Raw genomic sequence first — 126,778 nt, 5'->3', positions numbered from 1 at the left:
TTATGTAATAGTCTATTTTAAGTTTGTAAAAAATTTTATATAAACTTTTTTTATATTTGTTCCATATATATTAAAAAATATTTTTTTAAAAGTCAATAAAGGCCAAATTCTAGATTTTTAGATTATGAAAATTTTAATATAATATTATAAAGTTATTTTTTAAAAAAATTTAAATCAATAAAAAGATACATATAAATAATTATATCCTATGATGCATGGACACTGACACGGACACGAGACATGATACGACAAGAGACATGCTGATACGTGAATTTTAAAATTATATAAGATACGGGACACACGTACATATAAAATATAAAGTATTTTTTTAGATAAACCATAATGATATTTTGATATTTTATTGATATTAAAATATAAATTAATTTTTTTAATTATTTTTAGTGTCTTATTTTAATTATATTAAATATTTAAAATATTTTTTATTTTAATAAATAATAATACATATTATATCTAAATTTATTTTAAGAATATATGTTAACAATAAGACTAGATATGCTGACACGTGATGGTATTTACGTGTGTTCAAGTATGTCTAGAAAAAAATTTTTCTTTTTTTATTAAAATACAGTTAGACACAACAAACATACGTATCAGATAAATGTCGATAAATATTGTATTCAAAATATATTCGATATATAGATACATCAGCGAAGTATCTATGCTTGGTAGATTATATCTCTCGGCGTTGTCATCAAGGAAAAAGAACTTGAAGTCTTGAATATCATGCTTGCAAAATAGGAAAATTTTAGTAATTAAATTACAAAGCCCGAGAGTTATTCAAACACAACAGAAACATGCATAGTTATAATGAAGGGTTAGCGTATATTTTATGTTTAGCTAATCCCTGTGATTGAAGATAGACTTTAGTAATCTCGATGGTACTGCAATAATAATTAAGTTCATTACATAATCAATAAATATTCAACTTATAACAACAAGAATATTTATTAATTAAGCTAATAATTTATAGTATATCTGAAGAGACTTTGAAGGGATCTATCATGATATCATCTATGAATATAATAATAATATACATATAATTTGAATGGTTGTTAAATTGCGTCACCTTAGAGTCATAGATAATTGGTTGGACAAGCGACTTTTACATGCAAGTTGAGCTTCTTTTAGGGAATTAGGTCAACGTTTAGATATGCTTAGCTTATAATTTTATTTGAATAATTGAATGGACATGTGATTTGAGGTGTAACCGTGTCCTCATTTATTTTTGCATTATACAAAGTTTGAACTTTGGTGAAATAAATAGTCATGAATGTTAAGGAAAGCTTATTTTCTTTATAAATTTCATGATTTTTGATAGAAAAAATATAGGGATCGATCAACTTTAATTTTAAGTAGTGAATCAAGTTTTTTATTATAGAATTACCTTTTTAAACCTTCATTATTTTTTGAGAATTTAGAATTTAATTAAAAAATAAAATTAAAAAAACAGCTGATTTTTGTTGAAAAATTTTTATTTTTTAGTTGAACTCTTTTCTAATAATGTATTGAAAAGGTTTTTATGTTTTTATTGAATTTTATTTTTGTTTAACCAGAAGATAAATTAAACATTATTTAGTATAACTATATTCAGTTTTCTTATTCTCTCTTGGCGTGGCTTTTAAAATATGAATTTTCTCGGTGCACTATTTTACAAAATTATTGTTGAATAATCTATTAGGGAGGAAATTGTTACACTAAAAAACCAAAATTTATCTATCACACTTTGAAGAAAATCTCATGCCCTAAGCTGTTCAAGCTGTGATGTTGATGGTTTGATGAATCAGAAGGGATTAAGAGAGGGAGAGAGATAGGTTCTTCTCATTATTGGAGAGAATGAAAAATCCCCCTTAGAAAATATTTGTTGAGTTATTACACCTTATATACTATGTACTTTTTTTTATGTACTCTCACTAAAAAATAATTACAATGGTAAACCTATTATTGATAAAGAAATAATCTAGGTAACACCCTCCCGCAAGCTAGAATTGTGTAAATCTAACAATCCTAGCTTGGAAACATTGGCAAGAAAAGGACCCGGTGGCAGAGCTTTGGTAAGAAAATCAGCAAGTTGATCCTTGGAACGAACTGGCATAAGATGAATGAGACCAGACAAATGCTTTTCACGAACAATGTGACAGTCCACTTCAATGTGTTTAGTTCTTTCATGAAAAATGGGATTATTGGCAATGTGAATGGCTGACTGGTTGTCACAGAATAGAGTGATAGACTTTTGAAGCGGCAAGCCAATGAAATCCATTAAGAAAGATAACCAACTAGCTTCACAAGTGGCAACAGCAAGAGACCTATATTCAGCTTCTGCAGAGGACTTGGCAACTGTGGTTTGCTTTTTACTCTTCCAGCTAATGAGCGAGTTCCTAAGCATGAAGCAATAACCGGAAATGGAGCGACGAGTATCGGCACAGGTAGCCCAGTCAGCATCGGCAAATCCAGTGAGATGCAGATTAGAAGTAGAGGAGAAGAAGAGACCAGTTGCAGGTCGGCCTTTTAAATATCGGAGTACACGAAAAGCAGCCTGTAGGTGAGAAGTTGTTGCACAGTCCAAAAATTGGCTCAAACGTCCCACAGCATAAGAGATATCGGGTCTAGTATTTGTGAGGTAAAGGAGTCGGCCGATGAGCTGCCTGTAAACAGTGTTGTCTGTTAAAATGGTACCTGATTCCTTTGAAAGTTTCTGACTATAATCAAATGGAGTAGAGAGAGGCTTGCAATCTAGATAACCAAAATCTCTGAGAAGGTCCATGGTGTACTTCCGCTGATAAATGTGAATTCCAAAGTTAGAGCGTGCTACTTCCATTCCCAAGAAGTATTTGAGATCACCAAGATCCTTTATTTTGAATTTGTCATCCAAATCTTGCTTGATGGAATTGATTTCACCAATGTCATTCCCGGTTAAAACCAAGTCATCAACATATACTAGAATGGCAGTGAAGCTTTGAGATTGTTTCTTAATGAAGAGTGAATGATCATCAAAAAACTGCTTATAACCAGCATCCACAAGAGTCTGAGTGAGCTTAATGTTCCATTGCCTGCTTGCTTGCTTAAGCCCATATAGAGATTTTTGCAATTTACAAACCAAACCTGGTTGTGACACAGCCAAACCGGGTGGTATCTTCATATAAACTTCTTTGTCCAAATCTCCATGAAGGAAGGCAGTGTTGACATCCAGCTGTTTCAAATGCCATTTCTTTGCCGCTGCTAATGCTAACATTACTCGTAGGGTAGTCATTTTGACAACTGGACTAAAAGTATCACCATAATCTACTCCTTGCACTTGAGTGAATCCTTTTGCAACTAGCCTCGCTTTGTGCCTTTCTATGGTGCCATCGGGATTGAATTTTACCCGAAAAACCCATTTGCAACCCACAGCCTTCTTGTCTTTTGGGAGTTCAGTGAGACACCAAGTTCTGTTCTGATCTAGAGCTGTCAATTCATCTTGTATTGCCTTTCTCCAACATTCATGTGCAGCCGCTTCCTCATAATTGCTAGGTTCTTGATTTGAGGTGATGGCTAGAGAAAGTGACTTATATTTCGGGGTTAGTTTATCATATGACAAGTGTTGTGAGATAGGATATAAAGAGTTAGAGTTGGAAACATTGCTAGAGTGAGCTGTGTGGGTTGTCAAACAACGATAGTCCTTCAAATAAGCAGGCGGTTTCTTGACTCTTTCAGACTTTCTAGTAATGCAGTCATGTGTGATGTCAGAGTGTTGTGATGCAGGTGCATTATCAGTGTGTGGTGTGGTAATGGGTGCAATGGTGTGTGAGGAAATTGGTGAGTGCATTGAGCTTGAGAAATGTTCATTTGAATCTATGAGTGTGGTATGTGTGGGTGATTGCAAATGATGTGTGGATGGTGTATCATATTGAAAAAGATCAATGCATTGTGGAGTACGAATGGGCACTTCAGAAATGTCAGTGCTAGTGGAATGTAAAAATGGAAAATGAGTTTCATAAAAAATTACATTTCTGGATATGAAAATTTCCTTTGATTTTAAATCAATAAGTCGAAAACCCTTTGTTCCTAATTTAAAACCAAGAAAAGCTGTTTTTCTAGCTCTTGGGTCTAATTTTGTTCTTGAATTTGTTAATGTGGAGGCATATGCAAGAGAACCAAATACTCTTAAATATGAAAGGTCAGGTAAGTTGCCATACAAAAGCTTATAAGGACTAGCATTATTCAGGTTAGTGCTGGGCAGCCTATTAATTAGGTGAATGGCGTGAGCAACTGCGTATTGCCAAAAACAATGTGGAATTCCTGATTGAAATAGCAGTGCTCTAGCAACACCTAAAATATGCTGGTGTTTTCTCTCTACAATCCCGTTTTGCTCTGGTGTTTCTACACAAGAAGTTTGGTGTAAAATTCCAGTTGATGCAAAAAAGGATTTTAGAGTGAATTCTGGCCCATTGTCGGTCCTTATACACTTAACTTGTTTTTCAAAATGTACTCTGACAAAATTCACAAAATTAATAACCAATTGTGATGCTTCAGATTTGGTTTTCATAAAAAAAATCCAAGTGAATTTGCTCTTACCATCCACCACAGTCAAAAAATACCTATGTCCTTCATTGGAAGGGACAGAAATAGGACCCCAGATATCCATATGAACTAAATCAAAACAATCTTTTATTTTAGTTGTACTAAGATTAAAAGATAATTTCTTTTGTTTTGCAAAATGACATGAATCACAAGGAAAATTTGAAGCAATACTATCTATAAAAGGATAATACTTCTTCAGAAAAATCAATTTATGCATGGGTATGTGTCCTAATCTAAGATGCCAAATGTTGTTGTGCTCACTGTGTGAAGGTGTGGTGGGATGAGTAGTAGTAGTAGTTACCGCCAATGAAGCTTGCTTTGTTGGAAGAGGGGGAAAATGAGAGAATTCTGGTTCTCTACTCATTGTATATAACCCTGCTATACACTCAGCAATGCCAATCATTTTTGATGTGGATCTATCTTGTATCTCACAACACTTATCATTTATTAACAATTGACAATGTAAGTTTGAGGTTAACTTTGACACAGATATCAATTTAAAATCAAAAGAAGGAATGTATAAAACATTTTTGAGAAAAAAATTTTTAGAGAATGTGATTGTGCCAATGATGGTGCTAACAGTTTTGGTTCCATTTGGCAATATCACATTGATTGGATCAATATTTTGAAAACTTGCAAAATCTTTTAAGTCAAAAGTCACATGATCTGTTGCACCGGAATCAATGATCCATAGTGCAAATTTTGGAGTGATAATGCTCATAATTCTCGCATTAAAATGTAATGCAATGGTTTTACCTGGAGTGGAAGTGTGAATGGAATTAGTCAAAATTTGATTTGCATTATGAGGTTGTTGCTGCACACTTTTGTCTTTGATCAACTCTAACAAGGCAAATCTTTGCTCTGGAGTGAAACCAGATCTTGATATTCCAATGTTCTCTTGGAGACAATTGAGCTGGAATTGTTTGTCACTGAGTATATCATCATGCCCCTCAGTGATCACGTGATTGATGGTGGTGTTATGTTGCTGCCATTGGTAGAAGTGGGAGGAGTACCCATGCTTCTTATAGCATACATCTTCTGTGTGGCCTTGCTTGTTGCAATGAGAGCAAGCCAATGTAGCTCCACGACCTCTGCAATGGGAGGATCTGTTTGCCATGTTTGCCATTTTGAGAAATCAATGAATCACAGAGTAATAGGGATTCAGATCTTCTTCCTTCCAACTCGTTGATCGGAACAGCTATGTTCACCAAGAAAGAATCTTGCGAAATAGCCTCTCATCAAACTCTATTGGATGAGTTTGAAGGAAGAGGTAAAAATGGGGGAAAGAAAATGTCGAAAGAAAAATTAGGGATAGAAAGAGAATGGCAAAATTGGATTGATCTCAATTCACAACTTTTTCTTTTTTTTTTTATTCACAGCTTGGTTGCTCTCCACGCTCACCGCACCATGAAGAAAATCTCATGCCCTAAGCTGTTCAAGCTGTGATGTTGATGGTTTGATGAATCAGAAGGGATTAAGAGAGGGAGAGAGATAGGTTCTTCTCATTATTGGAGAGAATGAAAAATCCCCCTTAGAAAATATTTGTTGAGTTATTACACCTTATATACTATGTACTTTTTTTTATGTACTCTCACTAAAAAATAATTACAATGGTAAACCTATTATTGATAAAAAAATAATCTAGGTAACACACTTGTCCATATAACAAATGGACAAGCAACATATAAAAAAAGGGTTTTGAGAGAAACAGAAAATCAAAAAAACCAAGCAACAAAGGTTTTCGAGAAAAACAAAAAATCAAGAGCAGAGAGAAAAAGAGAGTAATATTAATTGAGTATATGATTTGTATATGTTATTAAGTGTGTTACATAAAGAGAATAATATACTACTATTTTATAGCTAAAATTTAGTTACAAAAAATTAAAATAAAAAATTATTAAATAGTAGCTTAATTTAAATGAGTTAATTCTTGTTTTTTGGATGCTGAGCTGTTATTATTCTTTATATTCTCCCTCAAATTGAGAGAGGGTTTTAAAGCCACATTCAGTTTGTCACAAAACTTGAAAAATAGATTGATTGAGAGAGCTTTAATGAAGATATTAACTACTTGGTCTGCTAGAAGATTGGGGACAAATAGCTTTTCAACAATTACTTGATCTTTTACAAAATAAAAGTTTAGTTCAAAGTGTTTGGATTTGCTTTGCAAGATAGGATTGGTTGCAAGTATGCAAACACTTTGATTATCACAATAAATGGTAGGAGGAATTGGTATTGTTATGAATAACTCTTTTAACAGATTTTGAAGCCAAGCAAGTTCAGATTATGCTGCAGCTAATGCTCAAAATTCTGCTTCTGTGCTGGATCGACTAATTACGTGCTGTTTGTTACTTTTTTTATGCTATCAGATTATTATCTAAATAAACACAATAGCCAGTGATTAATTTTCGATCATCACAATCTGCTCCCCAATCAGCATCAGCAAAGGAGAGAAGTCTAAAGTTAGTACAACTGTTAAACACTAAATCTTGATCACTGTAGCTTTTATGTATCTGAGGATTCGTTTGATAGCTTTCTAATGATTGATAGTTGGATTATGTATATACTGGCAGACTTTACTCACTGAATATGTGAGATCTGATCTTGTAAGAGTCAAGTATTCTAATGCTCCAACTATGAACCTATGCAACTTGAAATCATCAAATGGGTCAGAATCATGTAAACTTAGTTTTGAAGAGTATACCATTAGGGTTGGCATTGCATTAACCATTAACATGTTAGTACGAGTTAAAATATTAATAATATACTCTCTGTGTGTTAAAAAAAACTGCTGATTATTAATAAATATAGCTTCTAAGCCAAGAAAATAACTAAATTGGCCAAGATCCTTGAGAAAGAAAATAGAGTTTAGTTTGTCAATGAAAAACTGTAACTCTTGAGGATTATTCCATGTTAATAAAATGTCATCAACATAAACACATAGTAGAGTAATAGAATTTGATGTATGTCTTACAAATAATGAGAAATCTGTTTTAGTATTGTAAAAATTAAATTGTTGCAAGGTGGCCGATAAAGTTAGAAACCAAGATCTTGGTGCTTGTTTGAGGCTACATATGACTTTCTTAAAGGTACAAATTAGTTGAGTGTTAGATGCTGAGAAACCTTGAGGTTATTCTATCATGACTGTTTTATACAATTCTCCATTGAAAAATGCATTGTCAAAATAAAATTAGCGCATTTGCCAACCCTCGGATAGTGCTAAAGAAATCACAACTTTAATAGTTTGTGGCTTAATCATAGGAGAAAAGGTTTGATCAAAATCTACTCCTTCTCTTTGAAGAAAGTTTTTTGTCACTAACCTGATTTTATATCTAATTGAATGGTCTTGTGGATTCTTTTTTACAGCAAATACCCATTTTACTACCGATGATAGTAGCATTTGAGGGTGACAATACTAATTCCCAAATTTTACATCTAGTTAAAACTGTATATTCAAATTTCATTACTATTCTCCAATGTTGATGTCGAAGAGCTTATTGTACAATTGTAGGTGGATGATGAAAAAAAGAGGGACCCTCTTTAGAGTCTAACAAGTGAGTGAGATTAGCAGATGAATTAGAGTGTGTAAATTTTGATCTTGTAGTCATTGGATGAGAATTAAATTTCGCTGGTGGAGGAGGAGGTGGGGGGAAGAAAGGAGGAAAAAGGGAGTTGAATTTCAATGTTAGAGATAGGGATCTGTCCAGAAGGTAAAGTGTAAGATTGTTGTGAGGCTGATGGTATATTTGCAGCTAGTGTAATGGGAGGAATGAAAGGAGTAGGTGCTAGTATAGAAGATGTAGGAGGTGAAGATGAGATATGTGATTCTGATTGAAAGCTTGGAACAACAATAAATTGGTGATTAGAGAAAATATCTCTAAAAGATTCAGGAGTAGAATTAGTAATAATTTTAGTAAAATGAGTTAAGTATCGAAACTTGCCTTCGTAAAAAATAACATTACGAGATAAATAAAGTTTACCATAAGGAAAAAGATATTTGTAGCCTTTATATTAAGAATTATATCCCAAAAATAAATATAGATGTGATCTATAATCAAACTTGTGTTTGTTGTAAAATCGTAAAAAAGGATAGCAAGTACACCCAAATATAGCATAAATAAAACTAATATGCATATTGAAAAAATAAATATGTTTTCAAATATGTTTAAAATGTATGTTTATTTATCTATTTATATTATATTATTGATTTGTGGATAATGGTAGGTGATTGAGAATCAACAAAAAAATATTTATTAATTTGTATAAACCATATTTATTAATATTATTATGTTTGTTGTTTGTTTATAATCCATATTTACTTGTTTTTTTATAAAAAAAAAGTGAGAAATAAAAAAATAAAAAATTATGAAGAAAGAAAGAGAGAAAAATGAATGAAGAATATAGAAGAGAAAAAGAAAAAGAAAAATGAGATAAATAAAATTCAAAAGAAAAAAAAAAGAAGGCGGGGCATCAAAAACATAAGTATTTATTATGTAAATATGATTTACAACCATAGTGTTTAATAAAAATGTTGCATCCACACATCTACTATTTCTCTTACAAGTGATGGTACCTCTACTTTGAGATTCTTTATATGTCTCGTTTCCAACACTCCAATTGAACACCACAAGGAGCCTCTTAAATGGTAGATTCTTGAAGTGGTATTTCAAAAACGTGTAGTTGTCATTCTTGACGACAAAGGAATAGCTACAATATAAATAGGTCGCTACTTGAATTGCGATCGTTCTGGTAGAAATATATAACTCATAGCACCCGTTGCCGGAATAATGTCTGTCATCGATTTTCATACTCATATTATGACATCTTGTTACGCACCCTATTATATAACCGCTTGTGTTGTCTTTGCTTGAAATGATAAAAGAAAGACTATTTGTGATTGTGCTGGAAGAGCTAAAACTAACGGAATTATCATAGCTACTATTATAACGAACTTTTGATGGCAGAAGTCAATATATCTACTTGATCTTGGGAGACAATTATGGCTATGACTGGCTTATTGTCCTATATTAAACTGGAAATAGTACTGTTGCAAGTAAGTTTAAAGGATTCTTCTAAGAAACAGGTAGCACTGGTATATTAATTTCTTATGCCAAATGGATATGGAATTTGAAGACTATAACACTCACTTTGGCATCCATCAAAGGATATTTGATTATTATAAGTATCATTTATAGCTACTACTTCTACTAATACAAGGACTAATATAACAACAACAAATAACATGCCTATTCCTCTTATTATAAGCAGTGAAGGTGTGAGAAAAAGTGATATCACAAGCAGAACAAGAAGAGAGAAAAAGCAAAAAAATGGTGTCAGTAAGAGAGAGAGTTTGAGAGAGTGCCAAAATAATTTGGTATAGCTCAGAGAGTTGTGAGTGTGATTTTGGTGTAGTTCAGAGAGTTGTGAACAAGAGAGAGAGTTTGAATTGAAGCGCTCCTGATAGGAGTATATATATATGCATCTGTTCTCTCTAGTGGAACAAAAAATTTCAATAAGCGGAGGCCACCAAAAGAATTATAAGTCTTTAGCTGAACTATGGTCATCAAATTTATCTAAATAGTATTGACAAGAGAGAATTGTGTGTACATTTCTAGTGCATGATCCGTGCAATGCAAAGAAAATGCTATATTAACCTACTTTTATGATTTAATATAATACAGGACATATATACATTACAATAACATATACTATCCTCCATATTTTTATTACAAATGTGTTACACATAATTGCAAACTTCACATTAAATCACCAAATTAAACAAAATAAGACTTCCACTTATAAATGAGAACAACAATTTTTTTTTTATGATTAACTTGAGACAAAACAATCACCTCGTTTATGAATTGCTCAACTTAGTTAGCATTAACTATTTTGGACTTCTTGGTAGCAACAACTGTGTCATTTTCTAAAATTTCTTTGTAAACTGTGTCATAACTTCCCATGCCAATGATTAAGTTCTTGTCATAGTTGTGGTGGCCTTCTTCAATTTTTCGGCAGCAAAAAATTTAGTAATATGGGAAGATTCTTCTCTTACAGAGAGTTGTTGTAACAAAAGAAGACCATCGTTTTGTTTAAAAAACTTTTCTTGTAGTTTGATGAATTTTCTGTTTTAGTACGTTAAGTATAATAAAATAGTCCCCACAAAAATAGCTATGAATCATGCATTTGCACCTGCGCATAATGTGTTGGACACAATTCTTCAATAATTTTTCTTTTCAAAATGTAATTATTAACCATCTTATATCATCATATTTTATTTTTAAGAGATGTTACATGTACACTAAAATTAGTAAATAATCCGTATAATGCATGAAAAATGCTCCGAGAATTAAAAAATGTATTATGAATAAATAACATAATTCTATAATCAAATTTAACATTATTTTAAAAAGAATACCATAACAAGTGATTGTGTGTACATTTTTAGTGCATGACCCGTGCAATGCAAAAAAATGCTAAATCAACCCACTTTTGAGTTAATATAATACAGGTCACACGTACATCACAATAACACACACTATTCTCCATATTTTTATTACACGCTATTCTCCATGTTTTTAGTGCATGACCTGTGCAATGCAAGGAAAATGCTAAATCAATCCACTTTTGAATTAATATAATATGGGTCATACGCACATCACAATAACACACGCTATTCTCCATATTTTTATTACAAATGTGTCACACACAATTGCACACTTCACATTAAATCACCAAATTAAATAAATGAATACCTCCACTTATAAATGAGAACAACAAATTTTTTTATGGTTAACTTAAGACAAAACAATCACCTCGTTTATGAATTGCTCAACTTAGTCAGCAATAACTATTTTGGACTTCTTGATAGCAACAACCGTGTCATTCTCTAAAACTCCTTTGTAAACTGTGTCATAATCTCTCTTGCCAATGCATGATTAAGTTCTCGTCATAGTTATGGTGGCCTTCTTCAATTTTAAGGCAGCAAAAATTTGAGTAATATGGGAGAATTCTTCTCTTGCAGACAGTTGTTGTAACAAAAGAAGTCCACTGTTTTGTTTAAAAAACTTTTCTTGTAGTTTGATGAGTTTTTTGTTTTAGTATGTTAAGTATAACAAAATAGTCCCCACAAAAATAGCTATAATTCATGTATTTACACCTTCGTGTAATGGGTTGTACACAATTCTTCAATGATTTTTCTTTTCAAAATGTAATTATTAACTATCTTATATTATGATATCTTATCTTTAAGTGATGTTACATGTACACTAAAATTAGTGAATGACTTATATAATGCACGAAAAATGCTCAACATGAAAATTAAAAAATGTATTATGAATAAATAACATAATTCTATAATCAAATTTAATATTATTTTAAATACTATAACAAGTGATTGTGTGTATATTTTTTGTGCATGATCAACCCACTTTTGAGTTAATATAATACAGGCCACACGTACATCACAATACCACACACTATATATTCTCCATATTTTTATTACAAATGTATCACACATAATTACAAACTTCACATTAAATCACCAAATTAAATAAACGGAGACTTCCACTTATAAATGAGAACAACGAATTTCTTTATAGTTAGCTTGAGACAAAACCATCACTTTGTTTATGAATTACTCAATTTGGTCAGCATTAACTATTTTGGACTTCTTGATAGCAACAATTGTGTCATTCTCTAAAATTCCTTTGTAAACTGTGTCATAATCTCCCCTGTCAATGATTAAGTACTTGTCATAGTTGTGGTGGCCTTCTTCAATTTTTCGGCAACAAAAATTTGAGTAGTATGGGAAAATTTTTCTCTTACAGAGAGTTGTTATAGAAAAATAAGACCGCCGTTTTGCTTAAAAAACTTTTTTTGTAGTTTGATGAGTTTTCTGTTTTAGTATATTAAGTATAACAAAATAGTTCCCACAAAAATAATTATGAATCCTGCATTTGCATCTGCACGTAATGTGTTGTACACAATTATTCAATAATCTTTTTTCTTAAATGTAATTATTAACCATCTGATATTATCATATTTTATCTTTAAGTGATGTTATATGTACACTAAAATTAGTGAATGACCCGTATCTTGCACGAAAAATGCTCAGCATGAGAAATTAAAAAATGTATTATGAATAAATAACATAATACTATAAGCGAATTAAATTTTATTTTAAATACTATAACAAATGATTGTGTATACATTGTTAGTGCATGACCCGTGCAACGCAAGGAAAATGGTGGACTGCATAATGACCTATGGAAGTTGAACTTGCCTCACAAAATTAAGCTATTTATCTAGAAAGCTCTCTATGACCGGCATCCAGTGCTTGCTCAAATTCATCACTGCATCCCATTTATATCGCCAATATGCCCCTGCTGTCATGAAGTAACAGAAACAGTAACTCATTGTTTGATCGATTTCTTTAGAATTAAATAAGTATGGTCTCAGAGTTATCTTCGTGACTGTCTTCTTCCCCTCCCCCCCCTTAGAGTCCTAACAACTTTTGGATATGGTGGACTGTATCAACAGAGATGCTTAACCCGTTGAAGAATGCTGACCATATTTCTCAATTGCTTACCATCATTTGCTGGAACTGCTGGAAAGTTTGCAACCAGTTAATTTTTGAAGGTTCTACTTCAATGCCGACTGGCATTCTAGCAAGCTCTGTCAAGTTGCTCCGTGAAATCCAAAGAATTTTCAGTTTAGATTGTCATCTCCATGAGGCAAACTCTTAGTTTCATTTAATTTGATTTATCATTCTTTTTTTTAAGATTTTTTTTTCGTTTTTCAATCATGCACTGTTGGATGAATATCTTTAGTGTATTATTTTGAGAAATTTCCACCTTTTATTATGATGTCCTGCTTTTAAATATTTTTGTATTTTATTTTTCAATAATTAATGAAATATAACCTTTATCTTTAAAAAAAAATATATTGTAAACTAAAAATTTTCATAAAACTATGACAGGGTTGACCCTACATAGTGTATTTTCTTGTGATATATTAAAGTGAGAAATTATTTAGCTTAATATATTTTTCTGAATACTCTTTTAACTATTTAACACAGATATAATTATATTCTTTAAGGTTTTAAGACATTTCAAAATTTATGTTTTGCTCCATTTAGTATTTAGATGCTATATCATTAGTCTTTTTTTTTTGGTGACTAGATGCTATATCGTTAGTCTAATTGTTTTAAACACATACCACAAAATTCTAAATTTTTAAATAGTTAAAATAACAAAATATAAAATAAAAGGTAATAACAAGCTAAGTGTGATGCACTGCTTTATATATTGGGCCTAAACTAGGTTGTTAAGTCTTGGATTTCGGCTTAAACCAGTCACAAGTGATGTTCTAACCCAAAAATCAAAATTAATCGAAAAAAATGGGAGAAAAATTATTCAAGGATAAGAGATTATATTTTATCATCTAAAGCGAGATTTAAATTTTTAATGGATTCAAATTCGTTTTGGTAAGACTAAAAACTATCGAACGACCAATGCAAGTTGGCACAGATGGATGAGGGTCTGTGTTCTTTAAGTCTTTAACCATCTCTCCTGGGTTCGATACTCACTAGAGGATGGAAATGAAACTTGCTTACTTGGGAAGATCGTCCACTTTGTGTGCCTCTACAGTATCCGAAAAATTAGTCATTAGACTTCCGACATAATGGATACCTGATGCAAAAAAAAAAAAAAAAACTATCGAATGATTTTGTTTTTCTGTTTTGGCGGGTAATGTTGCTGCAAGTGGTTGTACGGTACAAGCATGCAAATGTAAATTGACAAAACTTTGGGTGAGTGAAAATGCCAATTTTATACAATGAAAACATTATAGCACAAATTTTTTTTTTATGATTTATACAACTGAAATTATCAGTAATATTAGAAAATAATTAAGGATATTTTTTAAAAAAATTACGTACATAAAAAATTAATTATTAAATTAGCCAATTAATTTATACATTTTTTAACAAAATAATTTATCACTAAACTAATCAAACTTGCTATAATAGAATAATTAAACTTACAATACTCAGAAAAATCAAATATGTTTACAAAAATATTAAAAATAAATTATAAAATACTAAATATATATTTCTATACACTATAACTATTTTTTGGTATACTATCTCCTAAGCTATCTAAATATTTGACTTTAAAAAATAAGACATTTTGAATAATTGATTAAAATAAAGTAATTTCAAAAAATATGATTAGGGGTCCATTTAGACAACTTCAAATTTTTTTTTTTTGACTTATGAAAAATATTTTTTAAATTTTTGATTTATGAAAAATAGTAATATTAATGTCTAATACAATTTTTAAAATTAAATTATAACTTTTTAAAAAGCTATTTAAATACTTATAGAGAAGTTAATATAATAATTTTTTTTTCACATTTTTTTAAAAAATAAACATTTTTAAAACAAAAAAATCAAATACAAAATAATTTATTTATAAACTACTTTTAATATAAATATTTATTGTTTAAACTATTTTTTGAAATAATTATTATACTATCATACCTTATCAAATATAAAAAATAAAATTATCAATTTCTCATTAATTTTTTTCATTAATTGCTCAAATACTACAATATTTTATTCTCTCAAATGTAACTAAAAAACCAGAAATACATAACTAAAATATAAGTAAATATTAACCACTAATTTGACAACTAAAAAAGAACAAACAACTAACAACAACAAAGATTTCTTCTGATATAGTTGTTGGATTTTGTTCTCTTCTATTTGTCAAATCCAAATACCAAGAAAATAGTGCTATGAACCATAAAGAACAACAGTTTGCTAAATAATAATTAAAAAAAAAAAAGACCAAAGCACTGACATTGCACTAAACACAACACCATCCATTGCCATTAACAGTAGAAGAAGAAGAAGCATATACTAATTAAAATAAGTAAAAACAACTGACCCTTTTTAGCACTAGACACTACCCTTTTCAGCTCTAAACCATATTAAAAAAAAAAAGTAAAAATAAAATGAGATGACTAAAGCGAAAAACTAGCTCAATTTGCATCTGCACCTTCATTCTTGCCTTCATTTTCCAGTGCAGCATCATGTTTTATCCTTTTCCTGTCTTTGGTATATGTACACACTAAATTGTAGAAGATTGAAGACACCACCCTTCATTCATTCACCTAGAAAAACCTTAAAAAAGGGACTAATTAGTCTAGAAAAGGATTTTTTCACTAGAGGATATGATAAAGGGTGGCATCAAATGATGAAACATTGAAGACTTTCTTCAGCTCTCTACAATCATAGGGCCACTGTACATTTGTCCAACAACTTTGACATTATCAGGTTTGTCCTTCTCTTGAAGCCATTCATAGTTATTGCTTTCATCTTCTGGTATGGATAATCCATCAACTGAAATTTCAAAAATGTTCAATAAAAAGAATGTTAGGTTAAAGATATGAGCTACAAAAGCATGCACATGCAAATAACACTGAAATATATGTCAACACAGAATACGAAGACGCCTAAAAGGACAATCTGGTGCAATCTTGAGGTCACACGGAGACAATTCAACCGATGCTCGAAGACTAGGTGCAATAATATCTCTTGTCTTTCGAGTATGCGACGCTTTGTGCAAATTATTAATGTTGTGTGATGACTAATGAGTACTAAGAGTTTAGTGGGAACATAATCAACATATTAATATACCTGAAAAGTTGGAAAAAGGGAAATCTAGATAGTATGTGCAGTGCCTGCCTTGAGGATCATTGTATGGAGGACCAAGAACATCAAGAACCGCGCAAGCCGTCACAGCCGTGAAGCAATGCATGTTGCCGCCGTCGGCAGGATAAAGGATGGCAGGGTTACAAGGAGCAGTAAAATCAGCATCAATCTTGACTTTGGCTAATCTCATCTCAGGAGTCTGGGCTGCCATAATTGGAACATGAAAATATTGATCAGTATTCACTAGTAGCATCAATGTCTTGGTTCGTTGTTACCAAGATCAAACAGGAAAACAGTATACCCTTCAAATATGGATAAATGTTTTTTTTTTTTAATCTGGTTAAAGGGTGTCTTTGTGCCAAAAAGAAAATTGCTATAAATAAATAATTTGTGAAAAGACTTAGTAGAACATAGAAAAGACATAAATAGGAAAAGACTCACTACCTGAAGGCTTGAAAATGGTTGGCATATGAGGAGGCATGTCAACGACCCAATCATAAGATTTGATGTGCATTGTACCAAAAAGAAGCTTACTGAAAACCGTCATTCCAGGATGATTATGAAGAGGAATCACCCCAGAGGCTGGCAAGCAAAATATTCCCATCTGCAATACAAATCCATTTTTCTTTTTCAATAATAATAATAATAATAATGATGATGATGATGATAAAGTTACACCAACACATCAACGTTAACAGTAATAAAATAAGTTATATGCACCATTTTTGTGTATATTTTTTTTCTTTTTACATTTTCTACTTTTGATATTAAAAGTGATTGATAAGAAAGAGAAAAAAAAAAGATAAAAAGGTGGTGCAAAATATTCATTACCTAGGTCTTGGCATACATCTAAATAGTGTTCTAGAAATATTCATAGCCACACACCTAATATTTTATATAAATTTTATTATTGTAAATTAAAATAAAAGGCTATAAATATTCCTGAAAGTCTGAAACATGGGATAAATTTACTCAGAAATAAAGCTAATTTTTTTACATTCGGGTGATTTTAAGGTGAAATACAAGAATATTAGATCGTTCTGATGTTTTACACTGTTCATTGGCATTTGGTAATAAAAATATTTTAATTATAAGAAAATTGACATTTTGTATTAAAAATATTTTTAATTATAAAAAGACAAATCGTCATTGATATTTGTAAAAAAAAAAAATTATTATGAAAAGACAAATTGTGATTGACATTTTGTAAAGGCCCAGAACAGTGTATAACACATAATTTGGATCAGTTTTGGAAAATTCAATCCTAATAATCCAGTATTAGAAGAAAAAATTTTCCAGAAATAATGCAAGTATTTTTCGTATTTCTCTTAGCATGAAAAGAGTTCAAGGCTATAGCTTACTAACCGAGAATTTTTCACACTCATAAATGTGCAGGTATGTAATTGTTGGTGTTCCTTGAACACTGTTGACAGTGAAATATGGCATGTCAGGCTTCAATCCAACATCTTCTGGTGTTATTGCATCTGCCAAAAAGAAAATAAAATTATAACCAAATTTAACTGGTTTGAATGAGAGATAATAATATAAAAGAAAAGAAAAAACATATGAAAACGTAGAACAATTCTAGCCATTGCTGTACATGTAACCAATGTGGTCCAAGTTACTGTGTCTGATTGTGTACCTGTGAATTTGATTGCAAATAACTACAGAATAGTGAAATAACCAATAGCTATATCTAGGTTCAGATAAACATAAACATAAACATATATATATATATATATATATATATATATATATATATAATTGTCTTCATGTAAAAATGAAGATTTTATAATTGTCTTCATGTAAAAATATTTTTTTGACCCTTAAAAGATGGATTGTATGATTAAATTTTGATATTTATAAAAGTGTTATTTTTTATTTAAATTGTAGATAAATAAATAAGTCATACTTTTAAACAAAACATTTTTATAAAATTTTTTTTTGTCATTTTTATTTGACTAGTTGCATATATATATATGTATATCCAACAGTTATCATATTTTTATTTTGACATCCAAAATGTGCATGATTCATATACTTAAATGACGTGTTTTTAAGGCCTTGGACTTCAAGTCAACGACCAATTTATTCCTTCACCAATTTAACAGTCACCATAAAAAATTTAAATTATATTATTATAAAAAACATTCAACTTGCTATCATATTCATATAATCATATCATGCCTATAATAGCGATTTTCAATTGTTACAAAAACAGCTAACATGACCCATTTTTACCACTAAAGGACAACCCTAATTTAGGGATATAATACATCCAAATTACACAACAATTATTTACCAAAGATGTCCAATGAAAATGAGACACCCGGTTGGTGGGAAATAAAAAAAGCACAGATATTTTACTTGATTACCCAAAATACATGATTGAAAAGAATTTAATGGATTATATTTATGCTATAGCCTATATGCTTATATGCTAATGCTAATGCTAATGCTAATGGTCCCCTTCATAAACATACATGAGACTCAAGATTTCAACATCATATAGTAAGCTGGAAACAGCAATTTGTGAGTATATTTATAATATTGGGGAACATCAAGCTTTTTTAATTTATATTTATTTGATAACTCCAAAATCAAAAACCTTAATAATAATAATAATAATAATAATAATAATAATAATAATAATAATAATAATAATAATAAATACCATGTATGCATGCAAATGGCACGTAAGACAGAAACAAAGGCACCATCATTAGCATGGAAAAGATCACAAAACCCCACCACCCAAAAACATTAATAAAGTCCCATGAGGAAAAAAACAAGAGAGATTAAAATATCAAAGTTTGAATTATATCACACACTAGAACTAGAAGCATGCCCAAGTTGGGGAAAACGACTCAGAAAACAACACACAACCCAATAAATTAAAAAAACAGAAAGAAAAATCACACACACACAAATTCACAAACACCTACAAGGCAGAAATAAAAAAAATTCACACGTGCAATACGATCAATACAACAAATTCCTTTCTTTGGCAGATACCTAAAACGGAACGAAGGTTCTCAATTTGGGATGGTGGAGGAACGATGCCAGGTCCGCCATTGGCGAAAACTTGGTAGCAAGTATCGAAGAGCTTCTCCCCCGGCGACAATGACATCATCATCTTCCTCGAACGTTGTCGTCGATTCTTCCTTGATTTGCTGTTCGTGATTGTCTCTCTCTGCACCTCACTTCCTTTAGATAAGTTCTTCCCAATCCCCATTCGCAATTCCAAGTTCCAACCCAACCCAAACAAGGTGTTTCAGAAATGCAAAACAGAAACAGAACAGAACAAGATTAAAAAGGTGAACTTTGGAACGGAAACGGACGTAATCCGAGGCGAATTGAATTGAACAATGTGGAGAATGTTATTATCGGAAATGGGTATGGAAGAAAATTGGGAAATGAAAAATGCAAAAAACAGAGACCCCTATGAAGGAAGGTAAACAATAATAAAAAAAACAGAGTAAAACAGGGGAAGTGAGTGAGGTAAAATAAAATAAAAAATAAAAAGGGGTAGATAGATACTAGATATTAAGTAAGAATCATCTTAGGACTTAGGAGGGTTTAGTAGAAGGGTGAAAAAAAGGATTAGGAAAAGTTTAACATTGGAGAGTGAGAAGAGAAGAGAGGAATAATGGGATAAGGGTAAATTGTTTGTTTGTGAAATGATGTTGTGTTGATATAAAAGAGAAGAGAAGAGAGAGAGAAATGGTAGTTTGGTGAATGTGGGAAGTGTTAAAGAGAAGAAAACCAGGGGCCATGGGTATTGTGGTATTCAGTGGGCTATTCATATTCAAACAGCGGATTACTATTATCATTATCAATTTATCATCTTCTAAATCTTCTATTCTATATACACTTTCATATTTGCATTTTGTACCTTTTCCTCTTTTCTCGTTTGAACTTTTTTCCCCATACTTCTTTTGCTTTTTTTCCCCAATTTGTGCATTTTTTGTAACAAGGACATCAAATAAAAAATAATTTAATTTTGATGCGCTTTTCGATATAAAATAATTTTATACGTGTGTAATCCAATATTAATAAAAGTAACTACTTTTTATATTAACTATTTGAATAATTATTTAAAAAAATAAATATAATTATATAATTACATAAAATATTTTATATTATCAATACATCAAAATTAAGCATAGTAAAAATTTGACAATTGAAGATTTTATAATTTTATATACCTCATTTTTAAATATTATTTATTAAATAAAAAGTATTGTATTTTTTATTAACTAAATAAATCTTAATTTTCTAATAATTTAAATTTAAAATTTAAGTTTTATAATTTAGTATTTAAAATTTAAGATTTAAATTTTTTTTTAACTTTAACATATGAAATTATTATATTATTAATTAATTCAACTAATACTTGAAGTTAAACAAGGAAAAATATATTTCAGAATATACAAGTATTTATTAAATTATATATTTTTATAAGGGTATAAATGATGTTATAAGTTTATAAATAAATTGTTTAGAATTCAATTTAAACACAATATTCCAAATTCAAATAAAATACATAAAAAAATCATTTCATATATTAGATGAGCATATAATTATTTCCGTCATACAATTATATATCATAAAATGTAATTTATCTTCTAATTATCGGAAAATATCGGATAATTACTTTTTAATTATACCACTTGAATTTTGTCATTATTAAGAAAGACAAAATCATGTACTATAATTTAGAGATAACATTACAGAAAAAAAATTATTAATCAAGCACAACAATTTTTTTACTTTTCACATTAAATAATAAATTAACGCCCTACATGCACTAGTCGTTTTTTTAAGATAATTAAATTTTAAAAGCTTGGTTTACATAATTTAAATACAATTTTTTTGGGTGACCAATTTAAATACAAATGATCATTTTTGTTAATTAACTCTATATACAAGGTCCTTAATACTGCTTTTTTATATTTTCAAATTCTATTGAAAGGGAAAATTTGACTTAAATTGACTCCATTATTTTATTCAAATCCAATGCTTTATAATTTTTGTAGTTATCTCTTTCTTCGTATAACGTGATTGTAAATTGGTACATGCATGTGTTTCTTGTTCTTTTAATTTCTTTTGTGACATTATTGGTTTGAGAAATATTATTAGTAGTCAATTCAATTGTGTAAACCCAAAAAATATGTCTATTCACCTGAGGGAAAAAATGACCATTAGCCATCTCGAGACAACACTAGATTTATATATATAATCCCAAATTATCGTCTTCTAATTTTTAGCATATTTGTCATTTCTTTTGTATATTATTCAAATTTTTAAATTTATTAGAATATTCATTCAGATATCATCAGTTTTATCCTTGAAGTTCTTGCACCAATGTATGATAACCCTCGTTTACACAAACAGAGACATGCAGGTGGATGGATTTTTTTTTTTTATCCTAAAAAAAATCATTTGATAACGACTAGGGGGATTCTTCATTGAAGATAACAAGATAACCGGAAAATTAATTAATTAAAGGATATTTTACCTAAAGTATATTTTAAAGGCACTTGTTAATAATATCAATGTATGATGATAAAAATTAAAATGTTGGATATAATCAACATTCTTTTTAAAGAAATTTCATTTTTATGGTTTAAATCAAGAACTTAAAAGAAAATCCCGTGTTTTTTTTCTCTTTTTTATTTGAAGTTAATCGAGGGAAATTAAAAAAAAAAGTCATTTTCAGTCAACTCAACATCGAAAAAAATTGAAAGTGATATTTGCTCATTAGCAAAGCCATGACCAATTAATGGCCGCTGGCTGTGTAAAAGGCAACACTAGACTTTTAAGATGTAGTAGAATTCTAACCTTTTGATATTTTAAAACTTTTTATAATATATATATATATATATATCTTTTATTTGGCTCTTCAAAATAAAGTTAAGGTACTAACACATTAATATTTTTTTTAATAATGATATATATGACAGAAAATAACAGGCTTATTTTAAGTTTAAACTCAGGACTACAAATATGTCATTTAAATTTGATTACTCTAGCTAGCTTCAATTATCAAAATTTTGATGCAATAAATAATGTTAGCATCTCTCTCTCTCTCTCTCTCTCTCTCTCTCTCTCTCTCTCTCTCTCTCTCTCTCTCTCTCTCTCTCTCTCTCTCTCTCTCTCTCTCTCTCTCTCTCTCTCTCTCTGATTTTTGGATTTTTATAAATTGATAAGTCCTTTAATTTTATGGATGAGAAACCTTTTATTTGTCACACTCGTCACACCAGAAGCACCCTGTAGATGGGGGGTACCCCATAGGCCATACTGAGATGTCATCTCTATGCTTTCCACTCCAAGACTTTCATAATTCACAATAAGGCTTATAAGTTAGGAACCATTTCTAACCATTTCTAGAAGACTTTGGAACATAGAAGAAGTTTCATGCACAGTAAAATAAAAATTTAATTAATCTGTTAGTCATTATAATTTTATTAAATTTATAATTAAATTTATATATATATATTATTAATTATAAAATTAAAAATAATATAAAAATTTAACTGAAAGAAAATAAAAATTTAATTATAAATTTAATAAAATTATAAAGACTAATAAATTAATTAAATATTAAATAAATAATAAAATGAATAACTTAGTACCAAAATAAATAATAAACCGATGGGTCCATCACCAATATATATATAACATCAATTATTGATCTCAAGAAGATGGTTGTCCTTATGCGTGTGGAACTAAAATTTTGAAAATAAAATAGGATAACGTACTAAAAATAAGATATAAAATATTTTATATTTTATTTAATAATAAATTAAATATAAAAAATAAATTATAAATTTATTTTTATCCAAAAAAGTTTAAAAAATATATAATGATAAAAATTATAATTAAAAATAATAAAAATAATAAAAAATAAAATATTTTTTATTAATAATTTGTATTTTTTATTAAAAATAATATAAAATACATTAATTTAATATTTTAAAATATAATATTATATTTATATTTTATCTATCAAATATAATTTTATATTTTTATTTTATATTTCACCATCAAACTTAATATTTTACTCTCTATGGAGCACGAGTATTTTTTCAATCTCGCTACGTTTATACTCTTTATAATAAACTATTATTTTGACATATTAATTGTTTTAATAATTAAATATGTATTTTTTATTAATAAAAAATAAATATATAATTAATTAATAATAATTATATTTTTATACAGAAAATATCTATTATATGAATAATATTTTTTAATAAATAATATTAATTAATCTTTTAATGAATAAATATTTTATCTTAATTTTTTAAATTTTAAAACTAAAAATAAAAAAATTAACTTGAATTGACTTATATTATAATATAAATTTGTTTTTTAATAACAACTCTTAACTTGATTATTTTAATACAATACGATGACTTCATTATAAAAATCGATCAAATATTAGTGGAACTAATTTAGTAACAGTTTTTATTTATAATTTATAAAAAGTTTAAGGATAAATCACATAAACAATATAAATGCCACTCAATATTATACTAAAATTCCAAAATTCAAAACATTACATGTCCCTTTTCTAAAATCAGATCTATATAAATTGAAGTTAAAAAATTTAATTTATAAGTTAAGTGTACAATATAAATTGAATTAGGTGAAATCAATTTACCTAATAAATAATTAAATCGAACGAGTTAAACTCAATTTACTAAGATTATCAATAAATCGAAATACCTTGAGTAGATTTATAAAAAGAAAAAATAATAAGTAAAAATGTAAAAAAAAAAAAAACGATGCATGCTATTTTAATTTATTGTTTAAAATAATCAAAGCAAATCGAATCTACTTAATTCGAATTACTATGATACTCAACCGGTGATATAAATCAAATTGATACAAAGAATTTGTTCCTATATAAAAATGATTAAAATATTATGGATTCATTAGAGTGAAAGTCACAATGACTAGATAGTTTTTTAGTTATAGTACACTATAGAGGGTCGATTAAAAAAAATACATTTTAAAATTAAATTTATTAATAAACCTCGTGAGATGGACGAGGCGAGCAATATGCAGGTTTGACATAATCCTATCTTTTAAAGACATACCATGATACCTTTTCATGCTCGTATATCAGTAAACTACGTGATAATGAAATAATTCTCTTAAAATCATAACAATTTAATTTACAAGACAAAAATAACTTAAAACAGATAATTTTAATAAAAATTAATTTAACCAAAATTAAATTCAATTATATATTAATTTAGTATTTACACGGAAAGCTAAACTTTTTAACTTATAACTAAAGTTGTAGCGCCTTGTTAATCTAACATTTGATAATTTAGTTTCTTAAATAAATTCAATCATTCTAAATTCTTACTAATATTCTACTACCTAATTAATTCAATACTTGAAATCCAAATTAATTTAAATTAAACTCTAACAAAATTTCTAATCTCGTTAAACTTCTAACAATAAAAACTCATAAACCCTAACCGTTGTTAAATTTACTCGTCAACATACTTAAAAATCCCTTATCCAACATGTATTTGTGATTTCAATCTTCTAACATATTAATACTCTAACTACTATTTGAAATTTAAAGATTCTAATAATTTTAACAATCAAGTCCTAAACGATTTAATATCACTAACAATTCTTTATTTTTTAAAGAAAATAAAAAATGTAAATTTCATTTACTAACCTATTCATGCTCGCTATGAACAATATAGACGATTCCATCCAACCAATAGATTCGATTTGAGTCGTCTTTCATTTTCGTAGTATCACTCTTCTACTATAAATTGTCTCAGTTCTTCTGGATTTTTTGTTTTAGTGGGGTATGGAGTGGTGTAATGTAATTCGAAATAAGTAAATTCGAATTCTATATACAGAAGTTTACATGTAAATTAAGTCAAGGTGCGTAAATTAATTTTTAAAAGCACGTATATATATAAATCGAATCAGGGTGCGTCAATTTATTACATACCAAAATCATGAACTAAAATGATATAAGATTGTATCAATTTATTATGGATGATATCAAACAAAATACATTTTTAGTAAATCGAAACTACTTATTTCAATTTATTTTAAATCCTACTAATTTGATACATACTAATTCGATTTATTATTATAATTTATAATTTAAATTTAATTAATTCGATTTATATATAAAAACATTTACATGATATTTACTGTTTTCAATGATTCATATAATATTAAATTACCTTTAATTTATATGTGTTTTACCCAAAATTTAAATCACACAATATTATACTAAACGTAACAAAAAAGTTAACCACTACCCCAATTATCCCCACCTCGCTGATCCTTATTAATTATTATCATAAATTCTAACTTTGATATTTGGCTAATTTTTTTTTGTTTTAAAAGTAGGAGTGATAATATATTTTAACATTGTAATTTTTAATATTTTTTAAAATTATAGAAAGTATATAAATAAGAGAGTCCGATTTCTTGCAAACAGAAAGGAAACACAAATCAGACCCAAAATTTTTTGAAATGGAACCTAGAATTTTCTGCCAGTTGATAAATTAGACCCAAAATTTTCAGTACCTCAAATAGGACAGTCTGATTTCTCTTAGACAGCCATCATACGCCAATAAATTATCATACACCTCTATAACTCAGATATACATCATTCATTTCATCATATTAAAAATAAAAAGTTCTTGATATTTCTATTGACTGATGCGCCATATTTCGCATCACCATCTTTTTTCCATTCTTTTTTCTTCTCTCATATTCTTTGAAGAGAAAGTGCTACCAGTCGTTTATCTCATTTTTCGTCTAACATTCTTTCTTCCTTTTTAACAAGTCTTCGTCATGTATTTATTTCTTTTTTTTTGCGACATTTATTTTCGGCAATTTTCCTTCTCTATCAGATTTATTTTCGAAAACAAACTGATTAATATAGTTTGTAAATATTTAAAATTTCCACAAAGTATAAAGAAAAATTGAATTAATTTTTGTTAGTCTTTAACAAATTTTTAGTAAAAGAATTATATTATCTCCAAATAATAAGGTCATAAACCGTGTTTAGTATTAAGGATCACATTGTCCTTCACATGAACAGCAAAAAACCGAATTGAATGTTTACTCATCTTTTGTGATTGGTGTTAATAACTCATTATTCATGATTTTTACATCACTGTGATTTGTGAAACCAAAAGTTATCACCAAATAATTGAGTAAAATCAGTCTCTAAATAAACATATGCTAGAGTAAATGATAAATAAGTTATTGATTTTTTATTTTAAAGATAAATAAGTTTTTAATTAATTAAAAATAAAAAATATCTCTCAACTTTTAAAATATGAGATATCTAAATTATTTTAAAAGACTAATTTGTCTTTATATATTTTAAACAAAAAAAATTAAATATCTTATATTTTAAAAATTTAGCAATATTTTTATATTTTTAATTAGTCAAAAATTTATGTGTCTTCAAATTAAAAAATTAGAAATTTAATTATTTTTTCTCTATAAGCTATAAACTTTTTTAAGCGAAATTCTTTTAGGATATTATTTCCACGTTTGGCTAGCTAATTAATCTCGTGGATACACATAAGAATTCTGGATCTTCATGCAAAAGATAGGAGATATTTTATGAATGTGTCAAGATTTGATATATAAACCTTCTAGAACACTTCCATCGTAATAAACCAAATTAAGGCTAGGAAAATAATGTTGAGGTTCGTTGTTTATAATTTATTCAATAAATATATTATAAAAGTAGAAATTAATTTCTAATTGTTAATTTTACAATAAAACATTTTTATGTTAAACATCTTCAACAGACACCCTAAGAACTGGAAAATCTCTTCTTTCATCAATCCTCAATAAAAAATCCTGACTCCAAATAATATTTGGATATATACTTTTCTTAAAATTATATTATCCGGATTTAATTTAACCCAAAAATTAGTTCATGAGAAAGAAAAGTTGGCCAAACACTTTAGGAAACTATTAATTTTTTTTTTTGAATTAGAGAACTATATAGTGATCTACTATATAAAAATATTAAAATGTTAATTTGTGTATTAATCTCATTTCTGCAAAACCAGTATATATTTAGCTTTTTCTTTTCGGTATCTTTTCAACAGAATAACATGCAATCTGCATGAAATTGAAGAAATAAGGGAAGCTTTTTTTTTCTCATCCTATTTTTATTTATTCATTTTATTTTCATTGGTTTCAATAAAACTTTAAAATATCAGGTATAAACATATTATATATTTAAAAGAAATCCACAGTTTGGTTCAGAATCCATAGTTTCAAACAAAATATCTGCTGTGCTTGATTTTAATAATTGCAAGGGGCATGGATCAAACTTCTTGTACAAAATTTTCTTTTATTATTTGTTATTTTCCCTGATGATGGTAAGTTTGAGTGGGAGGTGAGAGTGATCATGAAAGTGAATAAAATAAATAAAGGAGTGACTAACAAGTCTTGTGGAAAAAAATATATAAAATTGTAATTTTGTAGGAAAAATATTTGCATGGTACAGGAACACATATATTTTTAGGATTAATTCTTAATTTTATTATTATTTTTTTTAAATAAGTGTTCTCTTTCTCATTTATTTAAAGTATGTTTTTATTATAAAGGTATGTTTGGTCTGTAAATGTTGGATTAAGTTTTATAGTATAGTTTTACATATCAAATTCATCATAAAAGTTTTTTACTCCACATTTTCTCTTGAACCAAATATATATACCCTAAATGAATATATTAGTGTATTAATAGACTCTAACACATGTATTAATCTATTATTTTATTAATTAAACAAATTTAAAATTAGTTAAAATAATAAGCATGTTCACTAAAATCAAAAGATCATGGATTTAATTATTGGAGTTAACAAAATAACTTTTTATAGATTATATATGATGAATGACAATTTAAAAAGAAATTATACACCAACTCTCTCCCATATTATCATTATGTTATGTAGTATAGATATAGAATTTAAAAACAAAAGAATTCATTGCATATAAGCCAAGAATCTTGTATAGCAAGTAACCTGATAATTCATGTTACCTCACTCTTAGTGATCTCTCTCAATTGAGTGGCTCGTTTCTTTTAAATCTGATACAATTTCTACAAAATCTTGTTCTAAGTTTCTATGAAAATGAACTAAAGTATATGTAGTAGCATACTTAAAGAACTATTATGCAGAAACATGAGATTAACCACCAAAAAATATTTATGAAGGTATACAAATTAATAGTGTCACCTATTTACAGCTTTATTACCCAGCAAGGCTGCAGAATGTGCAAGTTTTTGTATCTTTTCGTAATTTCTTTGCGCGATCGCCTCTTTGTCGAATATGGCGTCCGACAGAACAACGGCCGATGCTCCCCGCGAAATATATTCCTCAATAGAGTCTGCAAGCAATTAGAGATAAGTTTAAGACATTCCATTTTCAATTTTTATGAGAATGATCAACAACACCAAACTTCAAGAACTACCTATATTTATCCCCTGAGAAGCAACCATAGAGACATGAGGAAAAGGCTTCTTGATTGCTGATATGTACTGAAATCCTCCAAGTGCAGAAACCGGATAAATCTATACCGCAGGGTAAATTATCGATTTTAGGACAATTTTTAAAAATATAACAAACTTGATTCTTTATATTAATTGTATTAATAGAAGAACAAGAATGTAAAATGAAAATTATCAGCACAGATCTAGAAAAAATTGGAGCCGGGATCACGAGATTAGTGCAGTGATCTTATGAGCCGAAAAGCAGATGAGAAAATGCAAAGCAAGAAAAACCAAAAATGCATACTCCTCCATGCAACAAGTTTGCATGCACACTCTATCTATATTTGAATGTTCTTCAACATGGTAAACTAAACAGAACATTAGAAGGCCAACCTTGACAATTTTAGCTCCTGCTTCACATGCAGACAATATCTGCATTAAGAACAATAAATCAAGATCATACGAATGCTCGAAAAAATGAACAAGGTAGGAGGCAAGAATTCATGTTAATAGGATCTCCCAAGTAAGTAAGCCTTACTTCAGTTGGAGTCATTGTGCCAGGAATGTATAAAACTTCACCATTCTGAATGTAATACATCACGTCCTGGTTACCAATCGGAGCAAAAAAAAAAAAAAAAAAAAAAAAAAAAGAAATAAAGAAAAATAAAAAGAAAATGAAAGAAATAACAAAACACTGTAACCAAGAACTAGTAGTTGTTATGTGACATCTTAATATAGTAATAAGGTCTGCAAATTCAAACCTTAACAATTGCTGGACTCATCAGAAATTTTGCTCCAGCATTGACTGCAGCTTTTGCATCCTCAATCCTGAGAACAGTCCCAACCTAAGAGCAGATATCTGTTTGATTCAGATAAATGTTGAGAAGAAATGTAATATCATGCAATGATTATCCTAAATGGGGAGCTTTTTTTTTTTTTTTTTTTTTTTTTTTTTTTTCAAATTTAGAGTTAACTGAGAGTTTTGATGATCTATATGTTGAAACAAATCATAAGAATCTGAGATAAGATTGTTTTACAAGCTAGTAATATCTTTTTTGCTTCTCTTTTTGTTCTTGATGTATTCTAGAAAACATTGAATCGAAAGAAATTTAGATACTTCGGGTAAATTTTGGTGAGATTTGTTAAACAAGGTAATACCCTAACAATTACTATGCACATGCATAAAATACCCAACTATTTCAAATGTCTCAACTTTGAATTTTTTCCAAAAAAATTGCACAAGTAGGCTAATGCAGTTATTATGTTAGATGAGACGACAACAGCATAGTGACTATTTGATGCTTCAACCAGCATATTGACTCAGTGGTACATAAAACAATCTCAAATTTCAATGAAATGTGACAATGCAATGATGTTTTCTCAATATCATAAAACTTAATCTAGGTTCATGTGAAGATATACACTCAAACAGAGAATATTGATGCAGAAAGAGAAACCAGAAACTTGAAGGGTGCGAGCATACTCCGAGTGCCATAGTCGGGTGCTCCTTGACCAGCTGGTTTAGAACCTAAAAGAACAGGATTAGAACAAATGAATTCTAAAACACAGTGCTACAAGTAAAGTAAGCAAGCAGAAAAGATTAAGTGAACAACCTCAAACACACCTGGGGTTGACACCACAATCTCCAACTACATCAAAAGAGAAAACGAAACAAAAGCGATGAGAAACACACTATAAAGACAGAGAGAGAGCTGAGGACATTATGCTCAAGTAAAAGTATGTCCTAGTTCTTTTTACCGCAAAATGAACACCAAGAAGAACTATTTTAATCTGCTTATGAAGAATTTAGGGAGATTTAAAGTTATAGTTTGAAGTTTGAATACAAAGATACAAAGTAATTCATATCTTTTAAAATGCCATAAGGCTGATTTAAACTGATTGAGTTGAACCATTAGAAACAATGTGAACACTTAGGTTAAATATATCCATGCAAATCTGCCCAAAGTTCTTTACTTTCATTCAAAATAAATTGATAAACAAAATAAAAAAAGAATATATAGAGCAAACTCACAACTGAGATGCCACCTGCTATTGCAGCATTTGCAACTTCATAGGCCACTTCTGCACTGTATGAAAGTGAAAAAGAAAAATTAAGGTCAAAGGTAACCGTGATTGAATACATTTATCTATAGGGTTAGTGTTTCTTAGCACACTTTTGATTGAAGTCCAATCACTATATATTGGTATGGAAAGTATGAATTCACTGAATTGTAAAACTCTCACATTCAATATGCTAATCAATATTACCAAAAACAAGCTGAATTAACATCAACCACCAACTGAAGCAAACAAGAAGCATGAATGAAATCTGACAACCCACAAATATATATATATATTTTTTAAAAAAGTAGTCTTGGCAAAGTGCCCCGTCAAGAAAAATCAAAATTGACCATATGGAAAAAAAAAATCAAATAAAAAAGAAGAGCAGAAGAAAAAAGAGAAACCTTTTAGCTCTGAGGCAAGCTATGACACCAGAATTCTCAATCTGGAATATTGTTTTGTCAGGTGAAGATGCTGAAACTGAAAGATGAACCTGAGGCTGAGGTGCTCTGCATGAAACTCTACCACATACTGAAGCAGCAGCAGAAGAAGAAGAAGGAGAAGAAGAAGAAGAAGATACATGGCAGAGGGAAGAAGAAGATGAAGAGTGCAATTGGCAGAGTGCTGCAGTGGCCATTGTAATTGTAATTGTGCACTTCTTTACTTGTGTTTATGTGCCTAGCTAAAAAGAATTAACAGCTTATCCATTTGCAAGTTCCCAGTGTGGGATAGGATCCAAAATATCAAAATCTAACATTGGAATTTGGAATCAGTGTTTGGTTTGGTTTTATTTATATCTGTGAGACTTTATGTATTTCGTTTTGGAGGATTACATATTGACATGTGTGTTTCATTAGATAAGGTAAGCATTCTACCAACTTTGGCTTCAATGGAATCGTGCACAAGCTCGCCTTCATCTTTGTAATCTTGAGTTAAAGCTTATTGAAATTAAAAAGGAAAATTATATGTTTATTGGACTAAATAAAAATTATTATTATTATTATTATTATTATTATTATTATTATTATTAATGATAGACAGTAATTTCTTAACTTTGTTTTATTTTTTAGTTTCAGTTTTTAAACACCAAACATAATATTCGGTCTCAAAAAATATTTTTCTTTAATTTTGAATTCCTTTGACTTACTAAAATCTATTTTCAAAGCTTTCTCTTGAAAAATAAAAGAAAGACCAATTTTATTGAAAATATTTAAACATTACTAACGGCATAATTTAACCTTTACATCAATATTTCTTTTTTAAAATATAATTTGAATGCCATCTAAATTCTAATGGCAAGATTGAAACATGAGATGAAAGCATTGTACTAACTCAAATTCCAAACGAAGTTAGCCTCTGAACTTGGTCCTTTGTAGAATGTAATGGTACAATTGCAATACAAAAAATATACATACATAATAACACATTGAAAAACTCCACCAAAATCAGGTTACATAAGTTATATCAAATTTAAAAAAAATGCTATTCTATAATCCTGGAGGTAGAAATACCAGTAGCATGTCCTCTTGATGGTGGTAAGATACTTTGCAATTTTTTAATCATTTGATCTAGATCCTTCAACTTTTCTTTGTGACCAGCCTTCAGTAAAAAATTTTCCATCATTGAAAATGAAGCAGTGCTCATATGTCTTCCTCTTTCTAACAATTGTTTGGAGCACTCAAAAGCTTCTTGCAATAAATTCCGGGAGCATAATCCAGTGACTAGAATATCCAAAGCATGAGAATGAGGACAATGCCCTCTCTCAACCATGTATTTCCATAAACTCAAACCCAAATCAACACGAGAATTTTGGCAGAAATATTTCATTAGTGTCACAACTGTTCTTGTTTTCGGAACAAAATTCCTTTTAGTCATTGTCTGGTAAAATTCACTCACCCCTTCAATCCCCTTTGTCCTCTTCAACCCTAAGAACATTGTGTGGTGAGTTACCCCATCAAGCTCAATGTGTTTATCAACCATCTCGTCCATCAAGGAAAGCGCAGATTCAATATGTTTGACTCTAACCAATGTACTAATCAGAGCATTATAGGCACCAGTATCCACAACCAAGTTTCTAGATGGAATCTCGTTGAACAATTGCCATGCCTTTCCTTTGTTCCGTGCCAACCCTGCTCCATGGATTAATGTGGTTATGGTTTCGATTGTAGGGACAAAACCCCTCTGCTCCATTTCATCCAAAACCCTCAAAGCATCACCTAAACAAGCTTTTTTGCAGTAAGCATCAATCCTAATATTATAAGTCACACCATCAGGACTAAAACCCCTCTTAACCATTTCATGATAGAAGAGCTCAACAGAGGTAACATCACCTGATTCCTTGAACCCCAACAGCAAAATGTTCATGGTCTTAGTATTCGCAGGAAACCTCGGTGCCATCTTAACAAATACAGACCTAGTCTCCTTCATCCGCCTCTGAGTGCAAAATGCTTTCAGAAGCACATTGAACTCATCAGTTCCAAACACCTTCCCAACAAACACATCATGCTCCATCCTCCTAAAAGCTTCAAGAATGTTGTCAGTGGATTGAAATTTGGCAATTTTGGTCAACATAATGCTCATGGATTTGAGTGTGAGGAGTGAAGGATGGGTTCTCCCAATTTCCTTTAACAAGCTCCAAGCTTTCTCAAAATACCTCATCCTAGTAAGAATATGAAGAGTCTTCTCCAAGGAATCGGGACTGAGGGGAGAGTGGGAATGGTGGAGGGTGAAGTTAAAGAACTCAAGAGCCTTGAGGCCGTTGCAATGTGAAGCAAAGAGGCGACCAAGGACATTTTCAATAAGCCGGGTGGTGATGGTGGAAGGAGGGAGGTGATGTAGCAGTATGGGGTGAAGGGGTTGGTCAGGGAAAGGGTGGTCATTGATGATTCTGGTGATGGTGTCCACATCAATTGGTTTTGTCTCCAAAGATGTTTTAGGTTGAGTGCACCATTTGAATGTGGAACATGGGTATGAGCTTGTCTTATTGAGGAGTATGAGGTTGTCAACTTCTGTTGTTTGCAAAGATGATTGAGATTGAGGTTGAGTGCAAAATTTGAGGGTGGAACATAGATACCAAGTTGTTTTGTGTGAAATTCGGGTGACGAATTTCTTTTGGTTCAGCCTAAGTATTGTGAGCATGATGTTGTGGTGAGACGCCCACCATGTGTTTGATATTTGAACCACCTATGGATGATTATTGGTTTGGGTTTAGGAGGATTAACATATCTCAAACACTAAACTTTGATCGATTTTTGGATTGGTTTAGAGTTTAGGAAGTTCTTTTCCGAACAAAATCCGAAAGAATCAAAATGGGGTTGATGTAATTTTTGGTTCCCTGCCATGACATATTTCAAACAAAAATCTCTCTTGATAACAAAGTTATACATAAATAAGAGAACTAAATTTACATAAAGTTTAGAGAGTATGAAACAATTGTGTTATTTGATGTAGAAAGAAGAGAGAGAGAAGCAAATTGAGTTACCTTGCGGTGGCTTATGGGGAGCGATTTCAGTGGCACTATGGAGAAGGGCTTCTCAAACTTTCAGCCGAGCTTTTTATTCAAGTTATAAAACTTTTAAAATAATTTACAAAGTTATTTTTTTATCAATAACTACTTTTTTATTTATCACATTATTATATTTTTAACACTTATTTAATAAACAAATAAACTAATTATTTTTTTAGCTATTAAAGATAAAAATAAATGTCTCTCAAATTTTAAAATTTTTTACATATACTGCTTATATTAATAATAGAGATGATTTAAATTAATTACTTGAATAATTAGTAACCATTTAAATTTTTTTTATCTGTGAATGGATGCTTTCTTCATAAAGTAAATAGTGAGAGTACGAGACAGAGAAAATGATATATAAATTTTTCTTTAATAATAACTTTATTATTAATTTTTTTTGTTTACAAATGTACATTAAATTAGAAAATGATACACACTTTTTTTATTTCTTTATAAAAAATAAATTAACTGTATAATATTTTTCTTTTAATATCTTTTAATAAAAAATAAATTTTATTTTATTCCTGCTTAATCATTATACACTTCTCTCTCCCTCCACTCGCAAGAAGCCATCGCAACCTGCTTCTTGATTTCCGAAGGAGCTTCTGTTTCTCCTTCTTCTCCTTCTCTCTCTTTCTCTCGCATCGTCTTCAATTCAATTCAGATCCAGCAGATCTTCCACAAACCACAAAATGTACGGATTCGAAGCTATGACCTTCAACATCCACGGCGGTTACCTGGAGGCCATAGTTCGCGGCCACCGCGCCGGACTCCTCACTACCGCAGACTACAACAACCTCTGCCAATGCGAATCCCTTGACGACATCAAGATGCACCTCTCCGCCACCGAGTACGGCCCTTACCTCCAAAACGGTGCGTTTCGTTTCGCCCAATCAAACCTCAATTACTATTATCATCTTAGTTATTGTTATTTCCTTCGATGTTTATTTTCTAATCTAACCAAATCTTGTTCTTTGGTGTCACAAAAACATGTAATTTGCTTCCTTTTGGCTGTGATGAGAGAAATTTGGGAATATTGGTATTTTTTGTATGAATGATGGATTGATAGATTTCAAGTTGCGGTTGTATGATGCCGTCCTTCGAGGAAAATTTTAAACGTTTTCATTTATGTGACCAAGTTTTCCCTCTGATATTTTAGGTGTTGGATGTAAATCTAATTTGATAACTTTGTGCTTGTTGCTTGTTTTCTCCCTTGTCCAAGAATCAATTGTCTTCTGAATTTCTGATCTGATTTTAGTTTGTTAATGCATCTTGTAATTCATATTATGGGTTTGGAATTATTGGCTTATGCTGACCATTGATTTGCTCTGTTGCAGAGCCTTCTCCATTGCATACAACTACCATCGTGGAGAAATGCACTCTTAAGCTGGTTGATGATTACAAGCACATGCTGTGCCAAGCCACCGAACCCTTGTCAACCTTTTTAGAATACATCACGTATGCTAACTTGATTTTTTCTGTTTGATACCTATTGTAGCTTTGTAGTGATGATATATGCTTTAATTATGGCTTCAAGGGATGAAAATTTTAAGAGCATCTTATTAATACTAAGTTGATTGCTACTGAATGCAATTACTATAATCAACACTAATCCCTTTCGAAAAGTTGGACTCAGATCATAACTCCAGAATAGGTTATTATGGATGAGTTTTGAGCCCTTTTATTTTGAAGGGAGCTTTGTTGTTAGTTTAGGTATACCAGAGAAATGGCTGAGCTTATGCTCTGTTTTATCCTGCAGATATGGTCACATGATTGATAATGTTGTTTTGATTGTTACTGGCACCTTGCATGAGAGAGATGTTCAAGAACTACTAGAAAAGTGCCATCCGCTTGGCATGTTTGATAGGTAAGTAGTTTCTACTTTATGTCCAATTTCCAATATATTGAATTTCAGCAAATTGTAATTTTGATTTCTTTTTCTTCTTTTTGTTTTTATTTTTTTATATTGTTTCTCTCTGGGGGTTCTCCTCAGCATTGCTACTCTGGCAGTTGCTCAGAATATGCGGGAGCTTTACAGGCTGGTTCTTGTTGATACTCCACTTGCTCCATACTTCTCTGAGTGCATTACATCTGAGGTAAATCATATTATCTGACATTTTCTTCTACCTCGATAAATAATCTTATTTGATAAATGATTATAGAGTTGTAGTACTATTGCAATAGGTTGTGATAAGAAAAATTTCTATGAAATTGTTATTTGAAAACATCATGGTATTAATGAGAACAAACCCCCCTCCCCCCCCCCTTTAAAAAAAAAAAAAAACAATTTACCTGTGGAAAGAAAATATATTGTTACTAATACTATTGCCATCCATGGTTATTGCTTCATATGGTTTCATTGATGCAAACTCTGTGGTACTTGTTAATTTCTTAAATTTGTGCTTTTGATATGTGTTTCGTTGCCCTTGTGCTGATTACTCTTGTTGCTGTTATATTCGTCCTTTTTTTCTAGGACTTGGATGATATGAACATTGAAATAATGAGGAACACTCTTTACAAGGCCTACCTTGAAGACTTTTACAGATTTTGTGAGGTGACGGATGTGACTTTCTTTTCTTCCCACTACTATGGTTCTTTTCTTGTAATCTTGTCACATTTTTCTCCTTCTTACTTTCATCAATTCCAATTTAAACAGAAATTGGGTGGTGCTACTGCTGAGATCATGTCTGACCTTCTAGCTTTTGAGGCTGATAGAAGAGCTGTGAATATTACCATAAATAGGTATGTTGAAATTGAGAAGGCTTTGTATAACCGTTTCGTTTATCTGGATACTTACATTACATAACTGGCACTGATGACTTCCACCTTGTGCAGCATTGGTACTGAGCTCACCAGAGATGATCGCAGAAAATTGTACTCTAATTTTGGTTTACTGTAAGCTCCTCACTTATTTGTATTTCTTTCCCAAATTAAAAACAATGTTTATGGTTTTATGCTACTATGGAATGCTTATTCTGGTAATGACTGATTTATCTCAAACAGTTACCCATATGGTCATGAGGAACTTGCTGTTTGTGAGGACATTGATCAGGTATTATTTGCATCCCAGTCTTGTGATGTTTTGAGTTACTTGAAATTTGATTGCTGCTTTTTGAGGTTTTGTGGTATATATAATTTTCACTTTCCTAAATGGTTTTGGCTAACCAAATTTCCCCAGGATCTTTTTGTAGTTGAGTAGTTGACTTTCCTGTTAAGTTGGTAACTTTCCTAAAATATATAGCAGTCACCTGTATTTCTGGTTGTTTTCTGGGCCATAATTCTCTTGTTTGGTTGCTCGCCTAGGTTCGAGCTGTTATGGAGAAGTATCCCCCCTATCAGTCTATTTTTGCCAAGTTATCCTATGGAGAGAGCCAGATGCTTGACAAGGCATTTTATGAGGAAGAGGTGAAGAGGCTTTGCTTAGCATTTGAGCAACAGGTATTTGACTGAACCACATATCAATTTTTGTTCATGTAGTGAATTAGTTAATATTTTGAAGTTTACTTTATCCCTGAAACTTAATTATTACATCTTCAAGACGAACCTTCCTCTTTTAATTCCTTAATGAATAACTTAGATAAACCCATACTTTAATGACCACTTCCTATAGACAGCCATGGAACAAATGATTAGAAGTCTTGCCATTTTTTTAAACTCTTTGTCACTGGCATGCCATATTCTTACTAAGATGCACCATTTTGTCTGGGTTGCAGTTTCATTATGCCGTATTCTTCGCATACATGAGGTTAAGGGAACAAGAGATCAGGAACCTAATGTGGATTTCTGAGTGTGTGGCTCAGAATCAGAAGTCCAGAGTTCATGACAGTGTTGTCTTTATATTTTAGTTGAATTGCTCAGTACAAATTGTATGTTTATTTGAACAATTGTTTGTACACTTTCTGCATTTTATATCTAAGTTGCCATTGGTAGTAAGTCGCTGTTTAGAAGATTGTGATAAAAATAAAAGATTATAATCTTATGCCGATGAAATCTATTGTATTATGGAGGGAAGATTTTTGTAGTTAAATTTGTTTTAAATATGTTTAGTTTAAAATATGCTATATTCAACTTGTTTGTTGTAATTGCTACAATAAATAGTTTTATGAAATAAACTTGCATTGAATACATATCTTTTACTTCAGCAATTATCCAAAACATGGTTACTAACACTTGGCTGATCTAATAAGTGGGGGTATGTTCATGTTTTAGGTAAATTTTATGTTTGTAAATTGACCTAAACAATTCCATGTAGGACGTAACTAAGTTGATTAGTCATCAACTAACGTCAAGTTAGTTGGGATCCAACAAACTTTGATTATTAGTGGATTAAACAAGGCAAGCCATAACCAACGCAGTCCTTAATTCACTATAAAAACCGATTGGTCAGTCTTAAACATTCTCATCTCAGATACAAGATGGATATGTTGTGCTCTCTACTCATTAGTACTACGGTATATTCTCCTTAACCCTTTCCTCATCCATTGTCACAACAAATTCTTTACCTTTCTTTCAGCCAAGTCTGGAATGTCATGAAGATGAAAGCCTTGTTGCGCTTTAAACAAATGTTCATCATCAGTAAGTATGCTTCCTATAACTCTCAGTTATCCTAAACTTAACTGCTGCTTGGAATCGAACCACATATTGCTGCTCTTCATGGCATGGCATATACAATTTAGTCACAGGTCATGTAATTGGCATTGATCTTAATAGCAGCCAGCTGACCAGCTATATGGCTCCATGGATGCTAATAGCACCTTTTTCTCACTTGTGCATCTTCTAAGTCTTCATCTTTCCGACAATACGAAAATACATTTTCTCTTGAAGTCCCACCTCAAGTTTCTCATTTGGCCAACTTGCTATCCTTGGATCTGTTAAGCAGTATGTTGTATGATGGTCCAATAATCAACAATTTGCAACTCGAGGCATCCACTCTCAAAAGCTTAACTCAAAACTCAACTAGACTCTAACACTTTCATCTTAATTTTGCTAGGGTTTGTCATCTTTACTTGATATCTCATAAAGCTTACATCTCTGCAAGTACTCTCTCTTCACTAAGGTGAACTACTATGGTGAATTCCCAATTGGAATATTCCATCTTCCAAACTTACAGTTTTATATTTGGGAGAAAACCAAAATCTCAGAGGTGCACTACCTGCATCGTGGATTGGAAACCTATCTTGGCTCTTGAGATAGCTTTCATGATGAAATTCCTCACTATTTTTAGACTTGAGAATCTTGCATTTTTATCTCTGGGGAACTATTTCTTCGAAGAGCAGTTTGAGCTCGACTTGTTTTCGAAATATAAGATGCTTAAAACTCTTAATTTGTCTTCCAACGAATTGTCTTTGTTCTCACAAAAAAAAGGTGCTGGCAATGTAACAACCCTTCCTCCATTCCAACTGATAGCATTGGCTTCTGGCAATTTAACCTAGAAATCCCAACTTGGATAATGAATTTAACCGCATTAATCACTTGGATCTTCATGGTAGCAACCTTCAAGGTGAAATTCCATACTTCCTCTTCACATTAGAGAATCTTACTAGTCTTGATCTATCTAGTAATTGGTTGGAGGGACAAATCGAGCTTGACATGCTTTCAAAGCTCGAAAAGCTTACTTCTCTTGGTTTAGGCAGACAATAATTGCATTTTCTTGAATCTTAACTATATGATATTCTCTCAAATAGTTTTGGAATTACATTCATGCAATTTGATTTTCCCAATTTTATTCGACACCTAGAAAAATTGATAGCTTTTTAAATACAAGGCAATGGGATAAAGACAATACCGATTTACTGAATTGGATGTGGAACAAAACAAGTCTTCAAAAATTGGTTGTTTCTACAGTGATGGGAGAAAAATCCCCAGTGATATGCAATCTAGAATCACTTGTGCAACTTGATTTATCATACAACAATTTAGCTTACATGATTCTGCCTTGTGTGGGAAGTTTTAGCCGATCTCTTCAAATTGAGGCTAGGGCAAAATAAATTGGCTAGTCGTATTCCTCAAAATTGTGTGAAAGGAAATGTACTTTAGGGGATTGATTTTAGTTCTAACTTCTAAGAAGTTCCATGGTCAATTACCAAGAGCATTGGCTAATTGTAGAATGCCCATCAAAATATACGTTTCCAAAGCTTCACGTCATGGATCTTTCTCAAAATGGCTTCCCAAAAAATTTATTATCAGAAATAATCATGACTTTTAAATCCATGACAAATTCTAACACAAGTAATCAGGTAAACTTCAACGACCACATTTATTATTTTGGGGAAAATTATAATTCAGATCTTAAATTGTTTTCCTTTGCAATGTCTGACAAAGGAGTTGTCATGGATTACATGGGGCTTCAACACCTTCTTTACTTGGTAGCCATTGATCTTTCAACAATTTATTTTTCTTTTTATTTGTCAGAGCCTTTTTTATTTATCACACAAGTCACATGCCCACAATATGAGGTTTTTAAACCTCATTCAACCAAATACTAACTTTCATACACATAATATTAAAGGTTTTCAGCCACAATTAGCTTTAACTAAGTCTCAAATTCGGATGTATCTATTACAAAGGCAAAGAATTTCACCACTAAAGTAAACCTTGAGTGCGAGAACAATTTAATTTGCCATCGGATCTAGGCTTCAGCTGAATTTTTTAGAGCCTTATAACATTCTCTTGAAAAAAATATTATCATGTGGTTTTTTTTGTTTTGTTTTATTTTGGACTTAAAATTTAAAAAGATAATTAGTTATATTATGGAAAGCTTTTCATTGGGTATGTCATCTGTGGACACTGAAGAGTTTGGAGTGGCATACTAAGTCACATATTCCAAGCCCAAAAGAAAAAGTCACATATTTAATGGGTCATCTCAACTGCAATAAATCTAACCCAGCTTCTTATCAAACTTTCATATATTTTTTGGACGTGAACTTCCCTATATTGTTTTTTTGGACGGGCTTCCCTGTATTGTTTTACCAGAGAATGGTTTTTATTAGGTTTACAAGTTTGGGCTTTCATTCTGTCCAACTGTTTTAAATTAGGGCCCAAATAGAGAGACTTGTAAAGAGGATACAAAGTCATGGGCTAAATGTCTCATAGAGAATAATAGAATTGATTGTGTGAGACCAAATGACAAAAAAAATGAACCGAATATATTAGAAATAAAATGAATTCATTTAAAGTACAATCTAAATAGTAAAATTAATGGGTCCATAACTCAGTGATAGAGCATTTGACTGCAGATCAAAAGGTCACTGGTTCGAACCCGGTAGGCCCTTAAAAAGAGAGGTTGTTATGAATTTTTATAGTTACTCTTCCAATACTTATAACTATATTGAAAGTTGGAACCCATCCTGAAGATAATATTTAATATTGGAACGAAACCAAAAAAGTGAGGAGCATCGGAAGTAGAAGGATAAACACGTTTTTTAATCACAATCACCATTTTCCTTTTCATTCAATATCAAACTAATTTCACTTCTCCCTTCTTTCTGGATTCAAGTCCAGATTTTTCCTTAAATGATTACAATCAAGGGTATGCAAAGGGGGCGATTCTTGAATCCTATACCCCAACTTGTTACTGGATTCTCAAGCTCTGCTGCTGCAATCCCAACATGTTCCTCTTGTGATGCCATGGATACAGCTAATCAACTGCAATCTCTTCATTCTCGGTAAATCAGAAACCTTTTAGTTAATTATTCAATTTCAATTGATTTCTTATTGAGCTGGAATTTTCTATTTACATTGTGTTTGGATCGAACCTAATTAGTTGTGACTAAGAAGTTGGATTAATGGTTTATTTAGATAGATATGTCTTGGGGATGCTGAACAGTACTTGTAAAAGTTGTTGCTGCAAGCATAAAATTTAATATGAGTTTGTTGCTCGTTTATATTCTCATATAAAGAATTAAAGATAATCCATGGTAGAATCAGCATTGTTTGAGCATAATGGAAGTTGCTCTGTATTGTGAGATATTTTGGTGATTACTTAACATAATATTTGGAGTCTATCTAAAGGTAGATGAGGCAGGGTAATTGGTTTTTGGAACTTTATCAATGCATGTTCTTTGGTTGTTGAGATGATGACATTAGAGCTCTGTCCATTAAGCTCTAATGGATTTTCATTTTTAATGGTTTATTTTTTGGTACATAATTAATTTTAACATTATATCAACATTTTCAAGAAATCAATTGCCTTGATCTTAAATAATGTATTCTGCTTTAGTTATCCTGAATACACAAGGGACAGTACAAAGGCCACAGAACATAGGAATGCATTCAACAAATACAATATAAGGGGCCTATCTCAATGCCTGAATTGGCCTAAAAGGTTTAATGATAATTCTCATGCTGCCAGCTACTTGGTAAACCATCATTTTACATCTGATCGAAATACAGATGCAAAGGATTTCTCAAGTAAGGTGCAGTGGATCTTATGTTATGATACTCCCTATCCACCTTCTATTGTTATGTATTTAACCTCCGATATAAAATATTAAGCTAGCAGCCATGTTGAATCTGTAAATTTCTTTCAATGAAAAACTCAAACTTCTCTGTTGTACATTTGATGCTGATGCAATATGATTTCTCCATAATTATGTCTAATTAAGTATTTCTTTGCTTTATTAACATTTTTCATTCTATTTGTTGCATCATATTGGATCATTTGTGACTCATAATTTATACAATGCTTCAGCTTCTTAAAGGTATTCCAGACTTTGTAAAGATAGTGGAGGTTGGTCCAAGGGATGGATTGCAGAATGAGAAGTCTATCGTTCCAACTGATGTAAAAGTTGAATTGATAAAGCTGCTGGTTTCTTCTGGGTTGTCTGTCATCGAGGCAACAAGTTTTGTATCACCAAAATGGGTTCCACAGGTAACTGTTATTCCTAGATAAAATTGATCTATTCACAATTTTCTAGTCAACACTATGATGAACTCCTGCAATGTTCTTCATCATAATTATGTGTTTTTGGTATGTTTTCTACCATGTTTACATAATTTATTTTTATTAGAACTTAAAGAAGCTGCTATTTGTCAAGTTATTGTATGCAGAGATTCTCTTCTTGATTATTGTTCCCATAATTCTTTTATATTTTGCTGGGTCCCCTTCCCCCCTCCTCTCTTCAATTCTTCACATGATCTATAGCCTGGGATGGTAGAGTTAATTATGATTTCTATTGTACTTTTAAAATTGTGTTGGGTCATAAAAATTTTTCAGACTGCATGTTTCTTCAAAACACGTTATCTGACAAACTGATTTCACATCTTTGAAACCAAATTCAGTTGGCAGATGCAAAGGATGTATTGGAAGGCATTCAAGATGTGGAAGGTGTTAGCTTTCCTGTATTAACTCCAAACCTCAAAGTAAGATATATATGTTTTAAAAATTATTATTCATTAAGTATTTGCATATGCATTTAATTATCTAAACCTGTTTCTTTCAGGGCTTTGAGGCAGCTGTTGCTGCTGGGGCTAAGGAAGTGGCTGTTTTTCCTGCAGCTTCTGAATCATTCTCTAAAGCAAATCTCAACTCTGGCATTGAGGATAATCTTGCTCGTTGCCGAGACATTGCTTCAGCTTCTCGAAGCTACTCAATCCCCATTCGTGGGTATAGTTTTCATTTTTCAATTGTTACTTGTCAATCTCTACGGAAAAGTTACAACATTTTCTGAGGTTTTCTGTTTCTACTAGTTTATTCAAAATGAGTTTATTTACGTCTTTGAATTGTTGTTGTAATTGACACATCCTAATTCCTTTTTCATGATATATAGATGCTGATTTGTTTTTTCAATGGCAACATTTGATGGTATGCCCACTATTAAAGTACTTTCAACCATAGTCTCTTCCTATTATATTTGCATTTCGATGGTTGGAAGAGGAAATTAATGAAAAGATGATTTAGATTATAGAAATGGTTTTGTTGATCATAGGATGTATCTTAGACTCATCTTTCGTCCTAACTAGAATATAGGTACTTTTCCTTCAAATTATTTGAACAATCACAAAAGGACCATGCTGTTACTCTTCACTTTAAATTTCAAAACCATCATAGTAAATTATATAATCAGCCATGTGACTGGTTTTATACTCCAGATATATATCATGTGTTGTGGGATGTCCTTTTGAAGGACATGTTGCTCCAGCCAAAGTAGCATATGTGGCAAAGGCACTTAATGAGATGGGTTGCTCAGAGATTTCACTAGGTGATACGATTGGTGTTGGTACACCTGGTAATGTTTCTTCTGTTTGTTGTCATGTATGTTTTTTTAGCTATATTGGATTTGATTGCAGTGGTGCTGTATGTATAGATATGTTAAAAGTTTTTAGCTCTTATTTGTGTTGATCTGGTTCCCTTCTTTAGTTATATTATAATGTTGTCTCGTCAGTGATGAATTGTATTGAGTCCTTGCATATTTTACAATAATCTTACTTAAAATTCCCCTTCCATTTTCTACCCTGCTGCTTTAGTTTTAATTTTCAAATTTTTTGATTGGACTCAATCTGCTTCATCTTCGCAGGCACTGTCGTTCCAATGCTGGAAGCTGTTCTTGATGTTGTTCCAGTTGACAAGCTTGCTGTCCACTTTCATGATACTTATGGTCAGGCGCTTTCAAATACTCTAATTTCACTTCAGGTAAATGATTTCGTTTACTTTCTTTTTCGCTTATACTTGTCATTTTGTAGCCAGTTTGCGTTGGGATTTTTCTGGTGTTGAGTTGTGTCCCCATTCTCTCAAAGTAAACAATGAAAGAAACACTTGGAATTTCTGTAATCATAATGGATAACCTTGGTTCTGAACCTATCCTTTGTTATAACTATATGTGTAACGTTATGCAGATGGGGATCAGTGTAGTGGATTCATCTGTTTCCGGCCTTGGGGGTTGTCCGTATGCAAAGGGTGCAACTGGAAATGTTGCCACTGAGGATGTTGTTTACATGCTGGATGGAATTGGAGTGAAAACCAACGTGGACCTCGGAAAGCTCATGCAGGCCGGAGATTTCATCTGCAAGCATTTAGGACGTGCATCGAATTCAAGAGCCGCAACTGCGTTGAGTAAAGTTAAAGCTCATACTTCCAAACTTTGAATATGTTAAAGCTACACAATGCAATCCACATGATACTGCATAACTTCTGTTCATGTGCTTTTATGACCATAGAGAAAGAGAAAGAGGAGAGTTGCATCGCTTTGATTATTGAAGCATCACATGTTCAGCATTTTGAATTTGTATGCTTTTCTTTTTTCTATTATTTTCAGTGCTACCCTAGTTAACATAGTTAAGACTTGTTCATTACACCTTAGACTAGTCAAAGCTGCAAACAATGTTCAAACAAGAGCCATTATCGTATTTGCCAAGGCACCATAGTCACCATAGTCTTCTGCAACCATAATAGTCTTCTGCATAAGATAAGGCGTGAAAGTTGATACATATATGATCATGAGATGAGATAGCATATAAATTACAGATGGCCATATATTTTGGAAAATCTTAGTTAAAATCACATGAATGGCCACATATGCCAAAAGTTTTTGGTGCTTAAGTTCTAATTGAAATTTCATAATCAAATTTTAATCCTGCTAAGGTTGCTAATCAACGGTTTGTGGTTGTAAATTAAGTGTAGAAATATAATTTTTCTTTTCTGCAATAATATCATAATATGCTGCTGATTTTTGCTATTACTTATCCACTTATGTGTACTTTATGGAGTCAAGCTTATCAGCTAAAAATAGATCTTTGCTCGTGTTGGGTACGGAATTGAAAGGGTTCAATTAGTTTAGATAAATTGATCAATAATTTTGCCCAAAATGCACGCCAATATTCGATCTCTTTCTCATTTACACCTGAGAACTGTTGCACTTTGTGAGCATCACTATCCAATTCCAATCCATGTTCCAAAATGTAAACGGATTAAAACTAAAACACATCAGTTAATTTAGATAATTGATCAATAATTCTTCCCCAAAATGCACGTATAAGAAAGGAGGGAGGGATTAGACTTTAGAGACCAAAAAATGGGCGAAATTTGTGGAGGTAAAAGACTCATGAAAGAGACCTATGAACAAGAATCTTGTATGCATTATATGAAAGAAAATAAAGAGAGAAAATAATTAAGCATAAGGATAGAATGCAAGTCACTGAAGTCAAATATTAGAGAAAAAGATGCAGAAACTGTCAAAAAATTGAGTGTGACAGAGAGAGTGAAAGTTACCTGGATGTCTAAGCCAGCCTGCGTGTGCTTTGAAATGTTTGGACAACACAGTCATGAGTCTTGACTATGATTCATCATCACTATTCTTGGAATTTAGCATCATCATCACTGATTGACTATAAAAACCGATTGTTGTGTCCCAAACATTTTATCCATTGAAATCTGTTGCAATATAATGACAATGATGAGGTTCTTGTGTTCTCTTACTTTGTCCCTGCAGTTTCTTCTCCTTTTCTCATCACTCTTTCCAACCACCCTGCTCACAAACTGTTCACCTTTGAATCATTCAACTCATCATCATGAGTGCCATGAGCATGAAAGCTATGCCCTGTTGCAGTTTAAGGAATCCTTTCTAACAAGTAAGTCTGCTTCTTACAATCCTATCAGTTATCCTAAAACTGCTTCTTGGGTTCCTACCACAGATTGCTGCTCCTGGGATGGCATTGAATGCAATGAGCTCACAGGTCATGTGATTGGCATTGATCTCAGCAGCGGCCAGCTCTATGGTTCCATGGATCCCAATAGCACCCTTTTCTCACTTGTGCACCTTCGAAGTCTCAATCTTTCTGACAATGACTTCAATCACTCTCAAATTCCTGCTAAGATAGGTGAGCTTTCACAGCTAAGATATCTGAATCTTTCTCATGGCAATGAAAACACATTCTCTGGTGAGGTTCCATCTCAAGTTTCACAATTGTCCAACTTGTTGTCCCTTGATCTTCGCAGCTATACCTTTGGGTCACTTCCATATGATCTAATCAACCATTTGCAACTCAAGGCATCCACTCTCACAAGCTTAACTCAAAACTCAACTAGACTTGAACACCTTCGTCTTAGTTTTGTGACCATTTCATCATCTTTACCTCATACTCTCACAAACCTTACATCCTTGCAAAAACTCACTCTTCGCCAATGTGAACTATATGGTGAATTCCCAATTGGAATATTCCATCTCCCAAACTTAAGAGTCTTGAATTTGGGACAAAACCAAAACCTTAGGGGTATGCTGCCTAATTTTCACTCAAGCTCATTCATCAACATAATCCTTGATGGCACAAGTTTTTATGGCACAATTCCAACATCCATTGAAAACCTCACTTCTTTGAATTGTTTTGTGATTCCAAGATGCAGTTTTTATGGGGCCATTCCTTCTGCGCTTGGCAACCTCACCCAACTTGCTCAGTTAGATCTTGCCTATAATGGCTTTGTTGGTGAAATCCCTCACTCTCTTTTTAGACTAGAGAATCTTGAAATTTTGTCTCTGGGCTATAATTTCTTTGAAGGGCAACTAGCACTTGACATGTTTTTGAAACTAAAGATGCTTAATGTTCTAGACTTGCCTTACAACAAACTGTCTTTGTTCTCACAAAATAGGGCTGTCAATATGACAATCATTCCTCCAATTCAGTGGTTAGGGTTGGGTTCATGCAATTTGACTGGAAAAGTTCCAACTTGGATAATGAATCTAACCTCTCTATATCACTTGAATCTTTATAAAAATAATCTTCAAGGTGAAATTCCATATTTCCTCTTCATGTTGGAGAATCTTACAGGCCTTAATCTGGCTGATAATTGGTTGGAAGGACATGTCGAACTTGACATGCTTTCAAAGCTCAAAAAGCTTACTGCACTTGGTTTAGGTGGAGGCAATAAATTGTCATTTTCTGAAGGGAAGAACACTTCGAATGTAACCATTCCTTCTCAAATTCAATATTTAGAATTAAACTCATGTAATTTAGTTCATTTTCCCAATATTATACAATACTTACAAGAGCTGACAAATCTTCATCTACCATGCAATGGCATAAAGACTATACCAGATTGGATATGGAATAAAACTAGTCTTCAGTGTTTGATGATTTTCAACAATCCATTGATAGGAGAAATATCCCCCTTGATATGCAATCTGCAATCCCTTGTGTATCTTGATTTATCTTCCAACAACTTAGTTGGTATGATACCATCATGTTTGGGAAGCTTTAGCCGATCTCTTCAAATTTTGAGTCTTGCAGGAAACAAATTGACTGGCAATATTCCTCAAACTTATGTGAAAGGAAATGCCCTTCAGTTGATTGATTTCAGTTCTAACAAGTAACAAGTTGTATGGTCAATTACCGAGAGCATTGGTCAATTGTAGAATGCTAGAGCTTCTTGACTTGAGCCATAACCATTTCAATGATTCATTTCCTTTTTGGTTAGGATCTCTTCCCAAATTGAAGGTGATTTCTTTACATGATAATGAATTTCATGGAGCTATAAAGTGCCCATCAAAATGCACATTCGTGAAACTTCACATCATTGATCTTTCTGAGAATAATTTTTCTGGAAATTTGTCATCAGAAATAATCAAGAGTTTCAAATCGATGACTCTTTCCAACACAAGTCATCAAGTACATCTCAAAAACGACATTTATCAGTTGCTACATTCTTTGGTTGATATTGATTTGTTTTCATTTCCAATGTCCAACAAAGGAGTTGTCATGAATTATCAAGGGGATCAATACTTTCATTATATGGTAGCCATTGATCTTTCATGCAACAAAATTTCTGGTGAGATTCCGGATATCATGGGAAGTTTGAATGGCCTTGTTGTGCTCAATTTGTCCAACAACATGTTTACTGGCAGCATCCCATCTTCTCTAGGAAAGCTTTCAAATCTTGAAGTGCTGGACCTTTCTCTCAATAGCTTGTCAGGGAATATTCCTCAACAACTCACAGCACTAACCTTCTTGGATTTCTTCAATGTGTCCTTCAACAATCTCTCAGGTCCAATACCAGAAAATAGACAATTTTCCACATTTGAAAATAGTTCTTTCAAGGGAAACAAAGGTTTATGTGGGATTCAACTAGTGAAGAAATGTAAAGATCACTCTAAACCTCCACTACCAACTCTTGATGGTGATCAAGACTCTGAATCAAAATCTTTCTTTGAATTTAATTGGATGGTAATTCTAATCGGATATGGGAGTGGCCTTATTGCTGGATTAGCACTGGGAAATGCTTTTGCTGGAGATGTTTTTAGGTTGTTGAAAAGGATCTTTCCTTTTAAGTCACAAGTCTTGATGTTGGTCTTTTCATGTGTATAATCTTAGATTATTTTCATTTTTGTGTTGTTGAGTCGTATGCACTTTCTATCGTGAGACTCCTCTTTGTTTGTCATTATTAATATTTTTCATAGACGAACCATGCAAACTTTGATAAACCAATTGTCTGTTTGTTTGGTAATATTGTTCAAAGAATAATGCTTCATTGAGTAAGTCTGAGATGTTGTGTAGTTCGAAAATAAACTTATTGTACTAAATGTGATGTTATTTGAAGAAATAAATAGTGACAAGAGACTTATATAAGTAGGTCTAACATTATGAAATTTGAATATTTGTAACGTAAAATTTATTATGGTTAATAGTAATACAGGTGTTTATTACATTTAATGAATTATTTATAAAAATTAATTATTGGGGCCTTGCGGTTATAAACTTATTGTATTGTTTATAACGGTAAGATATAATAAATATGAGGATATGCATTCAATGTTTTTGTAGGTTAATTTCTAATTATCGGTGTTTTTTATTTTTATTTTTTTTGTATATTTTTTTTTTGCTGATTTAGAAATAATAAGTGATTTGTCAAAAATTGAGTGGTTGATTCTGAAATTTTGTCAAGTTAGCAATATTGCTGACATGACATTAGTAGAAGAAGAAACATATCTTAAGAGTAATGTGGGTAAACTTATGTATCTACTTTTATATATTAAAAATAGATGCTCCACTTTTTTAAGTGTTGAGACTTGAGGCTTCTGCTCATTAAAGAAAAAGAAAACAACCTGGCAATATGCTTTAAGTTGTAAATTTAATTTAATTTCTTTCTAATCACTTGCTAAAGCAAAGGCTGCTAAATTAACAAATATCATCTATCTATTCTTAATATATAAAAGTAGATATATAAGCATGCACCACATTACTTCTAAGTTATTTCTCTTATTCTATTAACGCCATGTCAGCAATATTACTTACGTGGCAAAATTTTAGAAACAACCAATCAAATCTTGCCAAATCAACTTCTATTTTCAAATTAAAAAAAAACTAAAAAATAGAATAAAAAACAACAAAAACACAAATTAACATTTACTCCAAAAAAACCTCTGAAAACCAAAGAGTTCATTACTTTTCTCATACTTCTCGCCTGAAAACTCCTTACTCTTCTCATGCTTCTCGAAACCGTCTTTTTCTTGGCACCTCTCCGCATTGCATCAATTGCAGAAACCAGGCCAACTAAGAAAATTCGTCCAACGAAAAAAATTCGTCCCAAGTATTTTCTCAAGGATTACAACATTGAGGTAATTTTATATAAGAAATTAAAAGTAGATATACTTAACCTATCTTTTATCTTTTTTATTCATAAACTTATTCTTTACCAGTCGTTTATGCTTGCAATACTTGATTCCATATCAATGGCATTTCAACAAACTCATGAGAATATATCTTCTATAAAGTAAGTCATCTCTTACACATTGTGAGTCGATGAGTAATTTCATACCGAACTCCTTTGAAAAAACTTGCGATAATATATTTCTTCATAAGTAATCAATTTCTTACGTCTGGAGTAATGTTTATATTTCTTTCTTCTAAAATTTCTTATACATATTTTTTTGTGAAAATGGTTATATCTACAGGTATAACATGCTTCGGAATAAAGTCGACCTCTACAATGCTCTAACTGGTCCAAAAATTAAATCTCAATACTTTTTTTTAGACATTGCACATATAACCATGGGTTGAATTTAAGGATATTTTTTCTTCTTAATTTTGTATACTTCTAAATTTTTTTATATATTATGCTACAGTTTTTTATTTTTTTCTTTTACAAAATTCTTAATCATATCATTTATAAATCATAATTTAAACCAATTAAAATTGGTCTATGAAATTTATGTAATATTCTTAATCACATATAACAATTTAAATAGGTTACAGTTACATTTTAAAGCTTATAATAATTTATTAGTTAGTAAATAAATATATATTTAAATGTGACAGTATCATATTAGTTGGAATGTTTGGTCATCTTTAGCATTAAGACATCGGCATTCAATTTGATCCACCAAGGACCATCACATTTAATAATATGATATTATCTAATTTAACTTGCTAATTTATGTATTTTATTAGGAATAATTGGTATTATTCCATGATTACAGATAAAAATACTATTATTAATTAATAAGTTGCTTTAAAAGTGGGATAAGAAAAAATGGGCAGAAAGAAGATGTACTGGCTTCTATTCTAACTGCAAAATTTTATGAAGTCATTTAATTAAGTAATTAGAATATTAATTTTGAATTACTGCTAATAAACTTTTCGCCATTTTCGGTACGTTAGTATATATTAATTGTTCAAAGAGAAACGTGAAAGACTAATATTTTTTATTAATATTAGTCTAAAATTTTTTAATTAAGTCCATATAATATACAAATATTTTTTAATCAAGTCTTTTTAAATTAAAATTTTTTAAATTAAATTTGTAACATATAAAGACATTGAAATGATATTTCTATATTTATTATATCTTACCGTTATAAATAATACAATAAATTTATTATACTAATAATTAATTTATTAATTTATGTAAATTAACTCATTAAAAATTTATATCATTATTATTGCATATTACTTCACTACTGCCATTATTTCAGCGAACATAGGTCTCAACTTTGGATCTCTACAATACAAAAAGAGTATTATATAGTCACACCAAGTATCGGGTGTATTTCATTCATGTAGGTGAAGTATTCTAAAACTTCATAAAACTTAAACATTTGCAAATAATCTAAAAGTTTTCTATTAAGTCCATATAAATCTAAAAGTTTTTGATTAAATTCATATAATATACAAATATTCTTCAACCAAGTCTTTTTAAATTATAAATTTTGAAATTAAGTTTGTAACCTATAAAGATATTAAATATATATTCTTATATTTATTATATCTTACCATTATAAACAATATAATAACTTTATAACACCAATAATTAATTTATTAATTTCTATAAACTCAATCATTAAATGTAATAAATATCCATATAATAAATATCATAATAATATTATTAATCATAATAAATTTTACGTTACAAATATTTAAATTATATACTATTTGAACTACTTATATAAGTCTCTAATCACTATTCTTTAAAATAACATCAAATTTACCATAAGAAATTTCTTTTCAAACTATACAACATCTCAAACTTACTCAATGGAGCATCATTAATTGGACAATATAACCAAACATACGGACAATTAGTTTATCAAAGTTCGCGTGGTTCGTCTATGGAAAACATTAACACCCAAAAATGAAGAAGAGTCTCTTTGCTTAGAAATGATTATATTAGATGAAAAGGTACAAAATAAACAAATTTATTCTATTTTTAAATTGAATTTAAAAAAAATGCTTTAATTATTTTTGTTTTTTATACTTTTAATATTATTTTATAATACTTTATATATAATTGTATTTTAATATCGTTAAAGTTAAACTTCTCTCAATTTGATAATCATTGTTCCTTTTCTAATAATTTAAAAAAATAAACGCAATCATTTTTTTAACTAATTGTTAACAATGATTTACTAACACTGGAGGGAACACCTCTTCATGTAATTGTGAAGAAAAATATGATAAACAAATTCAAGCATTTGTTAAAAGAAGGAAAAGTCTATACTATCAAAAATTTGAAAATAGAAGATGCAAATGATTTGTATAGAGCAATTAAAGGTACTATGAAAACAAATTTTTTAATAACAACTATTGTGAAAGAAATCAAAGATCCAGTTTTGAACATTCTCCAACACTATTTTGAATTTGCATCACTTGAGACATTATCTGACAGAGTGGGTCAAAGACAAATTTTAACAGGTAATTTTATTTTATATTATTTCAATTATTCTTATTAAAAATAATTTATTAAAAAAAATCAACACATTTTTGTTCTTTTTATTGTAGATGTCATTGAAAAACTGCATGCAATAGGAGAAGAAGAACAAGTAGATGTTAAAGGAAAACCCACAAAAATACGAAGAATGAAATTGATACTTAAAGAGTAAAAAAAATATACAACCAATTCATTTTTCATTTAGATATATAGTTATTAACAAAATACTATTAATTTTAAGAATATCGTGTTCAAAGTCACGTTGTGGAGAAATCTCTCAAATCAAATAAATAAAGAAATTACAACACAAATCAATGGCCAAAAAATTGTTGCACTCACATCAACATTGGTTAGTGAATATAAAGGTATGATCTTTTTCAAAAAAAATTAATTTATTATTTTTTTAGTTCAAAGAATTATATTTTATATAATACATTAATTGACACAATACAACACAATCTTATTTTATATAACCTATTATATTATAATATTTTAGATGATTATTAGGTTAGCACAACTTCAAGTACAAAAATTTATATCAATCCAGAAATTGAAGAATTCACACAACTAACTTATGGGTATTTCATAACTAATAAATCTCTCAAAAATTAATTCATTTATTTAATTATTCAATTTAATAAATATAAAAAAACTCCTAAATAAGACTGATCAACATGAAAAAGTAATGGAGATACCTAACCAAGACAATGCCAACACAAATCTTTAGAGCAGAATGATTAGAAATCAAATAACTATTCAAGATCTAATGGCTATGCAATGGGAATCTGATGATCAGGTATGACAAAAAAATCTCACAACATGCATCATACATTCATTCTTACTCAAATACAATATACCTAATGATAACATAAATGAAATATTGGAATAGGAAAAGATCTTTACAATTTTAGCAACTATAAACGGAATTGATGACAAATTTGGATGGAACTATGTTGAATGTGAAAAGTATCATAAGAAAGCATATAAAAAAGGAGACAACTATATTTGTGGTACATGTAATCAAACACCACAATATCCAACCATAAGGTAACTTTATATACTTTTCATAATCTCATTTAGAAAATTATTAGTTATTAACGCAATACTTATTTTAGGTTCAGAATTCAATTAAAGGTTTCAGATCAAAGTGCTACAGCAACTTTTGTATTATTTGATGGCGAAGCAAAAAAATTGTTGGACACAACTGCTTCAAATCTAATCACATTCCAAAAAAGTAATGATCTTGAAGCACCACCCCAATTGAAAAACTTGTGCAACCTCACACTTATTTTTGAAGTCAAACTAAATGAGTTTAATCTCAAAGAAGGTTCTCAACAATACACCGTTACCAAGACATTTGTTCTAACTAAAAACACTGAACAGCAACACCCATTACAACAAATAAAACAAGTAATACTAAAAAAATCACTTATTTAAAACATCATTTTTATTTCTAATTTATATTATTCATTGATTATAGGAACCAACTTCGCCAACACTAATATCATCAGACGAAGATCACATACCTATCAAGAGGTTGAGGAGAAAAAAAACGATACAAATTCAAGACACATTTTCGGAAGAAGACCATACATGGAAAGAGCGAACAAACAACACAAAAGAAAGTGCACACAACTCACCAATTCATAAGGAATATGCCTTCACAACAACCTATGACAAAAAGAAGAAAGCAACAACTCTAACAACAACCAATAAAAAAAGGAGGACGAGTGCCACATAAGAAGACCAATTCCATCAATTAAACCAAATGCAAAAATCAATTCCAACATCCAAATACTTTGTACTACAATTTCTTTTAAATAAAATACCATTTAAATTTATTTTTAGTTTATACATATTTCATTTAATTCTACAAAACATAATAATTTTTAATATTTATTATATACTATTATTAATTTACTGTCCCGCGCATGGCGCGGGTCACATTCTAGTTCTTAATATATAAAAGTAGGTACATATGTTTATTCACATTGCTTTTAAGTTATTTCTCTTTTTTTTATTAACGCCATGTCAGCACCAACGCTTACTTGGCAAAATTTTAGAATCCACCACTCAAATCTTGTCAAATCAACTTTTATTTTCACATTAAAAAAACACAATAAAAACCAATAAATTAACTTTTTTCAAATCAATCCTTATTTCTAAAACAACAAAAACACAAATTAACATTTATCCCAACAAAAAACTCTCAATACGCTTATTACCTTTCTCAAACCCTCACTCTCTTAACACCTCATCCTATTTCCTCCATCATCTTCCGGTCCCATGAACCATTATTTTTTTCTCAAAACAAATTGTACATCGCGATGTCCATCTCCGACAGAGTCGCATTGCATAAATTGCATAAACCAGGGCAAACTCCATTCCTCCTCTTGCGGTTTTCTGCCAGACCTCGATTCTGGGTCTCAAACCAACGTCACCATTCGGCGCCGCCAACGTAGAAAATTTATCACAGGTATCTTCCTAAAGATTTTCAACTTTGCCATTTACTCTTCTCATTGTTCAATATCATTTTCAATAGCCCTATTTATTCACAAGTTGATGTATTCCTCTTTTGTAAACGGTTATGTCCAACAGTCACAACCAAAATTAATGTGTATTTAAAATTGTTGCTCCCTATATACTATCGATTGCAATATTTCATCATCAAATTATAAATTGTTATTTTACATGTGGAGTACTTCTTCCACAATTTACATTCCCGTATTCCTCTTTTTCAAATTGTTATTCCAGATGTGCAGTATTGCTTCCACAATTTACTTGGAATGGATTATCATTCTTTGACCATGTCTTATTCTCTTTGTTGTAGAAGGATTTACAGTGGTAATGACAGATCAGGAGAGTTAATACCCAAAATTGCTAGATGAAAATCAACCAATTACTATTTAATAAAATGTTTTAAAAAAATTAAAACAAAAAACTCTTATCTATTATTATTCAATTGAAACACCAAGTACTAATTAGTATAAATAATTTACCTCTTCGCGCATTGCGCCAGTCTCACTCTAGTTGTAACTGAAGTGGAGAATATCATAATTTGCTGCTGATTTAGTAGTTACTTTTTCAATCATGTATACTTGAAAAAAATTATTTCTATTTAAAAAAATTGAAATTACAGCACAAGAAATATGAACTCTCTTCCTATGTCAAAGTAAGTTTAGTTGACCGAGTCAATGATGAAAAACTGATAAGCTCAAAATAAAGCTAGGCTCGTGTTGGGTACGGAACTGAGATAGATTCAATTAGTTTATATAAATTGATCAATAATTCAACCCAAACTGCATGTACAAGAAGGCAGAGATTAGACTTTAGAAACAAAAAAGGGCGATGTTTCTGGAGGTAAAGACTCATAAAATAGACCTGTGAACAAGAATCTTCTATACATGATTTAAAAAATTAGAGGGAAAATTAATTAAGCAAAACAACAGAATGCAAGTAACCAAAGTCAATATGAGTGTGACAAAGAGAGAGTAAATTACATGAATGTCTAAGCCATCCTGCATGTGCTTTGAACTTTGAAATGTTTGCAGTAACACACTATTAATTATTGGAATTTAGTATCACCAGTACTGCTTCACTATAAAAACCGATTGTAGTGTCCCAAACCTTTCATCCATTGAAATCTGTTGCGATATATTCACAATGATGATGTTCTTGTGTTTTACTGCTTTGTCCATACAGTTTCTTCTCCTTGTCACAAACTGTTTTAAGTTTGAATGATTCAACTACTACTCATCATCATCATGAGTGCCATCAACATGAAAGCAATGCCTTGCTGAACTTTAAACAAAGCTTCATCATAAGTAAGTATGCTTCTTACAGTCCTTTCAGTTATCCTAAAACCGTTTCCTGGATTTCAACCACAGATTGCTGCTGCTGGGATGGCATTGAATGCGACGAGCTCACAGGTCATGTCATTTCCATTGATCTTAGTAGCAGCCTGCTCTATGGTTCCATGGATCCCAATAGCACCCTTTTCTCACTTGTGCATCTTCAAAGCCTTGATCTTTCAGATAATGACTTCAATCACTCACAAATTCCAGCCAGGATAGGTCACTTGTCACAACTGAGGCATTTGAATCTTTCTCATGGCAATGAAAACACATTCTCTGGTGAAGTTCCACCTCAAGTTTCACAATTGTCCAACTTGTTGTCCCTTGATCTTCGCAGCTATACTCTTGAGTCACGTCCATATGATCTAATCAACAATTTGCAACTCAAGGCATCCACTCTCACAAGCTTAACCCAAAACACAACTAGACTTGAACACCTTCGTCTTAATTTTGTGACCATTTCATCATCTTTACCTTATACATTCACAAACCTTACATCTTTGCAAAAGCTTTCTCTTTTCAATTGTGAACTGCATGGTGAATTTCCACTAGGTATATTCCATCTTCCAAACTTAACAGTCTTGGATTTGGGATAAAACCAAAATCTTAGGGGTTTGCTGCCTAATTTTCTCTCAAAGACATTAGTCACCATATACCTCCCACGCACAAGTTTTTATGGCTCACTTCCAACATCCATTGAAAACCTCACTTCTTTAAATTGGTTCGAGATTTCACGTTGCAATTTTCATGGGGCCATTCCTTATTCGATTGGCAACCTCACCCAACTTGCTCTGTTAGATCTTACCGATAACAGCTTTGATGGTGAAATCCCTCACTCTCTTTTTGGACTTGAGAATCTTGTAAATTTATTCTTGGATTATAATTTTTTCCAAGGCCATCTAGCACTTGACATGTTTTTGAAGCTAAAGATGCTTAATGGTCTTGGCTTGTCTCACAACAAATTGTCTTTATTCTCTCAAAATAGAGCTGTCAATGTAACAACCCTTCCTCCAATTCAGTGGCTTGCATTGACTTCATGCAATCTGGCTGGGGAAGTTCCAAATTGGATAATGAATCTAACCACTCTAAATCGCTTGAATCTTAAAGAGAATAATCTTCAAGGTGAAATTCCCTATTTCCTCTTCATGTTAGAGAATCTTACATATCTTGATCTAGTTGATAATATGTTGGAAGGACAAATCGAGCTTGACATGCTTTCAAAGCTCAAGAAGCTTACTGCACTTGGTTTAGGCGGAGGTAACAAATTGTCTTTTCATGAAGGGAACAACACTTCCAAGGTTACATTTCCTGCTCAAATTCAAGTGTTGCATTTAAGCTCATGTAACATTGTTCATTTTCCCAATTTTATACAACACTTGCAAGAGTTGACTGATCTTTACATATCAGACAACAGCATAAAGACAATACCGAGTTTGGAAATTTCCAACAACCTATTGATGGGAGAAATATGCCCCTCCATATGCAACCTGCAGTCACTTGTGGATCTTGATTTATCTTCCAACAATTTAGTTGGCATGATTCCATCATGTTTGGGAAGCTTTAGCCAATCCCTTCAACTTTTGAATGTCTCAGGAAACAAATTGACAGGCAATATTCCTCAAATTTATGTGAAAGGAAATGTCCTTCAGTTGATCGATTTTAGTTCTAACAAGTTGTACGGTCAATTACCAAGAGCACTTGTCAATTGCAGAATGCTAGAGTTTCTTGATGTGAGACATAACCATTTCAATGACTCATTTCCTTTCTGGTTGGGATCTCTTCCTAAGTTAAAGGTTCTTTCTTTACGTGATAATGAATTTCACGGAGCTATAATGTGTCCATTGAAATACACATTTCCCCACCTTCGAATCATTGATCTTTCTCAAAATGGTTTCTCAAGGAAATTAACATCAGAAATAATCATGTGCTTCAAATCGATGATCATATCCAACAAAAGGCAACTGGATTTCAAGGACGTGATTCATAGTGACAATGCGGAAATAGATATTGATTGGCATCCATTTTCAATGTCCAACAAAGGAGTTGTCATGGATTATCTCGGGGGGCAATACCTTCGTCACATGGTAGCCATTGATCTTTCATGTAACAAAATTTATGGTGAGATTCCAGATATCATGGGAAGTTTGAATGGTCTTCTTGTGCTCAATTTGTCCAATAACATGTTTACTGGCAGCATCCCATCTTCCTTGGGGAAGTTTTCAAATCTTGAAGTGCTGGACCTTTCTCTTAATAGCCTGTCAGGAAATATTCCTCAACAACTCGCAGGGCTAACCTTCTTGGATTTCTTCAATGTGTCTTTCAACAATCTCTCAGGTCCAATACCAGAAAATGGCCAACTTTCAACATTTGATGATAATTCATTTAAGGGAAACAAAGGTTTGTGCGGGATTCGATTGGTGAAGAAATGTGAAGATTATTCTAAGCTTCCACTACCAACAACTGATGGTGATCAAGACACTGAATCGGAAGCTTTCTTTGAATTGTATTGGATGGTAATTGTAATTGGATATGGGGGTGGCCTTGTTGCTGGGTTAGCACTGGGAAATGCTTTTGCCGTAGATGTTTATAGGTTGCTGAAAAAGATATTTTAAGTCACAAGTCTATATGGTTTTGAATGTTGTATTGGATTTGGAGTATAGTTGGATGGAGAAGTAAGTGTTTGAGAGTTTAGTAGTACTTGAGTCTCAAGTTTAGGGTGTTGGGAGTATTGGTGTGAAGGCTTCAACCATGTAATGTAATTACTTAAATCAAAGTTGGTGACAGCATGAATTCCTCTGTACTCAATTGCTGCTATGCCATAGGCTCGTGCTGCTTCCTCTTGTGTGCCTACATTAGTTAACAACATGTTACTTCCATTTTTCCTCTTGTGTTTCATCCATATTATTTCCATCTTAATTATTCAAGATGTACTCTCTTTTAGTTCTCTATTTCAACGTTTAATTCCTCTCAAACAAGTTTTCAAATTGTCTAATTAGAATAATCAGCTAATTATTACTTGCTTAGTTCATTAATTCTCGTGGGAACAATATCCACTCACCGTAATATTACTTGATATGATCCAGTACACTTGCCCGGTTTCCATGAGCTTTGGTTTTCGCTTATCAGCTCCAAGGTAAGGATATTTGTTTCCAAGAACTCTTCCATTCTGATGATGCCTGCAGAACATTGACAAAGCATTAGTGATTCATATTCAAACCCAAAATGCACATTTGTGCTGTGTTCATAAAGACTATATATATAAAAGGAGTATCTCACCTTGCAACACCCCTATACTTTGATACACCTCTTTTGAGAAGCCACTGCTCTTCCTGCAATAACTTTATTAAAAGAAAGTCTTATAATGTGTTCTTTGCTTTTGTGCATTCCTGCTATTTATGTTTTATATTGAGAATTATTTCATATAGGTTGCTTTTGGATACTCAAACATGAATACAAGATAGCTATATATAATTAATCTCCACTATTAATAAATACAAAACGTATGCGTTTTTTCTTTTTTTGGGAAATAAAAAATTTGTGTATATATCTCTATATTCACAACAAAAGGAATTTAATTTCTATATTTCTGTATTTGTCTTAAAGATAATATTCAAGTGCAACAATAGTGTTTCTTTTTTCACTTTCAAATAAAATCGAGGTTTAGTATTAGACTATAGTCTACAGAAAAACATTAGAGTAAAAAAAAAATTGCACAGGGAGTTTCTTTTCAAAATGATGCAGCATGTTGGTTGATTCTTTTCTGCTTTGTTCCTTCATTGGATGTTCGGTGCAAGCTAGAAAAAAAGGTGTTCATAGTAGAAGCATCCCTTGAGTTGTATGCTTCAAGTACACCTCCCTTTCCCTCTCTCTTATATATTCATGGACTTCTTCAATGTGTCTTCCAATAATTTCTCATGTCCAATATCAGAAAATAGACAATTTTCCACATTTGAAAATAATCCATGAGAGAAACAAAGATTTGTGCGGGATTCAACTGGTGAAGAAATGTGAAGATCGTTCAAAGCTTCTGCTACCAACACCTGATGATAATCAAGACTTTGAATTTAACTGGAGGGTAATTCTAATTGCAGGGATAGCGTCAGGAAATACTTTTACTCCAGATGTTGTTAGGTTGCTAAAACAGATCATTTAAGTCACAACTCTAGATTTTGGTCTTTTCATGTGTATAATCTTGGACTTGTTGATCCCATAAATCGTGTCTCACATTGTAAAATTTTTATGGACCTATAACACCATTATTTCATTTGAAAAATTTGTTTGACCATTTTTTCTTGTCTTCACTAAAATAAACGGCAATGCAATTTAACACTCTCATGATCGGAATTAGAAAAAATTGCCTATGCTACATGTAGACTAAAATCAGCCACTAAAGTCAGTTACCAGTATAAAATACATATTGAAATATAAATACACATTAAAAATAAATTAAATGACACATGTATTTATACACAAATATATTGGTGGTTAATTTTAGTGGCTGATTTTAGTGTACAAATAGCATTTTTGAGAAAAAATACATATACATATCACTTTTGCAAGTGCTTTACTTAGAACACCAATAGCAAGGAAGTTTGTTGAGGTAAAGAAAGATGAAGATAAGGTTTGAAAGGTACCTTGTCCCCTGTGACTTGTGAGCGATGACTCTATGAGTAGAGAAGTCATGAAGTTGCATGTACAGTTAAGTATGAAGGACGACGTCAAATGCAAAGTTGTTAGCAAAGTGAAATAGTAGTGGAAAAAAGATGGTTGTTAGAGTCTCCACCCATTTTAGAGAACGCGGACACTTTATACTTGCCTATAAAAACCGATTCAAGTGTCCCAAACATTTCATCCATTGAAACCTATTTCAATTCAACTGACAATAATGGGGTTCTTGTGTTCTCTTGCTTTCTCCATACAGTTTCTTCTCCTCTTCTCATCCTTCCTGTTCACAAACTGTTTAACTTTGAATGATTCAACTACTACTCATCATCATGAATGCTATCAACATGAAAGCAATGCCTTATTCAGCTTTAAACAAAGCTTCATCATAAGTAAGTATGCTTCCTACAATCCTTTCAGTTATCCTAAAACTCTTTCTTGGAATCCGTCCACAGATTGCTGCTTGTGGGATGGCATTGAATGTGATGAGCTCACAGGTCATGTCATTTCCATTGATCTTAGTAGCAGCCAGCTCTATGGTTCCATGGATCCCAATAGCACACTTTTCTCACTTGTGCATCTTCAAAGTCTTGATCTTTCAGACAATGACTTCAATCACTCTCAAATTCCTGCCAAGATAGGTGAGCTTTCACAGCTAAGATATCTGAATCTTTCTCATGGCAATGAAAACACATTCTCTGGTGAAGTTCCACCTCAAATTTCACAATTGTCCAACTTGTTGTCCCTTGATCTTCGCAGCTATATTGAACAGCTTGATTTTCCATTTATCAACCGTTTACATCTCAAGGAATCCACTCTGCGAAGCTTAATTCAAAACTCAACCAGACTTGAACACCTTCGTCTGAATTTTGTGACCATATCATCATCTTTACCTCATACTCTCACAAACCTTACGTCTTTGCAAATGCTTTCTTTTCGCCGATGTGAACTATATGGTGAGTTTCCAGTCCGAATATTCCATCTCCCAAACATAACAGTCTTGAATTTTGGGGAAAACCAAAATCTCCAGGGTACATTACCTGCATCCATTGGAAACCTAACCAATTTAGCTGTCTTGTATCTTGAAGATAATAGCTTTCATGGTGAAATCCCTCAGTCTCTTTTTCGACTTAAGAATCTTGAAATTTTGTCGCTGTCTTATAATTTTTTTGAAGGCGAGCTAGCACTTGACATGATTTTGAAGTTAAAGATGCTTAATGGTCTTGACTTGTCTTTCAACAAATTGTCCTTGTTCTCACAAAATACGGATGTCAATGTGACAACCCTTCCTCCAATTCAATGGTTAGGATTGAGTGAGTGCAATTTGATTGGAGAAGTTCCAACTTGGATGATGAATCTAACCTCTTTATATCACTTGGATCTTTCTAAAAATAAACTTCAAGGTGAAATTCCATATTTCCTCTTCACGTTAGAGAATCTTACAGTTCTCTATCTAGGTGGTAATATGTTAGAAGGACAGATCGAGCTTGACTTGCTTGCAAAGCTCAAAAAGCTGACTGTACTTGGTTTTGGAGGAGGCAATAAATTATTTTTTCTTGAAGGGAAGAACACTTCGAATGTAACCATTCCTTCTCAAATTCAATATTTGGAATTAAGTTCATGCAATTTGGTTCATTTTCCCAATTTTATACAACACTTGCAAGAGTTGACTGATCTTTTCATATCAAACAATAGCATAAAGACAATACCCAGTTGGATATGGAATAAAACAACTCTTCAGAGGTTGGAGATTTTCAACAACCTATTGATGGGAGAAATATCCCCCTTGATATGCAATCTGCAATCTCTTGTGCATCTTGATTTATCTTCCAACAATTTAGTTGGCATGATTCCATCATGTTTGGGAAGTTTTAGCCAATCTCTTCGCTTTTTGAGGCTTGCAGGAAACAAATTGATTGGCAGTATTCCTCAAACTTATTCTAAAAGAAATGCCCTTCAGTTCATTGATTTTAGCTCTAACAAGTTGTATGGTCAATTACCAAGATCATTAGTCAACTGTAGAAAGCTAGAGCTTCTTGATGTGAGCCATAACCATTTGAATGATTCATTTCCTTTCTGGTTACAATCTCTTCCTAAATTGAAGGTTATTTCTTTACGTAACAATAAATTTTATGGAGCTATTAAGTGCCCATCAAATTGTACATTTTTGAAACTTCACATCATTGATCTTTCTCAGAATGATTTTTCTGGAAATTTGTCATCAGAAATAATCAAGAATTTCAAATCGATGACACTTTCCAACACAAGTGATCCAGCACATTTCAAAGACGACATCTATTATTTGCAACATTCTTTGATTGATATTGATTTGTTTTCATTCTCAATGTCCAACAAAGGAGTTGTCTTGAATTATCATGGGGTTCAATACTTTGATTATATGGTAGCCATTGATCTCTCATGTAACAAAATTTATGGTGAGATACCAGATATCATGGGAAGTTTGAATAGGCTTCTTGTGCTCAATTTGTCTAATAACATGTTCACTGGCAGCATCCCATCTTCTTTGGGAAAGCTTTCAAATCTTGAAGTGTTGGACCTTTCTCTTAATAGCCTATCAGGGAATATTCCTCAACAGCTCACAGGGCTAACCTTCTTGGATTTCTTCAATGTGTCTTTCAACAATCTCTCAGGTCCAATCCCAGAAAATGGCCAACTTTCCACATTTGATGATAATTCATTTAAGGGAAACAATGATTTGTGCGGGATTCAATTGGTGAAGAAATGCAAAGATCATTCTATGCTTCCACTATCAACATCTGATGGTAATCAAGACTCTGAATCGGGACCTTTCTTTAAATCTAATTGGATGGTAATTCTAATTGGATATGGGGGTGGCCTTCTTGTTGGGTTAGCACTAGGAAATGCTTTTGCTGGAGATGTCTTTAGGTTGCTGAAAAGGATCTTTTAAATCACAAGTTTAGATTTTGTTATTTTAATGTGTGTAATGTTAGATCATTTTCATTTATGTGTTTTCATTTGAAGTTGTTGTGTTTAACTCATGTAAGAGTGGGTCATGTGTAATTCCAAATAAAGGGGATAAATTAAAAATATATAGTGTGTAATATACTTATATATCTATTTTTCTTTTTCTTTTTCTGTTTGTATACTCAATCTTTTGATTATGCCCATGCAAGATAGGATAACTGTAAAAAGTAAAGCAAAGCAATTTTTTCAACCAAAAAAAAATCTTTAATTTGAATCTAATTATAAGTAGGATCAATTGAGCAAACAATAATAACAAAAATGATATTTTCTTAAAAAAACTAAATTACAGCCAGCAGTATATTATAGAGAAAGAAAAAAGAAAAAAGCTAATATAGAAATACAGAAAACTAACAAATTTTTTTATGGAAAAATATACTTAACAAAAATAAAGAAAGAAGAAGAACTGAAGAAGCAATGATGATCAATCTCTCTCTTCTTCATAGTAAGAGCACTGATTTTTATTTTTCTGATAGGAATCGAATGGAGAGCAAGAAATGAAATTACAAGAACCCCCCATAAATAAGGCCAATAATCTCTATCAAAGCAAGCACAGAACAACCTGTCAAGTGTACAGAACCATAGTCTCAGACTCATGAAAAATAGAGAGCTGAGTTTTTTGGTGCATCTGATTGTAAAGGAAGTTTGGATCAGATGATTTTTAACTTTTAAGAAAGTATAATTAACAATGGTTAAACGTTTTATATATGTTAATGGTTCAAATATAACAACAAAATAGGATCTTCTTAACTGTGAATTATTGCATATTCATATACTCTTGTCAACGATGATTTTTTTTTATTTTTTTTTTTACTTTTAGCAATTATCATTAACATCTGTTGTAAAATTTAAAGCTATTGAGATACGAAAACAGAACAAATCGATATGTCCATCATATTTTACATTATTGTCAATATAACTTAAGTAATTACTTAATCACAGTTGGTTACAGCATTAATTCTTCTGAACTCAATTGCTGCTGTATCATAGGCTCGAGCAGCTTCCACTTGTGTGTATACATTAGTTAACAAAATGTTACTTGTATATTTCTTTTTAGAGGTTGGTTGAATTTGGTTTTAACAAAATTGCAGTTGTGTTTCTTCAGTACTTCTCAGAATTTTAAAATTTTAGTTTCAGACCTGAAATTATTTCGGAAGTAATTTTATTTTGTAGTCAACTAGCATTGTTTAGTGCTCCATTAGCATGACAAATGGCATTGACTAATAATGCGACATGCTCCATTATATGCACAAAATTTTTTAGTGGAACCAAAAGTGAGCAGCACTTCAATTAGTTTAGAGAAATTGATCAATAATCCAACTAGAAATGGACGTATAAGGAGGGATGAGTATGATTGATCATTACTATTGTCAATTGGAATTTAGCATCACCAATTTAGAAAATTCTTAGAGTCGTCAAGTGAAATGAATGATCACATTATTCCAATTAATCAAAACCAGAAAGCACTATCAGTATTTTTCTTCTCTTGCCCAAAATGCACGCAAATATAATCAAAACACCATCCTAGTTGATGTTTAAGTTCTAATTTAAATTTCATAAGCAAATTTCATTTAATTTAATTTCAATTAAGCTAAGTATTATATTGCTAGAAATACACTTTCGAATAAAATAGGAGTTGAAGTTAAGCATTAGACTATAGTCTACAGAAAAACATTAAAGTAAAAAACATTTGCTAAGAGAGTTTCTTTTCAAAATGATGCAGTATATTGGTTGATTCTTTTCTGCTTTGTTCCTTCATTTGGTCTTTGGTGCATGCTAGAAAAAATGGTATTCATAGTAAAAGCATCTTTTGAGTTGTATGCTTCAAGCACACCTCCCTTTCCCTCTCTCTTTACACTGATTTATTGTGCTGTTTTCATAGTCCTGTACTGTGTTCTTAAGATACATGATTATTGGTCTTTGCTAAGCTTTATTCAGTTCTTTATGACTCAATAACTGCTTAATTCATTTTGATTTTCTATATTTTACATAATAATTTTGAAAATGACATGAATGGCCACATTTTTTCTTGCTCTAAATGCACGCCAATATTTCTAGCTACTTCTCATAATCCAGAACTGTTGCAAGTAGCGTAAGAAGCACTACACAAGTATCAAATAATTTTTGAGAAAATTGTGTAATGGACTTGTATGAAAACCCTACAGAATGGTAATGGTGGAATTTATATGTCCCTCACAAAATGATAAATCGTGTTAAAGACCAATGTATATTATTTTAAAAAAAAAGTTATTTTATTTCCCTTAGATAATATCTATCTATTCTTAATATATAAAAGTAGGTACATAGGTTTATCCACATTACTTCTAAGTTATTTCTCTTCTTCTACTTATGCCATGTCAGCACTATCGCTTACTTGACAAAATTTTATAATCCACCACTCAAATCTTACCAAATCAACTTTTATTTTCAAATAAAAAAAAAAACACAAAAAACAAAACCAACAACTTAACTTTTTTCAAAAAGCTCTGAAAACCAAAGAGCTTATTACCTTTCTCATACTTCTCGAAATTCTCTTCCTCTTGGCACCTCTTCCGTACCAAGATCCTATTTCCTCCATCCACTTCCGGTCCCATGAGCCATTGATTTTTCCTCGAAACAAATTGTCCATCGCAATGTCCATCCCCGACGGAGCCGCATTGCATAAATTGCAAAAATCAGGGCAAACTCTATGTCATGGCCCGAATCCAGCCATGACTGGCGCTCAAGGGACAAGTCCCTCAACAAGCCAAACGACCAAATTTTCAGAAAAACGGACAGAACCTCCTTTGTTTCTAGGACCTTACCAACATAAATATTAACTCCCTGTATCAATAATAAACATCCATTTCCAAAGACAACAACATATTCCAACCATATCCACAACCAAATATATCCAAAATACGCATCATATATATATATCAAGTTGATAACTAGAGTATATAGTTAAATCCATAAGTCTTACATAACCAAATCATAATTACTACCTAAATAGTTCAAGATTCAAAATAACACAACCCACACGAGGATCCTATCTGTGACATATGGAGCATTGACATGATCTAAATTTTGAATAAAGGTTCCATTAAATAATTACTTAGCCATTGGAAAGAAGGGCTCACCAAAATGACTAAGATCTACTGAGGGGCAGGTGGAATGGAACCTGGAATGACTCCTGTATCTGAAAAACATGGGAATATAATAGGGTGAGTTTTGCAACTCAGTGAGCAAACATTATATTTATAACCCACACGAGACAATACATAGTTTACCTTGAAAATTATATTTCTATTAATTAGTTATACAAATAATTAGATAAATAATTAAGCGGATGAACTGAAATGGGAGTTCTCATTCCAGAAGTCAAATCAAATCATATATTACACACCTAGGGCAGCTCCACCTCTAAAGGTAACCCTTTCCTCTAGTGTGCCCGTACGGTATAACAGATCCAACGTGTGGCCTACACGTTAGGCTAGCAACGCCCCTACTAGCTGAGGTCTGAGCCAGATGCATCTAGGTTAACGTCATAACCGCCGTTAACTACGGTTTTCTAGTCAGAGTCTCCCAAACCAATCCAAACTAAATCACTTATAAAAATCTCTAATACACATAACATACTACTAAATTCCATAGCAAATCCAATACATATAAGATTGCATACTAAAATTTATATTTAAAATTCAATAAAGTCAAATAAAAAAACATGTATGCTTTACAAAATATATAAATATCATCTCGCGTGTATTTTTATAAAATTATAAGTTTCACAAATCAATATTTATTTTCAAAAATTTAAAAATCACAATAATTAAATATTTTCAAACTACGAAAATAATGATTCAACATAAATATTGATAATAATATATTTAAAAACAATTATAGACATAATATCCACTCACAACTTGATTCCAAAAAACCGGAAGCAACTCTGAGCGCGTCAACGAGCTACCAATTGATGTCCAATAATTCTACAACTCTAGAAATATGACAATAATGATATTTGTGAGCTACTAATATTGTCAATTAACATAATCTTACTCACCTTGACAAAAGCCCCAAATTTTCTAACCCTAATAACCCTAATTCGGATTTATACATACCCATAAATATAGAGATAACAAAAATTGAAAATATGACTAATTATTGAGTCAAAGAGTTACCTTGAAACTTCAATAATAATTGGAAATCAAAGTTAAATGCTTCCTTCACTCATTAAGTTTAAACTCCATGAGTTGGAGATTTTGAGAAAATGAGATTTTGAATAAATAGAGATTGAATAGAAAAAGAGAAGGAAGTAAAATGAAGAAGATGAGTTTGATAATGGTATGTAATTACAAGAAGAAGAGATGAGAAGATAGAAGAGATTAAAAAGGTAAGAGAGATGAGAAAGGAGAGAGATGAGACTGAGAAAGGAAGGAGAAATGCTGGGGTTTGGGAGCCTTCTTCCAGGAAATAAAGGGGTTAATGGGGTCACGTGCTTTTCACGTGCCCCTCCTCTTTTTCTTTTTTCTTTTCAATTGTAACACTCCATTCCTCCTGGTTGCGGTTTTCTGCCGGAGTTCGATTTTGGGTCTCAGACCAACGTCATCATTCGATGCCGCCAACGTAAAAAATTCGTCTGAGGTAACTTCTTAAAGATTTTTAACTTTGACCAATAGTCCTATTTATTTGTTATAAATAATTTGCAAGTAGCACAGGTTTATGTATTCCTCTTTTTTAAACGGTTCTGTCTAATAGTCACAACCAAAATTAATGTGCTTCCACAATTTACATTTATGTGTTCCTCTTTTTTTTATCATTCTTTGACTATGTTTTATTCTCTTTGTTGTAGAAGGATTTGCAGTGATAATGGCAGATGAAAAGAGTTAATACCCAAAATTGCTAGATTAAAGGAGAACAATCCTTCCAAAAAAAGGAAGAGTCTTATTCTCTTTGTTGTAAAAGAATTTGCAGTGGTAATGACAAATGGAAAGAGTTAATACCCAAAATTTCTAGATTAAAGAGGCGGAGAGCAACTTAGTTTGTTTAACATAATTTTTATTGCACCTTTCTTATTTTATTGTAAATTGATTTATAAGGTAATTTTGATGTCTATTTTGAAAATGTAGAAACACAATTATTTAAAACACTTAGATCTATCCAATTTAGACAAGTAAGGATGAAGAGAAAGCAATATCTTCGATCAAAGAGGAATGCCAATTTAGCTTCTACTTCAGGTTAGTACAAAAAGAGTCTTATAACATATTTTGTTCTGTTGAGCAATCCTGTCAAAAAAAAAAAAGGAAAACAAGACGATATGTGCCTCCAGCATATGATGATGCAGCTTGGTTTGTTTAACATAATTTTTATTGCACCTTCCTTATTTTATTGTAAATTGATTCATAAGGTGATTTTGATGCCTATTTTAAAAATGTAGAAACACAAGATCTATCCAATTTAGACAAGCAAGGATGAGGAGAAAGCAATATCTTCCGTCAAAGAGGAGTGCCAATTTACTTTCCACTTCAAGTTAGTACAAAAGATGAAAATCAACCAATCACTATTTAATAAAATGTTTTAAAAAAATTAAAACAAAAACTCTTATTTATTATTATTCAATTGAAACATCAAGTACTAATTAAATACAATAAACATACATTAAAAGTGTTATAATAATAATTATAAAAAATTTCAGTTACAAATATTCAAATTCTACAACTTATACATATTAAGATTCTTACTACTCTTCATTTCTTAATCTCTCATACTAATTGTCAAAAATTTATTAAATTTAATGTAATATTTTTATATGTTTTTCATTCTCATTGATTTATTCTTTTAATTATTTACAAACAAAAAAACCGCAGAAAAGACAAAGAATAGCCATTAATGCAAATCGAAAAATGAAAAAAAAGGAAAATACAGTTTTGTATAACTCTAATATAAATAACTTATGTCTTTTTTAAAAATAAATAAATTCAAAATCTATTTATAATATGTTCTCTAAAATATTTTTAATATAATATTTATTAAAATATAGTATATAGTATAAATAATCTACTTCTCCGCGCGCTGGTCTCACTCTAGTTAAAATTAAAGCACCAATGCAAAGATATCTGAACTCTCTTCCTGTATAAGCCACAGTGAGTTTACTTAGAGTCAATGATATGAAACAAATTGAAGAGAAAAAATTAAGTCTAACGATAGAATTCCTCTGCATATGCTTTGAAATTTGAAAGGGTCTGCCGAAACGCACTTATGAGTATGACTTATCATCACTATTGTCTATTGGAATTTAGCATCACCATCACTGCTTCACTATAAAAACCCATTAGAGTGTCCCAAACATTCCATCCACTGAAACCTACTGCTATACGATCACAATAATGGGGTTCTTATGTTCTCTTACTTTCTCCATACAGTTTCTTCTTCTCTTCTCATCTTCCCTCTTCACAAACTGTTTTACTTTGAATCATTCAACTACAACTCATCATCATGAGTGCCATCAACATGAAAGCAATGCCTTGCTCAGCTTTAAACAAAGCTTCTTAATAAGTAAGTCTGCTTCTTACAATCCTTTCAGTTATCCTAAAACTCTTTCTTGGAGTCCTTCCACAGATTGCTGCTCCTGGGATGGCATTCAATGCGATGAGCTCACAGGTCATGTCATTTCCATTGATCTTAGTAGCAGCCTGCTCTATGGTTCCATGGATGCCAATAGCACCCTTTTCTCACTTGTGCATCTTCAAAGCCTTGATCTTTCAGACAATGATTTCAATCACTCACAAATTCCTGCCAAGATAGGTGAGCTTTCACAGCTAAGACATCTGGATCTTTCTCATGGCAATGAAAACACATTCTCTGGTGAAGTTCCACCTCAAGTTTCACAATTGTCCAACTTGTTGTCCCTTGATCTTCGCAGCTATACTCTTCAGCCGCTTCCATATAATCTAATCAACCATTTGCAACTAAAGGCATCCACTCTCACAAGCTTAACACAAAACTCGACTAGACTTGAATACCTTCGTCTGAGTTTTGTGACCATTTCATCATCTTTACCTCATACTCTCACAAACCTTACGTCTTTGCAAAAGCTTTCTTTTCGCCAATGTGAACTATATGGTGAGTTTCCAGTCGGAATATTCCATCTCCCAAACATAACAGTCTTGAGTTTCGGGGACAACCAAAATCTCCAGGGCACATTACCTGCATCCATTGGAAACCTAACCAATTTAGCTTTCTTGTATCTTGAAGATAATAGCTTTCATGGTGAAATCCCGCAGTCTCTTTTTAGACTCGAAAATCTTGAAATTTTGTCTCTGTCGTATAATTTCTTTGAAGGGCAACTAGCACTTGACATGTTTTTGAAGCTAAAGATGCTTAATGTTCTTGACTTGTCTATCAACAAATTGTCTTTGTTGTCACAAAATAGGACTGTCAATGTGACAATCCTTCCTCCAATTCAATGGTTAGGATTGAGTGAATGCAATTTAAATGGAGAAATTCCAACTTGGATAATGAACTTAACCACTTTAAATGTCTTGAATCTTCATTACAATAATCTTCAAGGTGAAATTCCATATTTCCTCTTCAAGTTAGAGAATCTTACAGGTCTTGATCTAGGTGCTAATATGTTGGAAGGACAGATTGAGCTTGGCATGCTTTCAAAGCTCCAAAAGCTTACTTTTCTTGGTTTAGGCGGAGGCAACAAATTGTCTTTTGTTGAAGGGAAGAACACTACCAACGTAACATTTCCTCCTCAAATTCAATCATTGGATTTAGGGTCATGTAACTTAGTTCATTTTCCCAATTTTATACAGCACTTGCAAGAGTTGACTGATCTTCACATAAAACAGAATAGCATAAAGACTATACCGAGTTGGATATGGAATAAAACAACTCTTCAGTTTTGGGAAATTTCCAACAACCTGTTAATAGGAGAAATATCCCCCTTGATATGCAATCTACAATCCCTTATATATCTTGATTTATCTTTCAACTACTTAATTGGGATGATTCCATCATGTTTGGGAAGCTTCAGTCAATCTCTTCAATATTTGTCGCTCGCAGGAAACAAACTGATTGGCAATATTCCTCAAACTTATGAGAAAGGAAATGCCCTTCAGTTCATTGATTTTAGTTCTAACAAGTTGTATGGTCAATTACCAAGAGCACTTGTCAATTGCAGAATGCTTGAGTTTCTTGATGTGAGACATAACCATTTCAATGACTCATTCCCTTTCTGGTTAGGATCTCTTCCTAAGTTAAAGGCTGTTTCTTTACGTGATAATCAATTTCACGGAGCTATAATGTGTCCATTGAAATACACATTTCCTCAGCTTCGAATCATTGATCTTTCTCACAATGGTTTTTCAACAAAATTAACATCAGAAATAATCATGTGCTTCAAATCGATGATCATATCTGACAAAAGACAACTGGATTTCAAGGACTTGATTCTTAGTAAGAATATGTTCCTGGATATTGATTCGTCTTCATTTTCAATGTCCAACAAAGGAGTTGTCATGGATTATCTTGGGAGTCAATACCTTCATCATATGGTAGCCATTGATCTTTCAAGTAACAAAATTTATGGTGAGATTCCGGATATCATGGGAAGTTTGAATAGCCTTGTCGTGCTCAATTTGTCCAATAACATGTTTACTGGCAGCATCCCATCTTCCTTTGGAAAGCTTTCAAATCTTGAAGTCTTGGACCTTTCTCTCAATAGCCTCTCAGGAAATATTCCTCAACAACTCACAGGGCTAACCTTCTTGGATTTCTTCAATGTGTCTTTCAACAATCTCTCAGGTCCAATTCCAGAAAATGGACAACTTTCCACATTTGATAATAATTCATTTGAAGGAAACAAGGATTTGTGCGGGATTCAATTGTTGAAGAAATGTGAAGATCCTCCTAAGCCTCCATTGCAAAAACCTGATGGTGATCAAGATTCTGAGTCAGGATCTTTCTTTGAATTGTATTGGATGGTAATTCTAATTGGATATGGGGGTGGCCTTGTTGCTGGGTTAGCACTGGGAAATGCTTTCGCTGTAGATGTTTATAGGTTGCTGCAAAAGATCTTTTAAGTCACAAGTCTAGGTGTTGGTCTTTTCATGTGTGTAATCTTATATTATTTTTATTTTTGTGCTTGCATTTAAAATTGTTGTGTTTTTCTTATGTAAGAGTCAGCTATATGTAAACCCAAATAAAATTAGGCAAGATAAAAAGATAAATATAATATGTTATATATCTATTTTGTTTTTTTGTTTTTTTTTTTTGAAATAAGAAAAGTCATACTTTGTATTCTATGATATAAAAAAGATTATAAGTTGATCAATTGAGCCAACAATAATAACAAAAATCAGGTTTTTCAATAAAACTAAAATTACATTCGACATCAAAATCCTAAATGTGTGAGAAGGAAAAAAAAATATTAATATAGAAATATAGAAAACAAAAATCATTTTATAAAAAATGTTGCTAACAAAAACAGGAAATTCTTATGCTTTCCTTTCTTTCTTTTTTTTTTTTTCAAGAAGAAAAGTCAACAACACCATAGAAGAAAGAAGAAACAACAATGATCAATATCTCTTTTTTATAGTAAGAGAACTAATTTTTTTCATAGGAATTGAAGGATTATAGAAAATAAAATTACAACACCCCCTGTCAATAGGGACAATAACCTTGTAGAGAACATAGAAGTTTCGGGTATTATTTAGTGTATAAATACTAAATAGAATTATAGATATGTGTAAGGACCAATAAGGCATATCTCAATAATAATAGAATAACTAAGTGTTTACTTTTTGGCTCTGTTGTTTATCTTCTCCTCAAAAGAGCGTTGAACTCTTCTTACATGGTATCAAGAGCAAGGTTCGATCATGGCCTTAGCAATTAATTCCGGAAATTCAAAGATTTCTCTCTTCTCAATTCTAGACAAGTTAGATGAATCTAACTTTGTTATTTGGAAGCAACATGCTTTGTTCATAATCAGAGGACAAAATCTTAAATATTATATCATTAAAGGTAAAACTCCATCTCAGTTTGATTCTGAAATTTTGAAAGTTGCTGGCACTGTCTCTTCAAAATACACAAAATGGATGTTACAAGATTACAATTTTAGCTCTTGGATTCTTGCTTCGGTGGATTCATCATTCAAGAATTGAGTTGCACATTGTGCATCAGCATTAGAAATCTGGTAGACTCTTCAATTGCAATTTGCTGAAATCACAAAATCCAAGATCAAGCAATTAAAGAATCAACTTAAGCGGTGAAGAAAAAGAATCTTGAAATTATAGAATACCTTTTTCAGATAAAAAAATTGGTAGACTCTTTAATTGCTATTGGATATCAGATTACTAATGAGGATTACATTGAAGCTATTTGCAAAGGGATTCCTGAAGATTATTCAAGCTGCATCACCTTTGTTCAAGCAAAACCTGAACTATTTAGCATAGGAGAAGTAAAAAATCTGCTACTCTCTCATGAGGACACTCTTGAGAATTTTCGATCAATATCTCTCTTTTTGGTTCAAGCCAATTTTGCTCAGAATTTTTCATCCACACAAAGAAGTTATGCTAGAGGATTTGGTGGAAGAAGAGGAGGCAATCATGGAGGTAGGTTCTTTAAAGGTGGAAGGAGTTCTTGGCAACTCAACGATAGGCAAATCTGTCAAGTCTGTAATAGACCAGGTCACATTGCTATAAATTGCTATTTTTGATTTGATCATAGCTATCAAGGCTCTCTTCAATCATGCCAACCACCTCTACCCTCTACATCTTTTTATCAACCACAAACCTTTCTTGCTACACCATCAATGAATTCAGACTCAGGTGCAAGCTATCATCTCACAAATGATAGCTTTTAACCTGGTATTGAGAACTTCCTTATTGATTCACTTATTTGTATAAACTAGACTGTAACTATGACTTTACTTCTCTTCTTAATTCATTTGCAGCCATGAAGCAAAACTCCTGGAAAGCATTGCTGAACACATGCATAAAAAGTTGATTCCAAAGTTACCATCTTGCACAGAGAACTGTGTTGGAATGCTAAGAAGGATTGGTTTGGGTTCCCACTTATGTGGAAAAAATGATGATTTCTGGCATGGTACTATTAATGAAATAAAAAAGTGGTCTGCAAATCAAAATTTTCAAGGCATTGAAAATAAGTTATGACTATTTAATGCTAATAAAGCAGAACATTTTTCTTGATATTGCTTTTTTTTTGGAAATATTAAATACACTAACTAAATAAAAGTAAAATTAAATACGAATGATGAAATTTTTGATATAAATATATCATTATAATTTAGAATTTCTGGATACATATGAAGAAGATTTTTGTCATGAGTTATTCCGTTATAGTTAAAAGAAGACATAGCAAATGGGAGACCAATATGGTCTTATCTAGATGCAACAACCCAATTCACCTTTTTAATTATTTATTAACGATTCACCTTTATTTTAATTTCCACACAAATTACCAAAGTAAACGCTTATTCAGCTATTCTGCACCCTCTCCTTTCCCTGGAGTGTGTAGGCCATATCTTTAAAGAAAATGGTTTGCACTCCTTCCTGGCTTTCTCCTATCCTGTCATGGAAGCTACCCAAGCAGCTTCTGCTCACTTTCCTCTCTATTCACACGCATTAAACCATGATATTTATTTGCTATTCAATCTATGTCAACAATACTTACTAAACACAACACTGCTAAAAAAAATATACACACCACAAAACACAATCTGTTATTACACCTTCCCATATACATGGCAATGGCATCTTTAGCTGCTGAAGCCTCTTCTTTCTCCACTCCTCCTTCACCAAGATCATGGACCTATCACGTGTTCTTGAGTTTCAGGGGTGAAGACACTCGCACAGGCTTCACTGATCATTTATGTGCCTCGCTTGAAAGGAAGGGAATCACAACATTCAGGGATGACAAGGACCTTGAGAGAGGTCAAGTTATCTCTCTTGAACTCCTCAGAGCAATTCAAGAGTCTATGTTTGCCGTCGTTGTTCTCTCGCCAAACTATGCTTCCTCTGCTTGGTGCTTGGATGAGCTTCAAAAGATTGTTGAGTGCAAACACAACCTGGGACTACAGATTGTGCCAGTCTTCTATGGTGTTGAGCCCTCTGATGTGAGGCACCAAAAAGGAACATTTGCTGAAGCTTTCAGAAAACATGAACACAGATTTGGAGAAGGCAGTGAGAAGCTTAGAAGGTGGAGAGATGCTTTCACACAAATTGCTAGTTATTCTGGTTGGGATTCCAAACATCAGTAAGTAATTCTTCGTTTATTTTCTACTATGTTAATCTGAATACACACTAGTACTTATCACTATAACATTGGTTAGCAAGATGTTTGTTACAATCAAAATTAAAATACAATCAACATATTATGGTAATTAAATGTTTTGGTGTAAATGATAACCATCTAATTGCTGAAGTGCTATTTCTTTTTTCGGAATGATTGTTCATCAAGTTATAATATTTATACTACGTATTTTTGTTAGAAAATTATAACTTTGCTTAATTTTGGAAACTAAAACACCGGTTACACTATTTTGCTAGTGTTTCTTGAGTGACAAGCAAGATGTATGACTTTTCTTGACTTTATGATCTTTTTAGACTTGAGGCAAGATTTGTGGAAAGCATTTCTGAACACATACATAGAAAGCTAATTCCGAAATTGCCATCTTGCACTAAGAATCGTGTTGGGATTGCTTCAAGGTTGGAGGAAGTGATTAATCTCATAGGTATTGGGTTGAATGATGTTCGCTTTGTAGGGATATGGGGAATGGGTGGCATAGGAAAGACAACTATAGCGAGAGCAGTATATGAAGCCATCCGAGGTGAATTCAAAGTTTGTTGCTTCATGAGAAATGTTAGAGAGTTGTCTGCAAAAAATGGTTTTGTTCAGTTGCAAAGAGACCTTCTTGCGTGTCTAAACATAAGTAGCTATTTTCATGACATAGAAGATGGAAAAACAACGATAAAAAGTGCTTTGTGCAATAAGAAAGTTCTTCTTGTTCTTGACGATGTAAGTGAGCTAAACCAATTAGAGAATTTAGCGGAGAATCAAGATTGGTTTGGACAAGGAAGTAGAATAATAATCACAGCCAGAGATATGCACTTGCTAGATATACATGGAGTCCATGGAACTTATGAAGTTAAAGGGTTAGATCAAGAAGAAGCTTATAATCTGTTTTGTTTGAAAGCCTTTAAACAACTTGAACCTAAAGAAGGATATTCTTCTCTGTGTAAAGAAGTAGTGAAATATACTAAAGGTCTTCCTTTGGCAGTTGAGGTTTTAGGTTCCTATCTATATAGAAGAAATGCTGACTTTTGGCATAGTACCATTAGAGAAATAATGAATTTTCCACATTTTGAAGTTCTCAATGCATTGAAAATAAGCTACAATCATTTGATGACAACAGAGAAGAATATTTTTCTTGATATTGCTTGTTTCTTCAAAGGAATGAAAAAAGATGAGGCAATACATATATTAAGAATGTGTGATTTTTATGTTGGAGTTGGAAGTGATATTGGAAGCGGAATTGTTACATTGATTGATAAAGCTTTGGTAACTTTAGATCAAAATAATAAGTTAGAAATGCATGATTTGCTTCAAGAAATGGGGAGGCATATTGTGTATGAAGAATCTCCAAGTAACCCAGGCAAGCGTAGCAGGCTGTGGTCTAAAGATGACATTCATCAAGTGTTGACAAATGATCTGGTAGGTGAAACTTCCTTTACAACTGATTGATCTGATATAAAAATAAACATTTATTTGTTTTATTTCCTCAAGTTTTATCAATGTCCAAGTTTCCTTCTATTTCTTAAGTTCATGTTTTAGGTATCTTAGTTGATTGTAAAATTTATTATTTGTCATGTTTATTTTATTCAGGGAACAGAAGCTATTCAAAGTATGGTTCTAAACTTTGGACATGATAAATTTTATTGGTTCCGGAGTAAGCCATTCTCAGCACATTGGAGCATGGAAGCTTTCTCAAAGACAACACAGTTAAGATATCTCAGTTTACCATACATGGAACTTCCCCTTGGCCTCAACCACTTCCCTAGTTCAGTAAGAGTTCTGCATTGGGATTTTTGTCCTTTGGAAACTCTCCCCTTGTTAAATCAACAATATCAAGCTGTTGAAATCAAAATGCAACGTAGCAATCTTGAACAAGTTTGGCATGGAAAAAAGGTTAGATAATTTCATCAAGAGATCTTTTAAATTTGATTTTACTACTATATTGACTTATGAAAGACTAATATTTTGAAATATGTGTTTTTTTTTTTCTTTTTAATCAGTTTTTGGAAAAGCTGAAGTACCTGGATTTGAGTAGCTCCCGCAACCTAAAGCAGACACCTGATATTTCCGGGGTTCCCATCCTTGAAACACTTGATCTCCAAGGTTGTGATAGCCTAACTGAGGTTCACATATCCCTCATACACCACAAGAACCTTGTTCACTTAAATCTAAGCTACTGCGAAATGCTTAAAACTCTTCCAGGTAAATTAGAGATGAGTTCCTTGAAGGAGTTGATCATTGAGCATTGTCAGAGTTTTGAAAATCCCCCAGAGTTTGGAGAATGCATGAGAAAATTGTCAAGACTTTCTCTAAGTGGAACTCCTATAGGGAAGTTACCCTCATCACTTGGAAATTTAGTTGGCCTTGAAGATTTGAACATAAAGGGTTGTGGAAAACTTGATTCTGTTCCTGATACCATTCATAGGTTAAAGTCCCTCAAGAACTTGGATCTTGGCTCTTGTTTTAACCTTCATGGATTGCCATCTTCAATGTCAAGCCTCCCCTTGCTGAGTAATCTAAATTTGAGTGGATGTTACCAGAGTGAAATATCTTTCTCTCATGATCTATTTTGCTACTTGCCTTCATTGATGCATTTGGATCTAAGTGGTCACTGGTTTGCTAATATCCCAATAAGCATTCATGAACTCTCCAAGCTTAGGTCCCTTAAGCTAAATGGATGTCGCCGTCTTCAGTTTCTGCCAAAAATTCCATCTAGTATTAGAGAATTAGAAGCATATGGGTGTAGATCACTGAACATATTTGAATCCAATGTTTTGTCAACCATTTTCACTGCCTTTAAATATTCTAGTGGCCAGGATCAAGAAAATCAAGGTGTGGTCTTGGAAATGCTAATCCCAAGTACGGAAATTCCATCTTTGTTTGGCCACTTTCCTCTGAAGGATTACCATTCAGCAATAGTCCCATATCCAAGTGTTTGCCGTTGGATTAAAAATATAAAGGGTATTGCAGTATGTTTCCTGTTTTATACAAAGTTTTGGGGATTTGATAAATCAGTGAAGTTGAATTTGTCTGTTAGCAATGGTAATAGGTGCATCATTCCTTGGAGAACATATAGAATGTGTGATGGCTATCACCTTTACATTCTCTGCTTGACCAATGATTACTTCGGGGAAGAATTTCAACAAGATATGGTGTTTAAATTATTGCTTCGGCCGGAGGTTGAGTATGGTGAATATGATTCTGAAGAGTTTGAACATATTCCTTGTTATCAAGCCAAAGTATTGAGCACTGGCTTGGCGTGCATCAACGAGATTGAAGATTTGAACCAAAGTGAGATTGAAAGGCAAAGAAATGAAGGACAGAGTCTATTTGACTTGAACAAAAGCATTGAGATAATGGATATATGTGAGTGAACTGAACAACTTTGGCAGGGAAGAAAGGTATGGCCATTTCCCAAGAGCACTATTTAATTTTGTCAGAAGAATCAACTTTGAAAGCTAATAACATTTTCACATTTTTTTCCAATTTTGATTAGTTTTTGAAGAAGCTGAAGTATACAGATACGAGTTTGGGCAAAAACTAAATTGATCTCATTTTTCTGGGTCTGGAAACATGAAACATCAGTTCTTAAAAGCTGTGGAAGCCTTAGCAATGCACAACTTCAGTCCATGTTGTTAATCTGCATCTGGTGTTATGTAAATTTGAGTTTGATGTAACCATGCATGAAACGATTTGAATTTATAAAATATAAACTGTTTGTATGTTAATGTTCTAGAAAAAGATACGAAACTGAAAACCTTTTTACCTTTTTTTGTGTTCGTTATGACAGATTTTATTTTCTAAGAAGAAAAAGAGACTATAAGTATTTAGAAGCTAGGGACTAGGCTCTAACTTTTGTTACATAACCAATTTACACTATCAAAAAATAACAAAAATTCTAACTCAAAATAAGCTAGCTAAGATCAACTCTTACTAATAGTTAAGCATTTTACATACTTTTAACAATATATGTAAAATCACCAGTTAAAGCTAAAGGACTCAAAATGCAGATTTTCAGTCAAATTAGATGAGGAAACAGCTGCTACCTCCTGCCTCATTTCCTTGTGTCCAGAAACAAGAATTCCCACATTTGAGCCTTTCAGTTCCAATAGTAATCCTTCAAAAAAGAAAAAATAAAAGAAAAAAACACAAAAAAAAGTAAAGAAAAAAGTAAAGAGAGCAATTTCATTCCCTTGATGTCTCTAGGCTATAGTTTAAAATAAAATGCCCTTCACTTGAGGTTAATGTTATATTTATAAAGGTAATTAGTGTTATAGTTTACAAAATACATATTAAATTGCCCAATTCTTAGGTCAGGTCTTGCAACATAGTGCACATCTGTAGCATGGGAAAGGATTTGACCCCTCCATATTTTGTACCGTTGCTTCTTTTGCATTTTGTTTCTTGCTCCAAAGAAGAACTACACTAGCAACCATTGCTATGGAGACACATATCACTAACATGTTGATAGAAGATTCAAAGGGTATGAAAACATTTTATTGGTGTTACGATCAGTATGGACAATGTAGTAATGGTTATTCTTAATATATAAAAGTAGATACATAAGTTTATCCATATTACTTTTAAGACATCTTTCTTCTCATACTAATGCCTTGTCACTTACTTGACAAAATTTTAGAATCAACCACTCAATTTTTGTCAAATCATATATTATTTTCAAATCAGCAAAAAAATAAAAAATAAAATAAAATATACAAAAAATAATACAATAATTACCAACCACAATAATTATAAATTAATAGCGTCTAACAAAATTTGTAACTTACAAAAACATTAAATCCATATTTCTATATTTATTATATTTTACCGTTGTAAACAATACAATAATTTATAATTCTAATAATTAGTTTCTATAAATAACTCATTCAATGTAATAAACATCCATATTACAAATGTCATAATAATATTATTAATCATAATAAATTTTACGTTACAAATATTCAAATTTCATACTATTTGAACTATTTATCTAAGTTTCTTATTACTATTCCTTCAAATGACATCAAATTTAGCACAAAAAATTTATTTTCGAACTACACACCATCTCAAACTTACTCAATGGAGATAATTATGTTGAATGTGAAAAGTGTAAGAAGAAAGCATATGAAAAAAGAAATAACTATATTTGTGGCACATGTAATCAAACACCACGACACTATCCAACAATAAGGTAACTCTATATATTTTTCATAATCCTATCCATCAAATTATTAGTTACTAACTCAATACTTATTTTAGGTTCGAAATTCAATTAAAGGTTTCAAATCAAAGTAGTACAACAACTTTTGTACTATTTGATGGCGAAGCGAAAAAATTGTTGGGTATAACTGTTTCAAATCTAATGGCAATCCAGAAAAGTAATGACATTGAAACACCACCTCAATTAAAAAAATTTGTGCAACCTCACTTATATTTGAAGTCAATGTAAATGATTTTAATCTTAAAGAATGTTCTAAACAATACACTCTTACCAAGACATTTGTTTCAACAAAAAACACTAAACCTCAACACTCATTACAACAAATAAAACATGTAATACTAAAAAAATCACTTATTTTAGTTATTTTAGACATCATTTTTATTTCTAATTTAAATTATTCATTGATTATAGGAACTAACTTCGCCAACACTAATATCATTAGATGAAAAGCACATACCCATCAAGAGATTAAGGAGAAAGAAAACTATACAAATTCAAGACACATATTCAGAAGAAGAACATACTTACAAAGATGGAACAAACAACACAATAGAAAATGCATATAACTCAACAATTCATAAAGAATATATCTTCACAAGAACCTACACAGAAAGAAGAAAGTAACAACTCTAACAACAACCAATAAAAAAAAAGGAGGACGAGCACCACATAAAAAGACTAAATTTATCAACTAAAATAAATGCAAAAATTAAATCACCAAATAAAAATGTCATTTTGTACATACAGTTCTAATATCTAAATCTTTTGTACTACTACAAATTATTTTAAATAAAATATCTTTTAAATTTAACTTTAATTTATATATTTAATTTAATTTTATAAAATATAACAATTTTTAATATTTATTATATACTATCATTAATTTATCGTCTCGCGCGGATCTCATTCTAGTTTGGATAATGAATATTAGGAAAGAACATGATATTTCAGGCTCTAAGCCTCTAAGTTACTATGAAAGAACATGATATGCTTGGTATGCTCATGAACACAACACTTTGTGGGATTACATGTCAACTCTGCCAAACATATATATATATATATATATATATATATATATATATATATATATATATATATATATTAAAAACAATATATAGAAAATCTTATTATGAAAAATTGAGCTTTTTTGAAATTTTTCAAGAAGCATATTATAAACCAAATTATCTAGTTGATTCCTCAAAAATATTTGACATCGGTTTGGTTCCTTACAAGTTTATAATATATCAACTTAGCCCCCTGAAAAACACGTCACATTACTCTAACTAGAATAAGACCTGCATATTATGCGGATGGTAAATTAATAATAATATATAATAAATATTAAAAATAGTTATATTTTATAAAATTAAATATGTATAAATTAAAATTAAATTTAGAAGGTGTTTTGTTTAAGATAATTTGTAGTACAAAAGATTTAGATGTTAGAGTTGTATAAAGCGAAATTTTTATTTGATGATTTGATTTTTGCATTTGTTTTAATTGATGGACTTAGTCTTCTTATGTGGCGCTCGTCCTCCTTTTTCTTTATTGGTTATTGTTAGAATTATTGTTTTCTTCTTTCTGTCATAGGTTCTTGTGAAGGCATATTATTTATGAATTGTTGAGTTGTATGCACTTTCTATTATGTTATTTGTTCCATTTTTGCATGTATATTTTTCTTCCAAAGATGTATCTTGAATTTGTATGATTTTCTTTCTTCTTAATCTTCTGATGTAGTTTTTTAATGATATCTACAATAAAAAGAACAAAAATGTGTAGATTATTTTTTGAATAAATTATTTTTAATAAGAATAATTAAAATAGTATAAAATGAAATTACCTGTTAGTATTTTTCTTTGACCTACTCTGTCAGATAATGTTTCAAGTGATGCAAATTCAAAATAGTCTTGGAAAATGTTCAAAATTGAATCTTTAATTTCTTTCACAGTCGTGAGTAAAAAATTTGCTTTTATTGTATCTTTAATTGGTCTATACAAATCATTTGCATCTTCTATTTTTAAAATTTTTTATAGTATAGATTTTTTCTTCTTGTAACAAATGTTTGAATTTGTTCATCATATTTCTCTTCACAATTATATGAAGATGAAGATGTGTTCCCTCCAACGTTAGTAAATCATAGTTAATAATTAGTTAAAAAGAAACAATGAATAGCAATTAAAAGAAGTATAATTTTAACGGTATTAAAATATAATTATATATAAAGTATTATAAAATAATATAAAAAGTATAAAAAGCAAAAATAATTAAAGTAATTTTTTCGTAAATTCAATTTAAAAATATAATAAATATGTTTGTTTTGTACCTTTTCATCCAATATAATTATTTCTAAACAAAGAGACTCTTCTTCATTTGTGGGTGTTAATGTTTTCTACAGATGAACTACGCAAACTTTGATAAATCAATTGTCTTTTTGTTTGGTGATATTGTCCAAAGAATGATGCTTCATTGAGTAAGTTTGAGATGTTGTGTAGTTTAAAAATAAATTTTTTGTGCTAAATTTGATGTCATTTGAAGGAATAGTGATAAGAAACCTATATAAGTAGCTCAAATAGTATGGAATTTGAATATTTGTAACGTAAAATTTATTATGATTATTAATATTATTATTACATTTGTAATATGAATATTTATTATATTTATTGAGTTATTTATAGAAATTAACAAATTAATTATTGGAGTTACAAATTTATTGTATTGTTTATAACGGTGAAATATAATAAATATATGGATATGAATTGAATGTCTTTGTAGGTTACAAATTTGATTATAAATTTTTGTATATTTTATTTTTTTGCTTATTTAGAAATAATAGTTGATTTAGCAAAATTTGAGTGGTTGATTCTAATATTTTGTCAAGTAAGCGACGTTGCTGACATGACATTAGTAGAAAAAAAATGATGTTTTAAAAGTAATATGGGTAAACTTATGTATCTACTTTTATATATTAAGATTTAAGAATAGATTACTATTTTTTAAATAAAATATATTTTGGATAATATGGTTCATATGGTCTCATGTGAATTATAAAAATATTGTCTAGTCACTGAGTTGCAAAATTCATTCTGTTTTTCTAAAAATATTTTTCAAGAATGAATATTCGAACATGAGACTTTCTATTCAAGAATAATGATTTGCAATGGATACCTAGTTCTTGTCGAGTTCCTAGATGTTATATCCAACCATATTGATCTATTTTATGCTTTTGTTAAAAGTAATATGTAACTATTCATTTTAGTAATTGTAAATTTATTAAAAGTATTTGTAACTTTTTTATTCAACTTATATTTAAATTTGTTAGGCTTGTTAGGAGACAATTTTTTTGAGTGCCGTCATGACTCATTTTGGACCGTGACACTCATTTTTAAAAGCTGTTTTATTACTCCCATTTATTAAAAAGAGTTTAATTAAGTTGTTTATCCAAACACAAAATAATCTATTTATGAGCTGTTTTAAATATAAATCCTTATATTTTAAGTTCTTTTTTCAAAATAGTTTAATTAAATTGTTTATCCAAATTGTGCCTAAATTCTTTTTATGATGTTAAAAATATTAAAATTAACAGAATATTTCTTTTAAATATATGCGGCTAAAGATCTAATTAGATTTTTAACTATGAATTTCTTCAATTTGCAAAAAAAATATTCAATTAATTCTGATATTTTTATATTAAAAATTATTAAATTATAAAATTAAAAATAGTATAGAAATTCAATTAAAAAAATAAAAATATAAAAATTTAATTATAAATTTAATAAAAAAAAAGAACTAACATAATTTAACCTTTATTCTAAAATACTGTTCTTACGATGTATCTTGTGTCACATTTCCCATAAAGTTGGTGGTCATGGCCTATATGTTGCTGGATACGTGATTATTCACCTTTGATTTCTTCATTCTATTCTTTTGATTATTAACAAGTAGTCAAGCATCATTAATTAAACCGAGCAAATCTTTTATTTAGCTCCAATAGCATCAAGAATTCCTTGTTCATTATTACAGCCATGCTTACTTGTATAGTTTATGTTATTAGTATTTATGTCATTATTACAAGTTTTACATCTATTAAAAATAAAGTCTCTATAGAATTTATAGTCTCTATAGAATTTATAATTGTGAAGCATCTCTTGCACCATGAATTTAGTTTTGGAGTTGAAAAAACTAAAAAGTAAAAGGATGAAAATCAAAACACTACTGTTAGCAGAAAAGAAGGATACAAATTAAATGAATTATTTATAAAAAAGGAATAAATAAATAGACCTCAAAGCAATCTGTCAATTATGTCTATCTAATCAAACAGAATAACATAAGTTTTTTGTTGCTTAAGTTATAATTGAAATAAATTTCATACAAAAATTTAATTTAATTTAATTTAATTTCTTTCTAATAACATGTCAACCCTGCTATTTAATGATTTATGGTTGTAAATTAAGTGTAAAAAAATTATAATTTTGTTGGCAATAATATTAAACATGCTACTACTATAACAACAAAGTCTTGTCCCACTAGATGGAGTCGGCTATATGGATCAAATGACGTCATTGAGCTCTATCATGTATCATGTCTACAGAGAGACTGTTTACATGTAGATCTCGTTTGACCATCTCATAGATGACCTTTCTAGGTCATCCTCTGTCTTTCATCACTTATCCATCTTTCATCTCACTCACCTTCTTAATTGGGCGCTTTGTCAGTCTTCTTCTCACATGTCCAAATCACTTGAGACGTAATTCTACCATCTTTTCCACAATAGGTGTTACTCCAACTCTCTCTCTTATATCTTCGTTCCTTATTCTATCCAATGCGTATGACCACTTATCCATCTCAACATCTTTGTCTCTGCCACACTTAATTTATGTTCATGCTCCCCTTTGGCCACCTAATACTCTGTACTATAAAGCATAACCAGTCTGATAGCAGTGTGATAGAATTTACTTTTAAATTTTAAAGGCACTTTTTCAGTTTTTTGTCACATATGAAACCATACGCACTCCGCCTTTTGACCAACCTTGATGGTTTCAGTGGCTAAGAGAAGGGGGGGTTGAATCTTAGCCCCCTTTTTTGCTTGATAACACTTGCTGACTTGTCAGACTAATTCTGGAAATGTTTACTCTTTTTATCTCTTCACTACACACGAGACTTTTTGTTTTGTCTCGTCCCTAGCCACGAGACTTTTCTCTTTGTCTCGTCACTTGGCACGAGATAATTCTGGTATTTGCTCCTGTGTAGTTGAAAACAGAAATGGAGTAGAAATGAGAAGAAGATTGCACCCAGATATATCCTGGTTCGGCTGCTAAGTGCAGTGCAGCCTACATCCAGCCTCCATCACAAACATGATGGAATTTCACTATAATCAATCTGATTACAACTTGTAAAGTGCTAACCCAACTTACAAGGGGATTCCCACAGAATCATGATACACAACATAGATGAACAAAGGACCTCTAAGACATCTATGGCTTTTTCTTTTAATTTTGCTCTCTCTGCCTTTTTCCGCTCTATGGCTTTTTCATACAAACCTCACTTGTTTTCCTTTTTTCCATGAGACTCAAGACATGACAAAATTAAACAGAAAAATTACAAAACAGAGAACATTGAAGGAGAAGAGAAAACTGTTAGCTCAGGTAGCTCTGAGAACTCTGTGCCTTGCACTTTCAAATTTTCTCCTTACTTCAAACAGTGGTTGTCCACCCTTATTATAGAAGAGGGGAGCCTCCACTTATTGAAGCCAAAACCGAACCAACTTCTTCCTCCTTCAACAAACAGAACCGGTTCGGCCACATAGAGACAGAAGTGATAACCATGCAAAACCCAACATGCAATTACCTCTAGTCCTTCCTTGATCATCACTCTTCATCAATCCGGGCACTCCATCCTTGGCTTCCTCTCCAAGATGGATTTCTGGCCCTTGATGCTTCATGATGATGATGACTTCATCTGCTTCAATCTCTGCCTCAACCATCACTTTGCCACTCTAGCTACTCCCTGTGGTGGTTGAGCAGAATCAAAGACAAGCCATGCTTCAAGAATCTCCCTTGCTGGCCGAATCTTCATCTTCCTTTTCTGAGCATGAAGAGCTCGAGATTACCTCACCAAATCTAACCACATTTGGTGAAAATCTCAGCCACTACATACTTTTCTTTTTCCTGCCATCATTAACTTGATGATCTTGATGCATGCAACTTCTTCTTTTTCTTTGTTGATGAGCATAGCGTCCATAGCTTCCTGGACAAGGACCGAAGAAGAAACAAGAAAGAGATGAGAGAGAATAAACAACATAGAAGAAAAGCAATTCAATGTGATAAACCACTTTGTTGGTAATAGTTGCTTTTACTTCTCTAGCTTAGAGTGGCGTGTAGTTATTATGGCCATCAATCAATTCAGCTGAACTTTTCTCTCTCATATTTCCCATGCATCAATTAACAATATAATAGATTTTGAAATCCATCACATGGTTAAAAGTTTGGATCTGTTGGAAGCATTTTGCTTTCATTTTATCTTGGTTTCGGACCAAGTTTGGAAGCATTCATCAATAATAAGATTTGGGCTTTGTAACATTAAAATTAAAACTGGCCCAACTAGTTAACATTTGCTTTCCTGATGAATCTTGTTTCGGATCAAACATGGAAACTTTCATCAAAATTAACCATGGGCTTGGTTGTAACATCATTGAACTTGGCCCATTAATATAAAAATTCAGCCACTCAATATAAAACATGCAGCAAGGCTGATTATTGGGCTTAACCCAGAAACTCATTTTTCGGCCCAACATAAAATCTGCACAACAAAATTATTAATTAAGCAAATATGAATTAAGATCAAATTAATAATTTTGTAATTAAATATTTTAATAATGTTTGTTCATCATCAAAATTAAATAAGAGTTTTTCAAACTCATCAATCTCCCCCTTGATGACAAACATTATTAAAATTGAAATGGAAAGAAATTTAGAGATTGAGTAAAGAATACTCCCTTTGAATTTGAATTTCTCCCCCTTTCTAAATGTCACATGGCTCCCCCTTAGTGTATGCTATTTTACCAAGGGAAACACTAACCTGTAACATTTGAATCAAGCTTAAAGTAACAATGTTATTTAGCATATTTATACATGATGCTAAATGCTTGATTTATGAGCAGTTTTAATTGATAATCAAAACTCATTTGATATCATAAACTGATTTACTGCTCAAACCTTTTCATACAACAAAAAGTATCCAAATATTTTTCAAACATTTTTCTGTTTAGGATATCAGAGTAAAACAACATGATGAAAAATATTTGAAGAACAAAACAAGGCAGTTTTTATATTTTACACAATTTAAAGGAACTGCCAAAAATAAATTTTCAATCCAACAAGTTTATCAATGATGAATCAACAGCCAGGCATCAAAATAAATCAATCATTATTATAAACCAAATGCCAAATAAACTAATCATGATAAACCAAATGCCAAATGCAGTTTAAACAGCAGTGACCATAGTAAAACAAATGCAATAACAACATGCATTCTTTGAACAAGGGTGATCATGAATTTTCAATTTGAAAATTTCATCCCCTGTTCTCATCCCCTGTTTTTATTTGTTTTCCAATTTCAATTTTGGAAACTAAATTTCCTCCCCCTTTTGTCATCATGGGGGCACCTGCACAAAACATGATCATCATAGCAAAATATTCAAGATAAAGTAGCAAAGGTATATCAAGTATCCTAGAGATTATCCTAGAACAGTGAGTATCAAGTCATGCTCATACAAAAAACAGATTGAGCCTAATGGAGCCAATATCAAACAGAGTAAAAAAAATAGTCACTAATCATCAGAGAAATGAATATCTTCTTCCTCAGCGTCTCCTTCACTATCATCTCCCAAATCTTCTTTATAACGTTCCATCATCAGATTGACCCTTTCTTTGCAATTTTTCCAAGCTTTCTCACTCTCATAAGCTTGCTTGTGGGCCTCTTTGTGGGATCGAAACATCATGTCTGTCATGTTCAAAAATTCTCCCAAAATCTGTTTGATGGACTTGATTGTTTTGGAAGATTCTGGCCTGCCTTCATAGTCACTATCCGATGCAGCAGTTTTTCGCCCTTTGGTTTCCTTAGTTGCTCCTCTTCCTCGGATTGTAGACACATTATTTTCTACCTTCTCATTTAACAAATCAACTTTAAAGTACTCAAAAATTCTAGTTAAAAACATACCATAAGGCAGGTTAGCCTTTCTGGTGCTTCTAACAGAATCCCACATGTGCCTAATCATAATATAACCAAAGGAGATAGGGGTAGAGGTAACCAAAGCAAATAATATGAGACAGTAAGAAAATGTTACTCGGTTGTGTGAGCCGCTTTGGGGAGTCAGAATATGAGTGATGATTCGGTGAAGTAGGGAATTGACTGGTCCTAGAGCTTTGTGGGTTGGGATGGTGCCATGCAGTCCAGAAAGGTTCTTGCAAATGTGCTGGAGAACAGTCTTGTATGGAACGCCAACTTGTGTGTCCCATTTCTCCACCATGTATGCTCGTGGTCCTTCATCCTTGAAGCCCAGGGCCGCTCCAATTATCTCAGCATCAAGGGCTATTTGAACCCTTTTGACATAGGAATGAAGGATTCCGTCAATGAGCTGCATATTGGCATAAAACTCTCGAACAAGACCAGGGTAGACTGGTTTCTTGATGAGGAGCAAAGGCTTCCAGTTGAGGAGTTCAAACAGAGAGGAGATGTTGATGCTTTTGAGATTTTCGAGGCTAACAAGATAGGTTGTGCACAAATGACACTTCTCCATAACCTCTTTGTGAAACTCAAAAGAGGTACAAGAGTTAAATCTGCTTGGATCAAAGTGAGAGTGAGTCTTGCCATACTTGTCTCTGAATTCCATGGATTCCAAGTTTGGAGGTTCAGTCGTGTCATTGAGTGCAAACCCCTGATTCTTCTGTGAGCTTTTTTCGGGGGTAGTCTTCTTCGGTGATGAGGGTGGAGGTGAAGGAGTGGGAGAAGTATGAGATTCTTGCTCTTCTTCTTCAACTACAGGTTTCTTGTTCTTGGCTCGGCCTGAACTTTTGTGGGCAATCACCTTTTTTCTCATGGTGGTTGTTTGTTTGGATGGTGGTGAAAGAGAAGATGAAGAGGTTGAATGAATGTGGATATGAGTGTGGGTTTGAGGCGTTGATGGTTTTTGAGAAAGAAGAATTCTTTCACTCTTTCTTGGCGCGGTTTTCTTTTTCATGGTAATGGAGGAATGAAATATGAAAGGTTGGGGGTGATAACCGAGTTGAGTGGGAGAGAAGCAAGGTGTGTGACGCATTAAATGAGGCTTGGAGAGAGAGAATGGTAGAAATAATGACCATTAGTGGGTGGTTAATGACCATTATAGAGTGGTTATTACCCAAAAAGATGATTTCCCTTTTAACTTTTGAAATCTAAAACTGAAAAGTTGTTGCCTTAAATCAAGGGATTAGATGGAGAGAGGGATTTGATTTGACAATAACCACTTCCAAGAAGATATAATGACACAAGGAAGAAGATTCTTATTTGTATAGAGAGATAACTAACAAAACTGTTATGGTAGGGTCATGGAATTTTGGTGGGGCCCATAAAATTTGAATTCTGCGTTGCCTCCCCTTGACCACAGCTCTTCCATTATGCCATTATTTTCATCTCGTCCAAACCTACGAGCAAAACTGAACAGAGTCACATATTCATAGATTTTCAATGAAACTTAAATCAAACATTCCCAAACTTTTTCTCAAGGTACAGAATCTGTCTTCACAGAGGAGTTTTGTAAAAATATCAGCAATTTGGTCTTCAGATTTTACAAATTGAATATCAATAGTACCCTTTTGCACATGTTCCCTAATGAAATGATATTTTATCTCAATGTGCTTAGTTCTTGAGTGCAGAACAGGATTTTTTGAAATGTTTATAGCACTCATATTATCACAAAATAAGGGTATACTATTGATTTTTAATTTGTAATCTTCCAACTGTGTTTTTAACCAAATTAATTGTGAGCAACATGCAGATGCAGAAACATATTCAGCTTCAGCAATGGATAGAGCCACTGTGGTTTGTTTCTTGCTTGACCACATGTTGAGTGAGCTTCCAACAAGGAAGCAACACATGCCGGAGGTGCTCCTCCTATCCACTCGATCTCCCACATAATCTGCATCACAAAAACCTACTGCACAAAAGTCATCAGATTTAGGATACCATAATCCATAATTACAAGTTCCCTTAATGTATCTAATGATGTGCTTAACAGCCGTAAGGTGGGATTCTTTCGGATGAGATTGAAACCTTGAACATACACCCACACTTTGGACTATATCCGGTCTAGAGGAGGTAAGGTACATAAGTGAACCTATCATTCCTCTATACCTTGTTTCATCCACATCTTGGCCATCATCATCCTTTTCAAGTTTAGTATTGGGATGCATAGGAGTGCCCATTGATTTGGAGTTTTCTAGGCCAAACTTTTTGATAAGCTCTTTGGCATACTTTCCTTGGTAAATAAAAGTGCCACTAGGAGTTTGTTTAATTTGGAGGCCAAGAAAGAAAGTAAGCTCTCCCATTAAACTCATTTCAAACTCACTAGTCATGAGTTTTCCAAACTCTTCACACAAGGAAATGTTGGCCAATCCAAATACAATGTCATCAACATAAACTTGAACTAGGAGCATATCATCATTAGATGCTTTAATAAATAAAGTAGTGTTGGTGGTACCCCTTTGAAAATGGTTTTCCAACAAGAAGGCACTAAGCCTCTCATACCAAGCTCTTGGAGCTTGCCTAAGACCATAAAGAGCCTTTGAAAGTTTGAAAACATAATTTGGAAAATCTTTATGTTCAAAACCGGGGGGTTGAGCCACATACACTTCTCTATCAATAAAGCCATTAAGGAAAGCACATTTAACATCCATTTGAAACATTTTGAAACCCTTATAGGCAGTATAGGCAAGAAGCAACCTAATTGCTTCCATTCTAGCTACCGGGGCAAAAGACTCATCAAAATCAATACCCTCTTCTTGATCGTAACCTTGGGCCACTAATCTAGCCTTGTTACGAAAAACTTGTCCATCATCACCAAGTTTATTTTTAAACACCCACTTAGTACCGGTAACTTTCTTACCATCCGGGTGAGGTACTAGTGTCCAAACCTCATTCTTGTCAAATTGAGCAAGCTCCTCTTGCATAGCCTTGACCCATGATGGATCTTCAAGAGCTTGTTTGACATTGTTAGGCTCCATTTGTGACAAGAGAGCAAAGTTGCTAGGTTTGGTTTGCCTTTTGGTGGAGGATCTTGTTGTTACACCTTGAGAGGGATCACCAATGATGAAGTCATGAGGATAACCCCTCATAGACTTCCATTCTCTAGGCTTTCAGACAGGTGTAGAGCTTGGATGAACTTCTGGTGGTCTCACTGTTTCAGCTGCTCGTGCCTGCTCAGGAGACAAAACGGAAGTATCTCCTCCAATCTGACGAGACAAAACTTGACTGGCAGATTCTTCATTTTGGACAGATTTGGGATTTTCTTTGCTTGTTCCATCTTCTTCACCATCTGAATCATTATCTATCACAGTACTGAGAATTAAGTTAGAATCACAAAAAAAACATGTATGGATTCCTCTATAGTCCTATGCTATTTGAGATAAATTCTATAAGCCTTACTTGTGGTGGAATATCTAACAAACATTCCTTCATAGGATTTTGGAACAAATTTTCCAAGATTTTCTTTATTATTAAGCACAAAACATTTGCATCCAAAAACATGAAAGTACTTAAGATTTGGAGGGGTTCCTTTCCATAGCTCATAAGGGGTTTTCTTTAACCCTTTTCTAATGATTGTTCTATTCAAAATATAACATGCTGTGTTCACAGCTTCAGCGCATAAAAATTTAGGAATCTCATTTTCACATAGCATAGCCCTAGTCATTTCTTGAAGGCTTCGATTCCTTCTTTCAACCACCCCATTTTGTTGGGGGTTCTAGGGCATGAAAAATTATGAGAAATCCCCAAGTCATCACAGAATTTTTCAAAGTCTTGATTTTCAAATTCTCTTCCATGATCACTTCTCAAATGGGCAATTTTCAAATCTTTTTCATTTTGAATTTTCTTGCAAAGAGTGGAGAAAGCATAAAATGCATCATTCTTATGAGCAAGAAAAAGTACCCGACCAAATCTAGAGTAATCATCTACCACCACAAGACCATAGTGTTTACCTCCTAAACTTTGAGTTTTAGTAGGACCAAAAAGATCAATATGTAACATCTCCAATGGCCTCCTGGTTGAGATTCCATCTTTTGACTTAAAAGAGGATTTTACTTGTTTGCCCAATTGGAAAGCATCACAAGTAAGATCCTTATCAAACTTAATGTTTGGAATTTCTCTAACCAAATTCTTTTTAACTAGCTTAGAAATTTGGTACATGCTAGCATGGCCCAACTTTCTATGCCAAAGCCATTTTTCAGATTCAAAAGAAGTAAAGCATGTTACATTTTGTTCCTTTAAATCCTCAAGAGTTAATCCATACACATTGTTGCATCTTTTAGCTTCAAAAAGAACATTCCCAGTTTTCTCACAAACAAATAAGCAAACAAACTTCTTAAAAATAACTTCAAAACCCAAATCACATAATTGACTAACACTAAGTAAATTATGTTTCAAGCCATGTACAAGAAGGACATCATTTATACAAGAAGAGAAATTTTTACCCACTTTCCCAACAGCCACTATTTTTCCTTTTGCATCATCACCGAAAGTGACAAGTCCTCCATCATATTCATCAAGCTTTATGAAGAAGGTTGTCTTTCCGGTCATATGCCTAGAGCATCCGCTATCCATGTACCACATATTTTCTTTCTTCTTGGATGCTAGGCATACCTACAAAATAAGCTCAAGTGACCTTAGGTATCCAAATTTTCTTGGATCCTTTCACGTTAAACCATCTCTTATGTGCCAAATCATTGTAATAAAAAACAACTTTACAAACTTTATCACCAATCATTCTTTCACCAAAGAAACATTGAATAGGAAAGTGTCCACTTCGATTGCATAGCCTACAAAATCTTGGAGTTGCTGTTTTGTTAAAGTAAGTTGGGTTTTGATACTTTGTATCATTTGAAGATGAAGCAATGTTTTCAAAATGTGATTTTTCAGATTTATAAAATCCCAACCCAGCTTTATCATAAAGAGGTTTTTGACTAGCCAAGATTTGATTCAAATTTTTAGAACTTTGGGTGAACTTGGCTAAGTCTTCCTTAAGTCTTTTAACCTCTTTAAGCAACTCTTCATTTTGCTTAAAACAATTCACATATGCAAGGACAGAATGGTCACTTTCACAGCTTCTAACTTGGGCTTTTAACTGCTTATTCTCTTCCACAAGATCACAAGCAGTTTCGGCCTCTCTTAGTTTTTCTTTGAGAAAATCATTTTCAGCTTTAAGAATGAAATTTTGTTGTTCAAGATCTTGATTATCAGTCAGAAAACATCTTATTTTTTCAGCGAGGTGATCTATCATAAGATGAAGGTCTTCAGTGTCAGGGTTTTGAAAGAATACCTGATCTACCTCATTTGCCATGAGACAAGGCTGTGACTTAGTCTCAGATTCTTCATCATCATCATCTGAGTCATTTTCCAAATCTTCCCATGAAGCCATCAGTCCCTTCTTCTTTTCTTTTTTCGACTTTTCCTCCTTCTTTAACTTCGAACAATCAGATTTGAAATGCCCCATTTCCTTGCAATTGTAACAGATTACTTTGCTGAGATCTTTCTTCATCCTCCTTGAGCTGATGCCTTTGCCTTTGAGTTTCATCATTTTCCTGAATTTTTTTGCAAACAACACAAACTCATTTTCAGAAGAATTATCATTGGATTCATCATCCAGAGGGTTAGTCACAGAAGAAAAAGCAATTCCTTTCTTTTTTGAATCTTTTTTCAAATAGGAGTTTTCAAAAGCAAGAAGATTTCCTCTCAAATCATCAAGTGTCATGGAATCTAAGCTACTACTCTCAGAGATAATTAAAGCTTTTGTTCCCACTCTTTTGTAAGACATCTCAACACTCTTCTCACTAGCACAGATTCTGAATGAGTAATTCCAAGAGCATCTAAGCCAACAATGATGGAGTTGAACCGTTCGAACAGTTCATCAATGGACTCTCCTTCCTTCATTGCAAACATTTCATATTCCCTGTTTAACATGTCTGTCCGAGTCTTTTTTACAATGGTGATTCCTTCATGAGTGATTTGCAACTTGTCCCAGATTTCCTTTGCCGTTGTGCATTGTGATACTCGTCGGTACTCCTCAAAGCTGATAGCACAGTTGAGCAGATTTATTGCCTTGGCATTTAACTCCACCTTCTTCCTATCTTCCTCGGTCCAGCTTGCTTCTGGTTTAAGAGTGACGACTCCTTCGGCACTTGTGGTAGATGGGAATTGAGGACCTTTTAGGATGATCTTCCATAGTCTGTAATCCACTGCTTGTACAAATATCTTCATCCTCTCCTTCCAATAGGTATAATTTTTCTCATTGAAAAGGGGAGGTCTGTTGCTTGATTGACCTTCAGCCAGATTGTAAGACACCACATTTGCGCCACTATTTTCTGCCATGAGGATCTTTTCTCCAAGCTGCGAAGATTGATCTCTTTGAGACCAAGCTCTGATACCAATTGATGGTTTCAGTGGCTAAGAGAAGGGGGGTTGAATCTTAGCCCCCTTTTTTGCTTGATAACACTTGCAGACTTGTCAGACTAATTCTGGAAACGTTTACTCTTTTTATCTCTTCACTACACACGAGACTTTTTGTTTTGTCTCGTCCCTAGCCACGAGACTTTTCTCTTTGTCTCGTCACTTGGCACGAGATAATTCTGGTATTTGCTCCTGTGTAGTTGAAAACAGAAATGGAGTAGAAATGAGAAGAAGATTGCACCCAGATATATCCTGGTTCGGCTGCTAAGTGCAGTGCAGCCTACATCCAGCCTCCATCACAAACATGATGGAATTTCACTATAATCAATCTGATTACAACTTGTAAAGTGCTAACCCAACTTACAAGGGGATTCCCACAGAATCATGATACACAACATAGATGAACAAAGGACCTCTAAGACATCTATGGCTTTTTCTTTTAATTTTGCTCTCTCTGCCTTTTTCCGCTCTATGGCTTTTTCATACAAACCTCACTTGTTTTCCTTTTTTCCATGAGACTCAAGACATGACAAAATTAAACAGAAAAATTACAAAACAGAGAACATTGAAGGAGAAGAGAAAACTGTTAGCTCAGGTAGCTCTGAGAACTCTGTGCCTTGCACTTTCAAATTTTCTCCTTACTTCAAACAGTGGTTGTCCACCCTTATTATAGAAGAGGGGAGCCTCCACTTATTGAAGCCAAAACCGAACCAACTTCTTCCTCCTTCAACAAACAGAACCGGTTCGGCCACATAGAGACAGAAGTGATAACCATGCAAAACCCAACATGCAATTACCTCTAGTCCTTCCTTGATCATCACTCTTCATCAATCCGGGCACTCCATCCTTGGCTTCCTCTCCAAGATGGATTTCTGGCCCTTGATGCTTCATGATGATGATGACTTCATCTGCTTCAATCTCTGCCTCAACCATCACTTTGCCACTCTAGCTACTCCCTGTGGTGGTTGAGCAGAATCAAAGACAAGCCATGCTTCAAGAATCTCCCTTGCTGGCCGAATCTTCATCTTCCTTTTCTGAGCATGAAGAGCTCGAGATTACCTCACCAAATCTAACCACATTTGGTGAAAATCTCAGCCACTACATACTTTTCTTTTTCCTGCCATCATTAACTTGATGATCTTGATGCATGCAACTTCTTCTTTTTCTTTGTTGATGAGCATAGCGTCCATAGCTTCCTGGACAAGGACCGAAGAAGAAACAAGAAAGAGATGAGAGAGAATAAACAACATAGAAGAAAAGCAATTCAATGTGATAAACCACTTTGTTGGTAATAGTTGCTTTTACTTCTCTAGCTTAGAGTGGCGTGTAGTTATTATGGCCATCAATCAATTCAGCTGAACTTTTCTCTCTCATATTTTCCATGCATCAATTAACAATATAATAGATTTTGAAATCCATCACATGGTTAAAAGTTTGGATCTGTTGGAAGCATTTTGCTTTCATTTTATCTTGGTTTCGGACCAAGTTTGGAAGCATTCATCAATAATAAGATTTGGGCTTTGTAACATTAAAATTAAAACTGGCCCAACTAGTTAACATTTGCTTTCCTGATAAATCTTGTTTCGGATCAAGCATGGAAACTTTCATCAAAATTAACCATGGGCTTGGTTGTAACATCATTGAACTTGGCCCATTAATATAAAAATTCAGCCACTCAATATAAAACATGCAGCAAGGCTGATTATTGGGCTTAACCCAGAAACTCATTTTTCGGCCCAACATAAAATCTGCATAACAAAATTATTAATTAAGCAAATATGAATTAAGATCAAATTAATAATTTTGTAATTAAATATTTTAATAATGTTTGTTCATCATCAAAATTAAATAAGAGTTTTCCAAACTCATCAAACCTGCTTGGATCCTATGATTTACATCATGTTCAATTTCTTTATTATACTGTATGATGGATCTAAAATACTTAAAACTTTTAACTTTTTGTAGGATATTTTCTCCGATCTTTACATCTGTATTAGGATTTTTCCTTCGGCGGCCAAATTTACATTCCATATATTTCATCTTGCTACGGCTTATGCGCAGACCATACACTTCTAGAGCCTCTCTCTATAAATCCAACTTCTTATTTAGATCTTCTATTGACTATCTCATTTGAACGATATCATCGGCAAAAAGCATGCACCATGGTACAGGCTCTTCGATATACTCTGTGAGTACTTCTAAGACTAATGTAAAAAAGTATGGACTTAAAAATGATCCCTGGTGTAATCATATACTGATAGAAAATTCCTCTATCACATACACCACCTTGAGTCTTCACACTAGTTGTAACCCCATCATACATGTTTTTAATTGCACGAATATATGCGATCCTTACACTTTTCCTTTCTAAAGTCAAATTGATTCTCTGTTACTTGTGTCTCTTGTCTTAACCTCCGTTCTATCACCTTTTTCTATAACTTCATGGTTTGACTCATAAGTTTGATCCCTCTATAATTTTTGCATCTTTAATTTATATATCCCTTTTATTTTTGTAGATAGATACTAATGTGCTCTTTTTTTACTCATCTGACATCTTCATTAAACATGCTACTGATTTTAGATATTACTAGATCGGAGAATTTGAATTATAAATTTTACATAATGTTTTTTTTATTAGATTTTATAAATTTGTGTAAATAAAATAGTATATATTTATATGAAGAATTTAATCGAATAATTGTAATAAATAATATAGTTGTGTATTTTTTATGTAATCATACATTAATACATTTGAAATTGTCAAAGATTAAAATGTATTAAGTAATAAATTTAAAAAAGTTGCTCAATATAATATTCTACTTCATTTTTTTTTTGCTTTTGGTATCTTCCTTTTTGTTGCGTTGCTACTTGTTGGTGAGGCTTGTTTTGTTTTCTTCCGGTTGAATGTTTGGACTAAAATATTTGTTTGATAATATTAGAAGTTATTTAATATGTTAAGTGTTTATTGTGTTATTATTCAATTTTTTTATACATTATAAATAAATTTATAGATAGGTAGATAGATTAGATAAATAAAAAAAATTATCATAAAATAAAATGTTTCTTCAAATAAAATATGCAATATTAGAATTAAATCATTAATATAAATATTTTTTATACTATAATTTTTTTTGTAGAATTAGATCATTTAGTGTGTGAAATTATAAGATCAATGCTAGATTGATTATATAGATGTTATTCTATATGATAGTATAAACATTCTATGTTGTTGCAATGGATGACATAGAATAACGAATTTTTTTACTGCATAATAAATATAAGAATAGTAACAGATTTTTTTATTTTTATTTTAAAAATATTTTAAATAGAAAATAGAAGGACTATAAGGTAATTTAATTAGATAATATATATTAATTAGTCACTTAAACTGACGTAGCATAACAGTAGAAAGTTAGAAGACTAATAATGTATATAGAGATTATTTTAGACTCTATTTTAATATATTACTAATAGATAAATAGATTTACATTTCACTACTTTATTCTTGAGTTGGTATTCATGAAAGTTAAGAACCAAATTATGAGTGATTTTATTTTAAAATTTTTATTTTTTATAAGACAGCTTTCTTACCGCTTCAGTTCTATTGATTGAATACTATTAAAATGCTATTATTAATATTATTAATAATATTATTAAATACTATAATATAACGATAAAATTATTAGATAAAATACGAGTATGAATATTATTAATATTTTGATAATTAAAAAGATATTCAATTTTTTAATTTTAATTTTTATGAATCATAACATGTATTTTCAATAACTAAAAGATATTTAAAGAAAATATAAATTGTTGAAAAAAGAAAAGTGATATATAGATGATAAATATACTATATAACTTTTTATAAATACAATTACACAAAAAAGTAGAAAAATTAATGAATACAATCACACAATGACCTAATACACATGTTTAGCAAATTTAAAAAATAAAAATAAAAATTATACTCATCAACCAAATTTTAATTGTGCAAAAAATTAGTAAGAATGGAGAGAGAGGAGGAGGAAGAGAAAGAGGTATGAGTTTACGTGAGGAGATAAAGAAAATGTGTAAAGTGAATATTGATTTATATAATAAATATAAGAATGAGAGATAAATATGAAGAGAGAAGAGAAGAAATTAGATTTTAATCAAATTTATACCTATTAAAAAGAATTAACATTAATATTAAAAACAATATATAACCTAGCTACATAAAAATAAAATAAAAAAACATATAAAAAGTTAAGGTTAAAAAGAATCCTAGTTATAATAAAAATCCTATGATATAATATAAAGATAAAAGATAGAAAATAGAAACTTAATAAAATAAAAATGAATCTGGAGCCACTTAAACTGATATGACATCATGTTAGAAACCTAAATTTCTAACTTTTGTAAAATCTTAAAAGCATTTGTACATTTAATTTTGGTTTCGTGTAACATTTGATAATTTTAGTAGCATCTTAAAAATTATTTTTTTTTTCTTATAATGTGACCTTAGGATCAATGTAAGATATGGTAATTAACTAATTATACATTGAATTTTTAAAGTAGTGTAACATTTCAAAAATTTAATTAAAGTGAAATTATTACATTGATTTACATTAAATTTTATTTCTCGTTACGTTTCATAATTTTAATGAGAGGTTTCATAATGACTTTTATAATTTCTTTTTATTTTTTATTGTAATTGAAGAAAAAAGAGTAAAAGGCTAAGAATAAATTTAGAGCCACCAAATTCTATGTGATCATGATAGAAACTAAAAAGGTTAAGAATGAATGTGTAGAGTATCTTGTATTCTGTTTTAATATATTACTAGTGTATGTTCCTGTGTATCTTGTACGGGATAATACGTAAATATTAAAAATTTTATTAAAAAATTAAATAATATATATAATAATTATTATTATAAATATTTTATAAAGTTATAATTAAATTAAACTCTTAAAATTTTTAATATTAAAATATTAAAAATAATTAGTATTTATTTTAATCAATTTGAGTTTGTTAAGTGATCATCTTACTCGTCTGCTTAAACAATTATTAGGAGTTAGAATCTCGCCTTGTGTATATAGCAATCCATTGGCTAACAATATACCCTTAATAAAAGGAGTATCAATACGTGGTTAGACTTGGCAGGAGTTTTCGAATACGCAGGTACCCGACCCGTCTATACCCGGATGAAAAGCGTAATAACTTGACTCGAGTCGGGACAGATTTTGCTTAAGACAGGTATCGTCGGGTTTAGGGTGTACCCGCCCCGAATATATACATATAAACACTTTTTAGTAATTAGGATTTGCCTCACATCACACATGATTCATAGCTTCAGTCTATATTCTATAGTCATGCAAGATAAACGCAATCATCCTCACCTAAAATCTTCTTCTTCTCGACTTCTTCACAAAAAAACCGCATAGCTCATGTCATGTTGTTCCTGAGTCCATCGCCGCTTACCTATTCACAACTCCCATCTTCCTTCACAGCCAGAGACGAACCCACGATTAATATAGAGGGGGCATTTGCCCTCACAAATTTTTTTGAAAAAATTAATACTTATATACATATATACCACTTATTATATTATATTTGTCTCAAAATAAAATATAAATAGTTCTTTTGTATTTTATGTTAAAAAATATTTTGTTAAACTTAACACATAATAATAATTATATTGTTAAATTTGATTTAGTATGAAAAATAAATAAATACACTCAAAAATTAGTGATAATTAATTATATTATATTAGTTAATTAATTAATAATTAAATTAAAACTTAGTTTTCTAATTAAATACAACTTAAATTATTAGTGATTTTTTAAAAATTGTTTAAGATAAAAAAATATATTATCTATGTATTAATATACTGTAATTATTTTGGTTAAAAAATTTATTTATACTATAAAAATTATAATAAGTAGATTTGACAATTAAGTAAAATAATTGTTTAAAAATATATATAAAAATAATATTTAATCATGTTAAAAATAAAAAAATCCTTATAAATATTTTTTTGTTATTTTAAATATTATACTATGTGTATGAAATTATACTTTTATTATTTTAAATATTATAATAATGATTGTGTGTATATTTCTAGTTCTTATTAATATGTATTAGATAGTTCTAATTTTAAAATTTGAATATATCTAAACCAATTTAGATTGATCAAGTGATCAACTTAGTCGTCCGCTTAAATAAGTATTGAGGGTTCGAATTTTGTCTCGTATGTATAGCAACTCGTTGCCGGCCAATTGTAGATTCTTAAATGGAATTCAAATTCATGACGGATTAGTCCTTAACTTGTTGAATATGGTGGGAAGCAAAAAAAAATATCTACACCTAAATTTTATTATATTTTTGTCTGCATTACTAAATTTTTCTGGGTCCGTCACTGTTCACAGCTTATGTCATCATCACTGCTCATTCTGTTACCGTCGTTGTTGAGCCCGTCGCCACCATTCTTATGCCGAGTTTCTTTTCTCTAGGTAAATTTTTCTCTCTCTCTCTCATTGTGAGTCTGTTAAATTCTTCTATTCAAACATTGATATTTAAATTATAAAAAAATTGATTTTCATATTTTATAAAATATCATACTGGCAGTAATTGTAAATATGACGCTACTTAAAATTAAATAAAGTAACATAGATAAAACAAATAAAAAAATAAAAAATTACTTAATCTTGTATAAAATTTACCTATAAAATTCTGAACCAAAAAATGAATTTAATTTTAGTATATTAATAATATAAAATATTTTATATAATCATTCAATTCAATTAGATTTATCTATTTAGGTCATTATTGAAAATAAATTTAAGATATTAACATACAATTACTTTAAATTAAGCAACAATTATCAATACTATATAAAGGACACACTATTCTACTATGAATGATTGGCATAAGGAATAATTTTCTAATTTTCTATACTAATATTAGAAAGTTTATATAATACTATATAATAATATTATCATTATTAATACTATATGATATCAAAACAAAAAAATCACCGTGCTAATATAATATTATTAATATTATATAAATCATCTTTGTATTTATTTTTCTGTGCATATATAATACTTAATTAACACATTAAAACATATATAATATTTTGTTAATACATATATAATATAAAGTGATTTACAAATTATTATTAATTCATATATAATGTATAATTAAATTTAATGAATTCAATTAGAATAAATAATAAATTATTTATTTTATTTCAGACTTTATAAATGAATAAATTAATTAACTAATATAACAAATTATAATTAATGTAGTAAAATTAATTAAGTAATATATATTATAATAAATTATATTAATATTTAAATATCTAATCAAATTAATTAGCTGATATAATTAAGTCATGGTAATAAATTGTATTGAATGAATTAAAATAATTAAATCGGGAAACACTCTCCAGAACATGTCACGTCAACTCCATCATTAAGTGCAGACATCCGATTTTTATATAATAAAATAGATTAATAGATGTTTTTACTCATATGTTCATAAAAAACAAAAAAATAAGTAGGTTTTGAAAAGTTTTACGATAACCTTATAGATTCTAAAAAATAAAAGGAACTAAATAAGCTCTTAAGAAAAAATTGAATAATATTTCAAATCAGTCCAAAAAAATTTTAGTCGAACAATTTAATTCTTAAAAAATTTTAAGCACTAAATTAGTTCGTAACTTTTTTTTAGACATATTAATTTCTACGCCAAATTTAAGTAAAAAGTTAGACAAATCAATTTCGGATATTATTTATTAAAAGACATAATAATTCTTAAAACTTTTTTATAAGTTTCAGATGAGTCCCTTCAAATAGATAGACAATCTCACATGGGATTGATTTGCCGGCAAAATAAAAGTTAAGAGACTAATTTGATGATTAAAATTTATTAATGATTAAAATATTCGACTAAAAAATTCTTAAGAACTAATTTAAAATATTATTAAAAAAAAATTGTGATGAAACTTGTACCATGTTACTAAAGAATTAGGGTTTAGGGGTTTTAAGTTTAAAAGGTGGTAGATTTATTGGTCCATAAATCATGTCTTATATTGTAAAATTTTTATCAGGCCTGCTATATATACAAATTTTTTGGCATACAAGTTCATATAAGTTGGATTAGCGCAAATGGTTCTTTTCCCTCTTAGTTTAGATTACGTGTAAACACGCGCTTCTCCCCAACTCTTGAATAGCGCAAATGATTCTTTTCCCTCAATCAAAACCGCAATGCTTAAAATTCAAACAACGATCAAAATATCTCAAAATCGTCACGAAAAGTGAAGAAAGTTTTAAAACTGAATTTAAAAATAATTATGAGAAAATAAAATAAGAAGATGAAGAAGAAGAAGAAGCAGTAGAAGATGAGGAGGAGGAAGATGAAGAGTTTTGAATTATGCAGAATTTATTAGTGCAAATTCACCGAAAATTCTTAAACAATACACATAAATGTCTTAATTTTACACCGAAATTTACTACAACTACACAGAAATGTTTCATTTAATGCTGCATTTTTTTTCTTCTTTTTTTTTCTTATTTCTTTTTTTCTTTTAGTTGAATGAATGTAAGTTCATCATCTTTCAAGTAATTTTACAGCATTATGTGTTTCTTCTTCTTCTTTGTTTGATTTTTTATTTTTATTCTTGTTAAGAGAGTAAAACAAGAAGAAACTTGAGAAGGTAAAATAAGAAAGAAAAGATGAATAAGAAAAAGAAGATGGTGATGATGATAATGAAAAAAAAAAAGAAGAAGAAGAAGCAGAAGATGAGGAAGGAGGAAGAGGAAGAGTTTTGAATTATACAAAAGTTATCAGTACAATTCCACCAAAAATTCTTAAACAATACACATAAATATCTTAGTTTTATACCAAAATTTGCTGTAAATACACAAAAATATTTTCTCTAATGCTGTATTTTTTTTCTTTTTTTTCTTATTTGTTTCTTTCTTTAGTTGAATGAATGTAAGTTCATCATCTTCCAAGTAATTTTGCAATATTATGTGTTTCTTCTTCTTTTATGTTTGATTTTTTTTTGTTTTTATTCTTGTTAAGAGAGTAAAACAAGAAGAGAGTTGAGAAGGTAAAATAAGAAAGAAAAGATGAATAAGAAAAAAAAAGAAGAAGATGGTGATGATGATGATGATGAAAAAGAAGAAGAAGAAGAAACAGCAAAAGATAGGAGGAGGAAGATGAAGAGTTTTGAATTATGTAGAATTTATCAGTACAAATTCATGAAAAACTCTTAAACAATACACATAAATGTCTTAGTTTTATACCGAAATTTGCTGCAACTACACGAAAATATTTTCTCTAATGCTGTATTTTTTTTCTTTTTTTTTGTTATTTGTTTCTTTTTTTTGGTTGAATGAATGTAAGTTCATCATCTTCTAAGTAATTTTACAGTATTATGTGTTTCTTCTTCTTTGTTTGATTTTTTTGTTTTTATTCTTGTTAAAAGAGTAAAACAAAAAGAAGTTTGAGAAGGTAAAATAAGAAAGAAAATATGAATAAAAAAAAGAAGAAGATGGTGGTGATAATGATGGAAAAAAAAGAAGCAGCAGCAGAAGATAAGGGAGGAGGAAGAGAAAGAGTTTTGAATTATGTAGAACTTTTCAGTACAAATCCACTGAAAATTTTTAAACGATACACATCATGTCTTAGTTTTACACTGAAATTTGCTGCAAATACACAAAAATATTTTCTTTGATGCAAAACTCCTACATTACATTCAATTCAAATTATTAATGATGAACAACAATTTTCACAAACAAAAACATTATTCACCTACCGAATCATAAACTATTAACAAAAATATTAACTAGAATCGAACCACACCTCAGTCACTTAATTGGATTTATAATAATAATCCACTTCACTCTGATTTAATTGACAATTTGAACTTGAATCATTCATTATCTTCAACAATGAGATAACTATTCAAATCTGATTTCAAAACTTGATTTCAAAAATATAGAAAAAGAAAGAAATTGCGAAAAACGAAGGAAGAGACTTGTAATGTCCTGAATTTTTTTTAAACATTTTACATTTGATTTCTTTTATTATTATCAAACCCTCCAATTTATCAAAATTCCTACACTACCCTTATTTCTTTTATCAAATCATAACGCTAATTCCCAAATTAAACCCACTAACACCTACTCTATCACATACACCCCCACCCTATGGACAGAAGACAACCAAAAGAGAGAAAGAGGAAGGAGAGGGGGAGTGATGGAGGAAGGAAGAAGAGAAGAAGGGAAGAGAGAGGTGGCACCGGTGGGTCACTGCCACCGCCGTCACCATGCTTGAGAGGGGCCATAAGAGTGGGAGAGAGAGAGCAGTGCCGCTGCCGTCGCTGTTGGGGCTGTGGCAGTGGTTGTCGCCGTCATTGAAGGAGCTAGTCGCTGAGCTGCTGTGTCGTTGCCGGAGGAGAGCTCGTCAGAAAGCTGTTGTCCTGTCCGACCGTGCTCTATCCTCCATTCTTCCTCCATTGGAGCCTTCCGCCACTATCCTTGCCCTTCGAAAATTTCGTAGGAAGCGTTTCACAACTTTGTCAATTCTGTTTCACCACCGTTCGAACCTGGTTAGTGGTTGCTTGTTCTGTTTTGTTTTTGCTACTGTTTTACCACAGTTGTTGATGTTGTCGTCGTTGTTCTACCTTTAGCCATCGTCACTTCTGTTCTGTGGTGCCTCTGTTTGCTGTTCTGCTTCCCTATCAGAGCTGCCACTTTCAAATTTTGCGTTCTTTCATACCCTTTAGTTTGGTACTCCGGGTTTGGTCTCTTCGGTCCCTTGGGATCAAATTGTGAGTAGACTTTACATTTATAATTGTAATATTTTGGCTTTATGTCTGATGAGTTTGGAAAACTCTATTTTTAAATTAAGTGATGATCAAATATTATTAATATAATTAATTTTAAAATTATTAAATTGATTTTGGGATTAAATATTGATTAAAATTATTTTGCAATGCAGGTTTATATTGGGCCAAAAATTAAATGATATGATGCAAGCCCAAGTGTGAATTTTAACTCAGCATTGATTCAAAGATTATAATCAACAAAGTGAAGCTGAATTATTATTATTGGGCCAGAATTGATGTTAATTAGCCCAAACTAAGTTTGATGAAAAGATCCATTAACTTGGTCCAAATTGAGAAATAGAGAGAAAGAGCTCCATGCATGTTTCCACGGAAATCAAATTCACTTTTGAATGGATTTTAAATTTGTTCTATTATACTTAATGCAGACTTTGGAAAATGGAAAAAGAAAGTGGAGAAATGATGTGATAGCCTTAAGTGCACTACACGCTTCTAGGCTTGGGTTTCGAATCAAATTAATTTATCTCACTCTCTTTCCTATCTTCACTAAAGAGCAATCTTCTCTCTCTAATCTCTCTTTCTTTCCTTCGGTCATATCTCAGGAAATTATGGAAGCTAAGTTAAGCTACCAAAAGGAAGAAGAAGCTACTTGCATCAAGACCATCACAATGATGACAAGAAAATATAAAAAATGTAGTGGCTGAGATTCTTATCACTTGTAGTAAGATTTTGTGATGAGATCTTGGCTTCTTCATACCAAAAATGGTAGAAGAAGATTCGGCCAGCAAGGAGAAGATTCTTGGAGGGATGGCTTGTCTCTGATTCTGCTCAACCACCACAAAAGGTAGTTAGGGTGGCTACGTGATGGAAGAGGCAGAGATTGGAGTAGATGAAGCCATCATCATCATGAAGCATCAAGGGCCAGAAATCCATCTTGGAGAGCAAGCCAAGGATGGAACGCTTGGATTGATGAAGTCTGATGACCAAGGAAGAACTAGAGGTATTTGCATGTTGGGTTTTGCATGAGTTACCTCTTCTCTCTCTCTGGCCGAACCGGTTATGTGTGAAGAAAAAGAAGTCAAGCTTGGGTTTTGGTTTCAACTGTGGAGGCTTCCCTCTTCTATTAAAAAGGGTGAACAGCCACGGTTTGATTCAAGGAATTAGAAATAAGCAGTGAGAGTGCAAGGCACAGGATTCTCATAGCTACCTAAGCTTATAGATTTTCTTCTCCTTCAATGTATTCTATTTTGTGTTTTTCTGTTTAATTTTGTCATGTCTTGAGTCTCATGGAAAAAGGCAAACAGTGAGGTTTGTATAAAAAAAGCCATAGAGCGGAAAAAGGCAGAGAGTGAAAAATTAAAAGAAAAATCCATAGATGTCCTTAGTGTTCCTTTGTTCATCTATGTCGTGTTTCATGATTCTGCGGGAATCCCTTGTAAGTTGGGTTAGCACTTTACAATTTGTAATCAGGTTGATTATAGTGAAATTCCATCATTATTGTGATGGAGACTGGATGTAGGCTGCATTGCACTCAACAGTTGAACCAGGATATATCTGGGTGTAATTTTCTTTCTCTTCTACTCCATTTCTGTTTCTACTGCACAAGTGCTAAAACCAAAAATATCTCGTGCCAAGTGACGAGACAAAAATAAAAGTCTCGTGGCTAGGGACGAGATAAAAATAAAAAAGTCTCCTCAAAGACCAGAAAGTGTAATCAAGCGAAAAGGGGGCTAAGATTCAACTCCCCTTCTCTTAGCCACTGAAACCATCAATGTTTATAATTATTTTAACATACATGCTTTGAACTTAGTTATACTTACAAAGATCTAAATTAAAGAATTTTAAATTGGTTTTAAAATCCTTTGAACTTGTTAAGCTGATTTTAATATGCACATGAGACTATATGTATGTTTGAGAAGTTTTATATTATTCTAAAGCATTTGATTTTACTCGAATATGTATTTTTGAAACATTGAAGTATTTGTTAGTACTCACTTATTTTAAAATTGTGAAATATGTTTGAAATGCCTTAAAATTGAGGAAATATGATTGAATATGATTTGGATGAGAAAGTATTATTTGATTTGAATTGATACCTCATGTTTGAAAGACCGAAGAATTTGTTATATTCGAAATTATATGTTTGAATTGGTTTGGGAGGCCCGTATTAGAAAATCGTAGTTAACGGCGGTTATGACGTTAATTTAGATGCATCTAGCTGAGACCTCAGCTAGTAGAACCATTGCTAGCCTAACGTGTAGGCCACACATTTGATCTGTTATTCTGTACGGATACACGAGAGGAAAAGGCTACCGTTAAAGGTGGAGCCGCTCAAGTGTGGACTTTTGATTTGATTTTTGTATGAGAACTCCCTTATTGATTCACTTATTACTATCAACTACTATTTTCTAATTAAAAATTACTTTGATAATAATGTTTATATGATCTCATATGGATTATAGATGTGTTGTCTAGTCACTGAGTTGTAAAATTCACCATATTTTTCAGAAACAAATACTTGACTATGTGAGATTTTCTATTCAAGAGAAACGATCTGCAATAGGTACCGATTTTTTGTCGAGTTCCTAGAAGTATATGCTCTATTTGACACAGGTAGAATCTATCCATATTTATTTATTTTACCTTTTGTTAAAAATAGGTAATTATACATTTTAGACACTGTAAATTTATTAAAAATATTTGTAACTTTCTTATTCAACTTATATTTGAGTCGGTTAGGCTTGCTTGGAGATTATTTTCCTTAGCGCCGGTCATGGCTCACTTTCGGCCATGACAAGAATGTAGAGAACAAACGAAAAGAAACGTAGAGATGGAAGAGAATGTAAATAAAAAATGCTAAAGAAATTCGAAAAAGAAAACGGATTCTTTTCGAAAAAGACAATTATATATTTGCGCATTGATTGAAAAGTTGGTTAGATAGTGACGCGTAAGATGAATTAGGTTAAAGAGACTTGTACAGACTTATAGGTTTAAATGATATGGAAAATATTTGAATTTTTATGGACCTATAACTCCATTATTTCAATTCAAAAATTTGTATGACCATTTTTTCTTGTTTTCACCAAAACAAACGGAAATGCAATTTCACACTCTATTGAGTATGAATGTATGATCTATCGTCACTACAGCGGAATTAAGAAAAATACATATACATATCACTTTTTGCAAGTGCATAACTTAGAACGCCAAAAGCAAGGAAGTTTGTGGCGGTAAAGAAAGATATAGATAAGGCTTGAAAGATACATTGTCCCCTGTGACTTGTGAGAGATTACTATATATAAGGCTTGAAAGATATAGAAGTCATGAAGTTGCATGTACAGTTAAGTATTAACGACGACGTCAAATGCAAAGTTGTTAGCAAAGTGAAATAGTAGTGGAAAAAAGATGGTTGTTAGAGTCTCCACCCAGTATACACTCCATTTTAGAGAATGCGGACACTTTATACTTGCCTATAAAAACCGATTCAAGTGTCCCAAACATTTCATCCATTGAAACCTATTGCAATTCAACTGACAATAATGGGGTTGTTGTGTTCTCTTGCTTTCTCCATACAGTTTCTTCTCCTCTTCTCATCCTCCCTGTTCACAAACTGTTTAACTTTGAATGATTCAACTACTACTCATCATCATGAATGCCATCAACATGAAAGCAATGCCTTGCTCAGCTTTAAACAAAGCTTCATCATAAGTAAGTATGCTTCCTACAATCCTTTCAGTTATCCTAAAACTCTTTCTTGGAATCCGTCCACAGATTGCTGCTTGTGGGATGGCATTGAATGTGATGAGCTCACAGGTCATGTCATTTCCATTGATCTCAGTAGCAGCCAACTCTATGGTTCCATGGATCCCAATAGCACCCTTTTCTCACTTGTGCATCTTCAAAGCCTTGATCTTTTTGACAATGACTTCAATCACTCGCAAATTCCAGCCAGGATAGGTCATTTGTCACAACTGAGGCATTTGAATGTTTCTCACTTTGGTGAAACCACATTTTCCGGTGAAGTCCCAACTCAAATTTCCCATTTGTCCAAATTGTTATCCCTTGATCTAAACAGCTATGTTGACCAGCTTGATTTTCCATTTATCAACCGTTTACATCTCAAGGAATCCACTCTGCGAAGCTTAATTCAAAATTCAACAAGTCTTGAACAACTTCGCCTTAATTTTGTCACCATTTCATCATCTTTACCTCACACGCTCACAAACCTTACATCTCTGCAAAAACTCTCTTTTCGCCAATGTGAACTACATGGTGAGTTTCCTATCGGAATATTCTCTCTTGCAAACTTAACATATTTGAATTTTGCTGAAAACCAAAATCTGCAGGGCACATTACCTGCATCCATTGGAAACCTGACCAATTTAGCTCACTTGATTCTTGAAGATAATAACTTTCATGGTGAAATCCCTCGCTCTCTTTTTGAATTAGAGAATCTTGTAACTTTAGATCTATTTTCTAATTTTTTCGAAGGCCGCCTAGCACTTGACATGTTTTTGAAGCTAAAGATACTTGATATTCTTGACTTGTCTGTCAATAAATTGTCCTTGATCTCACAAAATAGGGATGTCAATGTGACAATCCTTCCTCCAATTCGATGGTTAGGATTGAGTGGGTGCAATTTAAATGGAGAAATTCCAACTTGGATAATGAATCTAACCACTTTAAATTGCTTGGTCCTTTCCAATAATGATCTTCAAGGTGAAATTCCATATTTCCTCTTCAAGTTAGAGAATCTTACAATTCTTGATCTAGCTGGTAATATGTTCGAAGGACAGATTGAGCTTGACATGCTTTCAAAGCTCCAAAAGCTTACTGTTCTTGGTTTAGGCGGAGGCAACAAATTGTCTTTTCTTGAAGGAAAGAACACTTCCAATGTAACATTTCTTTCTCAAATTGATTCTTTGGAATTAAGTTCATGCAATTTTGTTCATTTTCCCAATTTTATACAACACTTACAAGAGTTGACTACTCTTTCCATATCAAACAACAACATAAAGACAATACCGAGTTGGTTATGGAACAAAACAACTCTTGAGAGTTTGGAAGTTTCCAACAACCTATTGATGGGAGAAATATCCCCCTCCATATGCAACCTGCAGTCACTTGTGGAACTTGATTTATCTTCCAACAATTTAGTTGGCATGATTCCATCATGTTTGGGAAGCTTTAGCCAATCCCTTCAACTTTTGAATGTCTCAGGAAACAAATTGACAGGCAATATTCCTCAAATTTATGTGAAAGGAAATGTCCTTCAGTTGATCGATTTTAGTTCTAACAAGTTGTACGGTCAATTACCAAGAGCACTTGTCAATTGCAGAATGCTAGAGTTTCTTGATGTGAGACATAACCATTTCAATGACTCATTTCCTTTCTGGTTGGGATCTCTTCCTAAGTTAAAGGTTCTTTCTTTACGTGATAATGAATTTCACGGAGCTATAATGTGTCCATTGAAATACACATTTCCCCAGCTTCAAATCATTGATCTTTCTCAAAATGGTTTCTCAATGAAATTAACATCAGAAATAATCATGTGCTTCAAATCGATGATCATATCCAACAAAAGGCAACTGGATTTCAAGGACGTGATTCATAGTGGCATTGAGGAAATAGATATTGACTCGCATCCATTTTCAATGTCCAACAAAGGAGTTGTCATGGATTATCCTGGGAGTCAATACCTTCATCACATGGTAGCCGTTGATCTTTCATGTAACAAAATTTCGGGAGAGATTCCAGATATCATGGGAAGTTTGAATCGTCTTGTTGTGCTCAATTTGTCCAATAACATGTTTACTGGCAGCATTCCATCTTCCTTGGGAAAGCTTTCAAATCTTGAAGTGCTTGACCTTTCTCTCAATAACTTGTCAGGGAATATTCCTCAACAACTCACAGGGCTAACCTTCTTGGATTTCTTCAATGTGTCTTTCAACAATCTCTCAGGTCCAATCCCAGAAAATGGACAAATTTCTACCTTTGATAACAATTCATTTGAGGGAAATAAAGATTTGTGCGGGATTCAATTGTTGAAGAAATGTGAAGATCATCCTAAGCCTCCATTGCAAAAACCTGATGGTGATCAAGATTCTGAGTCAGGATCTTTCTTTAAATTTTGTTGGATGGTAATTCTAATTGGATATGTGGGTGGCCTTGTTGCAGGGTTAGCACTGGGAAATGCTTTTTCTGTAGATGTTTATAGGTTGCTGAAAAAGATCTTTTAAGTTACAAGTCTAGGTGTTGCTCTTTTCATGTGGGTAATCTTAGATTATTTTTATTTTTGTGTTTGCATTTAAAGTTATTGTGTTTCTCTTACGTAAGAGTTAGCTATATGTAAACCCAAATAAAAGTAGACATGATAAAAACAAAAATATAGTGTGTTATATATATTTATTTTGCTTTTTCTATTTTTGGAATAACAAAAGCCATACTTTGTGTTCTTTACATACAATAATCAATTTCCTTTTGCATACTCTCTCTTATGCTTATGCAGTAGTTATGCTTATGCTTATTCAAGACAGGATGTTAAAATGTAAAAAGAAGCAATTGTTTTTTTTTTCAAAAAAACAAGTATTCATTGATATGAAAAAGATTATAAGTAGATCAATTGGGCCAACACTAACAGTACTAAATAAATGAGATTTTTTAACAAAACTAATATTACAACCAATATCCATATTCTTAATAAGAGAAGGAAAAAAAAACTAATATAGAAATACAAAAAACTAAAATCTTTTCATTAAAGAAGTTACTAATAAAAACAGGAATTTTCTTCTGCTTTTCTTTCTCTTCTTTTTCAATATTTAAAGTCAACAACACCAGAGAAGGAAGGAGAAGCAATGACGATCAATCTCTCTCTTTTTCACAGTAAGAGCACTAATTTTTCTCATAGGAATCGAATGGAGAGTAAAAAAAAAAAATTACAACAGCACCTGTAAATAGGGACAATAACCTCTATCAAAGGGAGCACTGCGAGTACAGAACAACCCATTAAGGGAACAAAACCATAGCCTTGAAAAAAAGAGAGCAATTACCAATGAATATGAAAGGTTAACATATCCATCTATACAGTATTCATAAACATATTTTTTGGGTGAAGTATGTGAAGTTTAGCATAGTCTGGAAAGGAATCTGTAGAATTCTAGTTCTTTTGATTGTAAAAGAAGTTTGCATCAGATGATTTTAAGAATGCACAATTAACTACAGTTAGATATGTTGAAGTAATTGGTATATTGATTTCCTCCGTTCTATATATGTTGATGGTTCACATATGACTACAAATAGGATCTTATTAACTGTAAATTATTGCATAGTCATATACCCTTGTCAACAATGCTTTTAAATTTCTTTTAGCAATTATGATTAACATCTGTTGTAAAATTTGAAGCTATTGAGATATGGAAACATGCATAGAACAAAATTGATATGTACCATCATATTTTACATTATTGTCAATACAACTACACATCTCTGTTCAAAGAAATGAGTAGAGGTTGCTTTCTTGCAGTTCTGAGGCGTATTTGTTTGGATCATAGAAGAACAAAATGCTGTCACTGCCATCACAGAAGATCCCACCCAATTCATCATCACTGGCTATGTTTTGTTGTTGATCCTTTGTGACTTCCTCATCAAGTTCATCTCCACATGCATTGTTTGAGTTCTTTTCAACAGCACAGAAGCCACTAGATTTCCTGCAATAATTATTAAAAGAAAACCGTATAATGTGTTCTTCGTTTTTCTGCATTCCTCTCAATTATGTTTTATGTTGAGAATTTAATGCATATTGGTCGCGTTTGGATACTCAAACATAAATACAAGATAGCTTATATGTATATCATTTTTCCCTTTTTAATAAAATAGAGTTGAATTTAAGAGTTACACTTTAGTCTACATTAAGAAAAACCTTAGCCTTGTTTTCGGAATGTTGCATCATATTGATTGATTCATAATTAAATGATCGTTCAACAAAATGGTAAAAATGATTGCTAAGAGAGTTTAGTTTTCAGTAATTATTATCAATGATTTTTTTTTTGCTTTATAGGTCATTGCAAGCTAGAAAAAGTGGTATTCACAGTAAAAGCATCTCTTGAGTTGTATGTTTTTTATTGAAACATTGATATATGACTCAAAAACTGCCCAATTCTTGTGATCTTGAACAAGTATTAATGTTATTTTTATTGCTAAAATTAAAGTAATACTTTTTTTAATATTAAAAAAATTAATTTAAAAATTAAAGGTAAACGGTGTCACAAAAAATATAAAGAAGTGTGATATTAAGTTATTAACTTTAGCATCAGGTTTTAGTTACTGGTAAAGTTTATAACTACCGCAGCTACTATAATAAGTCACCTTAGATTTCACTTAATATCTATACCATTAAATAATAAGATATACGGATGTTATTTTCCTTGTTAGCAATAGTATTTATGCTTTGGGTTTTGGCAGCAGTTACTTTTCCTCTTATGTATACTTGAAAAAGTTACTTCTATAAGAACAAAAAATTGCACCAAAAAGTAGTGACAAAAATATAGTGAAAGAACTACACACATATATATGAAATAGAAAGCAGAGAAAAGAGAGAGTGATGCTTGTGGAGGATAACTAAAGAATGGCTATTCTTCTGCATAAGATAAAGTTTGAAATAAGGGTTAATAGTCAAATTCGTTTTTAAAAGATTATTTATTTTTTAAATTGATTTTCAAAGAATTTTTTAGTCATATTAGTCTCTAAAAGATAAAACATAAGTCAAATTGATCCTTCTTAGTTAGATGATGACATGTCACGTTATATACCGCATGTCAATATGACGTGGTAGGTTAATGCCACATGTCACAAGATAATTGGTTGACGTGTCAAGTCAATAACATCCGATATGCCACGTGTCATTTAATATGTCATAAATTTATTTATAATCAAATTAGTCATTGAAAATACAAATATAAGTCATTTTCATACTTAAAATTTTTAAAATTGATCAAATTAATTGCTTATATAATTTTTTTATAATATTAAATTTTTAATATTTCTTAATCCTACCCATTTTAATCTTATTTTTTACATCTTAATAAAAAAATAATAAAAATAATTAAATTATTACAAAAAATTATTTTCTCATACGTATTTTTAGATTTTTTATTTTCAAATTCTAGTTTTTTTTAGTGAAATTGTTTTATATAAATAATTTTATCAAACTATTATAAGTATATACTAAAATTTTTAATATTTTAGATCTCACTAAATAAATATAGAAGTTATTTTAAGGGTTAAGTACGATTTTGGTCCCTAAGGTAGGGGCTGAAAATTTTTTTTATCTCCAACCTTTTTTGCTTACAAAATCATCATTAAGATTTAATTTAGTTTTAAAATCGTTCTTTTTATCAAAATTTTAATTTTTATTACCAAATTACTCCTAATTAAAAAAAATAAAATAAAAAAAGAAAAAAATGGGTTAAAGGGCTGGAGAACAGGGGAAGGGAACCACGTTGGGATGTTTTAAGGAAGAAGTGTAAAATTCGCGAAATTAATAAATAATTAGTTAATAAATTAATTATTATTTAAAGAAATTAGAAACTGAAATTTTATAGTTTAATAAAGTAGAAAAAATTAAAATATGAATTTCGACACTAATTTTAAAAAATTTGGTCTAAAATTAAGCCGAATAGACCGAACCGAATCCATAATGAACCCAAGACCCAACCCAACATTGATTTAATGATTCCTCCCATTTAACACACGTTGGGCAGGGGGAAGGGGGAAGAACACCACCCTCACTCCAAATTTTAATTCCTTATAACTTTTGATCCGGAGTTCCGATTGACGAATCATTTGCGGCTACGCAATCACAGCGTCGAGCTCTACAAAGCCCAATACACAATTAGTTAAGAGAGTCACTTTTCAGTTTTGATTTCTTCCTTCCCTAATTTCAAAAATCCTATAAATTGGGTGTTGAGATTTTGTTGATTTTAATGTTTAGGATCAAACTAATTTAGTGGGTGTGTCGGGTTTTGGCTCAATTCTTATGTTGGTAAGGTGAGAAATGTTTAATCCTTGTTAAGTTATCTAATTAGTGAATCCTATGGTAATTTTAGTGTTAGTTTGTGAAATTAGTTTGGATTGTGTATTTTGGAAACAAATTGGTGGGTTGGAGACTTGGTATTGGACTTTGGAGAGTTGGAGACCCGTTTGGTGTGACGGTGGAAGCTTGGGTGTTGTGGAACAATGACAAATTATGACGTTCCAGATTTTATGAAAAATCAGTCAAGATATAATTTTGATTTCTTGTATATAATATATAATGTATTGTAAAAACATAGGCTAGACAACCTAGGATAAGTTGAATTATGAGATTGAATGAATATGATAAACGAGGCATGATTGTGGTTAATTGATGATGAGTATGTCTGTGTTTTTTCTCTGGTTATAAGGATGACAGGACACCTATTTCCTCTAATGGTGATAGGACACAAATTCTCTCTAATGGTGATAGGGCACGTACTCCCTCTAATGATATTAATGCGTAACAGAGAGACTGTACTCGGGTTTAGCTATCGGACATATCGGGTTGGCTGTATAACCGACAAATGAGTTCATTAGCCATATCGCAAATATACATCATATGCATATACTTGTTTTGTGTGATCGTGAATTATTTGGGCTTGCTTATGCGATTATTATGCTTAATTGCTAAATTTGCTACCTTCTATATCTGTATTCTACTTGTGTTTGCTTTGTCTATACTGCTTGTTTGTGCAACTGAGAAGCCCTTGTCTGGCGGAGGAGTGACGATGGCAGTTTCACCAGGATTTCAGAGGGCTGGAGGAAGCAGGAATTGAAGGGTTAAGATAGAATTAGAGTTATCATTCGAGATACAAAAAGGATAAGTTAGGAGTGAGTTAGGACTTTAAGATCCTTAGACAACCTACCATACTTATGGACTAAAACTATAATTTTAAGATTTAAATCTGAGTGTCGGAGTTATAAGATTGTCTTTGACTTTTCCAAGACCTTATATCTTATGCATGCGACACCGCTACCATACTGAGAACTTACGGTTCTCATTCTATACAAATATTGTGGTTTTCAGATGTAGGACGTGAGACACCTTGATGAATCATTCTGGGAGCTTCTGAAAGCGAAGATCTTTTGTGTTTTGGGACTCTATTTTAGTTTTGATGTATATATAGATACTCTTATATATATATATATATATATATATATATATATATATATATATATATATATATATATATATATATATATATCCTTCTTAAAGGTTGATTTGAAGAAACAAGTTCTGTAAACTGTCTTTTGGGTTTATCTTGTATGTATGTATATGCTCTGATTGGTTTTAATTTCGCGAGCTCAATCAGAAGCTCTGTGTGTGTGTGTGTCAAATGCTCTTCAGTATAAATTCTTTTCAACTATTATTTTATATATATATATGTATATATATATATATTATTTTTAGAGGTTGTAATACCTCGCTATTTTTATTTTATGACTTAAACATGAGACTATGTGTGGTAGGGTGTTACAAGAAGAGGGGGAAGTGAAGGTGGGGAAGGGAATCCGCCGCCGCTGCTCGTTGTTGTTCGGTCCCCGGATTTCGCCGATGCTCCTCGTCATTCGGTCCTCGCTATTGTGATAATAATATGCCCAAGATCCAATCTATCATGATTAGCTCTCGTACAAGTGAAAGATTGTTGGGAATAAGTAGTATGACCACAATCCAATCAATCACGTGTCAAATAATTTGTTATTGTTATTATATTAAAATGTTAATATAATAATATCCTTATTTAAGGATTACTTTATTTTCTTCCGCTGCGTGTGTTATGAACACATAGTAATCCTTCAGTAGAAAAATTGATTTAGTGAAGGACATTATTATATTAATATTTTAATATAATAACAATAACAAATTATTTGACACGTGATTGATTGGATTGTGGTCATACTACTTATTCCCAACACTCGCCACTTCTCCTTGATGTCGATGCCAGCAGATTCGCGAGGGTGGACGTCGCGCGCCGCTCGCCGTTTCTGCTTCTCCTCCCCGCTCAGTCGTCGGTCGTCACTGCTCCTCGCCGGTCACTTGCTGCTATAGTTGTTCTTCTGCTTTTGCTTCTATAATGTTGTTGATTTCTGATTATGATTCTTTTATATTTTTTTTCTTCTGGTTGATTACATGGTTTCATTGTTGTTGTTGTTGTTGTTTTGCTTCTACTTCTGGTTGATTACATCGTTTCATTGTTTCATTATACAGATTTGTTGATCTATTATCCATTTTTTTAATATTTATTACATTGTTTCATTATTGTTGCTTCTGGTTCTGCTACTACTTCTGGTTCCGGTTTTGCTTCTGCTTGATTTTGGGAAAGAAGGAAAAGGGATATTTTGGTCCAAAGAACGATTTTGAAATTACCTTAAGAACGATTTTGTAAGCAAAAAAAGGTTGGGAATGAAAAAAATTTTCAGCCCCTACTTTAGAGACCAAATCGTACTTAACCCTTGTTTTAATCTTTTAGATCTCACTAAATAAATATAGTAGCTATTCAAAAAAAATTATATTAAAATTTAACAAGTGATCCTACAAATCAGTTTTTCAATTATTGAGTTCTACCATATAAATTATACAATAATAAAAATTATATTTTTTAAAAATCTAAAAGATTTAAATTTTAAAATAACTACTATATTATTTAGTGAGATTTAAAATATTAAATTTTTAAATATATAATCAACAATAATTTGATAAACTCATTTAAATAAAAAATTTTCACTATAAAAAAGTTACAATTTAAAAATATAAAATTTTAAAATACAAATAACAAAATAACTTTATAATTTAATTATTTTTATTATTTTACGTAAAGAGAATTTTGTTTATTAAAGTCTACAAAATAATATTAAAATTAGTAGTATAAAAAAATATTTCAAATTTAATATTATAAAATTAAAAGAAATTTATATAAGGACTAATTTGATTAATTTTTAAATTTTAAGAATGAAAATGACTTATGCGTGACCTTTTAAGAACTATTTTGATTATAAATAATTTTTTTATATGTCAAGTGACAAGTGGTATACTAGGTGTCAATAACTTGACACGTCAACCAATCATCTTGTAACACGTGGTATTAACCTACTACGTCATCATGTCACATGACACTTAACGTGATACATTATCATACGAAAAGATCAATTTAATTTACGTTTTATCTTTTAAAGATTAATATAACTAAAAAAATTATTTAAAAACTAATTTAAAAAATAAATGATCTTTCATGAATGGATATGATTATTAACCCTTTCAAAGACTAATATGCACAACATAAAACTCTAGCACCATTGTCCAATTGCAATGCATGTTCCAAAAAGTAAGAGAATGAAGTTAGCGAAAAGAACCGTAGGAATTTAAAAAAAAAAAGGAAAAATATATAAATAAACCTCAAACCATCCCATCCATCTATGTATGTCAAATTAGCAGATCAAACTGAACAACATAAGTTTTGTTGCTCGAGTTCTAATTGAAATTTCATAAACGAATTTTAATTTAATTTCTTTCTAGTCACTTGCTAACTCCACTAATTAATTGTTTATAGTTGTACACTAAGCATTTTAATAATATATTTTTAGTTTATATTTTTAAACATTAATAATTAACTGATGATAAAAAATAATAAAATATTGCTCGTTCTCTATCATTCAACCATAAAAATACACAATTCTTTTTTTCAATAGTATATATCATAATATGGCTAATTTTAGCATTAAATTTTCTAGTCACATGTATTTGATAAAAAGAAAGTAATAAAATAAATAGTTCTAAAAAATTTTTGCGATATTTAGAAGTCCTAAAGGAATAAAAAGTATCAAATAATTTTTTATACATATATTCAAATATGTAACGATAGCAAAAAAAAAACTCATTTTTACATTGATTGCATGAATTTAAAATAACGAATGTAATTAAACTATTACATAAAAATTAAACTCATTCTATAATGGACTTGTATCAAATCCTCAAAAAATTGTAATAGTGGATTTTATCTGCCTGATTAAAAACTTTTAATAGTATAAAATTGATAAATCATGTTTAGCATTGTAATTTTTCTTGGACCTATAAATTTATTATTTCAATTCTTAAAGAATTTATTTGGTATTTTTTTTAAAATAACGTATAAATGTACAAGTCTACTTCAAAATTTGTTAAAGACCTATTTTTTCTATTATTTAAAAAAAAGTTATTTTCTTATGATAATATTGAAATTAAAACACCAAAAAAATCTGAACTCTCTTTTTATATAAGCCAAAGTAAGTTTATTTGATGGAGTCAATGATATGAAACAAATTAAAGAGAGAAGATTAAGTAGTATAACTCTAGAATGCAAGTTGGCAAACTCAAATATTAGAGAGAAAGATGTCAAAACCTTGAGTGTGACAAAGAGAGAGTTAAGTTTGTGGAGGATAACCAAGCACAGAGGTTTGTAGATGCAGCAGTTACATTCAATAGTTTGAAAGGGTCTGCAGAAGCCGCTACAATCAATAGTTTTCTTGTCTTCCCCTAAATGAACGGCAATTCAATATCACACGCTCATGAGTATGATTTATCATCACTATTGGAAGTAGGAATAATACATACATGTCACTTATGCAAGTGCCTTACTTAGAACACCTCAAACAAGGAAGTTTGTGGTGGAAATGAAAGATAGAAGATAACGAGAAAATTAAGCATGAAGGACGTCAATGAAAGTTGTTAACAAAGTCAGTCAAATAGTAGTGACAAAAATACACTATCAAGGAACTTCACTATGAAGCAGAGAGGCTACTCTGCATATAACAAAGTACACAGAAATCAGTATTGCTCGGTTGAAGTTGCAAATAGCCAAATACTTATTTTGCTTTACCAGATTTCTCGACTTTTACACAATACAAAATGAGAGTGCTAGAAGAACCATGTTACTCAAAGTAAGCATAAAAAAATCTTAGGATATTTAAAACGACATGATTGGCCATATTATGCAAATTATTTCAAATCAGTTTGTGATTTCAAAAGTCCGCCAGAACCAGCCATAATAAGGATCACTATCATTCTTTTCTTCCGTGAAACGAGAGGCAATATCGCACTTGGAATAATTCAAATGCAGGTAATGTTACTTGGTGCATGTCTCTTAGATAGCATTACCATCACTGCTTCACTATAAAAACCCATTAGAGTATCCCAAACATTCCATCCGTTGAAACCTACTGCTATACGATCACAATAATGGGGTTCTTATGTTCTCTTACTTTCTCCATACAGTTTCTTCTTTTCTTCTCATCTTCCCTCTTAACAAACAGTTTTACTTTGAAAGATTCAACTACAACTCATCATCATGAGTGCCATCAACATGAAAGCAATGCCTTGCTGAGCTTTAAAAAAACCTTCATCATAAGTAAGTCTGCTTCTTACAATCCTTTGAGTTATCCTAAAACTCTTTCTTGGGTTCCTGCCACAGATTGCTGCTCCTGGGATGGCATTGAATGCAATGAGTTCACAGGTCATGTGATTGGCATTGATCTTGGTAGCAGCCAACTCTATGGTTCCATGGATCCCAATAGCACCCTTTTCTCACTTGTGCACCTTCAAAGCCTTGATCTTTCAGACAATGATTTCAATCACTCTCAAATTCCTGCCAAGATAGGTGAGCTTTCACAACTAAGATATCTGAATCTTTCTCATGGCAATGAAAACACATTCTCTGGTGAAGTTCCACCTCAAGTTTCACAATTGTCCAACTTGTTGTCCCTTGATCTTCGCAGCTATACTCTTCAGCCGGTTCCATATAATCTAATCAACCATTTGCAACTCAAGGCATCCACTCTTACAAGCTTAACGCAAAACTCGACTAGACTTGAACACCTTCGTCTGAATTTTGTGACCATTTCATCATCTTTACCTCATACTCTCACAAACCTTACGTCTTTGCAAATGCTTTCTTTTCGCCAATGTGAACTATATGGTGAGTTTCCAGTCGGAATATTCCATCTCCCAAACATAACAGTCTTGAATTTTGGGGAAAACCAAAATCTCCGGGGTATATTACCTGCATCCATTGGAAACCTAACCAATTTAGCTTTCTTGTATCTTCTAGATAACAGCTTTCATGGTGAAATCCCTCGGTCTCTTTTTCGACTTAAGAATCTTGAAATTTTGTCGCTGTCGTATAATTTTTTTGAAGGCGAACTAGCACTTGACATGATTTTGAAGTTAAAGATGCTTAATGGTCTTGACTTTTCTTTCAACAAATTGTCCTTGTTCTCACAAAATAGGGATGTCAATGTGACAACCCTTCCTCCAATTCAATGGTTAGGATTGAGTGAGTGCAATTTAGCTGGTGAAGTTCCAACTTGGATGATGAATCTAACCTCTTTATATCACTTGGATCTTTCTCAAAATAAACTTCAAGGTGAAATTCCATATTTCCTCTTCACGTTAGAGAATCTTACAGTTCTCGATCTAGCTGGTAATATGTTGGAAGGACAGATCGAGCTTGACATGCTTTCAAAGCTCAAAAAGCTTACTGCACTTGGTTTAGGCGGAGGCAACAAATTGTCTTTTCTTGAAGGAAAGAACACTTCCAACGTAACATTTTCTTCTCAAATTCAAACGTTGGATTTAAGTTCATGCAACTTAGTTCGTTTTCCCAATTTTATACAACACTCGCAAGAGTTGACTGATCTTTTCGTATCAAATAATATCATAAGGACAATACCAAGTTGGATATGGAATAAAACAACTCTTCGGAGTTTGATTATTTCCAACAACCTATTGATGGGAGAAATATCCCCCTCGATATGCAACCTACAGTCACTTGTCTACCTTGATTTGTCTTCCAACAATTTAGTTGGCATGATTCCATCATGTTTGGGAAGCTTTGCCCGATCTCTTGAACAGTTGAGTCTCGCAGAAAACAAATTGACAGGCAATATTCCTCAAACGTATGTGAAAGGAAATGCCCTTCAATTGATTGATTTTAGTTCTAACAAGTTGTACGGTCAATTACCAAGAGCTCTTGTCAACTGCAGAATGCTTGAGTTTCTTGGTGTGAGCCATAACCATTTCAATGACTCATTTCCTTTCTGGTTAGGATCTCTTCCTAAGTTAAAGGTTGTTTCTTTACGTGATAATGAATTTCACGGAGCTATAATGTGTCCATTGAAATACACATTTCCCCACCTTCGAATCATCCATCTTTCTCAAAATGGTTTCTCAATGAAATTAACATCAGAAATAATCATGTGCTTCAAATCGATGATCATATCCAACAAAGGACAACTGGATTTCAAGGACGTGATTCATAGTGAGAATACGCATATGGATATTAATTTGCGGTCATTTTCAATGTCCAACAAAGGAGTTGTCATGGATTATCTTGGGAGTCAATACCTTCATCACATGGTAGCCATTGATCTTTCATGTAACAAAATTTCGGGAGAGATTCCAGACATCATGGGAAGTTTGAATGGTCTTGTTGTGCTCAATTTGTCCAGTAACATGTTTATTGGCAGCATCCCATCTTCCTTGGGAAAGCTTTCAAATCTTGAAGTGCTGGACCTTTCTCTCAATAGGTTGTCAGGGAATATTCCTCAACAACTCACAGGGCTAACCTTCTTGGATTTCTTCAATGTGTCTTTCAACAATCTCTCAGGTCCAATCCCAGAAAATGGACAATTTTTCACATTTGATAATAATTCATTTGAGGGAAACAAGGATTTGTGCGGGATTCAATTGTTGAAGAAATGCGAAGATCATCCTAAGCTTCCGTTGCAAAAACCTAACGGTGATCAAGATTCTGAGTCAGGATCTTTCTTTGAATTTAATTGGTTGGTAATTCTACTTGGATATGGGGGTGGCCTTGTTGCTGGGTTAGCACTGGGAAATGCTTTTGCCGTAGATGTTTTTTAGGTTGATGAGAAAGATCTTTTAAGTCACAAGTCTAGATGTTGCTCTTTTTATGTGTGTAATCTTAGATTATTTTTATTTGTGTTTGCATTTAAAGTTATTGTGTTTCTCTTATATAAGAGGCAGCTATAGCCTACATGTAAACCCAAATAAAAGTAGGCAAGATAAAGAAAGATAAATATAGTAATTTACAATAATTATCCGTGCCATGCATGATTGAAATTATAATTTTAAATTATTTTTTAAAAATTAATTTAAATTATAATAATTTGATTAATAAAAAATAATATGTTATGTATTATTTATTTTTTTTAATCGTGTTAATTAAATTAATTCTAAAATAGTTATTAATCAGTTTTAATAATCTACTTTCTTCAATAAATTAGACATATATACCGAATGTGATCATAAATAATATAATAATAGTTAAATCCACCAATAAATATATTGGCTATTATCACACTATAAAACAAATTAAATATAAAGGCTATTAGCACGCACTTATAAATCTATAAAATCGCACTGTCTTTTATTCGTGTAAGGATTTATTTATCAAATAAACTTAAAATATGAACAAAAAATATTTATAAAATGACCTAGCATCACTTGAAAGATGGAAAATAATCAACTTACCTTTTCATCCATGAGAACCATTTCTATGTAAGTCGTCTTGTTCTTGTCAAATTTGGATGGGACTTTCCATAACCTTATAATTCTTGCCTTTATT

At 31.6% G+C, this 126,778-nt stretch overlaps 14 protein-coding genes and 2 long non-coding RNA genes across 20 annotated transcripts; 12 read left to right on the top strand and 4 right to left on the bottom strand.

The window, feature by feature from the left end:
* Positions 1–15,441: 15,441 nt before the first annotated feature.
* Positions 15,442–20,104, bottom strand: LOC112797759 (plant cysteine oxidase 2). The gene is made up of 5 exons (XM_025840837.3): positions 19,310–20,104; positions 17,660–17,778; positions 16,739–16,898; positions 16,280–16,498; positions 15,442–15,982 (listed from the first exon to the last, which is right to left on the bottom strand). Exons 1-5 carry the CDS (start codon positions 19,527–19,529, stop codon positions 15,858–15,860), a joined length of 843 nt encoding a protein of 280 aa, XP_025696622.1. The 5' UTR covers positions 19,530–20,104; the 3' UTR covers positions 15,442–15,857.
* An 8,186-nt stretch (positions 20,105–28,290) lies between these two features.
* LOC112797758 (uncharacterized) lies at positions 28,291–31,789 on the bottom strand. 3 transcript variants are annotated; one of them, XM_025840836.3, is made up of 9 exons: positions 31,279–31,789; positions 30,846–30,900; positions 30,427–30,462; positions 30,297–30,341; positions 29,575–29,658; positions 29,352–29,417; positions 29,207–29,245; positions 28,795–28,894; positions 28,291–28,710 (listed from the first exon to the last, which is right to left on the bottom strand). In XM_025840836.3, the coding sequence occupies exons 1-9, from the start codon at positions 31,509–31,511 to the stop codon at positions 28,556–28,558; spliced, it is 813 nt and encodes a 270-aa protein (XP_025696621.1). In that variant the 5' UTR covers positions 31,512–31,789; the 3' UTR covers positions 28,291–28,555. The 3 variants fall into 3 exon arrangements, with proteins under 3 accessions (XP_025696621.1, XP_072092279.1, XP_029153836.1); XM_072236178.1 differs by having other exon boundaries at positions 30,297–30,329; positions 31,279–31,777; XM_029298003.2 differs by having other exon boundaries at positions 30,271–30,341; positions 30,438–30,462; positions 31,279–31,762.
* A 422-nt stretch (positions 31,790–32,211) lies between these two features.
* LOC112797757 (uncharacterized) lies at positions 32,212–34,437 on the bottom strand. Its single transcript, XM_025840835.3, has 2 exons — positions 34,356–34,437; positions 32,212–34,208 (listed from the first exon to the last, which is right to left on the bottom strand). Exon 2 carries the CDS (start codon positions 34,010–34,012, stop codon positions 32,357–32,359), a length of 1,656 nt encoding a protein of 551 aa, XP_025696620.1. The 5' UTR covers positions 34,013–34,208; positions 34,356–34,437; the 3' UTR covers positions 32,212–32,356.
* A 303-nt stretch (positions 34,438–34,740) lies between these two features.
* On the top strand, positions 34,741–38,515 carry LOC112797756 (V-type proton ATPase subunit d2). The gene is made up of 10 exons (XM_025840834.2): positions 34,741–35,261; positions 35,726–35,846; positions 36,148–36,255; positions 36,382–36,484; positions 36,862–36,942; positions 37,045–37,130; positions 37,224–37,283; positions 37,392–37,440; positions 37,692–37,826; positions 38,102–38,515. The coding sequence occupies exons 1-10, from the start codon at positions 35,081–35,083 to the stop codon at positions 38,231–38,233; spliced, it is 1,056 nt and encodes a 351-aa protein (XP_025696619.1). The 5' UTR covers positions 34,741–35,080; the 3' UTR covers positions 38,234–38,515.
* A 579-nt stretch (positions 38,516–39,094) lies between these two features.
* Positions 39,095–45,768, top strand: LOC112797755 (hydroxymethylglutaryl-CoA lyase, mitochondrial). Of its 2 annotated transcripts, none has more exons than XM_025840832.3 (8): positions 39,095–42,052; positions 42,607–42,797; positions 43,078–43,257; positions 43,668–43,748; positions 43,829–43,992; positions 44,478–44,614; positions 44,903–45,018; positions 45,222–45,768. In XM_025840832.3, the coding sequence occupies exons 2-8, from the start codon at positions 42,780–42,782 to the stop codon at positions 45,468–45,470; spliced, it is 945 nt and encodes a 314-aa protein (XP_025696617.1). In that variant the 5' UTR covers positions 39,095–42,052; positions 42,607–42,779; the 3' UTR covers positions 45,471–45,768. The 2 variants fall into 2 exon arrangements, with proteins under 2 accessions (XP_025696617.1, XP_025696616.1); XM_025840831.3 differs by having other exon boundaries at positions 41,732–42,052; positions 42,607–42,802.
* Positions 45,769–46,768: 1,000 nt separating this feature from the next.
* LOC112797754 (receptor-like protein 6) lies at positions 46,769–49,939 on the top strand. Its single transcript, XM_029298002.2, has one exon. The coding sequence runs from the start codon at positions 46,769–46,771 to the stop codon at positions 48,686–48,688; it is 1,920 nt and encodes a 639-aa protein (XP_029153835.1). The 3' UTR covers positions 48,689–49,939.
* On the top strand, positions 48,732–49,679 carry LOC114927599 (receptor-like protein 47). Its single transcript, XM_029297657.1, has one exon. It carries the CDS (start codon positions 48,732–48,734, stop codon positions 49,677–49,679), a length of 948 nt encoding a protein of 315 aa, XP_029153490.1.
* Positions 49,940–57,193: 7,254 nt separating the features above from the next.
* On the top strand, positions 57,194–57,967 carry LOC112795369 (receptor-like protein 6; the record flags this gene model as incomplete). Its single annotated transcript, XM_029297656.2, has 1 exon — positions 57,194–57,967. A coding segment is annotated over one exon (774 nt), but the record flags the coding sequence as incomplete, so codon positions are not given.
* A 315-nt stretch (positions 57,968–58,282) lies between these two features.
* On the top strand, positions 58,283–59,983 carry LOC112797752 (receptor-like protein 54). The gene has a single exon (XM_025840830.3). The coding sequence runs from the start codon at positions 58,283–58,285 to the stop codon at positions 59,981–59,983; it is 1,701 nt and encodes a 566-aa protein (XP_025696615.3).
* Positions 59,984–62,109: 2,126 nt separating this feature from the next.
* On the top strand, positions 62,110–65,124 carry LOC112797749 (receptor-like protein 49). The gene has a single exon (XM_025840828.3). The coding sequence runs from the start codon at positions 62,257–62,259 to the stop codon at positions 64,960–64,962; it is 2,706 nt and encodes a 901-aa protein (XP_025696613.1). The 5' UTR covers positions 62,110–62,256; the 3' UTR covers positions 64,963–65,124.
* A 2,775-nt stretch (positions 65,125–67,899) lies between these two features.
* Positions 67,900–69,462, bottom strand: LOC112797751 (uncharacterized). The gene is made up of 3 exons (XR_003199860.3): positions 69,197–69,462; positions 68,936–69,012; positions 67,900–68,214 (listed from the first exon to the last, which is right to left on the bottom strand). It is a non-coding gene; the product is annotated as an uncharacterized lncRNA (long non-coding RNA).
* Positions 69,463–71,205: 1,743 nt separating this feature from the next.
* LOC112797750 (receptor-like protein 7) lies at positions 71,206–74,269 on the top strand. The gene has a single exon (XM_025840829.3). It carries the CDS (start codon positions 71,402–71,404, stop codon positions 74,102–74,104), a length of 2,703 nt encoding a protein of 900 aa, XP_025696614.1. The 5' UTR covers positions 71,206–71,401; the 3' UTR covers positions 74,105–74,269.
* Positions 74,270–74,918: 649 nt separating this feature from the next.
* On the top strand, positions 74,919–76,231 carry LOC140184502 (uncharacterized). The gene is made up of 2 exons (XR_011881497.1): positions 74,919–75,889; positions 75,976–76,231. It is a non-coding gene; the product is annotated as an uncharacterized lncRNA (long non-coding RNA).
* Positions 76,232–76,492: 261 nt separating this feature from the next.
* On the top strand, positions 76,493–81,103 carry LOC112797747 (TMV resistance protein N-like). The gene is made up of 5 exons (XM_025840826.3): positions 76,493–77,297; positions 77,648–78,755; positions 78,927–79,229; positions 79,337–80,737; positions 80,833–81,103. Exons 1-4 carry the CDS (start codon positions 76,699–76,701, stop codon positions 80,708–80,710), a joined length of 3,384 nt encoding a protein of 1,127 aa, XP_025696611.3. The 5' UTR covers positions 76,493–76,698; the 3' UTR covers positions 80,711–80,737; positions 80,833–81,103.
* Positions 81,104–111,532: 30,429 nt separating this feature from the next.
* On the top strand, positions 111,533–114,381 carry LOC112797748 (uncharacterized). Its single transcript, XM_025840827.3, has one exon. It carries the CDS (start codon positions 111,629–111,631, stop codon positions 114,326–114,328), a length of 2,700 nt encoding a protein of 899 aa, XP_025696612.1. The 5' UTR covers positions 111,533–111,628; the 3' UTR covers positions 114,329–114,381.
* An 8,367-nt stretch (positions 114,382–122,748) lies between these two features.
* LOC112795368 (receptor-like protein 49) lies at positions 122,749–126,248 on the top strand. Of its 2 annotated transcripts, XM_072236177.1 has the most exons (2): positions 122,749–123,253; positions 123,605–126,248. In XM_072236177.1, exon 2 carries the CDS (start codon positions 123,694–123,696, stop codon positions 126,052–126,054), a length of 2,361 nt encoding a protein of 786 aa, XP_072092278.1. In that variant the 5' UTR covers positions 122,749–123,253; positions 123,605–123,693; the 3' UTR covers positions 126,055–126,248. The 2 variants fall into 2 exon arrangements, with proteins under 2 accessions (XP_072092278.1, XP_025693084.1); XM_025837299.3 differs by lacking the exon at positions 122,749–123,253 and having other exon boundaries at positions 123,261–126,248.
* Positions 126,249–126,778: the final 530 nt, after the last annotated feature.

Source organism: Arachis hypogaea, chromosome 4, assembly GCF_003086295.3.
Source record: "Arachis hypogaea cultivar Tifrunner chromosome 4, arahy.Tifrunner.gnm2.J5K5, whole genome shotgun sequence".
NCBI classification, from domain to species: Eukaryota; Viridiplantae; Streptophyta; class Magnoliopsida; order Fabales; family Fabaceae; genus Arachis; species Arachis hypogaea.
This window is presented reverse-complemented; position numbering and strand designations above follow the sequence as displayed.

Coding starts and splice junctions, on each gene's coding strand:
- LOC112797748 (XM_025840827.3), top strand. CDS start 111,629: ATGGGGTTGTTGTGTTCTCTTGCTTTCTCCATACAGTTTCTTCTCCTC.
- LOC112797754 (XM_029298002.2), top strand. CDS start 46,769: ATGACAATGATGAGGTTCTTGTGTTCTCTTACTTTGTCCCTGCAGTTT.
- LOC112795368 (XM_025837299.3), top strand. CDS start 123,373: ATGGGGTTCTTATGTTCTCTTACTTTCTCCATACAGTTTCTTCTTTTC.
- LOC112797749 (XM_025840828.3), top strand. CDS start 62,257: ATGGGGTTCTTGTGTTCTCTTGCTTTCTCCATACAGTTTCTTCTCCTC.
- LOC112797750 (XM_025840829.3), top strand. CDS start 71,402: ATGGGGTTCTTATGTTCTCTTACTTTCTCCATACAGTTTCTTCTTCTC.
- LOC112797759 (XM_025840837.3), bottom strand. CDS start 19,529: ATGGGGATTGGGAAGAACTTATCTAAAGGAAGTGAGGTGCAGAGAGAG. Junction 16,499..16,738: donor AACCATTTTCAAGCCTTCAG/GTAGTGAGTCTT, acceptor CAATTATGGCAG/CCCAGACTCCTGAGATGAGA. Junction 15,983..16,279: donor CCCTTTTTCCAACTTTTCAG/GTATATTAATAT, acceptor TTGAAATTTCAG/TTGATGGATTATCCATACCA.
- LOC112797755 (XM_025840831.3), top strand. CDS start 41,901: ATGATTACAATCAAGGGTATGCAAAGGGGGCGATTCTTGAATCCTATA. Junction 43,258..43,667: donor CACCAAAATGGGTTCCACAG/GTAACTGTTATT, acceptor AACCAAATTCAG/TTGGCAGATGCAAAGGATGT. Junction 45,019..45,221: donor ATACTCTAATTTCACTTCAG/GTAAATGATTTC, acceptor AACGTTATGCAG/ATGGGGATCAGTGTAGTGGA.
- LOC112797758 (XM_029298003.2), bottom strand. CDS start 31,511: ATGGCCACTGCAGCACTCTGCCAATTGCACTCTTCATCTTCTTCTTCC. Junction 30,901..31,278: donor GCTTGCCTCAGAGCTAAAAG/GTTTCTCTTTTT, acceptor ACTTTCATACAG/TGCAGAAGTGGCCTATGAAG. Junction 28,711..28,794: donor TTCTCAGGGGATAAATATAG/GTAGTTCTTGAA, acceptor AATTGCTTGCAG/ACTCTATTGAGGAATATATT.
- LOC112797747 (XM_025840826.3), top strand. CDS start 76,699: ATGTCAACAATACTTACTAAACACAACACTGCTAAAAAAAATATACAC. Junction 77,298..77,647: donor GGTTGGGATTCCAAACATCA/GTAAGTAATTCT, acceptor TGATCTTTTTAG/ACTTGAGGCAAGATTTGTGG. Junction 79,230..79,336: donor AAGTTTGGCATGGAAAAAAG/GTTAGATAATTT, acceptor CTTTTTAATCAG/TTTTTGGAAAAGCTGAAGTA.
- LOC114927599 (XM_029297657.1), top strand. CDS start 48,732: ATGCTAGAGCTTCTTGACTTGAGCCATAACCATTTCAATGATTCATTT.
- LOC112797756 (XM_025840834.2), top strand. CDS start 35,081: ATGTACGGATTCGAAGCTATGACCTTCAACATCCACGGCGGTTACCTG. Junction 36,485..36,861: donor CTGAGTGCATTACATCTGAG/GTAAATCATATT, acceptor CTTTTTTTCTAG/GACTTGGATGATATGAACAT. Junction 37,441..37,691: donor TTTGTGAGGACATTGATCAG/GTATTATTTGCA, acceptor TTGCTCGCCTAG/GTTCGAGCTGTTATGGAGAA.
- LOC112797752 (XM_025840830.3), top strand. CDS start 58,283: ATGTTTTTGAAGCTAAAGATGCTTAATGGTCTTGGCTTGTCTCACAAC.
- LOC112797757 (XM_025840835.3), bottom strand. CDS start 34,012: ATGCTCACAATACTTAGGCTGAACCAAAAGAAATTCGTCACCCGAATT.